Genomic DNA, 118,138 nt, shown 5'->3' on the forward strand with positions numbered 1-118,138 from the left:
CAGCATGGCCTGTCAAGCGGTGCATCGGTGCACGCCCGGATCCGAACCCAGGCCGCCAGCACTGGAGCACACGCACTTAACCGCTATGCCACAGGGCCGGCCCCAGAGTAGGTAATAAATAGGAAGAGAATTACAACCTGCAACAATATTTGTAATTACAAATGAAAAAGGAAGTTGTTCAAATTAGTCTTTTATTGCCTATAAAAGATAGTTTTTCCATTTGAAGAATTTCCTGACATTTTTAGAACAACTGACTCAATATTTTCTTCAAGTCTCTCATATCCTAGAATAAATTTTAAATATTGGCACTGGACTTCAGATTTTAAGAACATGTCTCTCTCTCTCTCTCTTTTATTGAGGAAGATTGGCCCTAAGCTAACATCTGTTGCCAATCTTCCTCTTTTTGCTTGAGGAAGATTGTCCCTGAGCTAATGTCCGTGCCAGTCTTCCTCCACTTTGTATACGGGATGCCATCACAGCATGGCTTGAGGAGTGGTGTGTAGCTCTGCACCCGGCACCCAAACCTGCAAACCCTGGGCCACCGGAGTGGAGCACGCGAACTTAACCACGATCCACCAGGGCTGACCCAAGAACATGTTTTATGAAACAAATACAAGGGCATCTCACGTGTCAGTATATCCCACTAAGTATGGCTGCTACCTGTTTATTATTGCAAGAGCTGCTGGGTCCAGAGAGGGCATCATAGATATTTTATGCCAAAAAGAAAGAGTCCAGTGAAAACTGCTTTGATGAGAAACAGTAGGTCCATTTCTGACTCTTCCAGCAGCCTGACCTTGAGGCGAGGTGTTTTTTTTTTTTTTGCTGAGGAAGATTTGCCCTGAGCTAACATCTGTTGCGAATCCTCCTCTCTTTTTTGGTTGAGGAAGATTAACCCTGAACTAACAATTGTGCCAATCTTTGGTCACTGCCACAGCATGGCTGACAAGTGGTGGAGGTCTGCACCCAGGAACCACACCTGCAAACCTGGGCCGCCAAAGTGGAGCTGGCCAAACTTAACCAGTATGCCAGGGGGTTGGCCCCTAGGCAAGTTTTTGATGTTCTGAGATTTAGTTTCCTCATCAGGGTTGCTGTGGTAACTTAATGATATAACATAGTTGATGCACTCAGCAGGTTTTCAACAAACAATAGTTCTTCTCCCCACTGTGGACGCAAAGCTCTCCCGTTGGTCTAAAGCTGGTCAGTCACGGCTGGTGGGCTCAAACCAGGGCCAGCTAACTCTTCTAGTAAAGGACTAGACGCTAATTATTTTCACCTCTGCTAACCGTATGGTCTGACAAAATGACTCAATGCTGCCACTGTAGTGCAACATCAGCTACATAACGAATAGGCGTGTTCCAGCAAGACTTCGCTTATGGACGCCGCAATTTGAATTTTGTTCGATTTTCAAGTGTCATGAAATATTGTTCTTTTATTTTTTCAACTATTTGAAACAGTAACACGAATTCTTAGCTCAGAGGCACATGAAAACAGGCAGCGGTTCACATCTGCCACGGGTCATAATTTTCCATCCCTTGGGCTAGACCTGTTCAAGTTATTCATACAAAGATAAGATTGGGGCTCATAGGACACAATTATAGTCGAGGAGTAGAGATATGAGGGAGGGAGCAAATGTGGGAGGGATTATTCAATCAACAATAGGGAGCAGCAATTATACCTGTGTTTTACCCTCAAATATACATAAATTGTTAACTCTAATAGATTTACATATATTGATATATATATTTACATATACTGACTGAAGTGATTGTAAAATACAATATAACAAGGTTATTATTCTCTTTTCAGACGAAAAATGAAATTGAAAGGCCTCTATGTGTCTACTGGCACAAAATGGCCTAGTTCAATGAAGGCTGTCATGTCATCTTTTGTATGTGACACAAACGGTATGTTCCTGCAGTCGCCTCTCCAGTTTTGCAGTACTTATGGCATCCAGAGTGATGAAAGCACGGTCGTAAGTGTATTACTAAGCAATTAGAGTCTGATAATTACATTTTTTATAAAATAAATCTTATTCCAAATTTATATTCAGTGAAGGATTTAAATATATATTTATTTTATTTAATTAAGACAATGTATGCTTGCTGGTTTTAAAATGGGAAATATACAAAATTGCAAAGAACAAGAAAGATCTCTACAATCCAGAGATAATGAAAATTGATTTAAAAAATAAATCCTGTAATTTTATGCGTGTATTCTTTTTTAAATGTGTGACCATACTCCATATCAGTGGTTCTCAACTGGGAGCAACTTTGCCCTCTCGAGGACATTTGGCAATGGCAGGAAACATTTTTTGTTGTCACCACTTGGTGAGGGAGAGTGCTCCTGGCATCTAGTGGGTCAGAGGGTTTTGCTAAATATCCTACAATGCAGAGGACAGCCCTCCACGACAGAGAATCATCCCGCCCAGAACGTCAACAGCGCTGAGACTGAGAGACCCTGATCCATGTAGTATATATACAGCTTTGTAAATTTTCATGGACACTTTCTAATATCCATAAGTGGTCTGAAAACATAATTTTTTAAGTGCTGAATGGTACTCCAGATCAAGACTGTATAATAAATTAAGCAATTTTACCCTATTTACAATAATTGTAAATTTATTAAAGAATATGAAGGTCCAAAATGAGTTGATATCTCTTTTCTTTTGCTGGATTCAGTAAGCCCCTGTGATGACTGTGATCACCTATGTGGGGCTGAGTGTCTCTCTGCTGTGTCTCCTCATGGCGGCCCTCATCTTTCTCCTGTGCAGATCTATCCAGAACACCCGCACCTCCCTCCACCTGCAGCTCTCACTCTGCCTCTTCCTGGCCCACCTGCTCTTCCTCATGGGAACCAAACAAACCAATCCCAAGGTAGAAAAACTAACCTTAGCTCATTCTTCTTTATGGAGAGCTTGCCAATGAGGAGAAAAGAGGTATATGGAGATGTGATGTGACAAGAAATACCCTGATGGCAAAATTCAAAAATGTTTCATTTGTTGCTGCCATTTGCAAAGCATTTTGTATAGGTCAAGTTGTGTGATTTACATAATTTAATTTAATTGGCTGCATTCATTGACTTTAACAAATATTTATTTAGGGCCAACTCTGGACCTAGAACTTTCCTAGGCACTAAGGATACACAGTTCCTGTCCTCATCCAATTAAAACCTAAAGAACTTGTTTTCACAGCAGGAGCAAACACACAGGGATTCAGGACCCCATAGGTGAGACACCTACCACTGTCAAAATTAAGAAAGACTCCCTGAAGGAACTTATGTCTAAGCTGTGTCCTTTAGTTAGTGGAAGAAGTTAGTGAGTGGAAGGAAAAAGTATTCCAGAGAGACCTGATGAAGGCCTGGATGTGAGCTGGGTCTCAACCTATTTGGGTAACCTTAGGTAGCTCAGTTTACCTGGAAGAAGGATTCTCACACTTTCCCATGTGTCAGACTCATCCAGAGGGCTTTTGAAAAAATGAGCCTTACACCTAGGTTTTATGATCCAGTAGGTCTGGCATAGAGTCTGAGAACCTATATTTATAACAAGCTCCCAGGTCATATTAATGCTGATGGTCCAGGGACCATACTCTGAGAGCCACTAACACGGAATATATGCTGGGATTGAGGAGGAGGCAATACCACCTTCCAGGTGTTCTGGGTGTTGTGTGGTATCTTAGCCTTTAAACCTGAATAAACAGAATGTAGAGAAATGTTCAAGGCTGAAAACTGCTCTAAGGTGGTGGCAACTAAGAAGGAAATTGAATGGATTTGAGTGTGAGAGAAGATGCAGAATCTACAGCACTTACTCACTGCTGGGATGTGGAGGATGAGGTTGGGGAATTTATCAGGAGTGACACCCAGAATGCAGGTTTGGCCAACAGAATGGATGGATGATTGTCTTGTTCACAGAATACAGTGTAAGGAGCTCATTAGATCAGATCCCTTTGAGACATGTTGAGATATCCTTGGCAGATCCAAACTGAAGTGGTGAGAGGACAATTCCCTCTATAGATCTAGTGCTCAGGCAAGAATACACCTGGAAATAATTAGCACACCAACTGGAGGTAATGGAAACCAGGGAGAAGATGAAAACTCTTGGGAATAATGACGCAGAATGAGAAGGGTATTGAGGATGAAATTCTGAAGGACAGGCAAAACAAAGCAAAAAAAAAAGATAGAGCACAGCCAGGGAGGGAAGAGTTTTCAGCGTCAAATATTGCAATGGTTCAAGACAATAAAGCGTGAACAGTTTCTATGGTCAAACCCAAAAGTGACCATTGGTGAATCTGGTGAAAGCTGTTTAAGAGCAGTAGTCAGGCAGAAGCTGGGTGGTCCTGGGGGAGGGCTGAGGACCGAATGGGTTGTGGAGGGAAGAGGGAAAAGAAGAAGGCAGCACTCTTGAAGAGGGAGGAGGAGACTGGGATGAATTTGGAGCAGAACTTGAGACCAGTGAGGTATTTGGTTTTAGTAAAATGAAAGAGACTTGATAATATCTAAATGCATTTAAGAAGGTGCCCAAGAGAAGAACCACGACTAACAACAGACAGGGGGACCCAAGCAAGACTAAGAGGCAGGATAGAGAACAAAAATGAGGTTTTCACTTTGGAGGGTACTGGGAAAAGGGACTACATCAAACTAAAAATCTTTTGCACTGCAAAGTGAACCACCAACAAAACAAAAAGACAATCTAACTATTGGGAGAAGATATTAGCAAACCATCCATCTGATAAGGGGTTAATCTCCAAAATATATAAAGAACACATGCATCTCAACAACAAAAAAACTAAAAACCCACTTAAAAAATTGGCAAAAGACCTGAACAGACATTTCTCCAAAGAAGATATACAGATGGCCAACAGGCACATGAAAAGATGTTCAACATCATTAACTATCAAGGAAATGCAAATCAAAACTACAATGAGATATCACCTCACGCCTGTCAGAATGGCTATAATCAACAAGACAGGAAACAACAAGTGTTGGAGAGGATGTGGAGAGAAGGGAAGTGTCATACACTGCTGGTGGGAATGCAAACTGGTGCAGCCACTATGTAAAACAGTATGGAGATTTCTCAAAATATTAAGGATAGAACTACCATATGATCCAGCTATTCCACTGCTGGGTATTTATCCAAAGAACGTGAAAACACCAATGCGTAATGATACATGCACTGCTGTGTTCATTGCAGCGTTGTTTACAATAGCTAAGACTGGGAAGCAACCTAAGTGCCCATCAAGGGACAAACGGATAAAGAAGATGTCGTATATATACACACTGGAATACTACTCAGCCATAAGAAATGAAGAAATCCAGCCATTTATGACAGCATGGATGGACATTGAGGGTATTATGCAAAGTGAAATCAGTCAGAGGCAGAAGGTCAAATACCGTATGATCTCACTCATTAAGTAGTAGACAATAACAACAACACACACATACAGACAGGGATTGGATTGGTGGTTACCAGAGGGGAAAGGCGCAGGGAGGAGGGCGAAAGGGATAATTAGGCACATGTCTGTGGTGATGGATTGTAATTAGTATTTGGGTGGTGAACATGTGAACATGATGGAATCCATGCAGAAACAGAAGTATAATGAGGTACACCTGAAATTTATACAATGTTATAAACCAATGTTACCACAATAAACAAACAAACAAACAAAAAACAGAAAAGAAAAAGGAAATGTAGAAGAATTTCTACACAGCGTTAACATATTTTAGTCAGAGACCATAAAATACATTATTTTAGTTCTTAGGCAGTATCTTAATCGGAATAAAGGAGGCAGAAAGTTAGGCTTATCTGGTAATAGAGTTTTACCAATTGAGTTTCATAAAAGAATTAAAAAGCAAGGGAGTTGCAATGAACACAGGGGTGCATGTACTTTTACAAATTGGTGTTTTCAAGTTCTTTGGATAAATACCCAACAGTGGAATAGCTGGATCATATGGTAGTTCTATCCTTGATTTTTTGAGGAATCTCCATACTGTTTTCCATAGTGGCTGCACCAGTTTGCACTCCCACCAGCAGTGTATGAGAGTTCCCTTCTCTCCACATCCTCTCCAACACATGTTGTTTCCTGTCTTGTTTATTATAGCCATTCTGATGGGCGTGAGGTGATATCTCATTGTAGTGCCCATCAAGGGACGAATGGATAAAGAAGATGTGGTATATATACACAATGGAATACTACTCAGCCATAAGAAACGATGAAATCCAGCCATTTGTGACAACGTGGATGGACATTGAGGGTATAATGCAAAGTGAAATAAGTCAGAGGGAGAAGGTCAAATACCGTACGATTTCCTTCATTAAGTAGTAGATAATAACAACAATAAACAAACACATAGGGACAGAGATTGGATTGGTGGTTACCAGAGGGGAAGGGGGGAGGGAGGAGGGTGAAAGGGATAATTCGGTACATGTGTGTGGTGATGGGTTGTAATTAGTATTTTGGTGGTGAACATGATGTAATCTATGCAGAAATAGAAGTACAATGATGTACACCTGAAATTTTTACAATGTTATAAACCAATGTTACTGCAATAAACAAAAAATTAAAAAAAAAAAAGCAAGGGAGTTGAATATAATTGCCAAGACTGGCTGAAGCAGTATAAGTTGAGGTCTAGGATAGACAGGGAAGGAGATGAACAAAAGAAGGAATAGACTAGTGTGGAGAAAGCACAAGGATCAAGCCCGATGTCTTGGCAAAGTTTAAGAACAAGGATGTTTGGTGTCACTGCACGTTTAAAAACCTGGAAGGACAAGTTTAGAAAGAAGAATGTCTGAATTTAATGGCAAGGAGTATGGTGTGGCCATGGAAATAGGTGTTCAAAGTGAAATGTAGATCATTGTAGGTAAGGGTCAAGAAATTTAGAAGCCAAGGCATTGGATACTGAATTTATCCAGGACAATGGCAGAAACTGGGCAGGCACTCAAATTGTAAAAGCATAACAGGAGTCACTCAGTAATTAGGAAGTGCCAAGGATAAGAAAGGGTGAAGGATGACACAGCTGGAGCTGGATGGCAGGATTTTCTGTGCAGGAATAATAGACAGGAAAGTGTGTTAATGAGTAAAAAGAGAACTGACCCACTTTTAGACCCTAAGGCGCATAGTCTACATGGAAGAGATATCTACTTAAGATAGATGCAGGGGAAGTAGCATCTCCAAAGGAGAATCAGATTTGAGGGAAATCAAGGAGCTGGAGGAGAGTTCAGTAAAGATGTGGCAGGAAATTCACAGGGCCAGGGGAACAGGTTTGAGGGAAGTGAGGTACAAAGTGGTTGGGCCTGGGCTGAGGAAACATGGAGTCATGTGGGAATGAGAGCATGGAAAATAATAAATGAAACATTTCAAACAATGATCAAGTGTGATAGGAATGAGACACACAGGGGGATTAGCTGGCCACAAGTTTTCCAGAAGAGTTGGTTTTTGTAAACCTTTGTAGTTGGGGCAGGAATCACGTCTTTCTAGAAGAAGACTTCAGACTCAATGACAGCCCACCTAAGGAGGCAGACAACGGGGATTATTTTAGTTCTTAAACCTCTAACACATTGAATACTTTCCTTGTCCTGTGTCAATATTTTATAGTTACAAATATAAATTGTGAAATTTATTTGTAAATTTACTGTTTCTAAGTTTATATCTCTCTTCAGCAGTTCAAATGTGATGCTACAGTGGGAATAAAATTACATCCTAGATTTATTTGCCAACAAATCTAAACAAAAGAAGGACATTCAAAGAAGGCTAAGCAAACTTCTCCCACTAAATGTGTCCCGAGACAGCCCTGAGGAGTAGCAGGTGGTGTGCTCTTTGTGCCCATCAAGCACTCCAGTGACTCTCCCCTCCCCTCCAGGTGCTGTGCTCCATCATCGCAAGGGTGTTGCACTAGCTCGACTTGGCCTCCTTCACCTGGATGCTCCTGGAAGGACAGCAGCTCCTCCTCACCATTAGGAACCTCAAAGTGGCCAACTACACCAGCACAAAAAGACTCAAGAAGAGGCTTCTGTATCCTTTTGGCTATGGGATCCCAGCTATGATTGTGGCTGTGTCTGCAGGGCTCAAACCCCTGGATATGGCACACCTACACAGTGAGTGGGGTGCTGAACTCCTGCTGATGGGGAAATGTGTGTACACCTCTCTCCATGGGAAATCAAGAGACAACAACAGAAAACTATTTAAGACAATCATCATTATAATTATTAATATTGACATCCATAATATTAACAGCAGTGGTGCCAGCAGTTCTCACTTGCCGTTTCCTATGTCCAGGCTCCCTGCTAAACACTTTGTATATAATATTCCATTTGACACTCAGTATCCGCCTTTGAAGCAGGGCTTATTCCTGTGTCCCCACTTAACAGGTGAGGAAACCGAGACTCAAAGCAGTTGTGATTAGTTCTTGGTCAGTGAATTAGGTAAGTATCAGACTTGCCTACTTCTGGAAGATGTTCTCATTCAACTAAATTTTGCTGCATCCCTAAATCACTGTATTCACGACACGAAGCAACTTACTCATCTTCTTGGGCTTTTCCTCCTATCATCAATATCAGACTGTCAGGGGCCGGCCTGTGGCTTAGCGGTTAAGTGCGCGGGCTCTGCTACAGGCGGCCGGGTTCAGATCTGGGCGCACCGACGCACTGCTTCGCAGGCCATGCTGAGGCCACATCCCACATACAGCAACTAGAGGGATGTGCAACTATGATGTACAACTATCTACTGGGGCTTTGGGGGAAAAAAAAAGGAGGAGGATTGGCCGTAGATGTTAGCTCAGAACCGGTCTTCCTCAGCAAAAAGAGGAGGATTAGCATGGATGTTGGCTCAGGGCTGATCTTCCTCACACACACAAAAATATATATATATATATCAGAGAGTCAGGAGGAAATGGTTTGGCATTTAAAGTGCAAGCAGGTGAGTTCCCTGAATTACCACTCAAATGTACACTATCATATAGATGGAATCATTAATTTCTGGGGTGTTATCGAGTAGTAGAGGTTATCTAAACTCTCATTCAACCCCACCTCTCACACACATTTTATACATGAAAAAGCAGCCTGAGCAGTGGTTGAAAATGTCATCCTATTGAAATTCAGAGAAAGAAAACTCCTGTCTCCATATAAACAGAAATTAAATAAATTTCTCTAGATTAGTTACAGTGTTAGGAGGCCAATTCACTGATGTCAAGAAAGGTGCCTCATCTTAAATCCTATCCACTCATGAGAATGGCATCAGCATTCTGAATACATAATGCTTTCTAAATGTTTTAAAACTTAAAATTATTTTTTCTGATAAATGAGAATTTTTGTGTTGTTTTTATTCTCATGTACACTGTTAAATATATAGTGTTATGTGATAGTCTTTAGAAGCACTTGAAGTCCTCATCATTACTCTAAACATTCTTCCCAGTCTGAGGTTCTCCTCTGAATTAGCAAAAATCTGTGGATTCCTATTTCTATCTAACTATGTTGATAAACATTCTATTCTATTCTATTCAGAGCCTTTAATTATATTTGGGATTGCTTGTCTCCATTCTTGTGCGCTCTAGCTAATCTCTACCTTAGTTCTCGCTGCAATTCTAATATATTTTGCATTCAGAATTTTCTTAAAATTTCCCTGTGCTGTTCAAATTCAATAACCAACAAATGGTCTAAACCAAGTTTACATCAAGTCAAACTGCCTATGACAATCTATCCAGGTCCTTCATAACCCAGCCTCACTCCACTTATTCCCAGAATTTTTCATGATACCTTACTGAATCCTCAGGCGACTACCTACCAGACATCATCCAACCACATTCCTGTCCATCATGAACCTCGTGTGGCCACCGTAGTTGAACACTGAATGCATCTCTAATTATGAATTATTTTTATGGGAAACATACTGCATACGTTTTAGTATCCCTTAAGCATCTTACATTTATCCGAGGCAGTACTGAATAGTTCATATATATTTACTGATTCTTCTTTGATCAGTTGCTGGCTCAACGTAAAAGGAGTCTGTCTTCATAAACACACCCAGGACAAAATAAATAAAAATTTAAAACTTAAGCATGGTTGAAAATAAGGAAACTGAACAGTGCTTTTATTTGTATCACAAGTAGCACTTAAAACACTATTAGTAAGAAAATACTGTAGCAAGTCTCAATAGAAAAGGAAGAGAATGTACGACACCTTTTTCTGACTCAATTCACTTTAAGAATTAACCTTAGAAATGCTATTTTAAGTATCATTATTGTTTGAGAGTACTAGCACACTTCACAAAGAAAGCAGAAAATTCCAAATATCAAGTTTCACTTTTACTCTACCTTTCCCAGATACATTCCACGATTAAAGCTACATCAGCAACACCAAGGCAAACTGTTCTGGCAGGGAAGATGTCACAATTCATAGACTTGATATTTTAAAACACTTAAAGAGTTTTATAGGACTTAAGATGTATTTTTTGACATTTTATCAGAAGAGGTTAACCAGTGCAGCGTCCTATGAAGTATTACATGCGGTGAAAGTTAAACTCTCCCAAGTGTTTTCAACCATCGAGTCTGCTCCTGGCTGCATGTGCTCCGCCTCCTGCAGACGTCTGGTTCTCAGTCATCTGCTCGGCAACCATGAGCCTGACAAACACTGCAGTAACAGTTATATTAAAAAATCTATCTTCAGGGGCCAGCCCGGTGGCGCAAGCGGTTAAGTGCGCACGTTCCGCTGCGGCGGCCCGGGGTTCGCCGGTTCGGATCCCGGGTGCACACCGACTCACCGCTTGGCAAGCCATGCTGTGGCGGCGTCCCATATAAAGCGGAGGAAGATGGGTATGGATGTTAGCCCAGGGCCAGTCTTCCTCAGCAAAAAAGAGGAGGATTGGCATTGGATGTTAGCTCAGGGCTGGTCCTCCTCACAAAAAAAAAAAAAAAAAAAAAAAAAATCTATCTTGACACACATTACATTTTTTAAAAATCTCCTTGAAGAGATGAAACATTCTATCCTTTGCCTGATTCATCCAAAGGTGAATACAGAAAGTTTGAAAATACTCCCCTGAAGAAATAAGTTTAGGCTCTTAGAAGACTTTAGCAAACACTGATTCCAACACTATGAACAAATGAGCTTTTACATGGATTTAAAACTATGCTAGGTGCGATGAGAGAAAAAGAAAAACCTAACAATGCTACTGACGAAAATAACAAATATAAAGATGACACAAATTATAGATTACCTTTTAGAAGATAAGAAAAGCAATGAAGGCTACAAAGGGGAAGAACATTCCAAACAATGGGAGGAAGGCATAGAGGTCAATGGGATACCGAAGGGACCCACCTGGGGAGCAAGGAACAAGCGTCCTTGAAGAACTGTGGGGATTCAGACACAGAGCTAGGGCTCTGCCAAATTATAAAAGGCCTTCCTTGAAAAAGCAAACGAGCGTAATTCCAGCAGCACTACAGAGCAACCAAAGATTTCTGAGGGCCAGTAGTGTTTAAGAAAGATAAGCCAATAGATTCAGGGGGAAGGTGGAATCAAATAAAGCAGCTGCGAGATCACAACAGTAATTCAGGAGAAGAAAATACAAAACAGGCTCACTGGGAACAGCCACATATGAAAAATAATTTGAAAGAAAAAAATATTCCACAACAGTGGTGTAGATAAAGGGAGTAATGTAGAGTGAGAAGCCAAAGCATATAATGGGCTCCCAAGTCTGGGCAACTGGGGAAACAGGAGGCCCAGGGACACAAAGGAGAGACTGGCAAGGAGAACTGGTGACGGGCATAGGACAAAGACGTCCGTCTGGAGCACTGAGTTTGAGGTAGAACAAAGGGGTGTATGTGTGTGCGCGTGTGTGTACTCCTCCAGAGGAACAGAAAATTGTGCTTGCTGCACTGGGAAGATAACTCTTCTGTAATTTTAAAATCATATGCAGGTTTTATATATTAAAAGTTAACAAAGAATTATTCTAAAAATATTATGTCTAAGCAAATTACAATGGTGAAGAGCAAGATGAGGAAAAGTAAGGGAGATAGCTCAGTTCTATTCAAAGTGGAGTTACTAACACATTGAATGATTTATGGAATCAGAATTAGAGAAAAAAAGATCTCCTAGCTTACAGCCGACTGTATGCTCTAAGGATCCTTCTGTGAACTTAAGACACTTCAATAACGTCTATAATATACTTTCTCAACACTACAGGTAAGACTTAATGTAATGGGAAGAACCCATCTAAATTCAACCTGAGGAAACAACTTCTCAAATATGGAATGGAATACCATATGAAAACAGAGAAGGGAAAAAAATGCCAGGAGTCAAAATAGAGAGAAATAACTGGCAATTGGCACTGGAGGCTGCAGTCTCAGACACAACACTGGGATGTACAAGCCTCGAAACAAACACACAAAAAACTGCAGTAAACTGGATCTCAGCCTCAACATTACCCCTCAGAGAAAACACTGAAAATCCCTCATAAAGTCAAAGTTAACTTTGGTCTTTCACAAATCTCGGAAATTAACTCAGATCAATTTTATTATGAAGTTATTTTCAATATAGACCTAAATATGCACCTAGATCTGGGATTTGTTTTATAAATTTAACAATCTTGTGAACAGTGGTATTTGGCAGTGGACGCCAAATAATACCAAAGGCCCCTTCAGGCTCAGGAAAAAAACCAACAACAATAACATCATACAAACAAAAACTCCAGGATCTGTCAATTTTGTAACTCTTCCCTTGGGCAAGTCTCTCTAACTAATTAGAAAGTTAAGTAGAATTAACCATTTCCAAAGGGCTGGGGAGGAAGGCCCTCGAAAACATGCAGAAAAATTGAGGAGCACAAGCAAACAAGTGACAATCCAAAGAGGGAACCAGTGGGATTCACTGGGCCGCAGCACCACTGCCAGCCGCAGACCCCAAGCATTAATAGGCAGTGTCCACACTGGACCTGTCAGAGCCAGACTGTTCGTGACGCGTGCAGGAGCACAGCTTACAATTCTGAACTCCACCCTCAACAAAAGAGCCCAAACGCAAAGAGCCAGGACAAATTGTGGGTCAAGATAAACAAAACTGTGTGTGAAGATAAACAAAAGCAACTCATCTAGGAAGATTTTCCAAATTCCCCACAGTTTTCCTGAAATAAAAGACTTTCTAGAATCGCAGTTGCTATCTAATTCCATTCAAGACAGGAAAATAAATATGCCTATACTTCACAATGAGAAATCTAAGTAGAATCTAAACTATTTCTTGAGAGTGAAAGCAACAATGAGCGGGAAAGGAGGATTCAGGAATAGCCTTCCCAAGCAGGCTTCTATGAAACACTTGAATTACTAGACTGTGTTTGCCTTAGTCTTGCCTAAAGATTGAAGAAAATGACAACATAAACCCTGCCATCAAGATTAGTAATTATACACAATAATTACACAAATGAGTAGGTAAGTTTGTTGATTTTTATTCTAAAGTCATATTATATTTTACATGATTTTTGCTCAATAGAAAATGCTATTACCATTGAAGAAATGAACTATAAATAAGTTACTCAGATAGCAGAAATTAGCCCTTTAAGTTTATAATAATTATTGATAAAAATTTCCACAAATTCATTCTATCTCAACTTAACCAAGATCAAGTATATAACAGTCTGCTTTTTAAACTCTGCAGGGCCACAACTATAACATAATTAAAACAACCTGTTATAATACAGCGACGCTGTGTGGGCCTCTGGGGTGTAGAGGTCTGTTTGCTCCTATATAGCAAACTATCCCTAGGAACTCCTACTTCCTACCTCCCACTTTCCTAATCCAGGAAGAATTGGAAGTTGTCAGGGGAAACCAGAAAGCTGAGAAACAAGCTTGTTACATCAGTAACCTTAACAATACACATAATTTAAAGTCAAGAGGCTCTGCTCTGAGGTCTGCAATACAGGGACTCTCCAATCTCAAAGCACTGCTGGAATAATAGCTGCCATTTCCTCATGAATCGGAGGTCTTCTTAAACTTATTTGCAAGCTCAGAGCTGTGTTTTGGGCGAATGTCACGTATTTGGAAAAATGACCTGACTGCAGCATTCTGTGTCAGATCCTGAAACATGGGAACAGGAGAACACACTATTCTAAAGAGAAAGAAGAGAAGAATGATCTATTTGTAAATTGTAACCTTTTTGCTAAATGGAAGTAAGATGTTGCTTTAGGAAAGAGAAATCATTAAAATGCACCAACAAAATATGATCATTTATATCTTTAAAAAAGGACCCCATCTTCCTTGTTTGTAAGCTCATTAACAGAAAACTATTATGGGCAAAGGGCTTATACCAGAATTTGTAAAGAATACCAACAAATCATGAGGAGGGGTTGGGGGAACAGACAAGTGAATAGAAAAAGAGAATAGGTACTTCATAAATGAGGAAAACCAAACGGTTAATAAATATACCACATGGCCTTCAATTTCATTAGGAATCAGAGAAACACAACTGTAAACCACAAGGTGCCAATAGGCATCCACTAGATTGACAAAAACTAAGGCAGTGACAATTTCAAGGGTTTGCAAGAATGTACAGCAACAAGAGCTCTCACAAACAGTCCCTGAAATTATAAAATAGTGTAATCACTTTGGAAAACCACCCGACATTATCCAGAAAAGATGAAGATACATCTTTCATTAGCAAAATTCTATTCCTCGATATACACCCTTGAGCAGCAGTTCTCAAACTCTGATCTCAGAACCCCCTTACACTCTTAAAAACTGAGGACCTCAAAGAGCTTTTGTTTATGTTGGTTATGTCAATCAGTATTTACCTATTCAAAATTAAGGTTAATTTTAATTGAAAAAAAGAAATTAATTAAGAAATCTGAAAATCTTTTAAAAATACTAATTTAAAGATAACAGTAATAGATTACACAACATACACAGATATTTAGTCAACATAACGTTTTTTTTATGAAAAACTATTTTACAAAGTAAAACAAAAATAAATGAGAAGTGTCACTGTTTTACATTTTTGAAAATTTTTTTAATATCTGGCTTGATATCTATCTTAATAGATGGGTTCTCTTATGTGCTTCTGAGTCAGTCCCTTGAGATATCACATTACATTTAGCCTCTGGAAAACTCCACTGTACACTCAAGAAAGAAAGAGAGCAACAAAAGGAAATAAGATCATAACATCTTAGCATTATTATGGAAATAGTTTTGACCTTGTGGATCTCCCTAGGGACCTCCAGGGCTCCCTGCACTTGGCATCAAAGCCCAGCTCTTTAACATAGTAGCTCTGTCAGACATGTCACAGCTCAGACATGTCACAGCTCTGACAGAGCTACTATGCTGAAGAGCTGGGCTTTGACGCCAAGTCTTTTTTAGCCCAGCAGATTTCTGTTGTTGTTATTTTGTTTCCTCACTATTACTAGAAAATAAAACATTTAGGCAACAAGGAAAAAGATGCTAACTAAACTTCCTCCTAGTTGACCCAATTAGACACAAATGAGTGCTTACTGATCTGGAAGAATGGCTTCTTCATCCAAAGAAAACTTTCCTTGAATCCCATGACATAGTTCAGGTGGTACACCCACTGGCTGTGGAAAAGTGCATTCTTGATTATATATCCAAAAGAATGGAAATCAGGGACTCAAACATACACTTGGACACCGATGTTTACAGTAGCATTATTCTTAACAGCCAGAAAGTGGAAACAACCCAAGTTCTCATCAACAGATGAATGGATAAACAAAATGGCGTATGTACACAAAATGGAGTATTATTCAGCCATAAAAGGAATGAAATTCTGACACATGCTACAACATGGATGTACCCTGAATACATTATGCTAAGTGAAATAAGCCAGACACAAGAGGACAAATATTGCATGATTCTACTTATATGAGGTACCAAGAAGAGGTAAATTCATAGGGACAGCAAATAGAAGAGGGATTACTAGAGGCTGGGAGGAGCGGAGAATGGAGAAGTATTGTTTAATATTGTTTAATGGGTATACAGTTTCTATCTGGGAAGATGAAAAAGTTCTGGAAATGGATAGTGGTGATGGTTGCACAACATCGTGAATGGACTTAATGCCACAGAATTTTATAGACTTAAAAAGAGTTAAAATGGTAAATTTTTTTCTACTTTACCAAAAATTTTTAAATGCATTCTCAATTAATTAACCAAATAATTATACTAACTGAAAACACTTCATGATGGCAGAAAAGACCATACCTCTGCGGCACCTGTCTGATACAGCTCTAAAATGAAGTCGTGCACTGGGTGATGTTTCCCCACAAATAAGACATCTCCTCCAAGACTATTTCTTCTAGCTGGGGGAAAGTAAGAAAAGAATAAAGATCTAACGATTCTACCTACAAAAGCAACTTTTATGAGACTAAAATAGGAAGCACCTAAATTTTAAAAACTTAATTATAAAGTTTACAAAAAATAATAGACCTAAACGTGTGATGCATCTCTGTAGAAGAAACAAAGCTTTGACAATAAAGTTTCGAAGATCAATGACTATCAGAAAAAATTATCCCTAAAAGATACCTGAATATAGTCTTGCAAGATAAGGGACAAAGTTTTCTTATTTATACAGAACTTAGTTTCTTACTATAAGAAACATATAGACATTCTCTGAGGAAATACAAATAAATTGCATCATCTAATAACAAAGATTATTCTATGGATGGTTCATAATTATTTCTATAGGTTTATTATACTAGTATTAAATAAATTTTCCAACAAAGCCCAGCTTTACAATTTCCCAATACTTTTAACAGTCAGTATTAATGACAAAATGCCACTTTCTGTGTAAAATAACATTTCAAGTTAGCAATATGAGGGCAAATGCTTTTGTTTCAACCTAACCTTTCAAGCAAAGTTATTGTTATTTGGTGGGGATGAAGGGAAGAAGGGAGATGGAGGAAATTAATAACACCCTCCGAACATGCAAAAAATACTTTTGTGTATGCATATTATACAAGAATCAAAGTCTTGGGCCTGCCGGGTGCTGTAGTGGTTAAATTAGCACAATCCACTTTGGTGGCCCAGGGTTTCACAGTTTCGGATCCTGGGCGCAGACCTATGCACCACTTATCAAGCCATGCTGTGGCAGGTGTCCCACATATAAAGTAGAGGAAGATGGGCACGAATGTTAGCCCAGGGCCAATTGTGCTCAGCAAAAAGAGGAGGACTGGCAACAGATGTTAGCTCAGGGTTAATATTCCTCACCAAAAAAAAAAAAAAAAAAAAAAGAATCAAAAAGTCAGAAGATATTCTTGAAGTATTGCTTTTTAATAAACTTAACAAACACTTGTAAGTTAAAAAATTTTATGTAATTACTATGCAACTTATGGATAATAAATTTTAAGAAGCAAAGTTAACTTTTGTCATAAAGAAGTAAAATCAATGATTTATGCCCCCTTTATGGGAAATTTGACAAACGAAAAAAAAGGTCTAATTAAGGAAATGTAAAGTCTCTATTACACAGACTCAATGTCGACCAAGTGGAAGTATGATCCTTACTCTCTTCTGGAGTGAGGTCTGGGTATACCTCTTCTAGGGCAGCTCGCAGCCTTCGCTCATCCACGAACGGCAACAGAGCAACACCTGGGGAGACAAATGCACACCAAGCGGCCCAGCTATTAGGATCTCCTAAATTTCAACTACCGTTGGTCCATATAAACATTTCTAGTAGAATTTCCCTGCTGATATAAAAACATTTTGGAACTGAACTCTATTTAGCCAAATTTCAGATAGAAATACTTCCCCGTGGTGGTAGAAGAAAAAATTCTATTTGTTTTCCATCTTTAAAAGGGTTCATATGGAAAACCACGTTTGCTGAATCTTTACTCTGTGATGACAAAATTTTTAAATTAAATGCACAAGTGGCCACCTGGACACCGGTCTATGTTCTCACCTTACTTATTTACTAGGATGCCTTCGGGCAAGCCAGTAATCTCCTAAGGGCTTGAGCATATCCCTTTATCTTTCTAGGACTTGGTTTCTTCTTTTGTAAAAAGAGATCATTCAACCAAAATACTCAGAAGGTCTGTTCAACTGGAATATGTGGAACGTCTCTTTCAGCTCTAAAATTGCATAGTATTCTGTTTACATTTTAAAACCTAATAATTAGGGCCGGCCCCGTGGATTAGTGGTTAAGTGCACGCGCTCTGCTGCTGGCGGCCCGGGTTCGGATCCCTGGTGCGCACCGATGCACCACTTCTCTGGCCATGCTGAGGGCGCATCCCACATACAGCAACTAAAAGGCTGTGCAACTATGACATACAACTATCTACTGGGGCTTTGGGGAAAAATAAATAAATAAATAAAATTATTAAAAAAAAACCTAATAATTAATTTATATACAAAAAATTTTTAGACTTGTTTAAATAACTTTGTCCCCGGGAGGGCATGTAGAATAGTGGCTGTTCATTTTTAGGCTGAAAACTGTCCTCTGGAGTGTGCTGGAATTAAGGTCATTATTTGGACCTACACGCATAATTTTCAAAGAATCACACTGGAATACAATTATCTATTACTACAAAAACATGCAAAGTTATTGAAACATATATATTCTGCTGTATATTATTATATATATTATAAATAGTATTTTGGCTAAATAAAAATTTTAAGGTAAATAACAAGAAATGCTGACTAGAGCCAAATAATTTTAAAACCACTGCCACTCAAAACTGCTGTATTTGTGACTGTTCCCCTTAAAATGATGAGAAATGAAAGGTTTCCAAAGTTGTCTTTAAATAATTTAGCTACCATATTTTCAAAATTAGGAAACATGTTCAATTTGACTACCTAGTAGGGGAATATATAGATTTTTTAAAGTTAAAAAGAAACTAGGTTCTAGTGTGAATTCTGAAGGTCCAAAAAGTGATTTCAAGGATTATTAACATCCATCATCTGAGTAAGGCTATTTATCAATTACCGGTAAACACTTATATAGAAAAAACCTAGGCAGTGGTTAAGTTTTATTTAGTCATACACTTAACAAAATCTGTATCATGCAAAACTACATTATCTGGCTTCTGTTTTCTACCTACTAGATTTAGGATTTAAACAAATCATCAGAAAGACTTCCCTTCAATATCAACTCCAGAATCTAACTCCAAACAGTCAGCAACCTGCAGTGCTAATGACAGCAATAAGGTTATTAAGCTTATGCTTAAGCTTAAGGAAGACAAACCAGTCTTCCTGGCCAGGGTAGGAAGGAATGTCTTATACCCAGATGTGATGACGGTCGTGCCTGAGGGTGAGCTGACAGTAAAAATGACAACAGCAGCTACTTTTTCCTACTTTTTTCCCACTAATTTACTATGTTACATGCATTAGCTCATTCAATCCTCTCAACAACACAGAGGCAGCCCAAGTACTAGTAATACTTAACTTAGGTAAACACAGTGGTCATACTCTCCAGGTTCAGATCTCAGTGCTGCCACTGTGTGACTTGGATCAAATTACTTAAATTCTCTGTTTATGTAGAAAATACAGTATTTGAAATGACTATGCTATATTCCTTTAATACATACTAAGCAAATATTATGAAAACACAACATTGCAAGAACATATGTTCAATAAATGTTGAAAAAGTACCCAGATATATTTTATCTTCTATCATTTTAAGATGTATTCAACTTGGGCCGGCCCCGTGGCTTAGCGGTTAAGTGCACGCGCTCCGCTACTGGCGGCCTGGGGTTCGGATCCCGGGCGCGCGCCGACGCACTGCTTCTCCGGCCATGCTGAGGCTGCGTCCCACATACAGACACTAGAAGGATGTGCAACTATGACATACAACTATCTACTGGGGCTTTGTGGAAAAAATAAATAAATTAAAAAAAAAAAAAAGATGTACTCAACTTAGACAAGAACTTACTTATTATCATGACTTCCGATAAGTTTTAAAGACATATGCAGAAATGACTATCTCCTAATAGTACTAAATTTTACCTCAAGAAAGATGTGTTCTTGCTACAGTCTAATAAATAAAAATATTTGTATAACACATAAAAATATAGAAATATTAAAGGTCTGAGTTTAAACCCATCCTAAAATTCATCTGGAATCTCAAGAGACCCCAAATAGCCAAAACAATCTTAAAAAATAAAAATAAAGTTGGAGGACTCCCACCTCCTGATTTCAAAACTTACTACAAAGATACAGTAATTAAAACAGTTCGGTACTGACTGGCACAAGAACAGACATATTGACCAAGTGAATAGAGAGCCCAAAAATAAACCCTCACATACATGGTCAAATGACTTTCAACAAGGGTGCCAAGACCATTCAATGGGGTAAGGGCAGTCTTTTCAACAAATGGTGCTGGGAAAATGGACATCCACACACAAAAGAATGAAATTAGACCCTTACTTTATACCATATACAAAAATGAACTCAAGATGGATCAAAGACCTAAATGTAAGCTAAAACTATAAAACTCTTAGAAGAAAACAGGGAGGAAGCTTCATGATATTGGATTTGGCAATGATTTCTTGGATATGACATCAAAAGCACAGGCAACCACCACCAAACAGACCAACAAAAATTAGACTTCATCAAAATTAAAAACTTTTGTGCATCAAAGGACACTATCAACAAAGTGAAAAGACAACCCACACAATGGGAGAAAATACATGCAAATCATATATCTGATAAGAGATTAGTGTCCAGAATATATAAAGTATTCCTACAATACAACAAAAACCCAATTCAAAAATGGGCAAGGGACTTGAATAGATACTTCTCCAAAGAAGAGACAGAAATAGCCAATAAGCACATGAAAAAAAGGTTCAACATCACTAATCATTAGGAAAACGGAAAGCAAAAACAGTGATCACCACTGCACACCCATTAGGATGGCTACTATCAAAAAACAGAAAATAACAAATCTTGGCAAGGACGTGGAGACACTGTAACTGTTGTGCATTGTCTTCCTTTTCCTCTGGATGATTTATACTACATTGATATACTCAGCAAGTCATCTGCATGCTTATATATTTACTTATTTATTTAAAAAATCCAGGCAAGGACTTATTTAACAAACACTTACATAAATATATTTACTTATTTATGTATTTATACTATTACTTTACTGCCTCCCATTCTCCTGTGTCTCTTCTCCTTCCAGTTTAATCAAAACATCCTCCACAAAACACGTTCAAAAACAACCTAAGGCCCCAATCCACTTACATATAACAAAATATGACCACAACACTTACACAACCCCAATCAATAGGTTGCAATTCTCATTATCATTCCATTAAAGTAATATGAAATTTCTGTTACTACATAACCAAAAGTCAACCCTAAAATCTCATAAAATAATGATTTTCAATTTATAAATTATTATTTATCCCCCTTTGCGCCACAATTCTCTTTGAGTCATTTTACTGGTCATCTGCATCACAGGGAATAATAAAGGAAAAAGAGTGAAAACATGATTTTACCAAACTGCTTATTATCCTAGAAAAATATATGGTGGAAGAAAAGGTTAAAATAATTTGCTGAAAGGGGCTTAGGTGTGAAATAATCGTTGGCTCACTGTGTGAGAGACTTCTCCACTGTGTTTTACATTCAGTCATCCTCACACATTTGGTGAGTGATCAACAATACCTTAAATTTAGTACTAATTTTATATTGTCATTCTTACAAAATCTGTGAACAGAAGGAATGAGAAAATAGATATGTAAATAATAAACAAACTTTAAGTAATGATTAATGCCAAGTATTTAAACTAAATTTCTAATACTTGTTTCAAAAGTTTCCATGGAGTATAAGTGAATCTCCACATGGACACTTCATGTTTCTACAACTCTCAGCAACCTCACAAGGTGTCAATGAGCTACTGATGGAAGGAGCATGTCCCACATCCCATTAATTAATCACAAAGGAGACAAAAGATATAATCATTAATCTATTTCAACTCAATTTACTGTTTATCAAAATGCTACTATTAAAATTACTGTTAATCATTGCTAATCCCAGGTTAGATGAAAAAATATCAAAATTTCACATATAATCTTTAAAATACTTATCTTTTACAGAAATTCTTTCATCCCATAAATCATGTCTGCTTACAGTTTACCAAAAGGAGAAAATTATTTTAACAAAAAGGAATAATGTCTAAATTTTACCTTGCCAGGCATATTTCTTCCCATTTAAATCAATAGCAAAATCTTCAGGGTAGAAGTCAATTATACTAGAATCCTGTATCAGGGAGAAAAGCAAAGATTCAAAACAAAAGTCACATATTTCTGTTATAAAGAATTTGATACAACTTTCATTCGAGTTATCAGGCCTGATAAGAAAATGAAGTTTCATTCCTTTTAAAAAATGTTATTAAGATATCAGGTCACTAATCCCGGGCCTAGTAAAAACAAAATTAACAATTTTATTTTAAAAGATGAAAATAAAAAGGCCTTATTATAAAAGAATTTTAGAACTGACGACTGTGGGCCCAAGACAGTGAAGAGTTTATTAACTCTAATAATTCCTACTTCTCAGCTGGGTGTCACTCTTTCTAGCTAGGACACAAAACACATGCAGTGGTGACTGCAGCTAAACCAGCCTTCATGCTCTGGTACCCACCACACATGGCTGGAACCAATAAAAATAATGACTTACAGGTATGCTGAGAACAAAATGACTGTTATAAGAATTTCTCCCAAACACATATCAATTTTATTTACTGGGTAGGGTACTGACGGCCAAGGAAAGCAGGGAAAAAAAAGTAGTAAAAAATATACAGAAGAATCCAAATACTTTTACTTTGTTTCTGGACTTCACTATTGTAACTATAAGATGCAAAAACAATTGTGACTAGTGCTAGCAAAATGTACGACAAAAATCCAGTTATCAACACACTCAAAAACCAAGACACTCACAGGATCACTCATGAGCTTCCGCCATGATGGAGGTAGGAAGTTACCACTTGCAGCTGGAAAAACTCCCATAAGTTGTTCCAGTGGTGTAAACTGCAAGAAAGAAAAAAAGTTTAAGGTAAGACACAATTTTTATCTAAGCCAAAATTCTACAAATGTTATGGCTCTAAATACTCAAGCTTACTGGTTTAGTACCCTTCTCAAAATCAGAAGGCATGTCTGCAGTACCTTCCAAGTCTGAAGCAAATGGTGCATAATGAAATGGATAATACCACTTCCAGGAAGCACAGCCCTAAAGTCAGTAAAAACAAACAAAAAACAACAACAAAAACAAATCTATGTTAATGATGGACACGGTAAAGACAAAAAAATGAAACTATCAACCTATAATATTCTACTGATAAAACATATGACTTTTGGTATACATTCCATATATTAATTTTTTTCCATGAGTCCTAAAAGATGTTTGGATTAAATCTAAACTTTTACTTCGTATCAACGGCTCCTTGATTTACAAAATACTGCAAAGCATCTTTAATAATCAGTAGTTAATACCAAACTTATATTAACAAACACAATTTGGTGAAGATTTTTATCCTTAAAATGTGTTTGGTGACATTTCTTTCCAACTCGAGAGCTGCTATCATCACATAAAATGAAGAACAACTGCAGCTGACACTCACTGAGTGTACAGGTGGGTAAGGGACATCACTAGAAGAGTGACTGAGAGTAAAAGAGCCAAAAGTTTCATTTTACAATTCCCTATTATATTTTCATGTGACAACTTTCTCTTTACTTTAAAAATATTTAAGTAAACCAATCAAAAAGAAAAAACAGTAAGTTATACTCAAAGAAAAGAGAAGCCTTCCTGAAATGAGTTTTGACTCTGCGCCTAGTGAATTAAAATCCTGAGGGTCAGAGCCGGCCCAGTGGCACAGCAGTCAAGTTCACACTTTCCACTTCAGCGGCCCAGGGTTCGCCGGTTTGAATCCTGGGCTCGGACCTACTCATCGCTCATCAAGCCATGCTGAGGCGGTGTCCCACATACAAGAACCAGAAGGATTTACAACTAGGATATACAACTAGGTACTGGGAGCTTTGGGGAGAAAAATGTTGAGGGTCGGAGTAAAACACGAAATGAGAATATTTTACAATTGATACTTAGTGTATTAAATTACTTTCTACTTTCCAACAAACTTCACCTATTCCCAAGTCACATCAAATTTGCTTCACTCCCCAAGCACGAAACCAGGTATTATCAGTGCTACAATCCCCTATATGTCCTCCTAATCTCTCACCAATCTGACATCTCATTTATCAAAAGCTTTAAGTCAGATACAGATTACTCCAATGAGAATGCACTTCATGTAACATCACACTATATGGAGGAAATGGGAGCATTCAAATTCCTTTCAAATTCTTACCAGTTATTTTCCAGGCTTTTGTCCTTTGTTCAGTCATTTAGCGACTGTGTATTAGTTACTCTGTTATTTTTTATTCTAATTAAACAAAACAATAAACTTTAATAATTTTAAAGACCAAGTACTCTCAACCACAGTATTTAATGCTGAAATTCTTTAGCATAACAAAAATTAGCTTCGTTTATATATTAACACCTAAGGAGCTTCAAAGGCTTTACAAACAAATCTTATTTAAAGTAATGAATTTCTTTATAGGAAGCTTGAAAATATGAGTCTGGGTTCCATTTCAGAATATAGCTCAACAACACACACTATTATAGAAATAACTATTTTCTTAAAGTGATTAACTAGAGATTTAGAGGAAAATATTCATTTTGTACCTGGTAATAACATCGAAGAACCCAGCAGAGCCCTTCAACGTAAGACTGTACAACTTTACGACGGAATTTGTCATTAGCTGCATCAACGTCAAATTTGTTCTTGTAGTACCGCTGCTTCCACCCAGCTTCCCAAAGCCTAAAAATCAGGCAAAGCCAGTTCATGTTGAATTAATACACTTTCAGTAACTGTCAAATTTGTTCTTGTAGTACCGCTGCTTCCACCCAGCTTCCCAAAGCCTAAAAATCAGGCAAAGCCAGTTCATGTTGAATTAATACACTTTCAGTAACTACCTACCAATTTATCATCCAAATCAATTTATACTTAATAGCCAGGTAAAATGTAAATGAGTTAAACAGTAATATTAACATAGCTTCATTTAATTATTTCTAAAAAGTCCACTTTCACGGGATTTATTATCAACTTAAAGATAGTTAAACGTTAAAAACTCAAACATTGATTCTAGAAAGATCATTACAAAACTACAGTAAAAAAAAAAGAGAATAATCATTTATTAAAGTAGATACACAACACTTGTTTGCTCAGATTTTCATGCTGTTTTACATGTTTTTTTGATTGTAGAACAATTCTACAACTACGTTTTAAGAGGCAAATACTGACGATATTTTATATAGTTCAAGTTCCTCAGTTTGTTAAAGTATATCTAAATTACACAAAGAAAGTCAACTAAATTACTTTTTTAAAAAAGAATAATCTAGAAGCCAGGCAGAAATTATGTATATACCTACTCTCCCTATCCTTGGGCCTTCTCCCTCATTCAGCAAAGCGTTGTTGGCATAAGTGAAGGACACGGACACACACACACATTCTGGTAAAACTTAGAAGGAGGTCATCAATTCACTAAATTTTCATTAATCACTGAAAATACAATGTGAAAAACCACATTTTCACTCAAAGTATTTTTTATTTTTTGAAGTACTCATTTCTCAATCTCTGAAAGATTTAAAGATGCCAAAGAATACTAAAAAAAAAATCAAGAACGATCAAGAACATCAGGATGATTCTCCATTAAGGGCTCTTTTCTACCATGTGCCAGATCTTACTAATTAATTGCAGTCATGTTTCAGAATACACCATATCAATTTTTTTCATTTACTTTTTTTTTTGAGGACAATCAGCCCTGAGCTAACATCCAATGCCAATCCTCCCCCTTTTTGCTGTGGAAGATTGGCCCTAGGCTAACATCCATGCCCATCTTCCTTTACTTTATAGGGGATGCCACCACAGCATGGGTTGACAAGCGGTTGAATCTGCGAACCCCAGGCCGCCGAAGCGGAGTGCATACACTTAACTGCTGTGCCACCGTGCCGGCCCCTACACCATACCAATTTTAACTTTGCCCCCACGCAAAAGATTTACAGAACATCAATTAGGAGAAATATCTTCTATCCATAATGTTGAATATCACTATTTTACAGAAACTATTAATGAAATAAATGCTAAGAACTCCAAGCATTTCTTGATAGAAGCAATTCTACTTTGATTATCTTCAGCACCAAAATTAAACAATAAAGTACTAAAAAAATCAAATTAACTATTAAGCTGATATTGATCATGATGGCTACATGGTAAAACAAAAAAATATACTCCAAGAGTTGCAGAAGCAGAGGATAAAAACTCAGATCAGGTAAATGCTCAATCACAAGTCACCACAGATCTCTGAATCTGACATCAAAAGATGTTGGGAAAATACAGAACCAGACATCACACTTCTGAAGTTTCTAATCATAAATACAAACACATCATCCACATCCTATAAAAGAAGCATGAGCTGTGAACCACTACTGTTTAACTTTGAAATAAATCATTTTGCAAAATTCTAAATGAGTTACAATTATTGAGGTTGTTGGCCCTTTGCACTTGAGCCCAGGGTTCAAATCCAGATTTAATCACACAAGAAGCTGTTAATCTTATTATATAATGATCTCAAACTTCTGTATAAATTAAAGACTCCAATTTTCAGACTATAAATTTTAAGTATATAGCTAATGAGAAACTTCTCTGTCATGAAATATAGTTGTGCATATGCAAGTTTTTAAAAATACATTTATCTCTTAACCGAAAGCCTTTTGCATATTTCATTTTAAAGAAGAAACTTTTCAATTGAGATGATTAAAACAAACTATATCAAGTAACCAAATGTAACTGAACTTTCTGGGTTAAGCAGCTTGAAAATTTAATCTCATAACAGTAACATTCAGATCACATAGAGCTAAACACTTCATGTCTAGCCGATCTAGTGCCTGGTCTCAGAGGGAAAAGTGGCTTGGAGGACGAAAACCAGCATGCATACTAATCTAGATACTTAGGTTTAACAGCTATAGCTTACACATCTCACTGGAATTTACTGACTATCCTAACCCTCCACATTAATTACTGGAGGATAAAAAGATCACAGGCAAGCATCTGAAGGCACTGCTGCTCTAAGCTAAACAGCATTAATTAGACGGCATCTATTTCAGCAATTTGCTAACAAAGTGCTACCAAAAAATGGCTTCACCTGACGTTATCCTCTGGTTCAGGTTCACTGTCACTGTCTTCTGCTTTTCGCTTAATTCCTCCTATCGGAGACGGGCCATCAGAAGTGAAACTCGTATTAGGAGATACTGAAGGACTCTGTAGACAATTATGACATTACAGAGGAAGGATTTAATTATTCATTTCACATAAGAAGTTACATCCAACTACTGTTACCACCATGCTTCACAGTAATACATTTTCTTTAAAGCTATTAAATAGATATGGTAAATATATTTAGAAAGTATAAAGACTGATCTTGGCCTACTCCACCTCTCCAAAAAAGAATAATATAGTACCAAGCCTCCTACGCTTAAACTCAAAAGAATTTGAACATTAGGGTAAAAACTGCTTCAGAAGAAATAAGCAAAACTTAATTTCATAGATTTTTTTTTTTTTAATTATAGGACTTGAACATTTTTTTTCTTTGGTGGTTCCCTCGTGTTATGAATTTGTGATCACTTTCCACCAATTAACTAACAAAGCTGTAAGGGGAAAAATATATATATATGTATATAAATTAATACATAAAATACTCAATGCTGGTGAGAATAAAGTTAGATGTAAGTGGTTCAACCTAGTACAACCATTCTAGAAAGCAACAGTTTAATGAGACTCCGCCAGATATCTGTTAAACTATTTTATACATGTTGTTTTAAAATTCATTGTACAAATAAAATCTATTAGTCATCTTAGAAAAATGCAGCTTTTATTATTATTTCAAAGACTTGAATACCACTTTAAATTTACCATTATCTTCCCTTTGTACCTAACTCAATGAACATAGTAGCACCCTAAAGTATTTTAATATTTAACTAAAAAATTATGGGCAGCTTGGTGGCATAGTGGTTAAGTTCACACACTCCGCTTCAGCGGCCCGGGGTTCACAGGTTCAGATCCCGGGCGCACACCTACACATCACTCAGCAAGTCATGCTGTGGTGGCATCCTACATACAAAATAGAGGAGGATGGGCATGGATGTTAGCTTAGGGCCAAACTTCCTCAGCAAAAAGACAAAGATTGACAACAGACGTTAGCTCAGAGCCAATCTTTCTCACACACACACACACACAAAAATTAAAATGTTCTGCAACTTTAATGTTAAATGACCAAAAACCTAAGTGGCAGAAAATGTTTTCATGGTAAAGTTTTTCTTCTGTTATTCACAGTATATTAGATATTTCGAGTAAATTATTTTTAAATCGAGAACTCAGGAGCCTATTTTAATGATACTGTAACTAAAACCTCAGCATGAAGGTAGTTCACACCAAAGGCCAAGAAAAGTTACAACAAAGCAAAACTATATTTCACGTAGAGCTCACAACACTTTCCTTTAATAGACATATAATATCAATTTTATTCATGATACTGTATGGCTAATACTATCAAAAAAAAGAAAAGAAAAGAAAAAAGAAAACAGGGGCCAGCCCTGTGGCCTAGTGGTTAAGTTTGGGGCCCTCTGCTTCAGCGGCCCGGGTTCAGTTCCCGGGCACAGACCTAAAACACTCGATGGCAGCCACCTATATACAAAATAGAGGAAGATGGGCACAGATGTTAGCTTAGGGCAAATCTTCCTCACCAAAAACAAACAAACAAAAAAAAACAAACCACAAAGAATAAAAATAAATCCAGGAAGGCACTGTTGTACTTGGAAAATGAGATGGGTATTTTCAGTCAGACACATCTGAGTCTGAAATACCAAGTCCAATCTTTAACGGCTGTATGGCCTTGGGCAATTTATTTAACCTCTGTCAACCTCAACGTCAAACAGGGACGATAATGTTCTATCTCTTTACAGGTTATAGCAAGGAGTAAATGAAACAATATATGTAAACCATCAAAGCTGCCTGCCTGGTGCATGGCGGTTAACCATTCAGTAAGTCATCCCTATTAGTTTTTAAACAACACTAATCCATTTCGATTAAATTAGGAGAGTGATATTCCTGTCAATCATCTAAGTACAGAGAAGTTGCAAGCAAAGCAATCTTTCCCAAATTCACAAACAAGATATAAATTATCTTTAGACAACAAAAATAATATACCTTCAAGGGAAGAAAAGAAGAAAAGAAGTTGTTTGCTCTTTAATGCTAAAGATCTGCTGCTCTTTTCTGCTCTATCTCTACTAACAAAAGTATTCAGAAATATTCTTTCCTAAACATACCAGAGTCATACCAATTCATTCAAATTTCTTTTTAAAAAGCTGTTTTTGCAATCAAAGTTTATTAAACTGAGAATGGTCGCAAATATAATGAAACTACACTTCAGAATGCAAAATTTAAAAACATATTTATGAGGAAACAGAAGCTATCTAATAAAACACTAACCATGTTGACCATCAGTAGATACCAGTCAAGCACTGGAGCCCAGCACACCCAAACAGCTCAGAAAAAATAACACAGCAAAAATCCATAACTGTAAAGCCTTCCTTTAAATAAACTGGTCATTTGGCTTCATGATTTCCTTAAATTCAACACATTCTAGATGAAAACTCCTCTATGCAAAGATTCCAGTAGAAATAACTGTGTCAAGGAGAATTAAGACAGGATCAAATAAGCAACCTAATCACCAATCTCCCCATTCCTATTCCCATGGCAGACATTATTAATCAATATAGTCTAATCCTGTGGAGCCTGAATATTGGAATCTTTCTCAAAGCAATCATAGCTGGCAAAGTTTAAACCTACCTGCCTCCCTGAGATTAAGAAAAAAGCATTTTATCATCAACGTGGTCTTAGCAATACTAGTCACTCTCAGTTCATTCTGTGAGGACGGTAGTCACTATAATCTTAAATGATGGACATCAGCTTTTTCCATTCTACACAAGCATCTCACTGCAAAACCTTTGACTGACTCTCCATAGCCCACTCTGTTAATGGTGTGAGGAATAAGACAAGAAAGCAAAAACAGAACAAAAACACAACAGAAACCTCAGCCGCTTCTCTCAGAAGATGCAAAATCTCTTTCCAAATTCCTAATCTAAGGTCCTAAAACTTCTAAGTGTGAATTTATGGGAATATAAATTCAACCAGTCTCATGATATGGCAAAAATTTCACATATAGGGTTGCCTTGTGATAAAGGATTTGAGCATCAATAGGATAACTATTAGAATAATGAAATTTAAATATCCCAACTTACGTAATTTCCTTGGATATATCATAGCAAAAGTTTACATAGGATACTGTACCTTATATAACATCTTTCCTCCCTCTACAACACTCTCTCTTTCTCTCGTGCCTACTAGCCTGAAATAAGCAATAGCTTTGATTACCTTTTGTCTGTGTACATTAGTTCACGGTCTGTTCCCTTACCCCTGCTGCTGCCCTGCCGGGTGCTCTGAGCTCATGGTCTCCTGCCATTACAGGAAGCTACTGAACAGAGCATAGCCTTGCTGGCTGAGACGATTTGCTTCTGCAGTCTGGATTACAACGTTCAAATAAGGAGGAATACCATGAGGCAAATCCATTCAGTTCCTGAGTTTATAAATAGGGAGTAACCGAGCCAGCCCTGATGGCCTAGTGGTTAAAGGTCGGCGCGCTCAGGGCTGGCCCCGTGGCTTAGCAGTTAAGTGCATGCGCTCCGCTACTAGCGGCCCGGGTTCAGATCCCAGGCGTGCACTGACGCACCGCTGGTCCGGCCGTGCTGAGGCCGCGTCCCACATATAGCCACTAGAAGGATGTGCAACTATGACATACAACTATCTACCAGGGCTTTGGGGGAAAAAAAGAAGAGGAGGAGGATTGGCAATAGATGTTAGCTCGGAGCCGGTCTTCCTCAGCAAAAAGAGGAGGATTAGCACAGATGTTAGCTCAGGGCTGATCTCCCTCACAAAAAAGTTTGGCGCGCTCCACTTTGGCAGCCCAGGTGCGGTTCCTGGACGCAGAACCACACCACTTGTCTGACAGTAGCCATGCTGAGGTGGCGGCTCACATAGAACTAGAAGGACTTATAACAAGAATATACAACTACGTACTAGGGCTTTGAGGAGGGGGAAAAAAAGAGGAAGACTGGCCACAGATGTTAGCTCAGGGCAAATCTTTCCCAGCAACAAAAAAAAGAGCTCTAAAAAAAATGTGGATAATGAGAGCTACCTTAAAATATGTATTCAGATATATTCCACATCTGAGTTGGAGAGTGAGAGTTTAGGCAGTGAGGAGTACCTGTATTTAACAAACTGAGGAATGCTATTCTGCAAAATGCCCATAACTGATCCCTGGGAGGAAAGGGGAAATACGGTAGCAAAACCACCCTCTTCTCTTGCTCTAGCTATGAGACATTTGGATGTCCTGTCATGCTTCTAGCACCAACACTACCCAGTACCTTTGGGGAAGCAGGAAGCACTGTGGCCCGACTGCATTAGAGAAACACTGCAGCCACTTAGCTATCCACATTTACATGTATGTTCTTTTCTTTCACATCATTTAGATATTTTCATATTAATAAGGATTTAACAGAGTTAAAAATATCTCAAGGCAAAAGAAATTGAGAAAAACTATAAAACAAAATAACTCCAGGCTAAGTGATAAAATTCACACACAACTGTAAGAGGCATCTGAAAGTCACCACTCTTCAATGCTACATAAAAATAAGTTACTTACAGAATTATTCTGCATCCTCATTTCATAGGCTGCTTGTCTCGGATTATTGGCTACTTGAGAACCTGGTGAATTTCTTGAACCCAAGGCATGAGGGGTTAATATTCCACCAGGAGTGAAAGCTGGTTGATCTCTCTAACATAAACAGAAATGAATGTAGAAATTAAAATTAAATCACAACACAGTTAGATGACAGGAAGAAATGAAGGCAATGGAAAAGAGTCCCTGCTGTAATCTCTTTAAAGACGAAATGGATTTCCGTTAACATTACAGGGTTGTCTACAGTTTGATTTGATGGTAACTTACCCTGTAAACAATAGTCTGTAATATTTAATAACTCTGCTATGAAAGTACATATAATACACTTTTCTGATACATAGAAGCTATTCAAATCTCATTAGGTTATTCCCTTATGTTCACTTACAATTTCAAAACGCATTCAAGACACAATTTTAGGCAAATAAAGATAACTATTAAGGTAAAAAAATAAGCCAAGAGTTTGATTTATACTTAGGAAATACAACTTCTATTTATCCTTCACCTTGATGGAATTTAACTCTTTGTTTCCAATTAGTTAGAGCTATGATTATAGCTACAGTAGGTGACAGTCATGGCTGACTGATAAAAGATATTTTTTAAACAGACACTGACTGAAAGAAAATAATAATACATAAGGTAGACATCAAACATGCCCTTCCCTATCTAAGTGGTTTTGAACCCACCTGCAACAATCAATAACTCTACTTTTCTCCCTTATAGGTTCCTGAAATTGCTCGATTCTAATAAAATATAATAATAAAAGGTAGTCCCCAAATTCCATTTGTTTAAAATCCAGTAAGGAAGACAAGAAAAACAAAAACTTAAGAAGTTAAGTGAGTATAAAGTGTTATGCAATTAACTAAGAAAACAAATATCACAAGCGAGAAGCACTAGAGTTAAAAGGAAGGACTGCTCAACCCGGATTACAAGCAGAAGCAATAGGGAGGCCTCGTGGAAAATGTAAGATGGGAGGGAGCCGTGAAGTCAGAAACCCATTTAGAGGGACCAAACAAAGGCAATGCTCTGAGTCAGGAGGGACTTGCTATATTTAGAAGACAACTGGGGAAAGCAGGGTGAGAACTTGACCAGATCATAGTATGCTCTGCACGCCAGACTAAGATAGAACTGGATTCTGCGGGAACTAAGGAGTCACTGGTAATTTCTGAGCAGAGAAACAACAAAGTTTCCAGTGTTGTGTTCTAGGAAGAGTAACCTGACAAGGATATAGACAGAGTGTAGTAACTTTCAAGAAGATACAAAGAGCTAACTATTTTTATTACAAAAACAATACCCAATTACCGGAAAAAATTCAAATAGCTAAGTGCTACCCGGCCCCTCTGGCCCATCAAGTGTATCCCCTCAGACTCTAGAGCTTAGAAAGGACTTCTTTAAAACTGACACCAGCATTCTTTCTCCAGGTAAGAGGCAGCTGGGTAGACATTACGTCCCTAACAAACTACTGGATAAGGAATAAAAAGCTATCTTCCTCCCAAATTGTAAATGTATGTTATTGCCAATCTGATGAAATTAATTAAAACTCACCTTCATTCTCTTTCTCTTTTCTTTCTGTCGTCTTCTAAAACTGTCCTAAAAGTATAAAATCCACATATTCTGTCAAATAATTACACAAAAATGTAAGAGTTAAACATTACCAGGAATGATTTGGGAGACAAAGTTTTAAAGGAAGACCCCAGAAACGTAACTAATTAAACTAGGCAATGGACTATATGTTCAAAATGTTGCTTATCAGAACTTTAGATAGACAGAGATCATTCTAAATTGAGTTTAGATACAATTTAATTATGCCTCTTAATTTTTTTCAGATATTTTTTGATATCATTTCAGGAAAGAATGCAAGAGTCATAACAAAGACCCTCTGTTTTACCCTGGAGCAAGTAGCCCACCAATACGGAGAAGATACAAATAAGTAACTCCCCACTTACTTTGGGCCACTCAAAGGCCTCCTTTACCCCAGAAAGCATTCCTCCCACGCCCAAGTTTCTGTGAGCATCAAGGCACTGAAACGACAGCTACGGTGGCCAGGGCTGCTGCTGTGGACTGAAACAGGGGCCAGCAGGTCCTGTACTGACCGTCATTCTATCAGCAGCTGCACTTCCATCACTTCCAAGTCAGTACTGCCACCTGCAATATAACACCCTATTGAGATCTGAAATTTGTGCTTTGTGCCAGGAGAGGGGCTGAATGCTGGATACATGGTGGCTGACGACCTTAAAACCTCCTAAGACAGCAACACCACCAATTTCTTTAATCAAGCTTTTGCCCCATCTTTAAACTTATCTAGGTCACCAATGACCCACAGACTGTGAGATCCATTACACAGTTTTCAGTCCGTATCTGACCGTGACTCTTCCTTCTTGATCCGTGCTCTTCACTTGGCTTCCAGGACACTACACTCACCCGGTTCTCCTCTTTCACTCTTGCTGAATGCCCTCACTCCTCAACTTCCCAACACCTTAATACTGGCGTTCCTCTTCACCCAGTACTTGGACCTCTCACTCTCATGGGAGTAATCATCCAGTCTCACGGCTTTAAACACCATCTACGTGCTGATGACTCCCCAGTCAGGACCTCTCCCCACTCAACATCTCCACTTGGGTGTACAAACTTCACATGCCCCAAATGGCATCCCCACCCCTAGCTTTGTGCCTCCCAGTCTTCTTTATCACAGTAGCTCAGACCATTTTTCAATTGCTCAGACAAAATGCTTTGGAGTCATTCTTAATAGCTTTCCTTCTCTCACCCCTAGCATTTAATTCACCAGCCAAATCCACTAGTTTTACCTTCAAAACATGTTCAGAATCCAATTACCTCTTATCAATCTCCACTGCCACCATGTTGGCTCCCTTGGATTATCGCAAAAGAGTCTAATTGGGCTCACTGTTTCTATCTTTGCCTCCATACAGTTAGTCTCAACAGGGCAGCTAGAGTGATCCTTTTATAATATGTGTCAGATCTTGTCACTTTTATACTCAAAACCCTCCACTGATGCAGAGTGAAAGCTCAAGTTCTTATAATGACCTATAGGGTCCTACCAGATCTGGCCCTCCACCATCTTTCTGACCTCCTCTCCTACCCCTACTACTTCCCCTTTGCTTCCTCTGTGCCTGCCACACTGGCTCCTTGCTGTTCCCTGAACATCCTGGGTAAGCTCCTGCCCTAGAGCCTTTGCACTGGCTATTCCTTCTGTCTGAAATGCTCTTCCTGCAAACACCTGCATGATTACTCCCTCATATCCTTCAAAGTCATCTGTCAGTGAGGCCTTCTCTAGTCATCTTTTCTAGAACTGCAATGCCCTCACGTCCACCTTCCCAGATATTTCCTCATCTGCTTTTTTCTTCACAGCACTTATCACTCTCTAACACATTACACACTTTACTTAGTTTTTGTGTTTATTGTCCATCTCTCGCGGAAGAATATCAGCTCCGTGAGGTCAGGAATTTTTGTCTGCTTTTTTCTTTTGTTTTTTGTTGTATCAGTAACACTCAGAATACTATTTGGCACACGGTAAACACTTAATAAATATATGCTGAATAAATGAAGAAGATTTGCAAGACAAAAGGCAAACATCAAAGCTCATAACATAAAAAGCATCATATTTCTGACCTAACTGCTCAACTTTAATAATAAATATTGATGTATTCCTCTTTTACCATGTATTCTGCTGGTCAGTTAAATACCTATTTCTAAGGGTGGTAGTTACACATAAGCAAAATAGGTACACCTGGTGGGACTTTACTGATCTTTAATTTTTGTGTGCTGTGAACTTCTTTGGAAGTCTGTCAAAAGCCGGAGACACACTTCCTGGGAAAATACACATACCTAGATACTATTATATTGAATTTCTGAGGGTTCATAAATTTCACCGATGTCCAACTATGCTGACAAACATCATATGATGTCAGGGATACCAAAAACGATCCAAAGCTTTAAAATGCCCTCTCTGCCAGGCCAGCTGGAAACTTTAGTACTCAAATCTGAAGCACTCTGGTATCTATCAAATCCCATACATCCCACTCTAATGGCAAATATCACCAATACTTAATAGTACAGAGTAACCTAAAACCACATAAAAGGACTGTTCTAACGTGAGGCTTTTACACCAAGTACTACACCATATGTGTAGTTTTTTCTTAAGCATAAATGGCAGCAGGTCAGGTGGAGCCACCATAATTGTTGAAGGCTTAGTTAAAAATGGCTGTCCTGATAGACATTTGATATCCTAGACAAAGTCAGTTATGCTATTTAAATTTTACATGTGAAAAATTCTTGCTATCACAGAACATTACCAAGTACCAAAGGCTTTAAAAAGAACACTTACAGTCTACTCACACTGGTATATAAAATGGTACCCAAGGTTCTAAAAAAGAGATCACTAGCTATAGCATACAAAGCTGAAGAAAATATAAAATCTTGTCAGATGCAATGACATGTTTTAATCTGTTAGGAGATAATGAAGCAATGTAGCAATATTATTATGTTGCTATTTGCTCAAAATAGCCATATGACTTTTTATAAAATCAGTTTCTAAAAGGATTTCCTTCACTCTCTTTCTAAAAAGCTACTATCTGCTCATTTTACCCACTGCTTGCCTCCCTTGCCACTCTTGCACAATCACCCTGCAACCTACTCTGCCTCCAGGCTACTGCCCCTCCACCCCACTAACTCTTCAGGACCTCTGAACCCTTGGCCATGGATTAGGGGCCTATCTCACTCTGACGCCTCCGGCAGCACCAGTGGCTTCTCATCTCTTCAGGGATTTCCTCCCACCTCTCTAGAACTGACTCCCCTTTCTCCTTAACATCTATGCTTCTTAAGGTTTCTGTTGCAGGCACTTGAACTCCATACAAAGCTCCAGGGATTTCAACTTCACACTCATGACGTGAAGTATTCTGCTAATGTTCTCAAATCTCCTTCCAAAAGACTTCTGCCCTGAGCTTTACACATATCCATCTAACTGCTTCACGGACTTTTCTCCTCTCAGGTGTCCTGTGACACCTCCAACTCTGTATCTCCAAAATGAACCTCAATTTCTACCTTGTCCTCACCCCAACCTGCTCTACCCCCACTGCTTGCTGTCTCATGAACGGCCCAACCACACTCCCAACTGTCCAAGCCAGACTGGACTTCTCACCTAAGCACTCACTCCATCATATGTCATCAATTTCCAAGTGCTTTATTATTTTCTTTCTTTCTTTTATGTTTAATTGCTTACTCAGAGCTGCAACCCTCTGCCTAGACTGATGCTATCTAACCCAGAGGCCCCTACACTCCACTACCAGAGTACAGAGTTTCTAGGTCTTCACCTGACTTCCACAGCATCAACATTTCCTATAAAACATGGCATCCACTAGTTCATTCCCAGCATTCTCCCAGTCTTGGAACCCTCATTTCACATCCCGTTGATCAGACACGTGTTTGGATTTTTATCTTAATCAGGATTATGAAGAGAGAAAAAAACTACAGTGCAATTCACACAGCGTGCAATACACAGTTCCACACAGCAAGCATCACAGCCTTTATAAAATAATCAAAGCACTGGCCACTCATGATTACATTGGCGTTTGATACACTATAATAATATAACAATGCATTCAAAGAGGTTAAAAGTACAATCACAGGATCATCACAGCATATTAGAGACAGGAGCAATTTAGCTACTGCAATAGAAACACTTTACCTCATCATCCTTTCTCTTTTTAAAAATGCTATCCTCAACTTCACCAACTGCTAACATGATCATCTGTACTCTTTGCAGATTGACATAACCACTTTCTGTAAGGTAACCCTGTAAGTGATAAAATACATGTAAAATGATCTTCTTATAAAAGCAAATACTTCTGTTTTGAAATTATTCAAGAATGAACTCACCCCAGTTTTGTGAACCACATTTTTGTATATGTTAACCAAACGGTCAATTGCACCTTCCGTGCCACCAGGAAACAAACATTATGTATTAGGACCAGTACGCACTGTAAGCAAGAAGGCTACAACAGTAGTTTAAAAACCCACACAAACACACATACCGAATCTCTAACAATGGCAGGTGAGGAAGGAAGTCATTTCCCACAAAGAAGCACATGAAGACCCAGTCATCAGTGCTCCTCTCGACATCAAATGTGAGCGGTAGGCTGGCCATGGTGAGCTCTCTTTCCAAATACTACAACCAAAAAGGAATGCTGCCATTAAAGCTATGAAATGGCACTCTGCTTTAGAGGGCTGATTCCAATGATTATTGCTACATACCTCACGAAGAACATCAAGACGAAGGAAGATAAACTCTCCTTCTGCACAAGGAAGACTATCTGCAAGTTCATCATGCTGCAACAAAAGGACTAAAGATTAAACAAGTCTACTCTAAACCCTGTAATTTGTTTCCAGCCAAACGAACATTATAGCTTTTTTTAAAGCAAGATCCATTTTAATATTACAAGTACTAAATAAAAAAAGAACTCACCAAACCATTTTAAAAATAAAAATTACCCATAATCCCAATCATACCTAGACCAGGGATCGGCAAATGTTTTTTGCAAAGGGCCAGATAGTAAATATATATATTTTAGCCTGTGTGGGACACACAGGGTCTCAATTGCATATTCTTTCATGTTTTATTTCATTTTTACAACCTTTTAAAAATATAAAAACCAGGGCCGGCCCCCTGCATAGTGCTTAAGTTTGGCATGCTCCGCTTTAGCGGCCAGGGTTCGCAGGTTCGGATCCTAGGCGTAGACCTACACCACTAGTCAGCCGTGCTGTGGCGGCAACCCACATATAACATAGAGGAAGACTGGCACAGATGTTAGTTCACGGCTAATCTTCCTTTAAAAGTAAAAAATAAAAAAAAAAGTAAAAACCATTCTTAGCTCACAGGCCAAATCTACAGGGCTGGAGTTTGCCAATCTCTGACGGATAGCCAACCAGTATTTTGATGTGTATGCCTCTAGACCCTTCTCTGTGAGCATACAGTATATTTCTTACCTGCTCTTTTCACTCACTATGTCTTTTAAAGAGGTACCATATTCTTAAAACAGATAGAAACCTCTTTAGAGACTGGATATAATCAAGTGAACCCAAAATATGCAGAAACTAGGAGTAACTTAAAAGTATCAATGAGTTTAAAGTATCAACAAGTTTAATATATTTGATTTGTAGTTCCTTTTAAGAATAACCATTTGAAACACTACTTGTACAAACAAATCATGTGCCATGGACATTATTACCTATGAGACTTAAGCCTCGTATACTTACAAGCTATGTTAGAAAAAGTGGAGAGTAGAAAGAATGAGCACATGCATGCTTTTGAATGTGTCTTTAAAGAGTTTTCAAAGACACATTTCTATGAGAGGGAACAGAGAAAGTAGGTAAAAAATCTAATCAAAAATAGTCTTCTCTTTATTTTAAAAATGAAGCAACCTGAATATATTTAATGCTGTTCAATTACACACTTAAAAATAGTTAAAATGGTATATTTTGTATTATATATTACAACATAAATGTACCTTGAAAATATAATGCTAAGTGAAAGAAGCCAGCCAAAAAAAACCCTATACTATATGATTCTATTCATAGGAAAGTCAGAATAGGGAAATCTATACAGACAAAAAGTAGCTTAGTGGTTGCTTAGGGATGGGGTAAACAGGGTAGGGGATAAAGGGATGGTAGCTGAAGGGTTCAGGCTTCTTTTTGAGGTGATGAAAATATTCTAAAATTTACTGTGGTGATGGTTACACACATCTGTGAATATATTTAAAAAACCCACTGAATTATAAACTTTAAATGGGGGAATTGTATGGTATGGAATCACATCTCAATAAAGCTGCCTCAAAAATGTAGTAGCCCGCTCCAAAAAAAAACATCATAGTGAAGAAAGCAGAATGTAGGGTCAGGGAGCAACATCGCTTTTGTTCATTATTAATCCTTCCTGCCCTTAAAGCCATGCCTGCCTGTTTGCAAAAAAAAAAAAAAAAAAAGGACTAAATGAAGTAGACGAGTGGAGTGACAGGAAAAAAGCAGGGTAGGAAACCTGGATTTCACCACATGAAAAGAGCACAATTCTACACTATGCAATGTCACCAAAAATTAGACATAAAAATATCCTCACTTATACCTGCACATACAAACTACTAAAAACTAATTTACCAAATAAATTTCTGAAACATCAAATGAGTCTGTGTTAAGGCACTGTTTGAAGAACTTAACTTGTATTAATTGATTTAACCCACACAACCACCCTAGGTGGTACATACATAGCTGATCTTCATTATTTACAAGTTTCATATTTGTGAATTCACCTACTCACTAAAATTTTTTTGGAATCCCAAATCAGTATTTGCAGCATTCTCATGGTCATTCGCAAACATGAGCAGAGCAGTGAAAAATTTCAGTCTATCAACACACACGTTCCAGTTGAGGTCAAACAAGGTGACACTCTGCCTTATTTCAGCTCTCATACAGAAATGACCAGAGGATAGAGATCGTAGGGAGCAGTGCGGTGTAATGCAAGAAGCTCCAGTTCTTTCGAGTTTAGGAGAGTTTAAGTCATTTTCCCAAGATCAGAAAGCTAACGAATGGAGGACTGTATGAGCCAAGGACACAAAGTGAAGAAATTGATGGTTGAATGAATTAATAGTTAAAAGGCTAAAAAAAGAGATAAAACGAGATCATAAAAAATACTTAAACCAAAAGAAGAAGAAATGGAGAAGGGAAACAAAAAACAGATGAGACAGAAAACAAACAGTAAGATGACAGATTTAAATCTAACCATATCAATAATCACATTCAACGTAAATGTTCTAAATGCCCCAATTACAAGGCAGAGATTGTGAAAACAGTGTGGCAGTTCCTCAAAAAGGTAAACATGGAATTACCATATGATGTAGCAACTCCACTCATAGGTATATACCCAAAGAAATGAAAGCAGGAATCACTCACAGGTATACACCCAAAGCATTGATGTGGCATACAGATACTTGTCCACCAATGATCACAGCAGCATTATTCACAACAGTCAAAAGGTAAAAATAACCCGTGTCCAAACAAAATGTGATAAACACATACACATGGGATATTAGTCAACCTTAAAGAGGAATGAAACTCTGATATATGCTAAACATGGATGAAACTAGAAAACATGCTAAGTGAAATAAGCCAGACACAAAATGCCAAATACTATATCATTCCACTCATCTTAGGTACCTAGAATAGGCAAATTCATAAGACAAAAGGTAGGGGAGAAGGGAGAACGGGGAATTATTGTGTAATGGGTATAGAGCTTCTGTTTAGGATGATGAAAAAGTTACAGAAATGAAGAGTCACAATGGTTTCACAATATTGTAAATGTACTTAATGTCACTGAATTCTAAACCTTATAAAGGTTAAAATGGCAATTTTTATGTTGCGTATATTTTGCCACAATAAAAAAAAAGGGCAGAGATCATCAAACTATAAAAAAGCAAGACCCAAGTGTATGTTGTCTACAAAAACAAACACTTCAAATATAAAGACACAAACAGGCTAAAAGTAAAAGGATGGGAATAGACCATGCTAGCACTAGTCAAAAGATCTGGCTACATTAATATTGGACAAAGTAGACTGCAGAGCAAAGAATATTACCAGGGATAAAGAGGACCGCTTTATAACGATAAAGGAGTCCATTCATCAAGAAGACATAACAATCCTAAGCATTTATGTACCTAATAAAAGAGCTTCAAAATGCAAGGAGCAAAAAACAATGGAACTAAAAGAAGAAACAGACAAATCCAAAAAATTATAATGGGAGATTTCCACATCCCTACCAATAATTGACAGAACAAGGAGACAGAAAATCAGTAAATGTTGTTCAAGTCTTTCATATCCTATCAACAAACGTGATAACATTTATAGAACACTCCACCCAATAACAGCAGCACATAGATCCTTTTAAAGTCAAAATGAAACATTTACCAAGACCATATCCTGGGCCATACAACAAATCAGATAAGCTTTTAAAAGATTCAAATTATGCAAAGCATGTTCTCTGACAGGGGAACTAAATTAGAAATCAATAACAGAAAAAAAGTCTGGAAAATCCCCCAAATAATTGAAAATTAAATAATACTCTTCTAAATAAGCAATGGGCCAAAGAAGAAGTCAAAGAGGATATCAGGAAATATTTGTTACTGAATGAAAATGAAAACACAACATGTCATTATTTGTGGCATAGAGTTGAAACAGTATCTAGAAGGCTGTTTATGGCACTCAACACCTTTATTAGAGAAAATGCAATGTACCAAAGCAATGACCTAAGTTTCCACCTTAAGAAATAAGGACAAGAAACGCAAGCTAAACACAAAGTGAGCGTAAGAAACAAATAAGAGCAGAAGTTGATGAAAAAGAAAACAGAAAAACAACAGAGAAAAAAATCAATGAAACCAAAAGCTAGTTCTTTGAGATCAGTCTAGTCAGACTATTAATGGAACAAAAGAGAAAAGACAAAATTAGTATCAGAAATAAGAGAGGTGACATCACCACATTTGCTATCAATAGTAAAAGGATAATAAGGAATACTATGAACAACTTTTGTCAACACATTTGACTACTCAGATGAAATGGACAAAACCTGTGAAAGTTAAAAATTACAACAGCTCATTCCAAAAGAAACAGACAATCTGAATGGCTCTATATCTACTAAAGAAATTGAATTTGTAGACAAAAAGCTTCCCCCAAAACTTCAGGCCCAGAAAGCTTCACTGGTGAATTCTACCAAATATTTAAGCAAGAAATAACACCAATTCTAGACACACCCTTCCAGAAAACTGGGGAGGGTATATACCACGCAGCTCAATCTGAGGCCAAGGTTACCCAAAAACTAAAACTAGACAAAGACATTTCAAGAACACTACAGACAAATATCCTTTTTGAACATAAATGTAAAAATGTAAATGAAGAAATCTTTAGCAAAATGAATCCAACAGTATATAAAAATAATATAGCATGACCAAGTGGGATTTACCCAAGGAATGCAAGGCGAGTTTAACATTTCAAAATCAATGTAATTCATCATATTAAAAAACTAAAAACAGAAACCATGGGATGAATTAAAACTATAAAACATCTCTAAGAAAACACAAGAGAGAATCTTATTGACCTTGGCTTTGGCAAAGATTGTTAAATACAATACAAAGAGCGGAAATATAAAAAAAAATATATAAAACAGACTTCATTAAAATTGAAAACTTCTGTTCTTTGCACTGGTAAGACGTAAAAAGGTAAGCCACAGAGTAGGAGAAAATACCTGCAAAAGATATATCAACACGTAAGAAACTCTACAATTCAATAAGACAAACAACCCAACTTAAAAATGAGCAAAAGATCTGAATAGACACCTTGCTCGAGAAGATATACAGCACGCAAATAAGCACCTGAAAAGATGGTCAACACCATCTGTCATCAGGCAAATGAAAATTAAAACGACAATGAGATAACACTAGACTAGAACAGCTAAAACTAAAAAAGACTAACCAGACTAAGTGCTGGAGAGGGAGTGGAGCAACTAGAACCTGCACACATGCTGGCGGCAATGTAAAATCGTACAACCACTTTGGAAAACAGCTTGGCAAGTTTTTAAATAATCACACACCTACCACACAATTCAACCATTTCACTCCTGAGTATTTTCTCTAAAGAAATGAAAGCACATGTCCACACAAAGACTTGTACACCAATGTTCACAGAAGTTTTTTTGTTTAATAGCCCAAAACTGGAAACAATCCAAATGTTCCTCCATCAGGTGAAGGAACAAACAAAATGTGATATACGCACAACACAGAATACTACTCAAAAATAACAAGAAATGAACTATTGATATATGGAAGAACATGGGTGAATTTCAAAATAATTATTCTGAATGAAAGTAACTGAGCCAGGTAAAACAAAGAGTACATATTATATAATTCCATGTACATAAAATTGTAGAAAATGAAAACTTATCTACAGAGTCAGAAATAAATCAGTGGTTGACTAACGACAGGCAGCACACATTTGTAGGGAGGAATAACAAAGGGCCAGAAGGCATGTTTTAGAGGTGACGCTCATTATCTTGATTATGGTGATGATTTCATGGATGTACACATATCTCAAAATGTATTAAACTGTACACTTTAAATATGTGCAGTTTGTTGTAGGTCAATAATACCTCAATAAAGCTGCAAGAGGAGGAGGAGAGGGGGGAGAACAGAGAGACGAAAGAAAAAGAAATCACTCTAGGAGGACCAGGATCCAGAGTTCAGAGAGGGCAGTGTAAAAGGAGGTCAAGAAACAATCAAGGAGAATTCCTTAGAACTGAAGAACACAAGTTCTCAGCCTCAGAGTCAGCCAAGCACCGATCAAAATAAACTGAAATTTAAAAAAATTCTATAGCTAAGTACATAATCATGAACACTTAGACTACCAAGGATAAAGATCTTGAAAAAGTTCAGAAAAAAAAATAGATCAACTACAAAAGAACGAAAGCAGAACATAAAAATTAAGAGCATGGCCTTCCTGATTTTGACAATGGCTCTGCCATGTATTCAGCCAAGTCACCCTGAGTACATTACTTAACCCCACTGTGCTTCAGTTTTCTCATATGTAATAGTAATAATAGTAAGTAGTAGTAGTCATGTGGTTGTTATGAGAATTTAATAAATTAATCTATAAAGTGTCTAGAACAGTGCCTGGTATGTGTTAAATACTACATAAGTATCGGTTAAATAAATAAATCACATTAACATTCAACTTCTCATCAAAGGGCCGGCCCGGTGGTGCAACCAGTTAAGTGCTAGCACTCCGCTGCGGTGGCCCGGGGTTCGCCAGTTTGGACCCCGGGCGGGCACCGACGCACCGCTTGGCAAGCCATGCTGTGGCAGCGTCCCATATAAAGTGGAGGAAGATGGGCACGCATGTTAGCCCAGGGCCAGTCTTCCTTAGCAAAAAGGGGAGGATTGGCAGATGTTAGCTCAGGGCCGGTCTTCCTCACAAAAAAAAAAAAAAACTCATCAAAAATACTGGATGATGTAAGTCAAAAGAACAGCACTTTCAAAGATTTGAGGGAAACTAATTTGCAAGCTCAAACTTGATGCCTAGCTAATGACCACTCATGTGTACAAGGGTAGAACAGATTCAGAAAACTCACAGCCCGCACAGCATTTCTTAAGAATTCAATTGAGAATAAAAACCAAGGAAGGATTTAGGCCAAGAAAGATGATCAGAAAATAGTACCCTCAACTGAAGAAAGGAATTTTTAAAAATCTCAGGAAGCAGCTTTCCAGCAAGCCTTAAAGAACCAGGTGTGACAGCAACAGAAATAAAGACCTCAAGAAGGAGTCTCCAAGAAGAAAGAGGACTTGATAGAATACCTAATAAACAGCGAGTTTGGATGTGGAACCGTATAAAGAGGAAAAGAGAAACAGAACACCAAGAAAAAGACAAAAGTAGCACAAGAAAAGAAACAGTATCACAGCATAACTTGAATCTGGAAAGTGACAAGAATTTACAATACTATTTGATTTTTCAGCTTTTAAAACAATCCCATATATAGCCAAAGCCCTGACAATTTAATTTGGGATGCCAACAAGGCAAAAGGACAGCTGGCAAGCTTGGGGTGAAGAGTAAGAGCAGCAGAGGTAGAAAAGCTAATACCTAACCTTAGAAAGTGAGAAGTCAAGGGATACTTTAAATAGAAGACGTAATAAAAAAGACACATTACTCAAAGTTATAAAGCTTACCAAGAGAAGAAATAAAGACAGTGATTTACTATTAGGAATGGGGCAGGGGATGCCGCATGAGTGACGCAATCCTCTTCCATCATAGCTAGAATTCAATAGATAGATCCAAAACCAATAAATCAGGCATAATCATGATATCTAGAGACAGAACCAAAACAGTTAAAAATGGTTATCTCTACAGAGTAGAAATGGGATGAGATGGAAGTCAAGTTTGATGGAAGTTTTAAAAACAAAGGAAACCAGCATTCAGTTTAACACTTTCTCTTTGGGAAAAACACAAGGAATACTGAAACTGCCGTCAAAACAAGGCTTTCGGTTCCTCCTGGATAGGAGCTAAGTAAAAATCAAGATCTCACCAACCTCAGCAAAAGAATGCAGTTCACTGTGACTGACGGGCACTTCCTTCAAAAACGAAGGGGCGAGGGGCATGAAGCGCCGCTGAACCTTCCCAATCCAGAAATTCCAAGCACAAAATCGAACTCGGACGGGATCACGGGAACGATAAAGAGAAAACTCAATAATGGCCAGAAGTCGACATACACATTAACAAACAAACAACAAAGTATTTAAGTGCATCCAGGAACTCTGAAAATTTCAACAAGCCTTCTGTCCAGCAGTCGGGGCACCTAGAGAAGGGGGCACTTATGAGACTTCTATCTCGTCCTAGACATTTCTCAGATGCTGCTTTCACCGTAGGATCTAAAACAGCAACAAAAGTCCTTTCACACCAGGAGAAAACCTTTCGAGCACGGGCAGTAAACAACAAAAAGCTCGCCGCGGGGGGTGACTTTACAAGGTTGTGAGAGGCTGGGCTCAACACGTGCGCCTCGCTCTCCAGCTAACTCAGCGGACCAGGCGTGCGCAGCCCAACACCTTCGAGCCTGTTCTGAAACCCGAAACGCGCTGCGCCGAGAGGAAACAGCCTCGGGCGGGGCCTTCCGGGCCGGAAACAGCGGGCAGGGAGGAGCCGCCCTCCAGCGAGCACAGACCCCGCTCGGCCCTCGCCCCGCCGAGGCCGCTCTCCCAGGGCCCCGAAAACGAGTGTCGGCGACCAACCGCGTGTCCGGCCGCGGCCGCCCGCGGGGCCCACAGAGCAGCGCGGGCCCCGGCGCGGCACCCCGGGGACAGGCGGCGGGTCCCGAGGGCCGCGGCCGAGACGCGCTGGGGCTCCGGGCTTGCCGCCAGGCGCCTCCTCACCTTCTCTTCCACGCAGTCGACAATGATGGACGGGGACTTGCGGCTGAGCCAGCGAGAGAAAGCCGGGCCTCCCATAGCAGCGGCGCGGCCCCCGACGAACGTAACCAGACAGACAGGCGGGAGCGGCAGCCGCGGCACCGGGACTTCCTCCCACGTGCGCGCCGTCGACGGAAGTGATGTCACGGCGCCGCCGCCGCAGGGGAAGCCGGGAAGGAGGCTCCGGGCCGGGCTGGTTGTCGGATTCCGGGTTCTACGGCTGACCGGGTGGTGGGGGCTGCGGCTGGCCTCGCTTGCGGCGTTAGCTTTCAGTGGTGCCAGCCCTGAAGCCCGAGGTCGACCTCATGTGAGTCGCGGGGAATCCCCGGCTGCGCCGGCGTCTTGCTTCCCCAGCCCTCGGCTTCCACTGGGGCGGGATCCCCGTGCTCCACAGGCGCCCGGGGAGGTAGGTCTTCCTTGCCGGTTTGATCACCTCCTTTTTCTCACCCATCTCAATTCAGAGTAGAATCAAAGCATCTGAACACACTCATTATTTCTATGTCCTGGTTTCTCCCGGTTTTGTGCCACAGTACGTACTTGGACCATGAAAAGGAATATTTTTAGGTATTTTACACACAATGATGGCTGGTTTGGTTTGCGTAACTCCCTTTAGTTATAAAATGGGATCTAGCCAGCATTTAGCATCTAATTCAACTTTCCAGCTACATTTATGAGTATAAAATAATTGCTGATATCACTCTCCAGCATTTATTTGAGCGCTTACCACGTACTAAAGCTTTGGCTAAGGGATTATCTCATTTAATTGTCACGTGAACCTTCTGAGAGTGTTACATATTATCATCTTCATGTAACAGATGAGAAAGCCGAGCTGTAAAGGGGTTAAGTTACTTGCTTATTCATACTGCTGTGTTTCAGTCCAAGTAAAGATCATTTAATGCTCTGACCTTACACTAACAGGATGCTTTTATCCTTTATTTTCTGATGGCTTCAAATCCTTTTTTTAAGCATATACAAAGAGATCTGGAAGAAGAGAGATTTATGTCCATTTGTTCAAGCTTGGAAGTGTTTCTCCATGGAATCCCCTCTTGGCTTGACAAATCACGCTCAGTCTTCAAGGCTCACCTCAACAGGCCTTTATGAAAGTATTTCTCCGTGCTACCTGGTGTGCAAATATTTACTGCCCCTTCCTCTGTGGTCTGATGCCACTTTAAACTTCTTTAAACTGTTTAAACTGCTGGTGTGGAAATTAAGAGAAATGGTTAGCCCATGTTTTACTTAAGGACAGCCAGAACTATTCCGGAGTATTATGTCTATTGTGAAGTCCCTCACTTCTGGAAACAGGCCCTCCTCATCAAGTATTTGGTTCCCCTAGGAGGTGCTGTGTTCTTGTAAGACCACACACAAGGTAGGTGATTGAACAGCTGGGCACATTGGGCCATTGAGAGTCCTTGCCCAGCATTTTTGAACTGAGAACCATAGGAAGGCAAGGCAGTCCCTCCCAGATAGCTGAAAGCTGAAAGAGAATGGGACTTGCTGCCAGTCCGCAATGAGAGAAGCAGATTTAAGTCCCTGGTTCCAGTGGTTTTTGAGTACAGCTAAATCCCTCTTCCTGCAGTTTGGTTGGTAAACCTATTCTTTAATTCTATGAGCCAGTAAATTCTCCTTTTGTCCCACGCTAGTTTGGGACAAAACAATGGAGGCCAGAAGGCAGTGGGATAGCACATATAAAGTGCTGAAGGAAAAAACTGTTAACTAAGAATTCTATATTCAGGAAAAGTACTGTTCAAAAATGAAGAAAAAATAAAGACTTTGCCAGATAAACAAAAATTGAGAGAATTCATTGCTAGTAGACCTGATTTACAAGAAATACTAAAGAAAGTTCTTCAGGCTGAAAACAAGTGACCCCAGTAAAGGTAATTATACATATTTTTTATCCTTTCTATTCTTAACTGATTTAAAAACCAATTGTATAAAATAATATCACACAACGTATCACGGCTTCAAACGCACAATTTAATATAAGTGTAATATATTTCCTAGTAACAGCCCAAAAGGAGGTGGATGGAAGCAAAGTTGCAATGAGCTAAGGAAATGACTGCAGATGGTAAAATGATAATTATAACAAAGCAATGTAAAAAAAGGGAAAATGGGAATCAAGCTACATAGCAGTAAAGGTTCTACATATTACCGAAATTAAGCTAGTACAAATCTAAAGCTGATAAGACGTATATAGTAAACCCTAGAGCAATTACTTAAAAAAATTCAAAAAAAAAAACTAAAAAACAGATCACTAATGAAATTAAAATGCTACATTAGAAAATACATATAGAAAACAAAAACTAAAATGGCAGATGTAAATCCAACTCTATCAGTAACATTAAATGTGAATAGATTGAACAATCAAAAGGGAAAGATTGTTAGATTGGATTTAAAAAAAACACGATCCAACTATATGTTGTCTACAGGAGACACACGAGATTCACAGAGACAAAAACACTGAAAGTAAATGGATGGGGAAGAATATCATGCAAACAGCAACCACAAGAAAGCTGGAGTGGCTGCACTAACATCAGACAAAATAGACTTTAAAACAAGAATACTAGAGAGAGTGACATTTTATAATGATGAAATGGTCAATAGTTCAACACATAACAATTAAAAACATATATGCATCTATTAACGGAGCATTGAAATACATGAACCTTTTAATAGAAATGAAAACAGACAATTCAACAATAGTTGGAGACTTCAATACCCCACTTTCAATAATGTATAGAACAATTAGACAGAAGATCAACACGGAAATAGACGACTTGAACAACACTACAAACCGACCAGATCTAACAGACTTCTACAGAGCACTCCATCCAACAACAGAAGATACATTCTCAAGTACATAGGGAACATTCTCCAGAACAGATCAAATGTTGGGCTATAGAACAAACCCCAATAAATTTAAAAGCATAAAAATAATACAAAGTATGTTCTCCAACCATAATAAAATAAAATTAGAAATCAATAGTAGGAATAAATTTGGCAAATTCATAAATATGTGGGAATTAAACAACACATTCATGAATAACCAATGAGTCGAAGAAGAAATCTAAAGGGAAATCAGAAATCGCTGGTTCTTTGAAGAGATCAACACAATTGACAAACCTCTGTCCAGTCTGACCAAGAAAAAGAGAGAAGATTCAAATTACTTGAATCAAAAACAAAAGAGAGAAAACAACACTAAGATATCACCTCACGCCCGTTAGGATGGCTATAATCACCAAGCCAAAAAACAACAAACACTGGAGAGGATGTGGAGAAACAGGACCCCTCATACACAGCTGGTGGGAATGCCAACTGGTGCAGCCTCTATGGAAAACGGTATGGAGATTCCTCAAAGCATTAAAAATAGAGATGCCCTATGATCCAGCTATCCCACTACTGGGAATCTATCCAACGAACCTGAAATCAACAATCCCAACGGCCTTATGCACCCCTATGTTCATTGCAGCATTATTCACCATAGCCAAGAAGTGGAAGCAACCTAAGTGTCCCTCGACTGATGACTGGATCAAGAAAATGTGGTATATATATACAATGGAATACTACTCAGCCATAAAAAAAGACAAAATCGTCCCATTTGCAACAACATGGATGGGCCTGGAGGGTATTATGTTAAATGAAGTAAGCCAGAAAGAGAAAGACAAACACTGTATGATCTCACTCATATGTGGAATATAAACCAACACATGGACAGAGAAAACTGTATTGTGGTTACCAGGGGCAATGGGGGTGGGGGGTGGGCACAAAGGGTGAAGGGAGACATATATATGGTGATGGACAAACAAAAACGTACAACCCAAAATTTCACAATGTTAAAAACTATTAAAACATCAATAAAAAAAAAGACAAAACTGGAAGAAAAAAAAGAAAAAGAGAGGACAAGATTACCAACCTTACAGAAACAAAAAGGATTATAAACAAATACTATGAATAATAGTACACAAATTAGATAACTTAGATGAAATACACAAATTACTAGGAAAACACAAACTACAAAAATGACTCAAGATAATCTGAATAAACCTATAATAAGTGAAGAGATTGAATCAGTAATCCACAAACTATGCACAAAGAAAAGCCCAGGCCTAAATGGTTTCACTGCTGAAATCTACCAAACACTCAAGGAAGAATTAACACCACTTCTTCCAAAAAAAAAAAAAAAAGAGGAAGAAACACTTTCCAACACATTTTATGGGACTAATATTACCCCGATACCAAAATCAGACAAAGATGTCACAAGAAAGCAAAACTACAGGGGCCAGCCTGGTGGCGTAGAGATTAAGTTTGCACGCTCCACTGTGGCGGCCCAGGGTTCACAGGTTTGGATCCTGGGTATGGACCGATGTACCGCTTGTCAAGCCATGCTATGGTGGTGTCCCATATGAAAAAAAATAAATAGAGGAAGATGGGCACGGATGTTACCCCAGGGCCAATCTTCCTCCGCAAGGAGAGGAAGATTGGCAACGGATGTTAGCTCAGGGCTAATCTTCCTCACCAAAAAAAAAAAAAGAAGAAAGAAAACAAAACTACAGACTAATATCTCTTACGAACATGGATGTAAAAGTCCTCAACAAAATACTAGCAAACTGAATCTAGCAATATATAAAAAGAATTATACACCATGACCAAGTGGGATTTATCCTAGGGATGCAAAGTTGGTTTAACATCCAAAAATAATTAATGTAATACATCATACAAATAGAATGAAAAACAAAAAATTACAAGACCATCTCAGCAGATGTAGGAAAAAGCATTTGACAAAATCCAACACACTTTCATGATTTAAAAAAAAACTCAATAATCTAGGAACAGAAGGGAAGTTCCTCAATATAAAGGGCATCTACAAAAAATCTCCAGTTAACATCATACTTAATGGTGACATACTGGATGGTTTCCCTTTAAGATTAGGAACAAGACAAAGATTTCCACTCTTGCCATTTCTATTCTAAATTGTAGCGGAGGTTCTAACCAGGGCAATTAGGCAAGAAAAAGAAATAACAGGCATCTATATCGGAAAGGAGGAGGTAAAACTATCTCTATTTGCATGAAGTGATCCTGTATATAGAAAATCCTAAGGAGTCTACCAAAAAACTTTTAGAAGTAATAAATGAGTTCAGCAAGGTTGCAGGATACAAGATCAATATACAAAACCCAATTGAATTTCTATACATTTGCACTGAAAAACCCAAAAGTAAAATTAAGAAAACAATTCCATTCACAATAGTATCCAAAACCAGGAATAAATTAACCAAAGAAATGCAAAACTTATACTCTGAAGTTGATTCTAAATTCATACGGAATTCTAAGGCAACAAGCTACAACTAACAAAACAATTCTGAAAAAGAAGAATAAATAGTGTAAGACTCATACTTCCCAATTGCAAAAGTTACTACAAAGCAACAGTTGTCAAGACAGTGTGGTACTGGTACAAGGACAAACATACAGATCAATGGAACAGAACTGAAAGACCAGAAATAAACCTATACACCTATGGTCAACTGATTTTTCACAAGGGTGCCAATGGTGCTGTGACAATTGAATAGCTGCTATATGCAAAAGAATGAAGTTAGACCCTAACCTTATACCATAAGCAAAAGTTTACTCAAAATGGATCATACACTTCAATTTCAGAGCTAAAACTATAAAACACTTAGAAGAACACACAGGCATAAATCTTCATGACCTTGTATTTGGCAATGGACTCTTAGATCTGACACCAAAAGCAGAAGCAACTAAATAAATGAATAAATAAGTTAAACTTCATCATCAAAATTAAGAACTTTTATGCTTCAAAAGACACTATCAAGAAAGTGGAAAGACAATCTAGAATGGGAAAAAATATCTGCAAATCATATATCTAATAAGGACCTTGTATTCGGAACATATATTAAAAAGCTCTTGGGGCCAGCCTGGTGGTGTAGTGGCTAAGTTCGCGTGCTCCACTTTGGCGGCCCAGGGTTCATGGGTTCTGATCCAAGGCACAGACCAAAGTACGGCGTATCAAGTCATGCTGTGGCTGCGTCCATATAAAGTAGAGGAAGACGGGCACGGATGTTAGCCCAGGGCCAATCTTCCTCAGCAAGAAGAGAAGGATTGGCAACAGAAGTTAGCTCAGGGCTGATCTTCCCCACCTCCTCCCCCAAAAAAACTTCTTACAATTCAGTAATAAAAAGACAACCCAATTTAAAAATAGGCAAAGAATTTGAACAGATATTTCTCCAAAGAAGATATACAAATGGCCAATAAGCACATGAAAAGATGCTCAGTATCATTAGTCATAAGGGAAACGCAAATCAAAACCACAATAAGATACCACTTCATACCCACTAGAATGGCTAAAATTAACAAGTTAGATAACAAGTGTTAGTGAGAATGTGGAGAAACTGGAACCCTCAAACACTGCTACAGGAATGTAAAATGTTGCAGCCACTTTGGAAAATAGTCTGGCAGTTTCTCAAATAATTAAACATAGAGCTACCATGTAACCCAGCAATTCTACTCCTAGGTATATATCCAACAAATGGAAACATGTCCACACAGAAACTTGTACATGAATGTAACAGCATCACTCATAATAGTCAAAAGGTGGAAACAACCCAAATGTCCATTGACACACAAACAGATAAACAACATGTGGTATATCCACACAATGAAACATTATTTGGTCATAAAGAAGAATGAGATACTGACATATGCTACAACATAAATGTACCTTGAAAATATAATGCTAAGTGAAAGAAGCCAGCCAAAAAAAAGACCATATACTATATGATTCTATTCATAGGAAAGTCAGAATAGGGAAATCTATAGAGACAAAAAAGTAGCTTAGTCGTTGCTTAGGGATGGGGTAAACAGGGTCAGGGGATAAAGGGATGGTAGCTGAAGGGTTCAGGCTTCTTTTTGAGGTGATGAAAATATTCTAAAATTTACTGTGGTGATGGTTACACACATCTGTGAATATATTTAAAAAAACCACTGAATTATAAACTTTAAATGGGTGAATTGTATGGTATGTGAATCATATCTCAATAAAGCTGCCTAAAAAATCTAGCAGCCAGCTCCAAAGAAAACCATCATAGTGAAGAAAGCAGAATGTAGGGTCAGGGAGCAACATCACTTTTGTTCATCATTAATCCTTCCTGCCCTTAAAGCCATGCCTGCATGTTTGCAAAAAAAAAAAAGGACTAAATGAAGTAGACGAGGGACAGGAAAAAAGCAGGGTAGGAAACCTGGATTTCACCACATGAAAAGAGCACAATTCTACACTATGCAATGTCACCAAAAATTAGACATAAAAATATCCTCACTTATACCTGGACATACAAACTACTAAAAACTAACTTACCAAATAAATTTCTGAAACATCAAATGAGTCTGTGTTAAGGCACTGTTTGAAGAACTTAACTTGTATTAATTGATTTAACCCACACAACCACCCTATGTGGTACATATATAGCTGATCTTCATTATTTACAAGTTCCATATTTGTGAATTCACCTACTCACTAAAATTTTTTTGGAATCCCAAATCAGTATTTGCAGCATTCTCATGGTCATTCGCAAACATGAGCAGAGCAGTGAAAAATTTCAGTCTATCAACACACACGTTCCAGTTGAGGTCAAACAAGGTGACACTCTGCCTTATTTCAGCTCTCATACAGAAATGACCAGAGAATAGAGATGGTAGGGAGCAGTGTGGTGTAATGCAAGAAGCTCCAGTTCTTTCAAGTTTAGGAGAGTTTAAGTCATTTTCCCAAGATCAGAAAGCTAACGAATGGAGGACTGCATGAGCCAAGGACACAAAGTGAAGAAATTGATGGTTGAATGAATTAATTGTTAAAGGGCTAAAAAAAGAGATAAAACGAGATCATAAAAAATACTTAAACCAAAAGAAGAAGAAATGTAGAACGGAAACAAAAAAACAGATGAGACAGAAAACAAACAGTAAGATGACAGATTTAAATCTAACCATATCAATAATCACATTCAACGTAAATGTTCTAAATGCCCCAATTACAAGGCAGAGATTGTGAAAACAGTATGGCAGTTCCTCAAAAAGGTAAACATGGAATTACCATATGATGTAGCAATTCCACTCATAGGTATATACCCAAAGAAATTAAAGCAGGAATCACTCACAGGTATACACCCAAAGCATTGATGTGGCATACAGATACTGGTCCACCAATGATCACAGCAGCATTATTCACAATAGTCAAAAGGTAAAAATAACCCAAGTGTCCAAACAAAATGTGATAAACACATACAATGGGATATTAGTCAACCTTAAAGATGAATGAAACTCTGATGTATGCTAAACATGGATGAAACTAGAAAACATGCTAAGTGAAATAAGCCAGACACAAAATGCCGAATACTATATGATTCCACTCATCTTAGGTACCTAGAATAGGCAAATTCATAAGACAGAAGGTAGGGGAGAAGGGAGAACGGGGAATTATTGTGTAATGGGTATAGAGTTTCTGTTTAGGATGATGAAAAAGTTACAGAAATGAAGAGTCACAATGGTTTCACAATATTGTAAATGTACTTAATGTCAATGAATTCTAAACCTTATAATGGTTAAAATGGCAATTTTTATGTTGCGTATATATTGCCACAATAAAAAAAAAAGGGCAGAGATCATCAAACTATAAAAAAGCAAGACCCAAGTGTATGTTGCCTACAAAAACAAACACTTTAAATATAAAGACACAAACAGGCTAAAAGTAAAAGGATGGAAATAGACCATGCTAGCACTAGTCAAAAGATCTGGCTACATTAATATGGGACAAAGTAGACTGCAGAGCAAAGAATATTACCAGGGATAAAGAGGACCACTTTATAATGATAAAGGAGTCCATTCATCAAGAAGACATAACAATCCTAAGCATTTATGTACCTAATAAAAGAGCTTCAAAATGCAAGGAGCAAAAAACAATGGAACTAAAAGAAGAAACAGACAAATCCAAAAAATTATAATAGGAGATTTCCACACCCCTACCAATAATTGACAGAACAAGGAGACAGAAAATCAGTAAATGTTGTTCAAGTCTTTCATATCCTATCAACAAACGTGATAACATTTATAGAACACTCCACCCAATACCAGCAGCACATATATCTTTTTAAAGTCAAAATGAAACATTTACCAAGACCACATCCTGGGACATACAACAAATCAGATAAGCTTTTAAAAGATTCAAATTATGCAAAGCATGTTCTCTGACAGGGGAACTAAATTAGAAATCAATAACAGAAAAAAGTCTGGAAAATCCCCCAAATATTTGAAAATTAAATAATACTCTTCTAATAACACGTCATAAAATTTTTCGTTTGATTAGAAATTTGTCAACTATCCTTTTTTTCTATAACTGTTCAGCGTAAGGAGCCAGCACAGTTTACTTAAAGCATCCCTCATTTATGGACATTTCAGTTATTTCTGACTTGTTTTTTTTTTGCTATTATAAACAGTATTGTCTTGAACATCCTTGTAGGTAAATTTTCTTCCACATCTGTGGTTATTTAATCATAACACTAGGCATGAAACTGCCTGACTCAAAGGGTAGGTTGGATTGTAACACTTTTAGTGTATATTGCAAATCGTTTTCCAGAAATGTTATTTCCATTCACAAGAGTGCTTGTTTACCTCCAGCCTTGCCAGCATTAGGGTTTATCATTTTTGTTGTTTTGCTGATTTAATAGATGAAATACACTATCTCGTTATTTTACCTTCATATATATTATTCTATCATACAGAGGTGGGACTTTTTCGTATTCTTATAGAGCATCTGTGTTTCTTAATTTCACCATTCAACTAATGTTCATTTTAAGAACCCACCCAAACCAGACATTGTCTAGGTTTTATTGTCAGTAACCTAATGATGGTCCCTTGTTTGTTTTCCCGTCAGAGTCCAATCCTTCATCCATCTTAAATATTTTTTTCTAAAAATTACTTTTTAAAAATTAGTGCAAAAAGTTAGAATAAAGTTAATGTATGCCATGGCAAGAATAATTAAGCATTAAAAAAGGAAACACCTGAAAACTAATTCCTTCTCTCTTCCCTGACTCCTCAGGTCCCCAGATCTCTCCCACCTCAAGCAACCATTATCACCTGAATTGAGCTTCCTTCCAGAATATTCTATACTTACACATCCATCTTCTATTATATAAATGACAGGATACTGTACATATCATTCTGCGCTTGGTTTTTTCCACATAATAGGTAGCTTATTTCATATCAGTACTTAAGGTTAAAAACAACTAACAAAAATGTTTATTTTGTGCCAGACATTGTTCTAAGCACCTTTAGGTCTAATGCTATCTCATTAATTGGTAGAACAAGCTTATAGGGTAGGCATTGTGTTGTCATCCTTATCTCAAAGTGAGGAAACTGAGGCACAGTGATGTTAAGTAACCTACAAAGGCCGCAAAGTTAGTGAATGGATCAGAATTTAAACACAGGCAGTCTGACCCAGAGCCTTACCCACTATAGTATATTGTCACTCTCATCTCATTTTAAAAAACAGTTGTATAATCTGATTTCTGTCTCTATGGATTTGCCCATTCTGGACATTTCATATAAATGGAATCATATGCTATGTGGACTTTTGTGACTGGCTTCTCTCACTGAGCATCATGTTTTCAAGGTTCATCCATGTTGTAGCGTGTGTCAGTGCTTCACTCCTTTTCATGGCTGAGTAATATTCTGCTATATGGATGGACCACGTTTTGTTTATCCAGTCATCTGTTGATGGACATTTGAGTTGTTTCTAATTGGGGGAGAAGGAAATGGGGGATGATTGCTTAATAGGTATGGGGTTTCTTTTTGGGGTGATAAATGTGTCTGGGAACTGGATAGTGGTGATGTTTGTACAACACTGTGAATGTGCTAAATACCACCGAATCGTACTTTAAATGGTTAAAATGGTGAACTTTATGTTATGTGAGTTTTACCTCAGTAAAAAAAAGAAGACTTCATGGTATTTCATTGTATGGCTTCATTGTTCATTTAACGTGTTCTAAATTCTTGGACACATGGGTACTTCTAGCCTTTCATTACTAATGAAAATATTGCATTAAATACATGTGTCCACACATCTTTGTGCCGATGTGTATCTGTAGGCCAATAGCCTTTTAAATGCCTATAGGATTCGATTTCCCTACACCTAGGCTTGGAGGCTCCACCCCACGTTTATTTCCATCTAGGTGGTGGGTCACATGGTGGCAGCCTCAGACCATTCCTGGGAGTGTGTCCCATGAGGACAACAGCCACCTCCCAGAACCTTATCCTCTGCAAACCTTCTCCTCCAGGTTATTGACATTCAAGGCATTTGCCCAGCTCTTCATCTTGGGGAGCTCCCGGGTGTTGGGCATTTTCCGGATTGGACCCTTGGCTGGTATCATGGCCTACCTGTTCACCATCATCAACAGCCTGCAGGGGGCCTTCATCTTCCTCATTCACTGTCTGCTCAATCGCCAGGTATGTAGCTGCTGCCCTCGCTGTCCCTGATGCCCCTCCTTCCAGGGGACATGCCTGTGCCAGCATACTTCCCTGCATCTGGGAGTGATTCATCTCCCCCTGATGTGTCTCCATCTCCAGGTACGGGAAGATTACAGAAGATGGATTACCAGGAAGACCACACCCGGATCCCAGTCCCAGACATCAGGGGTCATACTGACATCCTTTGCCTTCACTTCCAAAACGGTGAGAGACTGTGTGTTTTATGAAGGTTCTGGTCAAACAGAATGCTTGCTTCTTAGCAATCCCAACACCACCATATGTTGAGCGTCTACTGTGAGTTAAGTGTGTCCATGTACATTAGTTCATTTGATGGAGGGTAGGGTTTAAGAGTGGAGGTTCAGGAGCCAGGCTGCCTAGGTTTAAATCCCAGCTCTGCCTCTTAGGAGCTGTGTGATCTAAAAAAGATAAACTCATGGGGGCTGGCCCCATTGCCTAGTGGTTAAGTTTGGTGTGCTCCGCTTTGGTGGCCCAGGTTCGGCTCCCAGGTGCAGACCCACACCACTCGTCAGTGACCATGCTGCTGCAGTGCCCCACATACAAAATAGAGGAAGACTGGCAACAGATGTTAGCTCAGGGTGAATTTTCCTCAAGCAAGAAAAAAAGATAAAATCGTGACTCATACAGATATAAAATGAGCATACATTAAGGATTTTATTCCACTCATCAATCAGTGAAAGAACCAGGCAGATGTTATAACTGGCTCAAAAGAGAACACAAAGAACAGACATATATGTATATAATATATAATATATACAGTGTATATAATGTATACATAATACATCATACACATAATGTATACAACGTATACATAATACATAAAACACATATAATGTATAGAACGTATACATAATACATAATATACATATAATATGCATACAGTGTATACATGATATATATTATATATTGCATAATATATATGCAATTTATCCAATGTATATCATGTATACATAATACATAATACACATATAATATATACAATGTATACATAATACATAATATATATCACATAATACACGTATATGTCTGTTCTTTGCTGTTCTCTTTTGACCCAGTTATAACATCTGCCTGGCTCCCTCATTGATAATTATATATACATAATATATATAATATAATGTTTAATTATATAATATATAATTATACGTATAATTATTAATATTATAAAGTACATATAAAATTTCATATACCTATATGTTATATATGTATTACATATATATGCATTATAATACCTATGAATTATAATACATATATATAATTTCAGGAATATTGAAATGAATGTGCAAATGGACGCAAAACTGTTTTTTCCATGGAATTATTTTGCATCTCTGTCAGTTATTTAAAATTTACAGAATTGTAAAATATCTCCCACATAGATCAGAATTGGACAACCTGGAGATGTGTGCTCTGACAATACATCATTTTCCATGGAAGTACTCATTTTTCTCTACACCATAGATCTCATCCAGTCTCACAGCCATAAACACCATTTATTAGCAATGACCCCAAAATATTAAACAATGTGCAGTCCAGCTCCTTCTCCTGAATTCTACACTCATATAACCAACCACCTACCAAGTGCCCCCGCTGAGATGTCTAACAGATGTCACAAATGTAACATGTTCCAATCTGAGCTTCTGATCCCCCACCTCTCATATCCATGGAGGGTTCCCTATCCTTCTGTTGCTCAGCACAAGGCCATGGAGTTATCCTTGACTCTGCCTTTCTTCTTACCCTCCATCTCTGATCCATCAGCAAATCCTGTTGACCATTCCTCAGAATGTATCCAGAATCTGATCGCCTGTCTGTTCCTTTGTTGCTTCTATTCTGTTCCAAGTCCTATTGTCTGTAGCCAGGATTATGGAAATAGCCTCATAAAGGGTCTTTCTGCTTCCCCTCTTGCCTTTTCCCTGCCCCACCTTTGGTCTGTTCTCCTTGCAGCAGCCAGAGGGCGCCTGTGAACTCCTGAGTCAGGTCACATCCCTTCTCTGCCTACAACCCTCTATGGCTCCCACCTTACTCAGTAAAAGCCAAAGTCCTCCTGATGGCCCACAAGGCCCTGTACGATCAGACCCTCTTTTCCTCCTTGACCTCATCTTCTGTTAATCTCACTTCCCTCTGCTCCACCCATGCTGGCCTGCTCAGGATTCTTCAGACACGCCAAGCTCACTTGCTCTTTAGGAATCTTGACCTGGATGCTCATTCTGCCTTGAATGTTCTTGTCCTGATACCCACATGGCCAACTCCCTCACCTCCTTCAAATCTTTGTTCCAATCATTTGTTATCAATAGTATTTCCTCTGGCAACTCTATTTCGTACTGCCTCCTTTTCTCCTACCCTGACATTCATGCTTCTCCTGCCCCTAATCCTGATTTTCTTTTCATAGCGCTTGCCACTTCCTAACATGCTATAACTTCCTTATTTATTTATGGTCTTCCATCTCACACTAGAATGTCTTATTTTTTCACTGACATATTCCAAGCTCAAGTAACTAAGATCCAGTGGCTTAATTAAATAGCGAATTATTTTTTTTGCAAGAATAGAAGCCCAGAGTTAGGTGTTGCTGGTATTGGTTCTATTGCTCAGTGGTATTATAAAGGATTTAGGATCTTCCCGGTTTTCCAATCCACTAGCAGCATGTTGGCTTTTCTTCAAAATGTTTTTTATGGTTGCAAGGTGGGTGCCATAGCTCCAGACATCACGACCATGTTCAAGGCAGAAAGAAGAGGGATGCGGCAGAAGCAGCAGCCTCTCCTTTCATGCCTCTCCCTTTAACAGGAAACAGAAGCTTTTCCCAGAAACCCCTCAGCAGATTTCCCTTTCATCTAATTGGTCAGAACTGCATCACATGACCACTCCTAGTTACAAAAGAATTTGACAAAACAAGTATTTGGCTTTCTAGCTTCTAGAGCGAGAGCTATCAGTGGTGAAGAGGTTAAGAATGGCTTTGGAGTTTGCCTGCAGTGCCTGCCATGCTAGAGATAATCACTGTTAACATTTTAAGGTTTATCCTTCTAGTCTGTGTTGCTATATTTCTCTCTCTCTGTATTTATAAGACCCATGCCCCTATAGATATGACCCCTGGGATCATGTTTGTACTAATCTTGGTACTGATTCCAGTTCTGATTTCTCTCTCACAGGGTTAAAGCTCTTTCTTGCTTTCAAATACGCTATGAAGCAACATTTGAGGACAGCAGGTGCCGGCAGGAGCTGACGCTGAAATCTTCTCTTCATGGCTTAATGTGGAATTGCAGATCTCACCTGCCCCAGGACTCTCTGGGTGATTCAGAGCACTGATGGGTGGGGCGTTCTTCCCACGTTCCATGCGCTGGTGAGAAACAAGACTTTCTGTTCCAGATTAAGATTTTATCTTCTATGTTCTGCAGCCCTTTGAATTTCCAGAGTTTTGAGGAAATAACAGATCCTAGTGCAATGGCATGACCAAGAACATCTGGCTACCGTTTTGTTTTCTCCTAAGTTCTTTGGCGTGTGGCTGCAAGCCTGCCTCTCCAGCGCCTGTCACAGAGTATGGAAACGGCTTCAGGAAATGGCTTGTCTTCTGACCGACTGGCTTACCCTTTAACAAAGACTCCTCCTGCCTTTAAAGAAATGGCCAGTAAGACTGTAACGAGAGCCCCAGGGGATAAACAAAGCTCACTGACGTATAGGCTACTTTGGCACAAACACTTAAAAGAGTTATGTTGGTAAGCAGGAGTGTCAATGGAGCAGAATTCCAGCGTTTCACAGAGAGTTGAAGGACTTGATGACAAAGCCTTGGGAAATATTTTGGTTTCCTGGAAACTTTCCGGGAACCAACGTCTCCCTTCCTTCCTGGAACTGTTTTGTGACTTGGCTAGGATTCGCACTGCTCGCAAAGTTATCACCATCCTGCCTTGCTCTTCGTCTCCCATAAAGTGTTGAGTGGCAAGGAGAGAAGAAGGAAAATTTTAAATGTACATATCCTCCCTTCCATGGCCACTCTCCAGCCTGCCTCCTCAAAGTGTGGTCCGTGGACCAGAAGCATCAGCATCCCTTTGTTAGAAAAACAGGATCTCAGGCCCCACTCCAGTTCTGCTGAACCAGAACCTGTGGTTTAATGAGATCCCCAGGGGATTTGTGTTGTGCGTGAGTGAATGCTCTAGAATATTCTTCTGTTTTCCATGCTTATGCCAGAGCTTGTTTTTAAAACTAGAAAGGAAAACATATTCTTGGCTTTAGGACTTTGCATCTGCCATTCTCTCTTCCTAGGACACCTTTCCTCAAAATTGGGCTAATTTTTGCCCTCTCTTTGAGTCTCAGCTTAGTCATCACTTCCACCAGGAAGCACTCTTTAGATCTCTTCAAGTAGGATTAGATGTCACTTCTGCGTGTCCTCTGAGGCTTCATGCTTTCTAGCTCTGTATTATAATTTCTTTTCTTCTTGAGTGTCTCCAATTAGATTCTGAGCTCCCTAAGTGCAGGGAAGTATAGTCAGTGGATTCTTCATAAATATTTTGAATGAAAGCGTGAATGAATGGTTCCTCTCCATTTTGAAGATGAGCAAACTGAGGCTCAGAGAGGTTAAGTAACTTTCCCATCATTACACAGCTGTAGCGGGCTGAGCTGGGCTTTGAACTCTTGACCAGAGAGCTCCTCTTCCAGGCCACTAGTCCTTCTCCTTCTCTTTCTTTGACCCTAGGAATTCTTAGTTTGGGGATACAGAGAAAAGACTAACTATTTACTTTGAGTCAACTTATCATTTAGGATTCAGTTTGCTCGGTAATGATCCTGTGTTGAACAATTTGATCACAACATTAAACTTGATTGATGGAGGCTCAGTCTTTGTTATTTGTGGCAGCCACAATTTGGGAGAGGGGCTGACATCTGTTTACAAACAAGAGTTCATTTATGATAGGTTGGTCTTCAATGTTTGGCTTGTCCAGAGGGTTCAATATAGAGGTGACAATTCTAAGGGATATTGAAGGCATGATTTTTACCCATTGCCAATTGTGGTAGGTTAATTGCATCAATGCCTTCAAGAATGGTTTCCATGCCTCCACATCCCTTCCCTGTAACTTTGTAACCCTTCCTTCTCTGACTCTGGCTTGGCCTTGAGAGTTTATTTGGCCAATGGAATGTTAGCAAGCATGACTCAGAGGTTTCAAAATTGGGTGTGCATCCCTTCTTGCCCTTTGCATGATTTGTCTTGCTCGCTCTTGCACCCCTGCCTCCGCCATAAGAACGTGCCCAGTCTAACCCGCTGGAGGGATGTGAGAAACATATGGAGGAGAGTTAAGTCATCCCGTTACACCAGCTGAGGCTGTGCTTAATCAGCCACCTAACCAACTTGTAGCTGACTGCAGTCACATCAGTGAGCCAAGTCAAGATCAGCAGACCTGCCCACCCAACCCATCAACTCAGGAGCAACAATCAGGTATCATTATTTTAGGGCACTGAGTTTCAGGAGTGGTTTGTTATGAAGTGTTATTTGTGGCAATTGCTAACTGATACAGCAGCCAATGGACTGTCAACATTTTGCATTTGATTGCAACAATTTGGAATATACAAAGAGGAGGATTTGCATCTATATTTCCTCTTAGCTACCAAGGTCTATAAATCTATAATGCTTGAATAAAGTTCTTTCTGACAGAAGACTTGCACAAGGCATTGTCTATCTCTATTACAGTGTTACATGTTGGTTTAAAATACAATCGTGTTAAGGAACTCTATGTTTCTAAGGTAAGTGAAAGCTGTAACCTCCAAAATAAGGATCTTTCTTAATATAAACATCAAGCTATGCTTGGTACGTTCCTTTACCCCCATGGCCTCATATGCCTCCACTAGAGACAGAAAAGACACTTAGAATAAAAACTGAATGGTTCTCAAATCCCATAAATATAAAGTGAAATAACTCTGTCCTCTTATAATCCAAATAATTTATGGTGTCCAAAAAAAGACAGATCCATTCATTCAAGAAATATTTATTGACCACCTAAAATGTACTTTTCCTTCCTAAACCATTAAACATCATTGAAAAAAAATTAAAAAATTGAAAAGCAAGGATATTAGAACATAAAATATTATTTTAAATTTAAATATTTTATTTTTCCCCAAACCAGAATTTATTAAAATTTGACTTTCTTGATTTTAATGGAAGAAAACTCATCAATAATTTTTCAAAATCAATTTCTAGAAAAAAATTAACCATTAAAAGTACATTGAAAAAGTATATGTAGGGGCTCACATTTTTCCTTTTGTATCAGGTTCCATTATGACCCCAGCATAGCACTGTCAGATCTTGGATTTGGATATTTTGCTTATCATGGATTTTTCTTGCATTGATTTTGATATTTTTAAAAATTGCATTTACATGGTATTTATCTTGATTTTTTTTGATGCATACTTAAATTTTGTGCCTGAGACGAGTGCTTCCCTCCCCTCCCCCCAGTGCTGGCCCTGATCGTGATCTTTTGCTTTACTGAGGAAGATTCTCCCTGAGCTAGCAACTGCTGCCAATCTTCCTTGTTTTGTATGTGAGCTGCCACCACAGCATGACCACTGACAGACGAGTGGTGTAGGTCTGCACCTGGGAACCAAACCAAGGCCACCGAAACAGAGCACGCCAAACTTAACCACTAGGCCACTGGGGCGGGCCCTGGTCATGATTTTTGGGGGGCAGATTCATACTGGTTTTTCAGGAAGTGGGACAACATCCTTGGCACCCCTTGCTTAAAAACACTTGAGTATTAATAATGCTGTATTACTCACACCCATCTACATGGAAAGAGAAAACCATAACATAGTGCCAGATATCTCATGGCTACACAGAAAGTTATCCTCAGGGTGACACAGAACAAGTATGCCCATGTTATTTTAAAACCTTTATTTTTCCCACTTGTCATATTGTGAACATCTTTTCAACTCATCGAACCTCTTAGAACTTCAGTTTTTTCTCGAGAGCTGCACGGTATACATGTGTCCTAATGTATTTAGCCTGTTTTTGCATCATTTCCAACTTTTTAGTACTATAAACTATACCGTAATGAACATCTTTGAGCTAAATTTTAAGCACTCTTCTAGTTAAATGCTTTTAAAATTAGTGGTAGGTTATCAATGAGAGGAAGCTTATATGTCTTCCTTAATGTCTGGTTGAAGAAAAACATTAGTAACTGCACAAATCTATCAAACTTTCACAAACTGTCCAAAAGTAAATCATTAGAAATATAGTAATTTGAAGTTTACTTAAGCTCTACTCATAGAAAATCTTTCCATCCTCAGTTCTAAGTCATCTGGTTGCCTCCCTGCCTTAACATTTCTGTTCTGTTGTGCCTAAAGTTATCAATCTTTTATTTGTGATACTCAGCATGTTGGATTATAATCAGATGCTCATGTGTTTTTGTGCCCCGCTATCCTATGAGTTCCTTGTCATTTATCTCTACACGCTTATGACCCAACAGAAGATTAGGTTCACGGATCAATAATGTTTATTTAATGAATGCATCAAGGAAAGAGTGTGTCAATCTACCACACAGCAACAGGACACTGTTCTCTATTCTGCCCCCTGAAGGACACCCCTTGATTTTACAGATAATGTCATGCTCTTGCAGAGTCACCCAAAGACCCTTTTTTCTTAATATACCTTAATTTTATCTATTTATTTATTTTTCCCCCACAGCACCAACAGATAGTTGTATGTCATAGCTGCACATCCTTCTAGTTGCTGTATGTGGGGCGTGGCCTCAGTATGGCTGGAGAAAGCGGTGCGCGCCTGGGATCCGAACCCTGGCCGCCAGCAGCAGAGCACGAGCACTTAACCACTAAGCCACAGGGCCGGCCCAAGACCCTTTTGTTTAAGTTTCCAATAACAATAAGTCTGTTATTCCATTATGGAATATTCCAATATGGAATATTCCAATATGGAATATTCCATTATGGAATTATAAGTCTAATTCCATTATGAACACTGCTATTTCTAAAACGACAATAACCAACTTAGGTCAGCTTCCCTAAAAGCAGAGCCTGAGACAGGGATTTTGGTGTCCATGATTTATTGAGGGAGTGCTCTGAGAAGAGAGAAAGTACGAGAAGAAGAAGGAGCGGAGCAAGGCTGTGGTCTCAGCTGGAACCTACTTGCAGCCTGACCTCACTGTGAGCTCTGGAGCATGAATTGTACCTCAGCGTTGGTCCCATTTTGAGGCACAGGGACCAGCCTGTTTTGTCCCTGTGTCAGTTAATTATTGGCTGCGTGCTGCCCCCATGGTGGTGGGAAGATGTATAACAACTCCCCTTTGGCTGAGGCCAATTTTCTGGAGAAGGGGACAGCTGGCCCAAAAAGGGGACTAGGGAGAGCCACCAACAATATTGACTATTTTGCCCCATCCTTGTGACCACCAAATATGAAAAAGTCAGTTGTATCAATAATTCAGATACTTGCTTGAAGCTCATTGTAATGAGATTTCGAACTGCATTAAAACAACTTGTTTCAAGTGATGCTGCAAACATCTTAGGCCTTCCAGTAAAACCTTCCTCTTACTAAAGATCTTAAAGATTATTTACTGTTACCATTTGGCTTTATTGAGTCTAGAATGCAATGGTTTTTATATTTCCAAATATACCTCTAATAAAGTACTTCCATCTTTAAAAAATATGAAAAGTGTCAGAAAGTGACATTTCTAATTCTTATCTTGGGAGGGGGCATACCTTCTATTTGAAATCCTATAATGTACAACACCCAATAGTACTTGCCATTACTCCCTGAACATTACATCGCTTTATTATTGATATTTAATCTTTGGTACGTCCCACTTCTGTGACCCTACTTCATGGGTAATTCCCAGCTTTAATAAAAGTATCCACTTTATGTGCATTTTGAAACTCTCAAGCTGCGTCTGCCAGTGCTACAGATATGGGCTGGCTCAATTTGCTTGTCTAGCTTTTGACCATGGGATCTCAGACTGTCTTCCTTCCTCTTCCCTATTTCTCATAAAAATCCCTCTTTGGGAGTTTGTGGGTTTTGCTGAAGTAGCATCTGGTCTCTGCTCCCCATCTTCCTCTTCTCTGACATCCTTGTCAAAGTCCCTCATATGCCTTCCCCAAGTTTCTGCCCAGCTCAGCACAGTGATATTTGCTTGTGACCAGGTCAAGCCCAGAGTGCCGAGAGTCATCCTGACCTCTGCTGGAAGAAGCAGGTTCTCTCCCCAGCTTGGGGCTGCCATTGTCTCCCGAGCTTGAAAGCAGCTGCCCTTGGGCATGGAATCACTCCTGACTCATAAACTCCATGGCACCATCTCTCATTCTATCCCTTCACTTAAGGGGCCACCAAATAGCCACTTAGGTCTGCTGGACACATGGACATTCTCCACCCTTCTGTCTTCTCTCTCTTTTCCTTCCAGTGGAATCTTCTCAAAACCTCCATGCATATCGACTCATGCAGGTAGGTGTTTTGGAGGCGTTATAAGGGTGTATCTCAATCGTTTACCAGAAGCATCTAAATTCTACCTCTTGTCCAGCCCAAACACCCTGTGACAAACAGAGGAGAAACCCAGGAGGCTTGGAGATGTTAAGGAATCGTCCCGATGTCATTTATTCATCCTGTGAATATTTATGAAGTATCTATTGTCTAGAAACTGGGGCTGTGATACTAAACAAGACATACATCGTCTTTCCTTTCATGGAACTTACATTCTAATGGTGGGGGGAGACCCAATAAACAAGTAAATAGATATTAAAGTGAGCTGGATGTCTTCCATTGACCCCTCCAAATCCATCCAGTTGGATGCTGGAATGCTGACACCTTTGGAGTATGACAATGGACTTTCTTGACCTCTGCCTTTCAGTTGGTTTTGGCCAGTGGGAAACACCAACAGGATATCAGAAAAATGGAGGAGAGAGAGGTCAGAGTATTTATTCTCTTAGCTCCTTCCCTGTGAGTCACCATGAGCTGTCTGTCCCTTGAATGAAGACCACAGCTCCAAGATGTGGTGCACCAAATCTTATCAATTACAATTTCTTATCCTTGTCCATTCTGATATTTTCTCAATAGCATTACATGCAGTTCCTAAACATCTTCAGCCTATCCTGTGATTTTATTTCCACATAGAATAAAAAGAAAATTTAGAAAGCTTCAGTTAGGACATTTGCACAATTAACATCCATACTTTTTGTATGAATTACATCATGTCGTGCTCTCCCCACTAGCATTTTGCATGATCACCACAGAGATAAAAAAAAAAAAAAAAGCCAATGTTGTCTGGATTTTATGAAAAATAATGTTCATCAAAATCCCTGGGTAACGGATATGATTTTGCCAAAACCCAAACTGATTAACTAGGTTCCCTGTTTAAACCCGTATGGGACCAGTAATTTATTTATTTTTTAATAAAAGTCACATAACATAAAATTCACCATTTTAGCCATTTTAAATTAATATCCAGTGGCTTTTAGAACACACAAAGTGTTGTGCAACCATCACCCTGTGGGGCCATGTTTTAAAGCATCTCAGGTACCAAGCACACTTGGCATGAGAGGTTTCTTTGAAACAAAAGTGACAGTATATCCTAAGGGCAAGATTCAGTTGATTTCCAGTGAGCCGGGTGAGAAAGAACGTTTGTATGAGCCACTAACCAGGACCACTTTGGCATCAAGTCTAGGCTGCCGTTCTGATGGGGCAGAAATACTGGGCTCTACTTGATACTTGTGTCCTGTTCTTTGCAGGGCAGAACACCTTCACCTTATTTCCAGCCAATCCTCCTAACCAAATATCTCTGCTTCAAGGCGTGGGAAGTTTGCTGAGAAATAATTGTGTTCAAACGATAGGCAGAGGAGGAAGTGGCTTTTGTGTTTTGTGCTTCAAGCTCATATATTGGCAAAGGGTGACGTTTCTTTCTTTTCTTGAAATGTGGCTTCCTCTTCTGTGACAGTGAATAAGAAAGATTTGGCTTCTGGTTAGAATGTGTAGAGCCCGTATAGTGCCAGGGTGTATGTTAGTTGGCAACTTGTCGAGAAGCAGCTGCCCAGTCAAACGGATTAAATGAAGAGGGTTTAATGAAGATACTATTTATATAAGTGTGAGCAGGTAGAACAGGTTCTGAATCCAATGCCACAGCATGAGGTGGGGGGGTTTCCCCACACATTCAAGCAATTCTCTGACACCATCTGTGTGTTCTACAATGCATCTCAATTGTGACACTATCTACCCAGAGATAGCATCAGATCCCATAGGTTAATGGCTTAGTCCCACAAGACTGCCTCCCCTCCTACTTCAGAAACCAGTCGAAAGACTAGATTGTCACTTGTGCTTCTGACTGACCGGCTATAGATTGGAGGTTCCCATGACCCCCTCCTCAAGTCCCATTGATTTGCTAGGGTGGCTCATGGAACTCAGAGAAACATTTTACTTACTAGATTACTGGTTTATTATGAAAGGATGTAACTCAGGAGTAGCCAGATGGAAGAGATGTATAGGGCAAGGTACGGAGACGGGGCTTGGAGCTTCCATGCCCTCTCCAGGTGTGCCACTCTTCCCAAATTTCCAGGTCTTCACCAACCTGGAAGCTCTCCAAACCCACCTTTTTGTATTTTTCTAGAGGCTTCCTTGCATAAGCATTGATTGATTGGATTGATTAAATTATTTGCCATTGGTGATTGAACTCAATCTCCATCCCCTCTCCCCTCCCTGGATATCAGGGGGTGGGACTGAAAATTCCAAATCTCTAATCTCTTGGCTGGCTCCACTGGCAACCAGCCCCCCTTAGGTGCTCTCCAAAAGTCACCTCATTAGCATAAACCCACTTATGCTGGAATGGGGCTTGTTATGAATAACAGGTCACCCATTTCACCTTTATGGCTCAGGAACTGAGGAGGAGAGACCAAATACAACAAAAGATGCTCCCATGGCTCCTATTGCTCAGGAAATTCCAAGGGTCTTAGGATCTTTGTGCCAGAAACAGGATGAAGACCAAATATACATTTTTTATTATAAATCACAACATCACAGCAGGGCTAAGAGAAACCAACAGAGGATGGTGGGACACCCTGGGAGTAGCAATATGAGGGATCGCTTATCATTCCTTGGATTAAAGGAGATACCCTTTGATCCAAGGGGATGGAACAGTTACAGGAACCTGGAAAGGGGCTTAGCCTGTGACAGAAGAATTGAACCACTGCCCAAATGTGCAGTCTCTGCAGGGAAGGGGGAGTTTCTTCATCTCTCTCTTCTCTAGCCCTCTTCTCTCCTTCCACGGCTACCATTTTCAAACTCATTTGGAAGAAAGAGCACAAGAGTGGGCTGATAATACAATCCATACAGGACAACCTACCAGTGCACAGAGCAGAGTAGAGAGGGATGGAGAGCAGATTCTTTCCCAGTTGCCCAAAGTGAATTGTTATAAACTTGTTAAAATTTGAGAGGCAGCCACACCCCATTGAATTTTTTTCCTCCTCCTTCCTCCCATTGAGATAAAATGAGTGCATGAGGAAGGGCTGTCTGCTCTGGCTGAAGCAGAGGCAACTCCTTCTGTTTATACCAGGAACACGACTGTCTCTTCCAGGCCGAATTTTTCCCACCACGAGTCCATTGTTTAAGGAAACCAACATTCCCTCTCTTTCATGGGTCTGGTTTCCCCAAGAACACAGTGAACCATCCCCTCTCCCTGTGCTGCATCACCATAAACCCACAGCCAGAACATAAGCACCAGGTTAAAATACCACCAGATCCTGAATTCAGTCACTGCTGAGACTCTCCCATCAATGTTGTCATTCAATGGTGATTCCTGAGGACACCTTTCCACTGAGACCCACTCCCAGCCTGTCCTCAGCTTCTTACAGTAACACTAAGATTTCCTCAGAGTCCTCCCAACTTGGGCAAGAAACATTCTGAAATGTTCTCTGTATTAATTTTCAGGGACTGGGGACATTGGTAGATGTAATTTGAGTGTGTATGTGCAGTAGTTTCTACGCAGGTATTCTATTTTTTAGACACAGATAAAATAGTGTGGCTACTCAATGCACCAAGAAAATGGATAACTGATCAAATTTTTTCATGATGTGAAGTCTTTAGAGAGTAAATGTCATGGTTAAGAGCACAGACTATGGAGCTAACTCCTCACGTCCAAATTCCAGCTCAATCCCTTCCTAGATATTTGTATTGACCGAGTTATTTACCTGATTGGTCCCTCAGTTTCTTCATCACTCAGTTGGCAATAATGATTAGCATACCTACTTTGTAGGTTTATGGAGAGTATTAAAGGAGTTCATGTTTGAAAAATGCTTGGAACACCTAGTGTATTGCCAGTGCTGTACCTATATATTAGAAATAAAATTTAGAAATTCTTCTGACACTGCCTGTGAGCCCCAGAGGGTGAGACTGTTGCCTGGATGTATGTAGAAAGCACTCCATGACATACGATGAATAAATGAGTGAACAACATTGGCGAATGCATTACCAATGTCACCTATGTCACCCTACAGGCATTCCCCAGCCGAACCACCCGCAGACATTCCTGCTCTGTCCTGCATCACATTCCCTGGAGGAATCACTGGGGCTTCTTGGACCCTGGTAACCATGCCCACTAAAGGTTCTTTTCTGTCAGCAACCCCAGTCTTTGTCGAAGTGCTTCAGCTCACAGGGTCTGTGCTCTGATCCTTGTCTTCACTCGAGGGAGAAGTGACATCCCCAGAGCTGGGCACACGCAGAGCCTGAGGCTTGGAGAAAATGATTCCCTGGCCCTGAGGCAGGTAGAAGAGCGCAGGGACATAGTGGGATTTGGGGAAAAACCTCCAGGTGTTGTCAGAAGAGATGGAGGCAGGGGATGTGTCAGCAAGGACTGGTCAGGGTGGTGGGCCTTGGTGGTTAAATAGTAGGGGGGCTGGGAAGTTTCATAGGTTCTAGCATAATACAATCAATATGACGGTCATGAAATCAGAATCAGCCTAATTTAGGCCAAATTAACCCAATGTCAGCTGTTCCCTGTCTCTCTAATCCAGTAGTGACTTATAATAAGGGTATTCGTGTTCTATCATCTCCTTTTCATTGATTGGCTAGAGTAATTATTCTTTACATAGCCTGTCTATTTTTACATAGTAAAGAAAAAGTGAGTTTTAAAACAACCCTCCTTGGAAAAGTCTCCCTAACATATTGGATTAATAACAGAAGCCACGACAGGAAATTCACCACATATCTTGAGCTTTAATCTCTGGTTTTAGATCTTCCTAACTGGTAAATTACCTTGACTTTTGCCTTCTTTCTTGAGATTAGTCCACTTAGGACTAAGTAGGAGTGCAACCTCATGCCATGTGAGAAGTGGTGGGATGCTAGGAAGAGGTTTGTTTCATTCTGTCAGTGTGTGTGTGTGTGTGTGTGTGTGTGTGTGTGTGTGTGTGTATGACAGTTTTTATTGCATCTTGCAGTGTGGGCCAGTGTAGACTCCTTTTCTAGGGAAAAAATTTCCCTAACCACTTTCTCTGGACTTTATTTTCACTGATGGCTTCCTCAGCACTGTCCAATAGTAACATTAAGCATTCTATATTATAGAATTTAATTTTTTTCTAGTAGCCACATTTTAAAAAATGAAAGCAAACAGGTGAAACTAATTTTAATAGTATATTTAACCCACTATAACCAAGAGATCATCAATGTGGGTGCAGTCTATACAAAACTTAATAATGAGAGAGTTTACATTTTTTTCCTGTGTTTCATAAATCCAGTGTGTATTTCCCACTTACAGTACAATATCCATTTATAAGTTGAGTTTTTTTAGACCTACATTCTCTGTACTGAGATTTAATGTTCACAGTTGTGAAATAAGAGTCACTAGGAGTGGGGTAGATGATAATTTCACTACTGATTTAAGCTCTAATGGAGCTATGAACACCAACTGGTCAATGGGTTAATCAAATGAATAATCATATAGTACAGAAGAATGGTACGATTTGGGATTTAGAAAAAGACTGGGGACCGTGTGTCCTGACAGGGAGCACCAGGGATTTTGTTGTTGAGAGTGACAAGGACAAAAAGAGAATAAAGTCATACTCATAAGTGTCTAACAACATGGGGGAGAAGAAATGACCTGCCGTAGTCCTGAGTTTTGACCTTGAGCTCTCTGTTCTTGACCCAAATCTCTTTGATGATGTCACAGGACACAGGTCAGATTAATCCCCACAGGGAGGGTGGGAGGGTAGAAGCACAAGGCATCTGACAGAATTGTCCTGGGAAGGCAGGCTTCATTTTATCACTCTGATTCACATTCACAATTTATTTTTATAGGGTAAGAGGAAAAGAAGTATGATGGTCAAATCATCACAGAGGAAGCGACATGATTGTGGAAACCAATACAAACCAAAGCCTGGTTTGAGCATCTCCATCCCTTTGAGGATGTCCAGTTACATATTCAAGAGGCCAGTTACTAGAATCACATCCTATCCTGGCAATGACATCAGATGCCATCAATGGGAGGAAACCTTGGAGCAGCCCCAACAACTCTGCTGGCAGAAGAGACTGCAAGGTCTCCAGGCCAGCAGAGTAAAGGAAACCTGTTAAGCCCTTTGGACCTTGCCAAAGCCCTGCTGAATCTTGCACCTAGTTGCACAGGTGCATCCCTGCCAGGTGTGCTCACAGGTGGTCTGAACTCCAGTCCCATGCCCATCCCTGCCTGGTCTTCAGATTCAGCAGAGACGATCCCAGGAGCTGGTCTGTACATCCCACAGCTCCTTTGCAAACAACTTCTGGTGACTGAGGAGGATATCAGGAAACAGGAAGGGGAAGTGAAGACGGCAAGAGAGAGACTGGCGGTAGCACTGATGCAGACAGACTCGCTAGCGAGGCAGGGAGAGTGAGGGGCCAAGAAGGACGTCCCGACAAACACGATGAAGAAAAGACAAGACGGGGCAGATGACATGGAGCTCACACTACATTAATGCCTCTGCAGGGGTCCTGATGTCTTCTTCCTTTGAGCTCTTGAAACTTTAATATATACCAATAGTTTTCTTTTCTTTGATTCCTTTGCATGACAGAGAAGATACAGACAGTGATCTTTCTGAGGTGAGAGATTGGGTTTCAGGTGAGGAGAGAAAGGAGATCTTTCCTTCTCATTTTGTTCTCTCATTTTCCTTTCCTGAGTGTTATGCATTTGTATTTTAAGATCAACAGAGCGGTATCACAGTCAGGGGATTCTTTAGAGTTCTGCCCTCACAGTCACAGAGAAAACCTACCTAGTCCAAATGGATTGTCCTTTTTGTGTAATATTCCAATAGATTCCAACATAATATTTTACTAAAGAGCTGTTACATCTGTCTTCTCAAAAAAGACACCTACTTCCGGGTCTCTATTTTTCTGGTATTTGTTGCATGTTGAATCACAGTTGCATATAATGAAATACTGGATTTTCCCTTCTTTTAGATTTGTATGCGTTGGAAATTTGATTCATGAAAATTGATGTCCCATTGCCGTATCATGCTGTCAGGAGAATGACCGTTTTCAGCATCACAAGTCTCAAAATCAGCCAGTGTGTTGGGATTTGTCTATTTGCCTGATCGAGCATGTTGCACTCTTCAAATCCTCTTTATCATTACTTACTTTTGTCCCACAGATTTATCAGTTTCTGAGAGCAATGTGTTAAACAATAATAGAGTATCTTAGTATTTATATCTTCCCTAAAAAATGAGTTATTTTTTAGCTAAATCTTCTCTCCTCTATTCTTCCATGTGGTAATCATCTGGAATTTTGGTTCGAATGTGTTTTTAATGTCTTGTTTTAAAACTAATACTAAATTAGACAGACTGTTTTTTCCTTTCCTCGTGACTCCTGTTTTGTTTTCCTGGGTTCACATTTCTTCTTCCTGATGCACATTCTTTACTGGTTCTTTCACTGCAGGCCTGTGGGAGGTCAACTTTGAGTCTGTTTGTAGGTCCGATAACGTCTTTCTTTCTTTGACACATAGTTTGAATAGGTGTTTAATTTAGCTTTGGAGTAATTTTTTTCCTTCTTTGTCAAGTTACTTAATATTTCTGAGCCTCCATATCTTTAGCTTAAAATGGGAATAAAACCCTAAAAATGGTGACTGTAACTGAGATAATACACGCAGAGCTTGCCAGTCATGTTGCTTAGCAGAAATTAAAGTCAATAATGATAACTATTATTAATCATTATCATATTATTATAATAATGTAATATATCATAATATATTAATGTATAATAATAATTATACATTAATTTATAATTATAATGTACAGTGTATAATGTATGATGTATGCAATGTATAATAATAATATATTAATATTATTAATCATTAGAATCTTCAGAGTGTGCATTCTCAGAGAATCACAGCTTAAGATTGAGAATGTGAAGCTCACACACAAGAAGTCTGAGAGAGTGTCATGACTGTGACTTTAATTCTCAGCCCTTGGGTGTCTTCAGCTGTGGTCGTCGGCACAGTGTGTACAGATAATGTAATCTGTTCCCACAGACCCACTGCAGAACAGCACAGCCTGCCTCATGCCTGGGATGCTCTGGGCTGCTTGTTGGGGAGCCTCTGCTGTGAGGCTAGTTGGACTCTGTACAGAGAAAGATGAAAAAAGACTCTTTCTTTTCCCTCAGATTCCCCCCGCCCCGAGTTTTATTCACTTTTACATCCAGAGCAGATACTCTATTCCCAGAGCCTTGGTGTTACTCTGGGATTCAGCGTCTCCAGACACCTAGTCATTTCAGCTCCCAAGGCCCAAGGTGACTGCAGAGTCATGTCTCACCCACTCCTCTCATCTTGGCCTGTTTCCCGTCATGGAGGACCCATGAATGGGGAGAGGAGACATCGAGGGAGATTGATCTGGAAGTCCTGGTGAATCTGAGCTTCAGAGAATGAAGCAGAAAAGGGGAACATGAGACTGCCAGTGCTTCAGTGGGGGAGGAATATGGAGAAACCGAGAGGGGTGTGATGGCTGCACAGAGTCAAGGGGAGGGATGTTCCAAAGTTTCCTAAGAAGGGAAACCTTGCAATGAAGTGGGGATTCGATTTTACATGATGGCAATGTCTGTGCTTGTTTCACCAATTCTGGTGTCCCTGAGGGATGAACTGGTGTGACACCACAGGACAGAAGTTACAGTCACTTTCAGGACTTAAGGAAGTTGAAACCTTTCAGCTTAGTCCCCTGTGAGCCAGTCAGGGGCCAAGTCTAGAAAGGCTTGGAGCCTGTGTCTGTCCAATGTGGTTTCGTTCTGTTCCAGCCAAGCTTCTCTGGACCCCAGCTATGAAAAAGGGACCTCAGATCTAGTCAGATCTAGTCATCGCAGCTTCCGTAGGTCGCCAGGAGGCAGGTAATAGCCCAGGCATTGACACTGGACCTCATAGTTGCCCTCCTTCTTCCGTCGGCAGACAAGTGACTTGTGAGGTGAGGAGAGCGCATCAGAATGGTCCAGTCAGCTGCCCAGTATGGGAGACTCCAGGGGAAGGAGATGCCAAAGCCACAGAGACCCGATGCCTCCTGTGTCTCCCTCTTCCTTTTGTCCACTTAATTTTCACCCTGAGTCCTTCTTTTCCTTCCATTTTCCCTCTTTTGGGTCTCTCTCCCTCTCTTTCCCCTGCATGTTCTAGCTTAATTGAGGTATTAACGACATACAGTAAACTGCATACATTTAAAGTAAACAATTTGATACATTTTGATTATAACTTATTGAACCATCATCACAATCAAGAAAAGAAATGCCCATCCTCCCCAAATTTCCTCATGCTCATTTTAATTCCTCCTTCCCTGCCATTTGCAAACACATTCTCATTCCCAGGCAACCAGTGTTCCGGTGTATGTCCCTATAGATTTTCCTGTATTTTCCAAGAATTTTTATAAATGGGATCATATACTACTCATTTTTTACTGTCTTCTTTCACTCAGCATTATTATTTTGAGATTCATGCTTGTCATTGCACGTACTATGAAGTCATTCCTATCCCCAACCCTTCCCTGGCAGCACTGTGCACACACCCGAGCGCTTCCCAGGTTGGCGTGAGAGCCTATAGTACTGCTGCATCCCCAAAAGTAGGAATGTGCCTTGGTGCAACACTGGGAGGGGTTGGCAGCAGCCCTGGACCCGCACATGAATGCTTTCCTGGATGGCTGGAGAGCCCACCGTGCCACTGGAGTCCCAATGATCGGCCAATGCTCAGACCCGTGAAGAAGCCCCACCCACCAAGCACAGAGGCTGCCATGAGCATGAGAAAAGGCAGCAGCAGATATACGCGCACATGCAGATGCTGTCCCAGATGCACAAACACCCATAGTAGTGCTGCGCTCTCACAACTGGGTACTTGCCTCCGTGTGGCGGGAGCTCTGAGCCCAGTGTGAATGCTTTTCCACAGGGTTGGAACACCCACTGTACCCACACAACGTCCAGCATATGGGGTGGGATCAGAAACACAGCTCATGCTTCCCCCACAGCAGTAGCAGGTGGAATCTGCGACCTGATACTACCACAAATACGCAGGCAAAAGATTAGTTCATCAAACACCATAAGAAACTACAGTAACAATTCAGAGCAGAAGGAAATGACAAATCTCCAGAAACCAACCTTGAAGTCACAGAAATTTACAATCTAAATGACAGAGAATTCAAAATAACTGTCATGAAGAAACTCACCAAGTTACAAGAATGTTCAGACAGTTCAATGAACTCAGGAATAAAATTAATGAGGAAAAGGAATACTTCATCAAAGAGACTGAAACTATTAAAAAAAAACAAGCAGAAATTCTGGATATGAAGAACATAATTAATGAGATAAAAAAGAATCTAGAATCTTTAAAAAATAGGGCTGATATTATGGATGAAAGAATTAGTGATTTAGAGGATAGAAATATAGAAATGCTTCCAGTGGACGAGGAGAGAGAACTCAGATTTTTAAAAAATGAAGGAATTCTTGGAGAAATATATGACTCAATTATAAAAGCAACCTAAGAATTATAGGTGTTCCAGAGGGAGAAAAGAGGGAGAAAGGAGCAGAGAGCTTGTTGAAAGAAATAAGAGCTGAGAACTTCCCAAACCTGGGGAAGAACCGGAGTTATAAATACATGAAGCCAACAGAACGCCTAATTACATCAATGCTAAAAGACCTTCTCCAAGGCATATAATAGTAAAAATGGCAAAAGCCAATGACAAAGAAAAAATATTAAGGGCAGCAAGACAGAAGAAAATAACCTAGAAAGGAACCCCTATCAGGCTTTCAGCATATTTCTTGGCAGAAACTTTACAGGCAAGGAAAGAATGGAATGATATATTAAAAATACTGAAAGACAAAAACTTTCAGCCAAGAATACTCTATCCAGTGAAACGATCCTTATGATACAATGGAGAAATAAAAGTTTTCCCAGATAAACAAAGGCTGAGGGAGTTCATCACCACTAGATCTCCCATACAAGCAATGATCAAGAACGCCCTCATACCTGAAACAAAAAGAAGGCAAATGTCTACAAATCTTTGAGCAAAGAGATAAATAGACAGACAAAATCAAAAAGCTACAGCTCTGTTTCACAACAGGGTAGAAAATACTTAATTATAACTTCATAGAAGAAGGGAAGGAAAGCATCAAAAGTAACTATAAACACTTCAAGTTAGTCACAAACGCACAACACAAAAATGAATAACTTGTGACAACAATAACTCAGAAGGAGAAGAGGAAAGGGATGGAACCTGCTTAGATTAATGGAGATAAGAGGCTATCAGAAGATGGACTATCTCATCTATGAGATCTTCATACAAACCTCACAGTAACCAGCAAACAAAAAATCAGAGCAGAGCCATATATCATAAAAAAAGAGAAACATCCACAGAAAAACCCCAAAATGAAATGGTAGTCAGAAACACAAAGGAAGAGGAATAATGGAAATATAGATTAGGTGGGATTAAGCACTCATGTATCAATAATCACTCTAAATGTAAATCGATTGAATTCTCCAAGGAACAGACACAGAGTGGTGGGGTGGATTAGAAAACAAGATCCAACAATATGCTGCCTCCAGGAAACACATCTCAGCTCTAAAAACAAACAGGCTCAGAATGAAGGGATGAGAGACAATACTCCAAGCAAATGGCAAATAAAAGAAAGTAGGTGTTGCCATACTTATATCAGACAAAGCAGACTTCAAGATAAAAAAGACTATGAGAGACAAAGAGTGGCAGTATATAATGATAAAGGGGACTTTCCACCAAGAGGACATAACACTTATAAAGATATATGCACCTAACACAGTAGCACAAAGGAATATAAAGCAACTATTAATAGACCTAAAGGGAAAAATTAACAGCAACACAATAGCAGGGGACCTGACCACCCCACTTACATCCATGGATAGATCATGCAGAGAAAGGCAACAAGTTAATAGTGGAATTAAATGAAACATATGATCAGATGAACTTAATCGATATATGTAGAGCATACCCTCCCAAAACAGCAGAATACACATTCTTCTTGAGTGCACATGGAACATTCTCAAAGATATACCATATGTTGTGAAACAAGGCAAGCCTGAATAAATTTAAGATTGAAATCATATCATGCTTCTTTTCTGACCACAATGCTATGACACTAGAAATCAACTACAAGAAAAGGGATGGGGTAGTCACAAATATGTGGAGACTAAAGAACACACGACTGAAGAACCATTGGATCAATGAACAAATCAAAGGAGAAATCAAAAAATACCTGAAGACAAATGACAATGAAAAGACAACAAAACAACTCTTATGGGATGCAGTTCTAAGAAGGAAATTCACAGCAATACAAACGCAACTCAACAAACAAGAAAAATGCCAAATAAGTAACCTTAAACTACACCTAATAGAACCAGAAAATGAAGAACAAATGAAGCCCAAAGTCAGCAGAATGAGGGAAATAATAAAAATTAGAGCAGAAATAAATGAAATAGAGACTAAAAAAACAGTAGAAAGGATCAATGAAACAAAGAGCTGGTTCTTTGAGAAGACTGAAACAAAATTGACAGACCCTTAGCCAGACTCACTAAGAAAAAAAGAGAGAAGGCTAAAAGACATAAAATTAGAAATGAAAGAGGAGAAATGACAACAGATATCACAGAAATCAAAAGGACAATCAGAGAATACACTGAACAACTTACATGCCACCAAATAGGATAACCTAAAAGAAATAGATAAATTCTTAGATTCCTACAACCTCCCAAAGCTGAATCAAGAAGAAATAGAGTAAATGAACAGACCAATCACAAGTAAAGAGATCAAAATGCTCATCAAAAACCTCCCAAAAAACAAAAGTCCAGGACCAGATGGCTTCTCTGGAGAATTCTACCAAATATTCAAACAAGATTTAATACCCATGCTTCTCAAACTATTCTAAAGAGTTGAAGAAGATAGAACACTTCCTAAATCATTCTATGAGGCTAACATCACCCTGACAGCAAAAGCAGATAAGGATAGCACAAAGAAGGAATATTACAGGCCAATATCACTGATGAACACAGATGCAAAAATTCTCAACTAAATATCAGCAAATCGAACACAGCAATATATTAAAAGGATCATATACCATGATCAAGTGGAATTTATACCAGGGATGCCGGGATGGTTAAACATCCGCAAATCAATCAATGTGATGCACCACATTTACAAAATGAGGAATAAAAGTCACATGATCCTCTCCACAGATGCAGAGAAAGGATTTGACAAGATCCAACATCCATTTATGATAATAACTCTCAATACAATGGGTATAGAAGGAAAGTACCTCAACACAATAAAGGCCATATATCACAAACCCACAGCCAACATCATACTTAATGGTGAAAAACTTAAAGCCACTCCTCTGAGAACAGGAAGAAGACAAATGTGCCCATTATCACCACTCCCATTCAACATAGTACTGGATGTTTTGGCCAGAGCAATTAGGCCGGAAAAAGAAATAAAAGGAATCCAAATTGGAAAGGAAGAAATGAAACTCTTGCTGTTTGCAGATGACATGATTGTAAATATAGAAAACCCTAAAGAATCCATCAGAAAACTATTAGAAATAATCAACAACTACAGCAAAGTTGCAGCGTACAAAATCAACTTACCAAATCAGTTGCAATTCTATACTCTAATAATGAACTAACAGAAAGAGAACTCAAGAATACAATCCCATTTACAATTGCAACAAAAAGAAAAAAGTGTCTAGGGATAAATTTAACCAAAGAGGTTAAAGACCTATACAATGAAAACTAGAAGACATTATTGAAAGAAATCAATGATGACCTGAAGTAATGGGAAGATATTCCATGCACATGGATTGGAAGAATAAACACAGTTAAAATGTCCATTGAATCTGTAGATTACCTAAAGTAATCTACAGATTCAATGCAATCCCAATCAGAATCCCAAGGACCTTCTTCATAGAAATAGAACACAGAATCCTAAAATATATATGGAATAACAAAAGACCTCGAACAGCCAAAGCAATCCTGAGAAGAAAGAACAAAGCTGGAGGCATCACAATCCTAACTTGAAAATATATTACATAGCTATAGTAATCAAAATGGCATGGTACTGGCACACAAGCAGACTCATAGATCAATGGAGCAGAACTGAAAGCCCAGAAAGAAAACCACACATCTGTGGTCAGTTAATCTCTGACGAAGGAGCCAAGATCATACAATGAAGAAAGGAAAGTCTCTTCAATAAATGCTGTTGGGAAAACTGGACAGCCACATGGAAAAGAATGAAAGTAGATCGTTATCTTCCACCATACACAAAAATTAACTCGAAATGGATAAAAGACTTGAATCTAACACTTGAAACCATAAAACTCCTAGAAGAAAATATACGCAGTACAGTCTTTGACATCAGTCTTAGCAGCACCCTTCCCAATACCATGTCTACTCAGGCAAGGGAAAGAAAAGAAAAAATATACAAATGGGACTACATGAGACTAAAAGGCTTCTGCAAGGCAAAGGAAACGATGAACAAAATGAAAAGACAGGGCCGGCCCCATGGCTTAGTGGTTAAGTGTGTGCGCTCCGCTATTGGCGGCCCAGGTTCGGATCCTGGACACGCATAGATGCACTGCTTGTCCGGCCATGCGGAGGCTGCGTCCCACATACAGCAACTAGAAGGATCTGCAATTATGACATACACCCATCAACTAGGACTTTGGGGGAAAAAAAGGAGGGGGATTGGCAATAGATGTTAGCTCAGAGCCGGTCTTCCTCAGAAAAAAAGAGGAGGATTAGGACGGATGTTAGCTCAGGGCTGATCTTCCTCACAAAAAAAAAAAAGGAAAAGAAAACCCACCAACTGGGAGAAAATATTTGCAAATCACATATCTGACAAGAGATTAATCTCCAAAATATATGAACAACTCATACAACCCAACAACAAACAAACAGACAATCCAATCTAAAAATGGGCAGAGGATATGAACAGGCATTTTTCCAAAGAAGATATACAGAAGGCCAACAGACACATGAAAAGATGTATAACATCACTAATTATTAGGGATATTCAAATCAAAACTACAATGAGAGATCACCTTACACCTGTCAGAATGGCTATAATTCCCAAGACAAAAAATTACAAATGTTGGAGAGGATAAGGAGAAAAGGGCACCCTCACACACTGCTGGTGGGAATGCAAACTGGTGCAGCCACCAGGGAAAACAGTATGGAGATTTCTCAAAAAATTAAAAATAAAAATACCATACTTTTCAGCTATGCCACTACTGGGTATTTATCCAAAGAAATTGAAATCAACAATTCAAAGAGATTTATGCACCCCTGTGTTCACTGAGGCATTATTCACAATAGTTGACATGGAAGCAACCCAAGTGCCCTGCTACAGATGAATGGATAAAGAAGATGTGGTATGTGTTATATACAATGGAATACTACTCAGCCAGAAACAAAAGACAAGATTGTCCTGTTTGCAACAACCTGGATGGACCTGGAGGGTAAGATGTTAAATGAAATAAGCCAGACAAAGACAAATATGCATTATTTCACTCATATGTACAAGATAAACATACACAGGGATAAAGAGAACAGATTAGTGGTTACCAGAGGGGATAGGGGCTGGGGGTTCAGTGAAAGAGTTAAAGGGGCACATATGCATGGTGATGGATAAAAGTTAGACTACTGTTGGTGAGCACCACGCAGTCTATACAGAAATTCACAAATAATAATGAACACCCAAAATTACACAATGTTAAAACCCTTTATAATATCAATAAAATAATTAAAAAAGAAAAAAATAATTCATTCTTTTTTATGGTTATATAGTATTCCACTGTGGGGAAATACCACACTTTGTGTATCCATTCACCAGTAGATGGACATTTGGGTTGTTTTCCGTTTTTGTATACTATAAATAGGTTGTTATCAACATGTGTGTACAAGTCTGTGTATAGACATATGGGTTTATTTCCCTTGGATGGATTCCTAGGGGAGGAATTGCTGGGTAGACGTATGTAATTATTAAATACGCATTCAAGCTATTTTTCACCAGCACTCTATGAGAGTTTCAGTGACTTGACATCTGCAACAACACTTGCTATAATCAGTCTTTTTAATTTTAGCCATCCTCAAGTGTGGTGGAATCTCACGATGACTGTCACTTTCATTTACCCAATGACTCATGTTGTGAAGGAGAAGGCGAGCCACACACAGACTGGGAGAAAACATCTGCAAAACATATCCCTAGAAAAGGACGTGTATTTATAATATATAAAGAGCTCTTACAACCCAATAGTAAGAAGACAAGCAACACGTCATGGCTTACCAGGAGACAGCAGATCAGGCCTGTGATGAGCACCAGGATTCCCGGGAGGCAGATGAGGATGAGGGCCCAGAAGGGGAGGTCTGGGGAGACAAGTGCTGGGGTGAGCCACCTCCTGTCATCGCCCCAGGGCTCCTGCTGACCCCACTGTGCCTCAACCGTCCTTGACAAGGGTTGGCCAACTTTCCTCATCATCCAAGACCCTGTGCGCATGGTTCTCTTCGATGAGGCACAGCATCAAGATTCTCGCCACCTTCCGTGGGCTGGGGCTTCCTGCAGGTTTACCAGGCTTCTCAGTCAAGGTGTCCTCTCTGTTGGGAGAATATTCTGGAAGTGAATCAAATGGAGAATGCATGTGAGTGTGGTTCACTCTTTTTAATAGAACTTTTAGACACAGAAAAATAAAGGGAACAGTCTCATAAATATCCATCATCTAATTTAACCATGTATATTCCATCCAATTAAAACAACATTTTATCAATGTATAAATTATTAACACTTGCCAACCTTGATTCATCCCATGTTTTCAATGAAATATTAAAGTCAAGTAGACATCATTATGTTTCACCCCATTTTAGTTTCCATCTCTAAAACGTGACCACACATTCCTACAAAATCTAAGGCCATTATCACAGAACAAAAGTTTAATAAATTAAACCAAATTCATACCTCTGGGCACAGAGGACTGAATTTGAGCTGGACTTTCTTATGACAGCTGGGGGGAGAATGGGTCATCACAGTTGGCAAGCCTATGGGATCTCTCTAAATTTGTAAATTCCCACTCAAAAGTGTTCTTCCCTGCCTAGAAACACACTCATCCCCTTCTCCTTTATCTATTTGCTTAATATTCATTTTCTAGGATTAACCTACAATGTAATATCCTGCAGGAAGTCTTCTCTGATTTCCGCCTGCAAGTATGAGTTTGTTCACATCAATTAATTGAGAAGTTTCAATTCTCTATTCTTGTTATTGCAGCTACAACATAAACTCCAGGAGGGTAGGACACACAGCACCCAGTGGGCTTGGTGGGAGGGTGCATGTCCCGCTTCTTGTACCTCTATCCAGACAACCTCTTACAGGTGTGCTGTCTGATATGGAGCAGCAACAAGTCTCTTTTTGAATTAAAATTAATTTTAGTTAAATAAAATAAAAATTCTGGTACCTCAGTAACATTAAAACTCAGTAACAATAAAGACCAGTCCCAATACCATCCTTCGAGCACTCAACAGCCACATGCGGCTATGCACTGTTCAGCACAGATATAGAACATTCCACCACTGCAGAAAGTTCTAGCGCATTGGTGCTCATCTAGAGCGGGACTTGGCAAACTATAGCCTGTGGATCAGAAACCACATGACGCCCAAACCTGTTAAGTCTGCTTCACACACAGCTGGAGGCCCTCACTGACCATCTGGCCCAGTGGGTTTCAGTGCAGAGATGAGGAAACAAAAGTCCAGAGAGGGGAGGTGACTAGTATGAGGTCACAGACTGTCTAGGAGAAGGTGAGGGCCTCCTACATTACACTGGTGTCCTTTTCTCTCTCTCAAGGGTGGGTAAAGACTGGGGGACTATGCCACCTCCTGCCAGCCTGAGAAAGTTCAATGCTCTCTCAGCCCCAGGCATCCAGAGTCCCCAGAAAGGCCTCACTTCCTTTCCCAATGACCAAGGAGCCTTACCATCCCCAAGGACACTCTTCCTGTCCAGGGTCAAGTTCTGCAGCTGGGTACCATTCTGGCTCAGCCGCAGGAATTCCTCATAGATGGCAACTCTGTCCAGTCTCTGTGCCAAAGCGGCAAGGTACACAGTGAGTCCACTCCAGTGTGGTTACTGTGGGGGACAGACCTGGAAGGGCACAAATATGAACAAGGGTGTCTAGAATTCTACCCTGATTCTAGATTCCCTGCTTCTGGGTCCTGTCCAAGAGAACTTTCTGCAATAATGTCAACATTTGCCTGCACTACCAAATACACTCATTATTAGCCCCATGTTGTTACTGAGCACTTAAAATGTGGCTAGTGTGTGTGAGTGAGAAACTGAATTTCCCATGTAATTTCATTTCAAGTAATTAATTTATAAATAAATAACCACAGGGAGAACATTTTTGAAACTTTGGAGTAAGGACTTCTGCAAATGCATAAAAACAATGAGAACACTGGTAAAAATGGTCGAAATCAACTTTTCAGAAGTCTAGAAATTAATCAAAGGCTTGTAAGAATCTGAGGAGGGTTTAGAGAAGACACACGGTGGAATCTTGATATAGGGAGCAAACTTTGTGGCACTATAACTTGCACTATTCCCATCCTGCTCTCACAATATCCTCCATAACTGTGAAAACCGTCAGTCTCAGCACCATGGTGGCTGAGACAACCCGCAGCACAGCAGCCATAATGGGTGTGGAGCTCTGAAAAGACCCCTCCCCACCCAACTGCAACTAGCTGACCTGCCTGGCAGCTCCCCGAAAACGCCCCATGTTCAGGGCTTGTCGTTACTAGACTCAGAGCTTGCCCAAGGTGGAAAGTCTGTCCCCAAGGCACTTGCTAAAAACAATCAGCGCTAATTGTTTTCTATTGTAGTTGCCGGAGGGAGTGATACCAGCTGAGGCAGGCAAGAGGTGAGCCAACAACTTAGAAGAAAAATTGGGGGAATGAGATCTCCACAGGGGGCTTTGAAAAGCTCCAGGGTATTTGCGGGCATCTAGAAGGCCACAAGGGCTCAGGGATGTGGCACGCCCAGGAAAGACTTGAGAACGTCTGAATCTCTCACCTCTAGTTGGAGCGGTGGCTTAATATCTGAAAACTTGATTATGTAATACACCATATTAATAGAATAACGGCCAATACCACGTAATCTCGACCATATACATAGAAAAGAATTTCACAAAATACAACGCCCTTCATGTCTAAAAAAGAAAACACTCAACAAATTAGGAATAGAAAAAACTTTCTCAACCTATAAATAGCTTCAATGAAAAACCCACAGCTAACACCATATTCAATGCGGAAAGACTGAAAATTTCCCCCTAAGACCAGGGACAAGGCCATGATGTCTTCCCTCATCTGATATGTTAATCACAGGTACTAGAGTTTCTAATGAGGGCAATTAGGCAAGAAAAAGGAATAAAAGAAACCCAGATTGGAACAGAAGAGGTAAAACTATTTGTTTTGCAGAGAAGATATTGTATATAGAAAAACCTAAAAGATACAGCCTCCACACACACACAATATGTGAATCGTATCCCACCAGGTGTATAAAAAATTTAAATTGCCCCATGTGGTTAGTGGCTCCACTATTGGAGAGCACAGTTAGACTGCTGATATTTGTTGAAAGTCTCCAGAAGAGGAGGAGGAGGATGATGCTGGAGGTTGGTGGCCCCAAATGTTAATGCTTTTCTCAACCCCCGAAAAACCTATGGAAGGAGATGGTAAGATTAGCTGATAGGGATGTGGGGGAGAATGGGCACCATGTCAGTGACTTCCAGATCAAGGATGTGTCACGGGAGCTCAGAGCCATCAGTCACCAGCTCAGCCAATGCTTCCAATCTCCTCAACCTACAACAAGTCGGTGACCAGGCAGGAGTGGAATATGTCTCACAGCTGGCTGCATCTGTAGAGCTTGGTGACCTAGAACAAATGCGAGAGAGAGTGGGAGAGATGGAGGTCTCCTGGGGATGCGAGGCCCCACTGGAGCCGGTGAAAGATCACAGACTTTGGGGCAAGGGAGACCTGACTTCAAATCCTGGCTCTGCCCCTAACTCATTGTGTGACCTTAGACACAATACTCCCCTTTCTGAGCTTCAGTTTACCCACGTGAGAAATGGGGAAGGCAGCTAGGACATCACCTCTGGAAACTGAGAGAACCCAGACACGCAGGGAAAGTGAAGGATTGAAACAACCAGGTAACAGATGTAAGTCAGGCAGAGGAATGAGGGTGCCTTCAGGGCAAGGAGAGACGGGACAGGGGAGACCCCACCTGGTCCTGGGTGACCCTCAGCAGGGCGGTGTACTCCGAGGATGTGGGCTCCGGGTTGCTGTGGTTCCAGCTGATGCTGCGGAAATGTAGCTGGTGCTCTCTCTGCATGCATAAACTCCAGGGTGCAGAGCCTGGAGCCACCGAGAGGAAGAGCAGACACGTGGAGACTCTCAGCTCCCAGCACAGAGGCATGGTGGCCCACGGGGTCACGGTGGTGGGTGCAGACAGCGTCCACACAGGTGGCTGCCCCATCCTTCACAGGCCTGGGGAGAGAGGTACATGGGGAATCTAGAGAGAGGTCCTGAAACCTCTGGGGTGGGGGCCAGAACAGGAAGGAGGAAATGGGAGGTCAGAGGGGAGACTGAGAGAGGGGTGGTAACAAAAGTGGTCATTAGGGGCAAATACTCAGGGGAGGGTCTCACCTGAGGGAGACCAGTCTGCAACTCAAGGAGAAGAGGCCCAGGCTGTTCTTCTTGAACAAGAATCCAGCTGGGGAGGAAGGAGGAGGAGGAGGAGCAGGAGGGACAAGGATTGGGGGAGCAGCTGGGTGGGATTTAACCCACCAGGAGCTGCTGGGACCAGGGTCTCACCAGGCTCTGCAGGACCCTCTCAGTGGAGTGGAACGTGGCTGAGCCATTGCTCCTGTCTGATGAATACTGGAGGGTGGAGATGGGGAAGGTGACTGTGAGGGTCTTCAGGTTGTGTCCCAAAGCTGCAAGACGAGAGGGAGAGCGATGGCCATCACTGAGAGCTGGCCTGAGACCAGACCAGAGTCCTGCACTCATTATGATCTGTCGTCTTCTCTCCCAGGGGCACCACCACCCACCCGTGTGGTCACCCAAGTCAGAACCAGCATATCTGCTCAGCTCCTCCTCCCTCCCAGTAACACCCATTCACCTTGAACACTGGTCCTCACATACACTCCCTCTCCATCCCTGTCCCAGCTCAGGTCTTAACTTCCTTCACCCGGACCAACACCCCAGCAGGCTCACTGGATGCTCTGTCTAAAGGATGTTCTACATGGACCACTAGAAGAATCTTTCTGAAATGAATACCTCACTAGGACCACCACTGCTCTAGTACCACCCGTGGCTCCCTATGGCCTTCAGTGTCTAGTTCAACCTTCTTGACCTGGCACTCAAGGCTCTACTCAATCTGGCTCCTGCTGACCTTTCAGTCTCATTTTATCCATGTACCGCGGGTTAAACTTCATGCTTCACGCAACCCAAATTCGTTTCAATTCTCCCCATTCGGCATGTTGTTTCTGGCGCAAGCCTTTGCTCACGGAATCCTCTCTGCCAGAAAAACTCTTCATCCTCTACCTGCCTGGGTCTCTCCTGCTCATTCTTAAAGACTCTATTCAGGTGCAACTTTCTCTAGCAAGCTCTTCCTCTGCAAACTATGCCAGTGCCTCTTCCCGAAACCTCCCACACAGTGTTATATTGGTGTGTTAATTTCACGAGGCTAGGGGCTCTCTGAGGGCTGGCCTCAGACTGAATCATTGGTATAATCTTTGTGATCAGCACCATTTCCTCAAAACCAGAATCTCACACTGTGGCTGCCCAGCTCCTGGATCACAACTGGCTGGTGGAGGTGTGGGGCTGGAGAGCTTCTCTTGGGAAGGAAAAGGGGCCCCCAGACACTTGTGGTGGCTTCTGGTGGCACAGTTGATGATCAAGTATGCAGGGACGTGGTGGCCGGCTCGGGAGCTGTGGCGAGGGCTGTCTCAGGGAGGGACAGAGTGGGAGGAGCCCCCAGGCTCACCCGGGCTCCAGCAGTGGCTGTGCCAGGACCACCATTCACAGGTGAAGCATAAATGAGTGAGGGGAGGGGTGACTGTGTGAGTAGAGGGATGAGCAAGCCTGTGGATGAGAGGAGCCCAAGAGAGTGAGATAGGTGAACAAGAGAGACTGAACACAGAGGAGAGACAGATGGACGGGCAGAACACTGGACAGATGGATGGGACACCTGGAAAAGGAGGACCAAGGGCAAGGCTTTAGGAGAATTAAAGTGAAAACCACATGGGGTCAGAATGTGGTGGAGAATATGTCTGTCACTAAGGCTTTCTCACCCTGGGCTGCAACTCTCCACCAGAACACGGGAGAGAGAGAAGGGATGAGTTAGGGCCCTTCCAGGTCCTTCTCTCACCAAGGACAGTGGGTGCAGGAGAACCACTGCTCCCCAACCCCAAATGGGGATGGAACCCAGGAGATGAGGGCCAGGAATACTCACTGGTAGTAGTCAGGGCCACAGCTCCATAGGTGTCAGCTGTGGAGAGAAGGTGAGAGGAGCTGAGCAAGAGTTGGGGTGAACATAAAGGATTAAGGGATAGGGAGGATGTAGGGAGCTTTGTGGGAAAAGCTTAGGGAAAAGCAGAGGGGAAGAGTGGAGGGGTGTTCAGGGGGGATGAAACGAGATGGAAGGTGGCTGGCCCCAGTCATCACCCCAGAAGACTGCACCCCGACCAGAAGGAGACAGAGATGGATCACAGCTCACTTTAGAGCAATGGAGGCAACACAGAACTATGATAGGGACAGAGAGCACGGCTGTAGCCCAGCCCCTCAACACTGACATAGAGGCTGTCCCCATCCAGGATGAAGGAGCCCAGGTGGGGGACGCCCTGGCTCTCATGGCTCAGCTCCCAGTAGAGTTGCTCTCTGTCCAGCCCAGGACCTGCGGGGGTCAGAGTGGAAGGTACAGATGATGTCCACCCCACTGGCTGCCCACCCTTCTCAAGCCTGAGGGAGGAAGAACATGGGGACGTGGAATATTGAGCAGGGGTCCTTCTGAGGGTGGAAAGCGAGAGAGTGGAGGGGTAGCAGCCTGAGGGAGAGGCTGAAGGGGCTGCTCTGATGCCTGGAGGGGCTCTCCTCGGTGTCTCCCGTCTGAGACAACCCCCTCACAAGTAAGGCCTGACTTCCTTTAAGATGTGGAGGGAGGCCTGTGAGTGGCTAAGTGGGGTGAACACACAGACCTGGGTGAGGGGGCGCCTGCAGGTCTGCACGGACAGCAGCGAGGAGCACAGTCACTACCCTGTGCCATCTGACACATCCAGGCAAGAAAGTACCGTTACCTTCTCGCGGTTCTACACTCCAAGGTCTTTTCTTTCTACTTCTTTCCTACTCCACAGCCATCACCCAGGCCTAGGGAACAATCACCTTATTCGTAACCTTCTTCCCAACACCTCCTATCTGCCTCTTAAGTCTACATTCTTAACCATGAAGTCCATTTTAACCCACATGCTTAGACCAAACGCCAATCACATCACCCATCTGCTCGCACCTCTCCACTGTCTTCCCACTGGTCTTAGAACAGAGTCCAAAGTCACGCCTGACCTGGTCCAGCCTGTTCCCCTCGCTGGTCTGGCTCACACCCCTCCCCCTGTGTTGACTCGGCTCAGCCATCCCTCTTTCAGGTCATGGACACACCAGGCTCTCTGCTTCAGGGGTGTCCTCATGCGGGTCCCTCTGCCTGAAACGCTCTCTTGAACACACTCCCACACCCTCACTCCAGTCTAACCCTCCAACCACCTAAATCCAGTCCCAACTCTAGCTCTCAAGCTAAATATCAGTCCTTCTCAAGAGGGCTTCCCTGCCCCCTCAGGTTGAGTCCCCTTGTGCCAAACTCCCACATCACTCTCATCATTAACTGTCTAAAATCCAAATTCCCTAACAGAATATAAATCCCATGGAGGTGGGACAAGGTCTGTTTGGTTCTCCAGGTCCCCACGCATCTGGCCCAGAGCCTGGCTCATCAGATGAGGAACCATCCTGGTTTGAACGCTAAATGTCCTGTGTCCTGGAAAACCCCTCTGTTCTGAATAAATGAGGATGGTGGGTCACCATAAATTGTGCACTCAAAGAATATCTACTGCATGACAAGCACACATTCCCTCAAGAACGTCCCAGGAATGCTAGAATGAAAAAGGCACACAGACATACACACACAATTAGGAGAGGCCAACAATTATATATAAAATTACTTAACAAGATTGTCTTCAACGTGAATCACCAGACTGTTATTTCAGAAAGGACTCAAGAAGCAAAGTTAATTCCCTTTAGAATGTGAGGTGGAGAGGACAATCTTTTTGGAGACTAGTGCCCTACCCTTCTATCTAAAAAGTGTTGCTTAATATTCCTCCAAATGATTTGAAATCTCATAAACAACAACAATATGCTGAAAATAAATCCGGCTGCTGGTCAATTTAACTTTACATTTCTGTTACTAACATAAAGAAGTTCAAATCATATTTTTCTCCAGGTGTCTGTAAGATTTTGAATTTTTGTGGAGCATTTATAGGTCTTTAGAAGTCAAATTGAATAGGCCTGAGGAATGTTGCTGAGCATCCCTGCTAATATTTAATGAGATGTCTTGTAATACTACATATACACGTAAAACATTTATATATTTATATTTATATATGGAATCCTGACTTTTGAGAATTCGGAATGCAGGTAAGTCTATGTTACACATATTTACACTTATTTACATATATTTGTTTAATGTGTTCTTCTTTGCAAATAACTATTTTCTGAATTATTTACACACACAGAGCCTCACACACCTTACCATCTTTCCCTTGAATATAATCCATCAAACATCAATAATTTTTCTCATGATACCCTCACTCTCAGTGTCCATGTGGTGACAACCTGAGCCCAGGAAAGCCCACTGGCAGGTCTTCTGCACAGCGGAGGCTGCCGGAACCTGTTGGTACCAGGTCCACAGGGTACTCACCTGGTCACACAGAAATCCACGGATCAGCGAGGACAGGTGGACCCTGAGCCTGGTTTCAACTCAAACTTGAGCCCCACAGACACTTTTCTTTTCTAACGGAAAAAAAAAGCAAAGATTGCTTTTGAGGCCTTTTACAGGGAGTAATACAGGTGATGGAAGGAAAGCCCACCCCACTTACTTTTCTTTTTCGTATTTACTTATTTAACTGTAACTGTTGGCTGAGACTGGATTTTCCCGATTCCTGTCCAGCCACCTGCTCCCCAAGATGGGAGAAGCAGCTCCGCGCTGTGTGCACTTGACTCGCTCAACTCACTTGGCTGGACAGAGACTTTTTGGTGACTCCGGACCCTTTAAACAAGCTTGTCATTTATGGCCCCTGTAAGTGGCTCGCTGACTTGTAAATATTTCCCACACTTCATTCAGGGCTCGGGAGATTTTCAGGCCCTGGAGCAGGTTTCCCAACCTCCGCACCATTGACATCTGGGGCCGGATGATTCTCTGTCGGGCCGTCCTGGGCCCTGGAGGACGCTGAGCAGCATCCCTGCCTCCCCCTCTAGATGCCAGGAGCGCCCCCATTAGTAACAACCCAAACACCGCCTCCAGACGCGGATAAGCCCCCTGGGGACAAAATCACACGGAGGACGGTGACGGGGACTCTGAGGAGGGGCCGGCGGCGCCCGGAGCCGGGAGGAACAGCAGCCTCGGGCGCCCTGAGCGAACAGCCCGGGGAAACGGGGCTCCGGGGGGACGGAGGGACGCCGGGCCGTGACGGGGCTGCCCGCGGCCCAGGCCCCTCCGTCGACCGCGACCGGAGCCGGGACCGCCCGCCACTCACCGCGCCTCGCCCCTTCGGCCGAAGGTCCACGGGAATCCCGTCCGCGCCGAGAAGACTGGACACACCGCGCAGACCTCCCGCTCCATCCACGGCGCCGCCCGCGCTTCCGCTTCCGGTCTCGGGCGGGCGTTCGGGGAGGACGGACGTTTGGGGGCTCCGGGTTGAGGCGGCGGGCGGGGCGGGGCCGCGCACTCCAGCCTCGGGGGAGGTCTCCAGTGTCTAGAGTGAGTGCGAAGCTGGGCCGCGGGCTGGGTCAGCACCAGGGACAGGGACGGAATCTAGGGGCGGGAACCAGTTCTAGGGGCGGGCTGTGGGCGGGCACAAGGGTGTGAGTGACACCAGGCCCGGGGGTCGGGGGGACAAGGGTGCGGGCGGGGCAATGAGCCGGGACCAGGCTGCGGGCGGAACCAGGCCAGGAGGTTGTCCGCGGAGACCAGTTCCAGGGGCGGGAAGAGGCGGGGGTGGGGCTGGAATAAGTCTGGCCGACCTCACAGTGGGAGGAAATCAGCTCCAGCGGCGGGGCTGGAGGCGATGCTTTCCTTGCACCCCTAGACTGTACAGGTAGCTGGATGTTGAATAGCTTTTCTTCATTCCTTTCCCTAAACCTGGAGTCATTCTATCATGGCCTTTTTTTTAATTCTTTCACTATTTTTTCGTAAAAAGTGATATCTATGACAACATTCATCAAGTAAATAACAAATGGAATGAAACCTATTTCCTTCTCCGTCTTTATAATGCAACAATTGTGCTTTTATTTTTTCTGGCACAAAGAATCATCGTAGTAAATTACTCTGGTCTTTTTTATGGGATATAATAAATATTTTTTAAAAGACACTTTTAGACTTTTTTCTTTTTAATTTATAGCCAGATGCATTCTAACAACAAACATAATTTGTAAACATGCTCTCTCCTCCAGCCCATTATTATTTCTGTAATATGTTATTTCATGAATTATCTTACTGGACAGAACATTTAGCAATGTAGAGACAACTTTGGTAATAAGTATATATGAATTGTTTGCTGTTTTGTTTGGTAAGACTGGAATATTGTACTTTAAATATGATGGGATTTTTTTTCATTATTTACCTATTCCATCATCATCCATGATCAGTCTTTTATCATCTCATTCCAGTCATATTAGTCATATTCTGAATGTCTGAATATGCCACATGAAAACATTTAAAAAAAACTTTATTGAGGTATGACTGACATACAAAAAGCTGTACATATTTAATGTATACAACTTAATGTGTTCGGAGATAATATACACCCGTGAAACCATCACTACTCAAGTCCTTAACCTATTCATCACCCCCAAATGTTTCCTCCTGTCCTCTTTAATTTTTTTATTTAACTTCCTTTTTTAAAATACTTTTTTTCTTTTGAGGTAGGAATACTTAACATAAATCTACCCTCCTAGTAAATTTTTAAGTCTACAGTACAGTATTGTGAACTATCGGCCCATGTTGGATGGTAGGTCTCCAGAACTTCTTAATCTTGCATAACTTTTGTTGCTCAAACATCTGTTGCCAAGAGGCCCTCTTCATCTTTAACTGAAAAATCCCCCCATATTTTTAAAAGCTCAACTCAAACATAAGCTTTCCATGAAGAATTATCTGATTTATCCAAGTAACACTATCTACTCTTGTTGACTCTGCTAACCTCTAACTACCTTTATTTTGGCACTTTTCAAATTGCCCTGCTATTCTTTTTCACATGTACCTCACTATGATTTCTTGGAAAGCAGAGCCTTTATCTTATCAAGTTTGCATGCTCAATTCATTGTTTATGTCTTCTACTAGAGTAATAATAATATAATATGTCCATTCATTTATTGAATCTTTAGTTCTGGTTTTTGCACACCTACTATGTGTAAGGCATAGTGCTCGCCACCTTGGGTGTAAAGATATGAATAGGAGGCATGTGCTAAAGACACCCACACTTACTTCCATCGTAATTCCATGTGTGTTATTCTGTGATCAAGATGAGTATACGGTGCTACGGAATCTCTAAGTGTTTGCCTAACACATCATGTGGTTTAAGGGTTGTATTCCCTTGAGAAGAGCTGCTTCAGCAGAACCTAACAATGTGAGTATAAGGAAGCCAGATCAAGGTAACTCCCAACATGGAAACGATGTATTGATTTCCTAAATGAATGTATTGAATGAGTGAATGAAATAATAGAAAATAATGAAGAAATGTGATGCTATTGGTTACTCTCAGATCCTTTACATTTTATTTGGAGACAAAGAAGAGGTGAGAGAAAGTGATTGTGTAATTTTGCCAGTTCATATCTGTCTGATTACATATTTCTCTCTCGGGGCACAATACACAGACAAAGCAGCAGGTAGCTCTCTCTTCCTGAGGGATGTTCCTGAATCCTGGCTGACAGAACGTCCTACACCCAGAGTGGGGAGTTTGAAAGAAGAGAATTATTGATGATACTGAACAATACTATATAATTGGATAATATTTTTTTATTTAATAATATTGAATAATTGATAATATTGTTTAAATTACCTCAAAACTTATCTTAGAGATCACCTATAAGATTTGACATGATTGATGCACCCAGGGAAAGCAAAATAAAATCAAGGTCAATCTGCAGAAAAGAGTTCCCAACACGAAAATACGTACTGATTTAAAAAATTTTCCATCTCAATGACTAGGACACTTGTTTGTTTTATGGAATGGGGCATCTGGCAATAACAAATGTGATTCTGAATATGGTATTCCAGGATTACTTTTTTGAACTATAAGCAGATTTTACCTTAATAAAAAATAATATTTTAATTCATACAATGCATTTATATGAGAATTGTTTGATTAGTACAAATTGTAATTATTGAATTTATTTAGTAATGTATTTAATGTCAGGTAGATTATACACCAAAGACACAGGGACAGGCTTGAATGATATAATATAGCATCTTGAGGGATGGCTTACAAGACTGAGTTCTAAAGGGAAATCTGAAGAAGAGGAAGAATGCAGTTCCTTGGGAGCCAAAAGAATCTTTTTTTCTGATGGTGAATTTTTCTACAAGAATGTATAAAGTTGGGATGAAGAGATGGAAATATAAGGAAAATTAATAAAATATTGAAATATTAAAAAAACCCCTCAATGTCAATTCTTTTGATTTTCGTTAAAGAGAATAAAATTTGTTTTCTGGAAGAAAAGCATATGGCAAAAGACAATTTGAATTGTATCTTTAAATCATCAAAAGTCTAGGTCATCAGCATCTGTTATATCTTCAGGGCACAATGCATGCAGAGCAATAAATTTGCAAGCACGTGAGATTGACACTTTTTCAGCTTAAATGGGAATTCAATCAATTTTTTATCAGCTCATCCTATTAAATTGGTAGCCTCACTGTCCTGCTGTAATGTATAAAGCATTTCAAAATTCCGGAATATCTCTTTAATTACAAGTGTCCTTTCAATATCTCTTGGACAGTAAGAAAAATTATATCAACAAATGAGAATTTTGTTATGAGTTAAATGATTTCACCATTATTTTCATATATGCTCTCTATCTTGTGATGTAGATGATTAATCCAAGATTGACTTGTCTGCAACCTTTTTGAATCGCATGGCCCAGTCTATCAGCTCCTCATGTGTGATGAAACCTTGACCACGTGGTTCCTGGGGAACAAACTCCCTTACTTTCACCTGAAGTCCAAGACCTTTAGGAAAATCATATAGTTCAGAATTACATGCTGTGACACAGAGTTTCTTTTCTCATCCAGTGACACGTGAGCTCCAGTGCTTTTTTTAAATTGGGTGTTTCTTAGGAATGGGTGGAGCTAAAAGGGAGACATAATGGGGAAATGAAATGAGCATGGAAATTGAAGGCAGAAAACCCAGATTCGAACTGGTGGGGATACTGAGTTGCCCAGCAATTAGATTTTTTCCCCTCTATATTAGTCATCCTCTGAATAAGTTCAATTTGGGGAGTGTTTACTATTCTGCATGCTTAAGGAAGCAGGCATTCTTGTCTGCCCTCAGAGAGCACATGGTGAGGTTTAAACCATTCCTGAAGATTCCACGTCCAGGGAGTGCTGTGGGGCTAAACCTGAGCTGCACCTTGAGCAATGAGGTTTGCTTTAGGGGTGCTAGGGAGTTTCCTCGAGCTCAAGAAGAGACAAAGACAGCCTGCTTCTTCCTACCTTTGAACAAAATATTTTATTAAATGAGAGAGAAGAGATGAAAGCTCCTAGTACAGAATCTTCACGCATTAATTGATATAATTTCTATATAAATGTACAACTGATATTTGTATAATACATAACTATATATATGGTTGTATATATACATGAACAAATATATATTCACAACAAATGTGTGTATTTAGATCTAACATGACATTCACTTCCTCATACCTGAAAGCAAGAGTTTCATGACACATTATTCATAGGTTTTGGATTTATAAAAGTCTAGGTTCATGTACAAATTCATCTAAATAGAATTGATAAGGACTTGGGGAATTAAAATATATTTCATAGTATTGGGGTTCTGATCTGTAAAAAGGGGATCAAACTCCTTGCTTCCAAAAGTCATTTTAAATTTCAATGGGGAAATATTTATTTAGCTATCAGTAGCCTTTCTAGAAAAATGCAGGAAGTTCAAATAAATTGTCCTTTCCCCAGAAGCATTTAAGATATCAAGGGATAGGGCCAGAACTAGATTTTGGAAATCCCTGAATTTTTTAATTCCCTGGGATGAATTGTCATTGTTTTCTCTTGAACGCTTACCTCTCACAGTGAAAGTTTTTAATCAATTATTTCTAGTTAAAAGAGTTGACACTGTTGCTAATTAGACCCTACAATCATTAGAGGTTTACTTGCAACCTGTAAGAAAGAACAGTAATTCATTATGCACAAGTCACTGCTGATCTGTGACAATGTGACAATCACAATTCGATACCCAAATAAAATAACTCTCGGATCCTAAAAGAACAATAATGAGAATCCTATTTAAGGGAGAATTTTACCTGCTAAGGGAAAAACATGAGCTGGCCTGCATCCATTATGGACCCCGGTTCTGCTTTTATAAGAAGTATTTCATGGAGGGCTCATGCCACCACATCCACAGCATCATAGATGTAGTAGCTGGATCCAGACAGAGTCGTGTCTAATGTTTCCTTTGGCAGAGACTCCAGGGAGGCATTGAATGGACACTCCAAAAATTTCCACATTCAGTTCCTGCAAATGAGCAGTTGAAATGTTCAAGGCATCATTTGGTAAAGAAAAAGTCTTCTTGGTATTTAGAGGGGCTAACTGTCCATAGAGAGTGTTTAAATCCAGATATCTCAAAGTTCTGGTGTGCAAAGGAAAGACTCCCATGGTAGGTATCGAAAAAGTGGTGACGTGGAATAAAAGAAGCATCCCACTGTGGTGTAGTGATCCACACCTTCTGAGTGGTTAAATAATGGTTTCCTGCAATGCTCACATTTATTAATCTACTTGTGTCACCATAAATGATAAACACGTTGGCTGATGAGTCTGTGCTTCTGGCTATGCATGTCCAATCTTTTGAAGTGTACGTCCTCTTGCTCACAGGTATCTTAGTCACAGGCAGGCACCGTTCATAGTCATCTCTCTTCTAAGTTCCCAGAGGAATTGCTCACCTTTTTTATCAAGTGATACTAAGATTCCTACCCAGGTCCAGCCAAAATGTGTCAACAATAAGACCATTCTGAAGACTAGAGATGTGTCCTTGTGAGCTATCTGATAGAGAGCAGAAAACTAGTCCTTACCTTTCAGTACAGGATCAAAATCTCCATAGGTTGTCTGAATCAAAAGAGAAAAAGTGTTCCATATTGAGTTCTCTGGAAGAAAAATAAACAGAATTTCAACAAAATTCATATGATCAGCTAGCTAAACTTACATTCTTGGTGCTAACACTGTGAGTATGAAGCAATATTATCTGATGGTAGAAGTGATTGAGGGGAAGCTTGGCTTTGAACGCAGACTGCCTGGGTTCAAATCCTGACTCTAATGTGACTAGCTTAACGCACTTGAGAAGGTTAAATAACCTCTATCCATCTTAGTTTCTATATCTCTAAAAAGTCCCATAATAACGTTACCTATTCATTGACTTATATTAGAATTAAATTTGTGACTATTTGTAAAGCATTTGAAGAGTGTAAAGTGGTTTTAAGTACATGTTTACATATAAAATTTTATTAACTATTCGATAAGTAACTAGGGTATGATTATTTCAGAATATCTAGCTTCCACTCCTTTGAGAGAATTTGGGCAACCACACTTCCAGAAGCTCCTGTGGTCTGCTTTAGACAGTGATGCTAGCCTCTGGCTACTTCATCCCTCTCTCAGATTCACACACCAAAATAATGAATCCACCATTTCAAGAACTATCTGTGGTAGGTTTTTTCCTATTAGGGAGACATGCAAAACCACTTTCTTCTTTTCCACATGAGTGGCCACAGAATTTCACCAAGGAGGAAAACGTCAGTCCCTCCAGATCCATCCCTCCACCATGCTCATACCTGTGGTATTTTGTAGAGCTCCAACAGTGTCGCAATGTGGGCAGAGAATGCTGGTGTGGTTCCTGCAGTGACAGCCATATTCTTGTTCTGTGCCTGGCAGGTGTAATTAGGGATCATCTGACCCCATCCCGATAACCACCTCAGGGTGCTCACCAAGGTGCTGACATCACTGTGGAAGGAATTGTAGACATGGAAACCCAGAGACAGGTTGGGGAGCCGCTGGGGGCTCCTGTTGATCTCCTCGATGGCAAAAACAAAGACCAGGACATAACGATAGTTTTTGAAGTTCAACCTGTACCAAGGCCATAGTATTAAAAACAAAGATCAAGTCATGCACTTCAGGCATAACTCAAGTGGGGAAAAAAAAGAGTAAAGGGTGGCATTTTGACTTAAGCAACTTGTTCATTCCAGAGCAATGGCTGTCTCTTCATGACTTTGGAATCTGGAGCACACGCACAAGATGTTCCCAAAGCCTTGGAAGATCAAGCCCTACAACTCTAGACTCAAAAGAGATAGATCAATATCCTAAAATGAATTAGTGGAAAGAAGAGGCACAAAGGATGCTTAAGGGGAAAGAACCCATTTGCATATTTGTTTACAAGTCAAACACTATTTCACACAGTGGCACCAACATGAGGTTGGTCATGGGCATGTGCAGGTATAGTGAGATGAAGCAAAAGTTTATAATCCATTAAAGAAACTAGGTAGGACAGGGAAGTGCATAAGAAAAACTTGAAGGAAGGGCAAGTCGAGTATAGAATGGTATCATCAAAACTTTTGCAATATACTTTTCTAAAACTGCCTGCCTCACAGACTTAGGAAACACATACTACCAGAAGCAGGGAAATTGCACCATAATAAATAAGGAGATAGTCTTAGGGAGAAAATAAAGAGGAAGAAGCAATTTATGACTCTATGTTTTTCTAAAAGAGTTCTAAAACAATTCAGAGTCCGAGGAGCAGTGTAAACTTGCAGCTTTTCATCTATTTCTTTACAGATTAGAAAACCATCATAAGCAGTGAGCTTTACAGCTTATCTTTGGGTTGATTCCTCTCTTACACATCTAAGTTCAGTCCAACGTTAATTTTCAAACAATTTAATTGACAAGGTACAACATGCAATTCCAGAAGATTGCACAGCAGAACATAGGCTTTTGGTGCTCTAACATTAAAATATTATTTTCATTGGTGAATACAGCTTTAAAAACCAAAATGTTGGGATGCTGTAATTCTGAGTCACACAGAAACACTCAGATTGGATTACAAATAGGATTTGTATCCATTTCCTATTGCTACTCTGAGAAACTACCACAGATTTAGAGGCCTAAAATAACACAAAATTTATTATCTTATACTTTGGGAGGAGAGAAATCTAAAATGAGTCTCACTGGCTAAAATAAAGGTGTCAGCAGGAATGCATTCCTTCTGGAGGCTCTAGAGAAGAGTCCATTTCCTTGCATTTTCTAGCTTCTAGAGGCTGCTCACATTCCTAGGTAACAGCCTCATATCACTTCAATCTCTGTTTCCATTGTCATAACTCCTTCTCTGACTCTGACTTTCTTGACTTATTCTTTCACTTGTAAGGACCTTTGTGATTATATTGGACCCATCCAGATACTTCAGGATTATCTCCTCATCTCAAGATCCTTGACTTCTTCACACTTGCAAAGTCTCCTTTCTATGTGAGGTAACATATTCACAGATTCGAAGGATTAGGAATTGGTCACCTTTGGGGGCACATTTCACCTACCACAGGACCCAACTACATGCTTTCCAATACTTGAAGCAAAACACAGAAGAGGTTAAAGTAGGTAGAAATGATATTCCATTTAAATATGAACCAAAAGAAAGCATGGGTATCCTTGTTAATATCTGATAAAATCCGAGTTGAAAGCAAAAAGCATGTGAAATATCAAAGGTGGTGACCATATGTCATATGTGACATATGTGGTGACCCTATGTGGTGAAAGGAAGAGAAGATCGAGTACTAACAGTCATTATATATATCCCCCCAAAGTGAAAAAAAGCTATTATTTATAGACCCATGTGCATAAGTACATATATGAACAACCAGATTTGGAGATTTAACATATCCTCTTAGAAATGGTCAAATTAAAGACAAAAAAAATATGCCAAGTTATGGAAGACTTAAGCTTAACAGATATTTACATATAAATGTAAATAACGCTGGTATATTATGAACCCCAAAGAATATACATACATTTGACCAGACACTGGGCCATCAAGTAAGCCTTTGAACATTGAAATTATACACAATGCATTCTCTGACCACAGTATCATTAGGCTAGCAATTAATAAAAAGATCTAGAAAATTCCATTTTATATATATATATGTATATATATGTTAAACACTTGATCTTTCATCCAGTACTAGGGATCAAATGTACAACACGACTATAGTTAACACCGCTGTATGATACATATGAATGTTAAGATACTAAATCCTGAGTTCTCATCAAGAGGAAAAAAATATTTTTTTCTTTTTTTGCTTTTTCTGTTTTATTATATTTATATGAGATGATAGATGCTAACTAAATTTATTGTGGTAATCATTTTACCAAATATATAAGTCAAACCATTATGCAGTACACCTTAAATTTACACAGTGGTGAACGTCAATAATATCTCAATAAAACTGGAAAAAAGCACATCTTTTTCAGAGAATACACCAAATTATTTTAGACCATAAAGGATACTGAGTAAATGCATTTTGAAGAAAAATAAATATCATCTCAATAAATAGTTCATTTTTGAATAATCTATACATTATGATGAGACTTTCTCTTAGTACTAACTTCTAGCCAAGGTATGGTTTGCCCAAAGATTCCCTCCCCTCCCACAATATGGGTCAGGAGCAGGATGGCTTGTGGATCACTGCAGTAGGATCTTGGTGTTTTTTCCCTACAATTTGCATCCTTTAGGCTTTCAGAAAATAATCACTAATGGAGATTATTCCAAGGCAGGGGAAAATAAAAGATGCTTATTTCTGTCTTCTGTTTGGAAGGAAAATATTCCAGAAGGGAAAAATAAAGGAAGCCACAAATAATTATTGAAGGAAAAGAAAGGAGCTGATGATTCATAGTTTACGGGAGAATCTCAACACAGCTTTTATATTCAACTTTCATAACTGTCAGAGGGATTCACACACACACAGGAACTTACACGTAAAATGTGACATCTTTGCTTGGATGAGTCACAAAGAAATTTCCATTGCATTTCTGAATCCTGGGTCAATGTATAGAAGGGGGAAATCCCACTGACCACCAAGTCACCTTCCTTGTAGACACTGGGCCTTATGTAATCAAAGCCGCTCGAATAACTCATCAGGCACATGGAATGTGGAAATTTCCCAAGGAGGGGCAGAAGAAGCAGAAAGAACATCTCAGCTGACTCAACAGTTTGAGGCAAGGCCTCTAGTCAGTGGTGACTGAGGGAGCAGAGATGGAAAGAGACCTGCAGTGCAACCTTCTGCAGGGAAATTTTACTCCTGTGCATGGTACACGTGTCTAAAAGTGCTCTGCCATTCAAGACCATGGAAAGAAGATTTGTTATTAATCAGAACTAGGGCATTTTCAAGAGCAATATATACTGGCTCAGATCTTCCCTCAATGTCACTGTGGGTCAGAGTTGCTTCCGGTGTCCTCTTTCTGTCACTCCCCCAGTCCAGGCCTAACTGCTCACTGCTCTCAGTAAGGAGCTCTGGGGTCCTCCCTGCCCTGGGGCTCTGCACCTGGCACACTGTGCCCTGGTAAAGACAAAGGTGAAAAATACGTTTGGGCAACATCTTCCACTGAAGGTGCCAGAGATTTCATCAGGGATGGGGGTCAGCAAGGCTCTGGAAACTACCCCATTCTGAGATTGGATTTTTTCTTTCCCAGGCAAACATTCTGTTTCTTGCAATTGACTGAGTGGTGTTGCAACCATCAAAACACAACATCAGAAAGAGCTGGTATCGCAATCGGCAAAAATAGCCCAGCATGATTCCTGTGATACCCAAGGATGAGGTCATTGACCATGCCTTGGGTAAGCCTCAATGGTACTTTACAGCCTATATCACCAACCTCACCCTTAGGTCTATCTGACCAATGTCTGAAGAACTGGTCTCATGCACAGTTCAGGAAATGGATATCCATTATCCAGTTCATATCAGTTTCCCATGAAATGAAGTCTAAATTCACATATATTTACACCTAACCTCTTCCTTAGACCTATGTCCTGTGCTAGGACTCCAGTACTTAGTTACTACATGTTCCAGTACATTCCATTTAAAGTCTGTCTCTCCTAAACCCAAAGTCTCTCTCAACAACTCTTTTCCATTTCTCTGCTAATCTTCAAGGCAAACATTTGCAACGGTTGTTAGTATTCAAATATTCCTCTTCCTCAATTCCCATTCTTTTCAACCCACTTCAAGCAGGTCTGTCCAAGTATGTCACTCAATCTGTTCTCGTAAAGAACATCAGCAGCTTCTACGAGGCCCAATCCAGTGGTCATTCTTTACTCTTTTTTTACTTCAGCACGCAGCATCATTTGACCCGGCTGACTGCTCTATCCTTAGGACACTACTTTCTCATAAACTCAAGCTAATTTTGTTTTTGAATATAGTATTACATTCAGATTATTTTCTCAAACTTATCTAGTGATAGAGGTGTACTGAAGTCTTCTACTACGGTTATAGAGAAACAGATTCTTATTTGTTATTCTGTCATTTTTTTGTTATATATTTGGGTGTAATGTAAATAAGTACATACAGGATTAGGTCTTTTCTTGTGAATTGTTCCTTTTCATGAAGGGGTCTTATTTTTTCATAGCGAAGTATTTCACTACATTAATAAATGATCAAACATTTTTTCTGATAGACCAGGCACTCTTCTAAATGCCTTATGAATATTAACTTACAGAGTACTAAATATGAACTTAAGAAGTGTGCAGTAGTATCATTCCAACTTCAGATGTGAGAAAACTGGCATGTTACTTGCCTGAGCTCTTTGGCTAGAAAATGGTAGAGCCTGAATTTGAGCCCAGACAGTAGACACTCTTAACCACCAGCATATTCCTTGAGTACATTCTATATGTCTAGCACTTTTGGAGACACTGGTGTCTGTAGCAATGAATGAAATTCTACTTTTGCTATTGGAGCGCTTAGGTTCTAATTGGGGAAAGACAGACTATAGAGAAATCAAGAAAACATGTTATTATAAGTGTCATGTAGAAAATGTAGAAAGCATTTTAAGATAGTTAAGAGGGATTGAGATCTTGCTTATTTGCATAGAATAGGAAGGGATAAACTCTTAGTTAAGGAGCACTTGAACAGATAGCATAACAAGTTGGGACAGTGAGTCATACGAATTTGTGTGACTAAAGCAATATATTCATGCAAAGGTCTGGAAGACAGAGGCCAGTGTGACTGGAGTAGATCAAGTTGGGGACAGTGAGGGAGTGGTAGAAGGTGATGTGGTCAGAGACTTGGTCGGTCCTGATGTTGTTGGGTTTTATGGTTCACTATTAGGTCTTTGCCTTCTGCTATCAATGAGTTGACATATCAGTTGGATTCTCAGCAGGAAACAAAGGACACACTGAGACTAGGATGATTCAAGTAGAGTTTTCATAAAGGGGCTTCTCGGAGTTGCGGACAGGATGTAAGAAGACCACAAAAGGTGGTTGGTACCCAGTGAGATGGTAAGTGTAGGGCTCTACTAACACCCCTAAGCCTGAAGGCGTAAGGATAGTGAAAAATTATCAAATTCTAGAAACAAGAGATGAGGTAATGCATTCCAGAAGCTGAAAGGAGGTCAGGGGTAGCATCCAGCCCCAGGTTCTCCTGCAAGAAATAGCCAGGAACAGATGTCACTCTCTTTCATCCTTCTGATTTCATATCTAGGCTCCCCATTGACCAAACCCAGCCAAAAGCCATAAAGCAAGAAAGCCCGCTGACGTAGTTCATCTTCACTAACCTTCCTGGGTACAGCAAGATAGAGAAGGTGGATCTACTGGGGCAAATGGAAGATATTCTGAACTGTGCAGCCCTTTTTTGCCTGAGAATGTACTCTTGTCAATCACCTGGGTGGGAAGTTCATACCCCTGCCCAGGAATCCCATCAGCTACTGTCCTGTCCTAGGTGCAATCCAAGCATTGATATTCCCATGTGTAGTCTAAAATAGTTGCCATTGCAGGTGTTCTTCATGTAAGATGGGTTATGAGGTTCTTGGGAAGAATTGCAAACCATAATTAACCAACAGGTCCTGGTTCCCAGAGGTGGACACTTCTACCAGGAGACAAAGTCAGAGTCCCATTGAACTTTACTACTGCTTATGACGCCAACAGAATGAAAGAAGTCACTATGGCCTCTGGCACAAGTAATTCATCCAGAGGACAAGGGGCTTCTGTTATACAGTGAGGGCAAAGAAGACATTTGGCCTTCAAGTAATCCATTGGGATGTCTTTTGATATTCTTTCCCCAATAATTAAGTGTAGGAGCTCTATCCTGTGAAGGATGTGGTTATCAGGTGTTCAGATGACTCAGGGATGAGGATCTGGATCCTCTCTCCAGGTAAGCCACCAGACCAGCAGAGGTGCATGTCAAGGGTGAGGGGAATCTAAATGGGACAGTAGGAGAAGTGGGATTGTAAGTATCAATTGTAGCATGAATAAAAGGTGCAGTCAAGAGCTGTCTGTAATTTGTCCCACTGATCTTCCTGTTCTAAGTTTCCCCAGTCAAGAAGACCAACCAGAATCCTAGTGCACTGACTGTAAGAAGCAAGTGCATCTGAGTGGCATAAGTGGTGGACCATAATGGAGACAGTGGTATATTTTCTAGATTCTTATTTCAGGACTAAGTCACTCGCTCTTGTAGCTGCAGAAATTCTTCTAAGGGCTCATACTGCCAACCTCTCTGGGAATTTCCTTGGGCCAAAGGAAAGTGCCACACCTAAGATTGTGACCACTCCGAATAGCAGCCCGCTTCCAATCACTGGTTCATGGGGGGAGAGGGGTGGATACAAAGGCCCAATTCCTTGGCCTCAATTTGAGAGACTCCAGAAGGGCCACCTCAGCTCCAGTGCTCCCATTGGGATCAACTGTGGTCTCCATTTTTAACTTATCACAGTTCAATTTCTTCTGCCTAATCTCAGTTCTCTTCTTTAGAGATGGTTACCTCAAGCAAGTAACAAACTTTTTATGCCAAAGTTTCTTCATCTGTATAATGAGAACAATGAGATTGACTACTTCACAGACTTGTATTAAGGATTCAATCAGCTAATATATGTAAAACATTTATGAGACTCCCAGTATATAGGAAACATTATATATTTCATCTTTTATTGTGAATTAATTAAAATCCATTGCAGGATTATACTGAGCAAAATGAGCCACACACAAAAAAGAGTAAATATTGTATGATTCTATTTGTATGAATTCCAAGAACAGTCAAAAAATAATATGTGGTAGGAAAAATAATCAGAACAGTGGTTGCATCTAACCTCAGATTGTGGAGAAGGGGTGAGGCAGAAGCAAGGATTGACTGAGAAAGGACATGGAGGAACTTTATGGGTTGAGGAGAATGTTCTATATCTTGAAAGGAGTATAGGTTACATAGGTGTATGCATTTGTCAAAATGCATTCAGTTCTACACCTAAGATCTATGCTTTGTGCTATGTGTAACATATGCCTCCATTAAAATCAGATTCATTTTCCTAAGTGAAAGAAGCCAGAGATGAAAAGCCATTTATTGCAGATTCCATTGTACGCCATTTGGGGAAAGGCAAAACTGTAGGGAAGGACAAGAAATCAATGGTTTGCGGGGCAAAGAGTAAGAGAGGGGGATGACTACAAAGGGACAGCACAAAGGAATTTGGGAGTGATGGAAATGTCCTATCAAGACTGTTCATGTGTGTATCATGTTAGATCATGACTGTGTTGACGGATACACAACTCTATGCATTTGCCAAGACCCATAGAACAGTACATCCCAGAGTGGATATTACTGTAGGTTAAAAAAATTAATGCACCAGCTAGTGAAGGGAACATAAAATGGAAAACAAGCTATAACAAATGAATCTAAATGTATTGCAAATGAATAACATAGCCACAATGAAGGCTATGAAAAGGAAACCAAAATTACTTTGGAAACTTATGTTTTACCAGATCCTGTAAGCCTGGATCAAAAGAACTGACCAGAAATCCTGCAGTCTAGTTCATAAAAAATGTTTCTCAGAAGGATATCAGTTAGCAATTCTGAAACTAATTTATGCATACACTAGACATGAACAACTAAGTAAATATATTGTAGATGATGAGAGCCAGTGCATCACAGTCAAAGATGTTATAAACAAGGAAAGAGAGAAGGCTGGCTCTTATTCCAATCCAACTGAGGCGTTGGATTGGAATAAGAGCTACCATTATCAGTTCATGCTTTTCACGGATGGATGGGTAGATAGATAGATAGATAGATACATAGATAGATAATAGATAGATAGATAGATAGATAGATAGATAGATAGATAGATAGTTAATGTGTGTATGTAGAGGACAGTATAGATTCATATTTTTCCAAGGCCTGACAGCTCAGAAGGCCTAGAAGAACGATACACCAGTAATAATGAGAATACCTATCAACCACCCAGAAATTGGTTACTAAGATACTATTCTAAAGAAAAAGGAAGGAACCAGGGCTCTCTTGAGGAATACTGGATTCCAGGGCTATGGTAGAGGAAACACAACCTGACCCTGAAATATCTCTGAAGGATATTCTAGTGTAAAATAAAGATTCACAAAAGGAAACCCCCAAAATCTGACTAAAAATCCCCCTTCAGGTCCTTGAATAACACCTAACTTGTGCACGTGCAGGGAACGAATCTAGGAGACTTAGAAGAGAAAAGCCACTGAAAACGGAATATTGTGCAGAAATTTCGGAGATCACACATGCCAGGAGTGGGAGGTTGGCTTTTGGATTCATCTGGAGTGGAATGACCTTGATAAAAGAAAAAAAAGCCCTAGCTTTCAATTATGACCCTAGAAATGTCACAGCCTGAGAGTCAGTGCCACACACTAAGAGTAAGGACTACATCTTGGGAGTCAGTGCAAAACTGAAATATATATGTCCTTTTAGGGTCTAAAACCTAGGCTTCAGAGGCTCAGGGTGATCCATTCGTACTAGAAACCTAATCATTAGAGGAAAGCAACATGATTAAGACCTTCTACGAGGTATTGTTCACAAGATCCAGCACACAATAAAAGCTTAATAGACATGCAGAGCAGCAGGAAAATGCTCTCAATTATGAATATATAAATCAGTAGAAGCAGACCCAGAGACAATCCAGATACCTGAGTTAGCAGACAAGGACTTCAAAATAACTATGAATAAAAGGAAAGAAACATGAACAATTGTAGAAAATGAAAGACAAACTAGAAATCTTTACAGCAACCAAAGAAAAAGGACATGTTTCTTTCAAAAGAGCAATAGTAAGTCTGGAAACTTTTCAAAAGAAACTTTGGAAGCAGAAGACATGAATGACATCTGACAGCTAAAGGGTTGAATGGGAGGGGGGAAAAAAGCTGCCAATTTAAAATTCTCTGACTTAAGTAAAATATTCTTCAAAAATGCAGACAAATTAAAGATATTTTTCAAATGGGGTTTTAAAAAAACAAGCTAGAACAATTAAACAGCAGCAGAACTGAAATTCAAGAAACTCTAAAGAGAATTTTCAGGCTGAAGGAAAAGAATTCCACACAAAGACACATAATGTTAGGAATGATCATCAGCAGGAAGGAAATGTACGTAAATATAATGAATATTGACTGAATAAAATAACCCTGTATACTTTTACAACTTTTATGTAAGTTTAAACATTTTCAAAATATAATGCTTTTAAAAACATGTTGAACTGATACCCGAAAAATAGCGATGATGGAAGCACCTCCAAGAAAATCTTCACTCCACCCCGCAAGACTAGAGATTATGGAGCCCCAGCAAATGGTGCTCACAATCTGCATCCAACAGCAGATGTGACAGAAGCCCTAGAGAGACATCACCAGTTCCTTCCAAAATTAGAGGCAACCAGACCTCAGATAACAACTGTCATCCACAAACACAAATGCTGGGGTCTGAGCATCAAGACCTCCATTCCCGCAAAACTAGAAATTATGGGACTCCAGCAAGCACCCCCTAGTCACTTCCAATTTTAGAAATGACAGCAGTCCCATAAGTAACACCCTTAGCTGCTCCTCAACACTAGACAATGGGAAGGCCCAGCCCAGTGACCCACCCAGTCTATGCCAACAGTACAGACAAGGGCAGACCCGGAAAGTGAGACTTCCGATCTCCCCCAACACTAGAAAAAAGCAGTTCTATAAAGACCCCTCCAGAGCCCCCTGACTAAAGATACATGGAATCTCATGCAATTAACTCAATTCTCTCCCTGAATTAGAGACAATGGCCCTCCATGAAGTGACCCCTCCCTGTCACCCCAACACTTGAAAGGTGGGATCCCCGTACAAGCAGTGGTCCTCCAGTCTCCAAGCACCAGATACAACAGGAACCTCAGTCTCATGCCTCCCAGTTATCCCCAAAATAACGAGGGCTCCATCAAATGACGGAAGCTTCAGCAAGTGCTCCCTCATATTCCTGCAAGATTAGAGATGTTGGAAACCCCAAAAACCAACTTACAACCCCCTATACACCAAGAAGAAAGGAGCCCCAACCAATACCACACCATTTTCACCCAACACAAAGCCCAGCTCGCCTCTTGACTACTAAGACTAGATATGAGTATACCCAGCAAGGAGTAACCCAGTCTCCCCCCAGAAAAGCAATGACCAGAGTCTCACTAGGCAACACACCAGGTTCTCCAGTGTAAGTGTCAAACAGATCCTCAGAAAACTCCCTCTCTTCCCATTATCAAAAGATAAGAGTCTATAGAAGCATCAGCAAGCAGTACTCAACACAAATGAGAGGAGACCACAATGCAAGTCCCTCAAGTCCCTCCCAACAGGAGATGACTGCCCCTGTGGGGAATCCTCCCTAATCCCAAACACAAGGAACATTCTGAGCCCCAGCTGGCAACTCGTCAGCTTCCTCTTGCTGTGTAGATGTCTCTGTCCCCAACTGTAGTGGATAGATAGAACCCCATTCAACCTAAAATCCCCTGCCCTGGGGAATGTTGAGGACCCAGTCTCAGAATAAGAAACACAGTAGTTATCCTGACAAGCCACCAACAACCCCCAAGCTCCCCTTCTACAGAAGGTGACAGGACCCCAGGAAGCAGACTTTCCCCCAACATTTCCTGCTCCAGCAAACCCCTCTTATCTGTTGCACATCCTGCTGACCTTCAGAATATCCTCTACTGCTAAAAGAGTCACTAGGAGCCAAGGAAGGCTGGAGCTGGGGGAGAGGCTGAGAAGGATAGAGAGGGGAGAGGAGTAAGAGTAAAGGGAAAGATGAGACCTTCCATGTTGTCCCAAACACAGCCATGAATTCCAGAGGCCCCAAACAGCTCCAATCAAACCAGGTTCTCAGGGGTGAGCAGGAGCAGAAGAAAAGGAATTCTGGGCTTATGAGGAGAGGCGGCCTGGAGGAAAGGGGGGTGTGTAGGCTAGCAGCCAAGATAGCCACCAATGGTACCTTCCACCTGTGTTTATGCCCTGTGCAGCCCCCTCCTACATTCGATTAGCCGTGAATTGTCATGAACCCAAGTGGTCAATACAGTGCTGCAGAAATGACAGTGTCTGACATCTGAGGCTACATCATAAACCACACTGAAGCTGCCTCCTTGGTCTCTTAGATTGCTCCCTCTCTAGGGGAAGCCATCCACCATGCCATGAGGATGCTCCAGTAGCCCTGTGGAGAGGTCCACGCGGAGAGGAACCAACTTGCCAGCACCAAGTGCTCACCATTCAGTGAGCCACCTGGGAAGATCTTCCAGCCTCAGCCAAATTTTGAACTTTGATGACTATGTATGCTAACATGTTTAGGAGTGAAGTCTACTGTTGTTTGCAGCGTACTTCAAAATGCATTAAACAGAGATGGATTCTTGGGTGATAAATGGATGGAGGTGGCAAAGTAAACATAGTAAATTGTAACTGATGGAATCTAGGTGGTGGACTGTCTTCATTAGGGCTGCCGTAGTAAAGTACCACAGACAGGGTGGCTTAAACAGCAGAAATTTACTTTCTCATAATTCTGGAGGCTGGAAGTCCAAGATCAAGGTGCCTGCAGGATTGGTTTCCCCTAAGTCCTCTCTCCTTGGCTTCCAGATTACCATCGTCTAGCTGCCTCTTCACGTTGTCATCCCTCTGTGCATGTGTGCCCCTGGCGTCTCTTGGTCTGTGTGTCCTAATCTCATCTTATAAGGACACTGATCAAATTGGATTATGGTCCACCCTAATGGCCCTATTTTATCTCAGTTACTTTCTTTTAAGTCACAAACTCCAAATAAAGTTACAATAAGAGGTACTAGGGATTTGGGCTTCAACACATGACTGTTGAGGGGACAGAATTCTGTCCATAACGTGACTGTTCACTGCAAAACTCTTTCAAATTATCTCCCTGCCTGAACATTTTTCCTAATAAAGTGGGTGCAGGTGGTGTGCTAAGGCAGGAAAGAAAAAATGAATTGCTAACAAAAAAATCATGTTGGAACCCCCAGTTGTTCTGTGGAATAGGGATTATCATAGATTTAAAGGTACAGATTAAAGCTGTGAAAGTCCTATAAAAAACCAAAGGATAAGTATTTTATATATAATCTCAGAGAAGAGATGGTCTTTTAAAACTATAACAAAACAAGGACCGAAATTAACACGTTTGATTTCCTTTCAAAAAATCTGCATGGCAGCAACAACTAGAGGCAAAGACAAAAAAAGGAAAAGAGGAGGATGTTGGCAACTCATCACAAAAAGCTAATTTTTTAATATTAAGGAACTCTTACCAACCAAAATAGACGAAGCATCCGTTGGAGAAAGGGACAAACGGCGAAGAACAGTTCACAGAAAATAGAGAATGCTCTCAGTATAAGAGATGATTCTCAACTTCGCCCACCAAAGGAAAGATAAGTAAAACACCAAAATTCTTGTTTTTATTTATCAGATTAGGAACACTTACTGTTTGTTTAATATGTTGATCTATTAGGATGTAGAGAAAGTGACACTCCGACAGCACAGTGAAGAGGGGGTGAACTTGAACAATCAGCGAAGCCCAAGACTTGGCGGGGAGAGACGGAAAGAGCCGAACTGTGGCAGTGAAATCGGAGAAAGCCGAAACCAGACGGAGAGAGACGAACCCGAACCACTGAGCCGAGGAGCGGCGGGGACAGGCGGAGGGAGCTGAACAGGCGGAGAGAGAGACGAAGATAAACGGAAAGAGCCGAAGATGTGACGACACAGCGGAGGCCAGGCGGAAGGGCCCGACGCCTGGTTAGAGGAGCCGAGCCCAGCCGAAAAGCGGCGAGAGGCGGCGGAGAGAGCCGAGCCCCGGGGCCGCGGGGAAGGGCTGACAGGTCGTGGGCGGTGAAGAGAGAACAGGCGGTTGGCGCCTCAGAAGGAAGCGGAGGCGAGGCCGGCGACGATGAAGGGGACCGCGCTGCATGGGGCCCTGGATGTAAAGTCCGGAGCCTTCCACGCGCCCGAGCCGCCCCGAGCACCCCCACGGAGGGTCGTGGACCCGGTCCCCGCTGCCCTCCTCCCCGCTCCCCCGGCCCCGCCGCTGCCCACGGCGCGGGGCGCTCTGGCCGGACAGCGGCGTGTCCTCCGCCCACGACGAGGACGCGCGTGTCCCCGCGGCTGCATCCTCCGGACGTGATGGCCGCGTGGAGTCTGGCGCAGGTGTCCGCGCGGGGACTGACCCCGGGGGTGCAGCCTCTGAGCCGCGCTGAGCCCGCGGACCCAGCCCGTGGGGAAGCCGCTGGGGGCCAGTGACCACGCCGGCTGACCAGGGGTCTGGGAAGAGGCCCCCATCCTAGACCGAGGCTGGAATGCGAACTGTGGGCCCCTCCTGACCGTCTCCGCACTTCCAACACCAGCGCCAGGCTCTCACTCAGGGCTCTTGATTGTGTGAAACAGGATTGTTAGAGGGATTGCTCACGGAGCCTCTGGGAGGACCTGGACGGGCTGGAGCCCCGCTGAGGCCGCTTCTATTAGCTGCTGTCCAAATCCATCGTCATCAGAGCGTAGGTCCCTCTCCTGGGTCAGAGTCTGCGTGGGTGCGTCTGATCCGCAGAACTGTGCCCTGGCTGCAGTGGGAAGGCTACAATTGGACGTGTCTGGCATTTTCTGCTGTTAAATCTGGAAGCTGGTGTTATCTCCCCCCAGGATCATAAAGTGAGGGAAGCCCTCAAACATAGGATAGGGGTTCAGTGGCTGAGAAACCAAGAAGGATGACAAATTCTACTAGGAGGCCCTACTTTAAGTTTTTTAAGAGGAACCACTGGAAACCACTTATGTCAGCAACCTTGGGAATTTCTGCTCAAATTATTTATGTTAAAGTTGCAGCAGCCAAAAAGCATGTGTTGGACTTGGCGGTCTTCAGCGAGGTGGCCACTACCTGTCCCAACCTCTGCCTTTTAGGGCCCTTGTTATGGGCTCCACCAGTGTTTACATTGACAAGACCTGGTGCCTAAGCAGAGCTGAGCTGACTGGATGGCAGTGAATACGAAGGGTGATGGGAGACATTGATCTTGGGCCACTGAAGGTGAGAGTGGGACCAGCAAAAGCTGGACCAGAGCAACCCAAATATCCATCATCTGATGAATGTATAAACACAATGTGATCCGTGTTTCTGTACATTATATGTTCTTCAGCCATAAAGATATGAAGGACACGTGCTAGACCATGGATGCACCTTGAAGACCTGCGAAGTGAAAGCATCTAGTCAAAGAAGACCACTTATTATATGATTTGATTTACATGGAATGTCAAATACAGGCAAGTAAATTCGTGGTTGTTTAAGGTTGGAGGTGGGAGAAGTGCAGGGGTAATACTCAATTATTTCTATTTGGTTCTTTTTACTATTTCTATCTCTTTATTGATATTCTGTCTGAATTGAGACATCATTCTCTTTATTTTCCTTGGTCCTTTATCCCTACTTTCCATTAGCCCTTTGAGCAAATATAAGAGAGTTGTTTTAAAGTCCTTGTCTCATGAGTCTGATGCCTGGGCTTCCTCAGGAAAAACTTCTGTCAATTTCCTTCTATTCCATATGAACCAGCTATACTTTCCTGTAGCTTCATATAATTTGTAATTTTGTAGTGGTAACTGGACATTTTCCGTATTACAGTGTTGTTGTTGTGAGAATCAGATTCTCCTCGCTCTCCAGGTTTTGCTGTTGTGGCTTTTTATGAGCTGCAGTCATCCTTTTGTTTAGTGACTTTTCAAACTATTTTTACAAAGACTATGTTTTTTGATGTGCGTGGTCACTGAAATCTCTTTTCAGTTATCTTAACAATCAGCAAGTGAACTGACAGAGATGTCTTTAAATGCAAGTATCCAAAAGAACACATTTTAAAAAAAGAAAAAATTAAAATTTCTCCAGTGTTTGCAGCTGGTCCCCTGTAGCTCTACCTTAGACTTCACCCCCTACCTGCATGGAGCCCACAAATCTGCCAGAGGTGCAAGCCCAGGTCTTCTCAGGTCTTGTCTGAGCGCCCATCCAATCCTGGGCGTGCACATTGCACTCCAGCTTCCCTGGTAGATGCAGTGGCCCTTCTAAGCTTTCATTCCCCAAAAAACTTCCTCCTCAGATGCCTCCTTTCCAGATTTTTATGTCTGTCTCCTCCCCCAGCCATTGGCCCAGGCATCTACCAGTAGCATAGATCTTTAAGTCTTTCATCAGACAATGACAACACTTGGAAAGTCCCTCCACCCTGAGGGGGAGAAATACCTGTCAACTTCTGTGCTGGTCCCTCAGGGACCCAAAAGACAGATCACTACCACCCAGTCACAGAATCACCCTATTTGAAGAAGCAGGTTAGTATTTGTCTCCTGGCATGAGGGAGCCGTGCAAGGATTCTGGCTCCCATCTTCACATCCTCCGCTGTCCCAGAGAATGTCAGCGGGTAGGCATTAACCAAAAACACCACAGTGCTTTCTTACCCAAATTCAGCCCCATTTTCCTTCATTAATCACTCCTCTGGATGCTGTAAGTTTTTTATTATATTTCCGATTTCTGAAACACTTGATTCTGTCAAGTTTTGTTCAACTGAATGGTTGCTTCAGTGGAGAGACTGGTTCTGTGAGTACGTTAATTTGCTGATTTTCTTAACGGAACTAGGGAAATGTTTTGATATGTCACTTTGTCCTTTTTCTCAATCTTGTTTATTTTGTTTGGTGGTTGGTTCTCAAAAATTCTTCTTTCATTTTGTAAACTTTCTCTTGCATATGATTTAAGAATCACCATCACGATTTCAAATAATTATGATTTTTAAGTTTATTACATTGAATCAAGTACTTTTGAGGAAAACAACTCCAATATTGTTGGTGAAAACAACTCCTTTAATATTGTTAATGTTCAGATCTGCCTGAGCCAGCTCCCAACCTCAACTTGAGGGTAGGTGATGTAGTCGGTTGAATAACGTCTCCCAAAGATTCAAGTTCACCCAGAACCTTAGAAAGTGACCTTATTTGGAAACAGGGTCTTTGCAGATGTGATTAAATATCCGCAGATGAACTCATCCTGGATTTAGGGGGGGCCCTCAATTCAACGACTGGTGTCTTTATAAGAAGAAGAGAGGACACAGAGACGTGGAGGGAAGAAGGTTACGTGAAAAACGTAGGCAGAGATTGGAGATCTGCTGCCACAAGACAGGGAAGCAGGAACCCCCAGGAGCTGGAAGAGGTGAGGGAGGATTCTCTGCTGTTGATAAACCCTGAAGCAATTGTAGGGCTCCCCTTTGTTCTCACTCAAACCATCAAAACCTAATGGTACCTTGTCTTAAAAATTCTGATTATCACGTGGCTTATATGGATGTCCTGAAGATCATGGACCACGCCCGATGCCATCATTTAAATTTCTCAGGTCTGCAATTATCACATGTGAACACCTTCATTTTTCAATGTAACTCATTGAAATCATGGTCTACATCTATGAATTCGTCAGGAATAATTTAAAGGTATTGGAGCAAAAACCCAACTGACGTTAACCTAAAACAATTTAACAGAATGTACGAGGGAAGAAATGATGCAATGAGGGAAGAAATCAGCTCATGTTAATGAGACTTGAGGAGTAGATTGTGACCAAGCACAGAGATGCAGCATACAAGTGAGGGGGCAGGTCTTGTCCTGACCATCCCCCTCAGCCACTCTTACTCTGTTCTCCTCCCAGGTGGACTCAGACCCTGTCAGCGGCTCCTACGCTGTGACCTCACTCAGCTCCACTCCCCATAACTCCAGGTCTGGCAGGTAAGAACCCTGTGTATACCCAGATCCTCTTCCTGTTCCATAAAGGGTCCTGGGCCTGGATCCTGTAGGGTCAGAGAGGGCCATTTGACACCCCCTGTCCTAGGACATCGGGGGTTTTGGAATATGCAGATTAGCTCACACTGAGGAATTAGAACACCCTAGTCCTAGGGAGGAGTCAGCCCCACACCAAGCTGTGGGCTCTGGAAGGGAGCCATCACTGTGTTAAATCCAGAGGCCATTGTCAGGAGGCACAAGGCACAGCCGTCCACCTCCACTCCCTCTCTGCCCTTCTGTTTCTCAGTCACTCTTTGACCCTCTGAAATAGGCTTCCTTCCCCATGACTGCTAAGACTGCTCTATCAAAGGTCTTCAAGAAAGTCCAGAAAATTCCAGATCCTTCCAAAACCACATCAGTCCTTTCCCCTCCTGACCCAGTAAGAGTCCTACCATCTGACTACTGTAACTTGACCCTTTTTTCCACCAAATATTGTTCATCACATATTTGTTGAATAATTACGATGTGCCCTACTCTGTGAGCAGGTGGACAAGTTTCGTTGACTCAGGACCTAGTGTCAACGCGAAGGCAGCAAGCCTGCTGCCAAGAATCTCTCAGTGCTAAATGCTCCCAAACAA

At 40.4% G+C, this 118,138-nt stretch overlaps 1 protein-coding gene and 4 long non-coding RNA genes across 9 annotated transcripts; 1 reads left to right on the forward strand and 4 right to left on the reverse strand.

The window, feature by feature from the left end:
• Window positions 1–13,932: 13,932 nt before the first annotated feature.
• On the reverse strand, window positions 13,933–22,918 carry LOC131401595 (5'-3' exoribonuclease 2-like). Its single transcript, XM_058536881.1, has 6 exons — window positions 22,836–22,918; window positions 22,086–22,158; window positions 17,467–17,550; window positions 16,168–16,265; window positions 15,448–15,527; window positions 13,933–14,071 (listed from the first exon to the last, which is right to left on the reverse strand). The coding sequence occupies exons 1-6, from the start codon at window positions 22,902–22,904 to the stop codon at window positions 13,933–13,935; spliced, it is 543 nt and encodes a 180-aa protein (XP_058392864.1). The 5' UTR covers window positions 22,905–22,918.
• A 4,306-nt stretch (window positions 22,919–27,224) lies between these two features.
• LOC131401609 (uncharacterized) lies at window positions 27,225–37,749 on the reverse strand. The gene is made up of 5 exons (XR_009217785.1): window positions 37,692–37,749; window positions 37,501–37,608; window positions 33,345–33,389; window positions 31,767–31,898; window positions 27,225–27,268 (listed from the first exon to the last, which is right to left on the reverse strand). It is a non-coding gene; the product is annotated as an uncharacterized LOC131401609 (long non-coding RNA).
• A 9,293-nt stretch (window positions 37,750–47,042) lies between these two features.
• On the forward strand, window positions 47,043–61,611 carry LOC131401611 (uncharacterized). The gene is made up of 3 exons (XR_009217788.1): window positions 47,043–47,102; window positions 58,415–58,519; window positions 61,471–61,611. It is a non-coding gene; the product is annotated as an uncharacterized LOC131401611 (long non-coding RNA).
• Window positions 61,612–88,038: 26,427 nt separating this feature from the next.
• On the reverse strand, window positions 88,039–98,592 carry LOC131401612 (uncharacterized). 5 transcript variants are annotated; one of them, XR_009217791.1, is made up of 6 exons: window positions 98,351–98,592; window positions 97,263–97,402; window positions 92,765–92,856; window positions 90,260–90,295; window positions 88,618–88,739; window positions 88,039–88,290 (listed from the first exon to the last, which is right to left on the reverse strand). It is a non-coding gene; the product is annotated as an uncharacterized LOC131401612 (long non-coding RNA). The 5 variants fall into 5 exon arrangements; XR_009217793.1 differs by lacking the exons at window positions 88,039–88,290; window positions 88,618–88,739 and adding an exon at window positions 89,497–89,808; XR_009217792.1 differs by lacking the exons at window positions 88,039–88,290; window positions 88,618–88,739 and adding an exon at window positions 89,832–89,889.
• A 126-nt stretch (window positions 98,593–98,718) lies between these two features.
• On the reverse strand, window positions 98,719–100,166 carry LOC131401585 (uncharacterized). The gene is made up of 3 exons (XR_009217773.1): window positions 100,108–100,166; window positions 99,355–99,426; window positions 98,719–98,800 (listed from the first exon to the last, which is right to left on the reverse strand). It is a non-coding gene; the product is annotated as an uncharacterized LOC131401585 (long non-coding RNA).
• Between the last annotated feature and the right edge of the window lie 17,972 nt (window positions 100,167–118,138).

This window comes from Diceros bicornis (genome assembly GCF_020826845.1).
Source record: "Diceros bicornis minor isolate mBicDic1 chromosome 12 unlocalized genomic scaffold, mDicBic1.mat.cur SUPER_12_unloc_1, whole genome shotgun sequence".
In the NCBI taxonomy this organism is placed as follows: Eukaryota; Metazoa; Chordata; class Mammalia; order Perissodactyla; family Rhinocerotidae; genus Diceros; species Diceros bicornis.

Excerpts from the sequence above, each read along its gene's own strand:
- LOC131401595 (XM_058536881.1), bottom strand. The coding sequence starts at position 22,904 with ATGGGAGTTTTTCCAGCTGCAAGTGGTAACTTCCTACCTCCATCATGG. Across the intron at positions 22,159-22,835 it reads GGAAGCTCATGAGTGATCCT|GATTCTAGTATAATTGACTT; the intron begins GTGAGTGTCTTG and ends TCCCTGATACAG. Across the intron at positions 15,528-16,167 it reads ATCAGACAGGTGCCGCAGAG|CCAGTGGGTGTACCACCTGA; the intron begins GTATGGTCTTTT and ends ACTTTTCCACAG.